This window comes from Hyla sarda, chromosome 8 (assembly GCF_029499605.1).
Source record: "Hyla sarda isolate aHylSar1 chromosome 8, aHylSar1.hap1, whole genome shotgun sequence".
Lineage (NCBI taxonomy): Eukaryota > Metazoa > Chordata > Amphibia > Anura > Hylidae > Hyla > Hyla sarda.
In genome coordinates this window covers 50,277,385-50,404,120 of record NC_079196.1, presented here as the reverse complement: position 1 = coordinate 50,404,120, position 126,736 = coordinate 50,277,385, and the positions used below count along the sequence as shown (strand labels likewise).

At 44.5% G+C, this 126,736-nt stretch overlaps 1 protein-coding gene across 1 annotated transcript; it reads left to right on the top strand.

Moving 5' to 3' along the window:
* Positions 1 to 27,994: 27,994 nt before the first annotated feature.
* On the top strand, positions 27,995 to 123,879 carry ABCB11 (ATP binding cassette subfamily B member 11). The gene is made up of 26 exons (XM_056534394.1): positions 27,995 to 28,013; positions 28,279 to 28,339; positions 33,413 to 33,651; positions 35,086 to 35,170; positions 37,536 to 37,669; positions 38,563 to 38,734; positions 47,004 to 47,128; positions 47,223 to 47,397; positions 47,768 to 47,881; positions 50,893 to 51,003; positions 52,569 to 52,694; positions 55,536 to 55,739; positions 55,988 to 56,158; positions 61,645 to 61,825; positions 62,484 to 62,559; positions 67,864 to 68,005; positions 72,270 to 72,425; positions 72,778 to 72,882; positions 75,409 to 75,570; positions 78,548 to 78,751; positions 83,336 to 83,577; positions 87,912 to 88,068; positions 96,624 to 96,821; positions 100,072 to 100,278; positions 121,454 to 121,600; positions 123,589 to 123,879. The coding sequence occupies exons 3-26, from the start codon at positions 33,437 to 33,439 to the stop codon at positions 123,787 to 123,789; spliced, it is 3,810 nt and encodes a 1,269-aa protein (XP_056390369.1). The 5' UTR covers positions 27,995 to 28,013; positions 28,279 to 28,339; positions 33,413 to 33,436; the 3' UTR covers positions 123,790 to 123,879.
* Positions 123,880 to 126,736: the final 2,857 nt, after the last annotated feature.

Here is a 126,736-nt window from a genome sequence, read left to right as displayed (position 1 = left end):
AAACTTAAAGAAATGGGAGGGGCATTTATTGTTGTCTTTGGAAAGTGAGTTTTGAAGTATTTTTTCTTTTTTTTTGCCTTGGTTTTATTGATGTGCGACATATTTATCATTTGGCGCACATAAGCAAAAAACAATACGGGGGAGATTTATCAAAACCTGCACAGAGGAAAAGTTCCCAGTTGCCCATAGCAACCAATCAGATCGCTTCTTTCGTTTTGCAGAGGCCTCGTTAAAAAGGAAAGAAGCGATCTGACTGGTTGCTATGGGCGACTGCACCACACAGGTATTGATAAATCTCCCCCAACATCTTTTCAGAAGACAATTTTGTATGTTTCCTCCTCTTCTCTGCAATTTTCTGCACAAAAAGGCGTTGTTGTGACTTTTTGTGAGACTTTTAAAAGCCTCTTTTGTAAGCCATACCTGACCAGCCTTTAGTTTGTGACTTTTTGGATGGGTTTGCAGCCTCTTATTATGCCTGTTTGTGACATTCGCACTTCATAAACTCATGACCACTGCAAAGTGAAAACTGATGCTCAGGTAAGGCTGTTTGGTACTTTCTGTGCACCCACAAAAGTCATCAAAAAAGGGTTTAGTTTTGTGCAACATTTTGTGCTCGCAGTGTTAGCAAAAAAATAAAAATAAATAAATAAATATATATATATATACAGTGATCCCTCAACTTACAATGGCCTCAACATACAATAGTTTCAACATACAATGTTTTTTTCTGGACCATTGTAACTTGAAACCAGACTCAACATACAATGTACGGACAGTCCAGATCTGTGATACCTGTCACAACTGGAGGAACTGACCAATCAGAATGGGCATTTTACTGGTAAATCACCTGTATTACTGAAGTGCATGCACTGACTGGCTGTCTGGTAGCGCCTCCTACAGTACAGGGAGGAACTACAAGTTCTGTACTACTCCTTACCTGTGACAAGGTTAGCTGCTCCTTTGGACACCATGTAGGGGTGGCTCCATTTGGGACATTGTGTACTGTATAGGACCCTAAAGAAGCTCCTGTCTGCTACTTAAACCATTGTTTCCCAACCAGGGTGCCTCCAGCTGTTGCAAAACTACAACTCCCAGCATGCCCAGACAGCCAACGGCTGTCTGGGCATGCTGGGAGTTGTAGTTTTGCAACAGCTGGAGGCACCCTGGATGGGAAACACTGACATAGACAGTAATTTACAGTTCCCAGCAGATCTTTCTTACTTTTATCTGTAAGGATTTGCTTTACCTGTATTAGTTATCTACTTCTTTTTGTTTAATCCTCACTTTTTCCTATTTTTTGGATGACATTTTGGTGGCTTCAGAGCCAATTACCAGGTTTCCATAGAGTTATGGTCTCAACATACAATGGTCTCAACATACAATGGTCATCCTGGAACCAATTCATATTGTAACTTGAGGGACCACTGTATATATATATATATATATATATATATATATATATATATACAGTGACCCCCCGACCTACGATGGCCCCGACATATGATGAAATCGACATCGATGCTTTTTTTATGTTGGGGCCATCGCATTAAGTGCTATCCGGCAGCGCCAAATGCTTAAGCTGCTGCCGGATAGCAGATTAATGTTCCCCGTGTGGTACGGTAAGTATTACTTACCCCTACACAATGCTCCGGGGTGCCCTCCGGGTCCAGCGCTGGTCTTCCGGCGTTTTCTCGGCCCTCTCCGATGACGTCAATACGCTGCTGCGCACACTATCCAATAGGAATGGCGTACGCAGCGGCGTAATGACGTCGCTACGCAGGCCCAGTAAGGCCTTGCGGAAGACAGAAGAGGACCGGAGAAGACAGAAGAGGACCGGAGAAGACAGCGGAGGACCGGAGAAGACAGCGGAGGACCGGAGAAGACAGCGGAGGACCGGAGAAGACAGCGGAGAGCCCAGCGGAGGCCCGGGATCACCATCGGGAGCGGCGGGGACACCATCTCGAGCCGCGGGGACAGGTGAGTACAGCTTCCTATACTTTACATTGCACGGATGTCTCAACATACGATGGATTCGACAAACGATGGCTCGTTTGGAACGAATTACCATCGTATGTTGAGGAACCACTGTATATATATATGCAATAATAAATTTTCACCATAGTCTTTTGTGCTAACAAGGACTTTAAGTGAGACTGTAGCCTGGGATTGCAGCTTTGCAGGACGGTGTGTTGAGTGAAGACCCCATTACCTTGTTCCTGCCTGTGGTTGACAAGAAACAAAGTCCTTGATGGTAGTGGTTTAGATGGACACATGGAAATGGGGGGATAAATAGAAACACAGTAGCAGAGAACATTGTGGCATAGGGTGTACTGCAGAGACCATGAAAAGCAGCAGCTGCTACAGGTGCAACATGATTCCAGGAGGAGGACTGCATCCAGATAGCTTTTCGGTGGATTACGTCGATGACCAGCATTAAGAAAATGGTTAACGAGGGCTTGTGGGGGAGTGTTTTTTGGAATAATTTTTTTTTAAATGTGTGGTGTTTTATTTTTTTAATTTTTCTTAACAGGAATAGTAGTGGAAGCTGTCTAAGGCTGCATTCACATCTCGGTTTTACACTATGGGTGCCGTATCCGGCTGGGGGAGGGGCAAATCAGTCTCTCTCGTACCCCAGCCGGACCAGAGCTGAACTCCATTCAATTTAATGAGCCGGCCGGAGTCAAACGGTGACTCCGGTCGGCTCATTTTTGACCCGTATCCAGTTTTGTGACCGGACCTAAAACCATACTATACTGCTGGTCACCGTAGTACCAAGTAGTCCTTTGCATACATGGAACTGAAATGAGAAAAAAAGAACATACAAAAAATGGGTTTGTACATTTAGGAGAAAAAAGTGTTACAAAAAAATGAAATAAATACATATATATATCGCACATTTTTGTCACAAATGCAGCTTTAGTAGAAAAATTAAGGGGAAGTGAACTAAAACTTAACTTTTAATAAATATGCTGTTAAGAAACATATATTTTTAGTGCAGGATATGGTCTATCGAGCGAAGAGACTGATCACGCTCCCCAGTCGATTGTCACGCAGAAATGACTCACAGTTAAAAATGATAAGCCGTCTTAATCACGCCTAAAGATAGGTGGTCCCAACTGACCAGTCACAGTCAACCCAGTGTTACTCTGGCATAGATTACTGTACAATGCCCAACGTATTTCGATCCACCTATAGCGATGACCTCCTCAGGGGCTCAATACATTCATGCACAGAAACCATAAAGCCAGGTACTCATAAGTAGAAGTACTATGGTACAGTATGGGGCTGTAGATACAGTTACCGCCCCAGATATTGACAGTATCAAATGTTTAACGTATTACACAGTCAGGTAAACTTGGTTGTCATCCTGTAAATGTGAAAGAATCATAGGAACATCTGCCGGTCCATGAGAGATGTCCTATTCGCTTCACCATGTGAGTGCCCGCAGTGGCGGGGGGGGAGTGGGGGGGGGCGTGCGATCCTAGCGACGCACTGTATCATTTAACCTGCTGATCAAAATGCTTTGTGTGAACTAAGCATTGGGATTATCGTTTAAAAGGGTATTTTGGGGCTTAGTGGGGTGCATGAAAAAAAAGTGCTTCCTGGTTTCTACCCTGCATATAGAAAATGCTCACTCACTCAGCCAACCACTGACTGATGTGTGTCACCACTATGGCCAGAGACTGCCCTGGTGGGAAATAAGAGTCAAGTGAGTACAGTTTTTTTTCTTGCCCCTGTAAGCACATCTATGTATAATATAAATATCCTGGAATGCCCCTTTAAGCCAAATTTCTGTGCAAAAGTGCTCAGAATTTTATCCATGCTGCCATCTTAGATTGAGAGAAATGGCATGTAGTATTGGTGTCCTGATGCTTTGACTCCTTTTGTTGTGTTTGATAGATCCAGAAGTGATTGGCAGAGTCTTTGCCTAGGAGCACAGGCCTCTTGGGTATGACTGATTTTGGAATACAGACTATGGCCCTTATTTACTATTGTGACCCAACCTGCTTTTTTGTTAGGTTGTGGGCCACATATTGTGTCTGCCCCAGAATTTGTGGTGGGGGAGCTGAAGAGCACCTTTCCCCAGTTAAAAAGACTGCTGATGCGGTGATTCAAGATAGTAGTTTTCTTTTTAATTGTACAACACAAATATAGAAACATAGCCGCACATCCACCATTTGTATTTTGCTCTCCTTGCTTCTCAGCATAATTTAAAAAACTAACAGGTTGTTAGTATACATTTTGATCAAAAAGTACAAGCCCACTCGCCACGTCAAGCCCGCCTAGTCAGAGTGGGTCCCTAACCTAACACTGGCGTAGCGCTGGGTGGCGACCCCCACCTTAGAGACAACAAGCCCACAGGGGGAACGACACGATGGCCAGGCAGCCCTACTGCTGCCCAACCAAGCCCCTGGCTCTGGGCCGCACCACCCCACAGACAAAGCATCACAGCAACCATGGCTGCCACTGAGAACCACACCAGGGAGCTGGGAGAATGTAAGGAGGAAACCCTTATGCAGTCTACTGCTATTTAAAAACGCTGGGCCGAATGGGTGGAGTAGAGTGCTGGCCATGGAAGAAGGGAGTGGGTGGAGTAGAATGCTGGCCATGGAAGAAGGGAATGGGTGGAGTAGAGTGTTGGCCATGGAAGAAGGGAATGGGTGGAGTGGAGTGCTGGCCATGGAAGAAGGGAGAGACTACAATTGTACAACACAAATAGTTTTCTTTTTAATATCAATGAAATCCAATCAAGGCCAAACAATGTATTATAGTGAAATATTTATTTTGTTTGTATAAGTAATAGACAACGCGTTTCACAAGGATAAACCCCGCTTCATCAGGTCTCCCTGTAAAAACGCGTTGTCTGTTACTTATACAAACAAAATAAATATTTCCCTATAATACATAGTTTGGCCTCGATTGGATTTCATTGATATTAAAAAAGAAAACTATTATCCTGAGGCTCCGCATCAGCAGTCTTTTTAACCGGGGTAAGGTGCTCTTCAGCTCCCCCTCCAGATGTTTGCATTGCCGCCACTGCCATCATAGATGACCGGTCCTACAGCTGAGCAGCCTCGGGATTCCTTTGGGACAGTCTGATTGCTCCAGCATGCGCTTAACAGTGTTGTGCCTGCCGCACAACACAAATAGGTGAATGGATACTAATTATCCTCCTCTCTTCTCTTTTACTTTACATGTGACACTGGTAACGGCATTTAGTAGACTTTACGTGTGACACTGGTAATGGCACTTAGAAGATACGTGTGACACTGGTATCGGCACTTAGTAGACTTTACGTGTGGCACTGGTAACGGCACTTAGTAGACTTTACGTGTGACACTGGTATCGGCACTTAGTAGACTTTACGTGTGACACTGGTATCGGCACTTAGTAGACTTTACGTGTGACACTGGCAACGGCACTTAGTAGACTTTACGTGTGACACTGGTATCGGCACTTAGTAGACTTTACGTGTGACACTGGTATCGGCACTTAGTAGACTTTACGTGTGACACTGGTATCGGCACTTAGTAGACTTTACGTGTGACACTGGTATCGGCACTTAGTAGACTTTACGTGTGACACTGGTATCGGCACTTAGTAGACTTTACGTGTGACACTGGCAACGGCACTTAGTAGGCGCCTACATCTGTTTTCCTGTACAACTTTGTTTACAGAATTTGTGGTGCAATGCGTCAAAATACACCTGCAACCCCTAAAAAGGGGCTTGGTTGAAGGGGTACTCCACTGCTCAGCGTTTGGAACAAACTGTTCAGAACGCTGGAGCCGGCGCTCACGCCCCCTCCCATAGACTTGCATTGAGGGGGCGGGGCGTGCCATTGTGAGGGGGCGTGGCTATGATGTCACAAGCTCCTGGCGCAGGCTCCAGCGTTTGAAACAGTTTGTTCCACACGCTAAGCAGTTGAGTACCCCTTGAAGTGGGTGATCGACCTAAAAAGGGGTCTGTTTTCACAACCCGACCTATTTACTATTGAATTCACACAAAATCCTGTAAATATATGGCTGGAAGTTTTCACCAATTGTTGTTCCCATAGTAAATAAAGAGGAATCCTGCAAGTCAGAAACAACATTTCACACTAATAAAAACCCAAAAATGTTAGTAAATTAAGGTCATTGCCAATATTTAATGGAGCAGATTTTCCATTGCAATTCTGGTGCAATTTGCAATAGTTTTTGGAAGAAAATAATTCTGTTTTCTATTGCTGGATAACCATGTTAAAAAGTAAAAAAAAAAAAATATGTAAAAATTTTTTGTGCAAATCACTGTTTTTCCACAAATTGCACAATAATAAATGTCCCCAAATTTTTTGCATTTAGGTCTAGGGGGGATTTATCATTGTATGTACATATTTTTTTGATACATTTGTGTAATTTGCGCGAAAACAACGAACATTGAGCAACTTTTTTATTTTTTAGGAGGGAATTTATCTTTGTATTTACAAAGCTTTTTTGTGCACAACCAGTGTCCCCACCAAAACAAAACACATTTTATTTAGGTTTTCGGGGACACTGGCTGCTTCTTTGCATTCTTAGTTGCTAGATAACTTTATTATACTGGTAGTTTAACTATGGAAGAATCCCGCAGACTGTTATTGTTACAATTAGATAAGGGCCGCTGGGATCTTTGAACTGTGATATGAAGTCTTTACACATTAAGTCAATACGACATCATTGTGTTTGAAGAAGCAGCACTGCTCAGAAATGTGCATTATGTTACAAAAAAAAAAATTATATAAACAATAAAGAAAATGTAAAAGTTAAATTAAACGATTTAGAAATTAAAATATTTCCTATCAAAATGATTACTAGTTATGTAGACTGGGGACCTCCGTCATCTCGCACGCAGCACTCCGCTCTCATCAGGCCCGGAGCGAACATCTGCTCCGGGTCTGATGACGGGGCCGGTGATCGTGACGTCACAGCTCCGCCCCATGTGATGTCACGCTCCGCCCCTAATTGCAAGTCTATGGCAGGGGGCGAGACAGCTGTCCCACCCCCTGCCATAGACTTACATTGAGGGGCAGAGCGTGACGTCACATGGGGGCGGAACCGTGACGTCACGATACTCCAGCCCCGTGATCGGCAGTCATCAGATGAGAGTGGGGTGCTACGTGCGAGATCGCGGGGGTCCCCAGCAGCGGACCCCACGCGATCAGGCAACTTATCCCCTATCCTTTAGATAGGGGATAAGTTGTCGGCACGGTAGTACCCCTTTAACTCCTTATGGTCCTGGCGGCCATCAACGGCCGGGACCCACGACTAATACTGGACATCACCAATTGCGGTGATGTCCGGTATTGACCGCCGCGTCTGAAGTTAAACCGAAAGAATCCCGGCAGCTCAGTCGGGCTGTTCAGGACAGCCGCGGTGACTTTTCACCCCCCTTTTCCCATGAAAAAAAAATGATGTAAATAAAAAAAAATATAAACATATGTGGTATCGCAGCGTGCGTAAATTTCCAAACGATATAAATGTATCGATAATTAAACCACACGGTCAATGATGTACACGTAAAAAAAATTCAAAAGTCCAAAATAGCGTTTTAATGGGCTATTACGCGACATAGAACGAATCCTGCGATCTGCTTCAGAGGGACTGGCTGACAGTCCAGGCAGTCCCCCTCTCAGGCCCACTCCGTAACTTTGTACTGTTGTGCTTGTGAGACATTGCTGAGACATTGTTTTATAGCGAAAGCTATCACTATTATGACTTTCACAGTTAAAATGGAACGCCGAATTAAAAAAAATGAAAACATTTCTTAATTTTGTACATTTTGTTAGATTTTATTCATATTAAATTATGTTTTCTATCTGAATACTTGATGTAAAATGAAAGCCCGATTTCTCCTGAACAAAGTTATATTTAATAGGTGTGTGGGTGCAGGTAATATGAAAGAGGTAAATTATGGTTGAACAAACTTATAGTGCAACTTGCTGGTTTTGTTTGGACTAGAACTTGATGGGACAGGGGCACTGCACCCAGACCACTTCAATGAGATTAAAGGGGTACTCCGGCGCTAAGACATCTTATCCCCTATCCAAAGGATAGGGGATAAGATGCCTGATCACGGGGATCCTGTCACTGGGGACACCCATGATCTTCCACGGCGCACCCCGTTAGAATCAGCACCCGGAGCGTGCTCGCTCCGGGTCTGATTACTGGTGATCACGGGGGCGGAGCATAGTGACGTTACGGCTCCGCCCCGTGTGACGTCATGCTCCGCCCCCTCAATGCATGCCTATGGAGGGGGCGTGACAGCTGTCACGCCCCCTCCTTAGGCATGCATTAAGGGGGCGGAGCATGATGTCACACAGGGTGGAGCCATGACGTCACTATGCTCCGTCCCCGTGATCGCCAGTAATCAGACCCGGAGCAAGCACGCTCCGGGGGCTGATTCTAACGGGGTGCAGCGTGGAAGATCACGGGGGTCCACAGCGGCGCGACCCCCGCGATCAGGCATCTTATCCCCTATCCCTTGGATAGGGGATAAGATGTCTTAGCGCCGGAGTACCCCTTTAAGTGCTCTTGGTGTCTATAGTGTCCCTTTAACTGGACTTTGGCATGGCTGTGGCTGTTAGACTGTGTTTTTTATTAACTGAACTCTGCCTTGCTCGTTGGTTTTAGACTGTGTTTTATTAGCTGGATTTTGACATGCCAGTAGCTGGCAGACTGTTATTAACCTATTAAAGGGAAACTCCAGGCACAAAACAACATTATTTTGGAGCAGGAGGAGGCCCCCAGAGGCACTTTTACCACATGTTAAACTGTTTCAGCACTGTTGGCAACTTAGAGGTAAACCCTCTGAAGGCATCATGATATCCAAACAAGTAAATTTTTATGAAGTTGTGTTGGTGCCGTGCCTGAAGTGTCCATTTGAAAACTTGTGTAAAGTATTCCGTTGTGATTTATGTCTTTGAATTGTTGTATCAGTACTTCTGACAGACAACAGTACCAGTGAAGTGATACAGAAACAACCCGGACTCTGGAATATTGCCGAGGCTGAGATTATATACCTGCACAAGAGGCAGAGCGTAGGGTGAGTCGTCATTCAGAGAAATATAGTGGGGAAAAACTGTTCTATGTATTATTTTCAACATGTAGATCGTGTTTGCATTAGTGAAAAAGGATGTTGAACAATTGGGTGCAAATAACTTATTTGGCCCAATGTGATGCATATCATCTACAACTTACATGAATATTCTACGTTCCAGTCATACTTGCAATGTAGGGTTTGCATGTATTATTCCAGGGCTTGACAAACTTCTGTAGCCTTTAGGAGCCAGACCAATTCCAGAGCAAGCGAAATAGAACTTCCATAAATATTGATGAAATGCAATCAAAAAGCTTAGGAGCCAGCAGTAGCAATTTTAGGAGCCATGGCTCCCGGGATTTGATGAGCCCTATGTTATTTATCTTTACTTGCAGTACAAGTTTCACATGTATTCTCCTGTAGATCTATAGCTGCCATTGCAGGCTTGCTTGTGTTATTCAGTTGATCTATACCTGCCGTTGCAGGCTTGTGTTATTCAGTTGATCTATAGCTGCCGTTGCAGGCTTGCTTGTGTTATTCAGTTGATCTGTACCTGCCGTTGCAGGCTTGCTTGTGTTATTCAGTTGATCTGTACCTGCCGTTGCAGGATTGCACGTGTTATTCAGTTGATCTATACCTGCCGTTGCAGGCTTGTGTTATTCAGTTGATCTGTACCTGCCGTTGCAGGATTGCACGTGTTATTCAGTTGATCTATACCTGCCGTTGCAGGCTTGTGTTATTCAGTTGATCTGTACCTGCCGTTGCAGGCTGGCACGTGGTATTCAGTTGATCTATACCTGCCGTTGCAGGCTTGTGTTATTCAGTTGATCTGTACCTGCCGTTGCAGGCTGGCTTGTGTTATTCAGTTGATCTGTACCTGCCGTTGCAGGATTGCACATGTTATTCAGTTGATCTATACCTGCCGCAGGCTGGCACGTGGTATTCAGTTGATCTATACCTGCCGTTGCAGGCTTGCTTGTGTTATTCAGTTGATCTATACCTGCCGTTGCTGGCTTGTGTTATTCAGTTGATCTATACCTGTCGTTGCAGGCTTGCACATGTTATTCAGTTGATCTATACCTGCCGTTTCAGGCTTGCACATGTTATTCAGTTGATTTGTTATTTTCTATACAATTAATCTATATGCTTCATGCTTTTTACCTTGGATTTCATGCATAGAGCTGTGCAAAGCACGGTCCAGTCGGATATAGATACAGATGCAGGTGAAGATATTCTCCACCGTATTGGAGTCCCTGTTGAGCTAGAAACGGATGAACATGAAGAATCATTAGCAAAAGAAGATATTCCAGAAATAGTTGGCATTAAGGAGGGTATGTCTGACACAGTTGATGATAAAATGTAGTTCATCAGACCAAAATCTGAAAATGTAGATTCCTTCTTATTGTTTCATCCATGCCAACCAGTTGTCCTTTCTTTTAATTCAAAAAAGTTATATCAGAGGCGGGATGGAAAGATGCATCACTGGTTGACATATTCACATGGACATGGTGCTTTTTACTGCATGGTGTGTCTTGCTTTCAGTAAAAAGACAGACGACAGTGCTTTTCTTGATGGTTGCATTGATGAAACGCACATATACCAGAGAATTGAAGAGACAACCTACACAATAATAGCTCTGAATCTTGTTTGATGAGGTCAAAGAATATGGACATATTTAGTTATTTCTTTGAGAAAACTAACAACAGCCAGAAAAGAGGAAGGTAAGAGAAAGCGTGCCATCCTAGAGAGGATGATTGAAACATCAAGTTGATTGGAAAAAGAGGCCTAAGCTATCGGGCAACAGCTGAAGCAGCATATACTTTAGATAATGAAAAGTTGGACCATGGAAATTTCTTTGAGATTTTGCTACTTCTAAGCAAATTTGATCCCTTGCTGAAAAATCACCTCGATACAGTTATTAAAAAAGTTAAAAGCTGCATCAAAGTGCAACAAGTAGCAAAGGGCGTGGGGGCTTTGTTACATTAATTTCAAAACTACAGTAAACAATATCATCTGTGTAATTTCAGCACTTCTGAAAAAAGGTATTGCCCAAGAGATCAGAGATGCTGGCATGTTCTCAATACACAGCTACTGAGGAAGTGGTCTAGAGTACCCCGAAAACGCGTTCTAGCCTATGACCACATAGAACCCACTATAAGCCGACAGTGTGTACTAGCTGCTGTGAGTTCGGAATTTAGACAATTTGCTTTTGTCATCTACCTCCTGCAATCCATCCACTTGGAGATCCGCTTGCTGTGAGATCCTCCGTGCTGTCCTGTCTCTCTGCTGCTCCAAGATCCACTTCTACGATCGCCTCCCTGGCTGACGTCAGACGCCGCCGCCACGGGGAGTGTTACTGTGTGGCAAAACATCGGAACCAGCGCAGTCTGGACCAGCCACATTCAGCACCTGCCAGCGCTTACTCACCAGCGGGAGCATTGCATGGACTTAAACATCACAGCACAATACCATCACCAGGAACAGGTAATATTTACCGTATGTTTCGCCGTATAAGACGCACTTTTTCTTCCCCAAAACTGGGGGGGAAAAGTTGGTGCGTCTTATACGGCGAATACACGCCTATCGCGGTGGTCCCTGCGGCCATCAACGGCCGGGACCCGCGGCTAATACAGGACATCACCGATCGCGGTGATGCCCTGTATTAACCCTTCAAACGCGGCGATCAAAGCTGACTGCCGCGTCTGAAGGGAAAGTGACACTAACCCGGTTGCTCACTCGGGCTGTTCGGGACCGCCGCGATGAAATCGTGGCGGTCCCGAACAGCTTACAGGACCTTACCTGCCTCTTTGGTGTCTGCTCCGTGCCGGGACCCCCTGCTTGGCCGGCGCTCTCCTTCGACGTCATCAAGTCATAGCGCACGCCGTCCCGTCATCCAATAGGAGCGGCATGCGGAGCGACGTGATGATGGCGACGGAGAGCGAGGTTCCCGGGGAAGAAGACGTCCGGAGAGACGGGGACACCACGGGGACAGCGATGGAGCGACATCCAGGGCAGCGGTGATGGGTCCGGAGTGGCGGGGACACGTGAGTATTACCTCCTATCCAGCGGTCTTCAACCTGCGGACCTCCAGATGTTGCAAAACTACAACTCCCAGCATGCCCGAACAGCCAACGTCTTATACGCCGGTGCGTCCTATAAGGCGAAAAATACAGCAATCACTACTGCAATAACTTTTATGGTCATTCAACCAACATTATTTCCCCATACACAGACTGTTTAGTATCTTGACGTCCAGTAGCTGAATTTAGTAATTCACTGTATGTTTTATACGGTAAATTTTTTACATAGAATTTATCATTGCATATTTTACATGTTATATTTGCCATTTATTTTTCCTCCCACAAGGGCCCTGTGTGAGGAATATATGCAATTAAAATCTTATACATAATAATAAAATATCTGTATAATTGAAGCACGGTCTTGAAAAAAACCAAAATATAAAAAAATATATATATAAAAAAAAATATATATATATATATATATATATATATTTTTTATTTATACATTTTTTTTTTTTTTACTACTATCCTTGAGGTCTGGGCTATTTTTGCACAACATATTTAGATTATTTCCTCACTTTGGGTATAAGTGATTGCCCCGATACCTCGGACAGTAGTAAATTGTGAGCTGCACCAACCCCTTTTTCTTTTGTTCTCAATACAGCTGAATACTACACAGGATATAAATGTCTCAGACCAGTGCTCAATAATAATTCGGTATGTCACAAATGTGGTCCATGAACGTCTGGTTGCGGTGGTAAACTGCAGATCCACGACAGGGTAGGCTTTGTGTGAACTGGTTTGCGATGTAGTAGAATCCATGGAAATTGATGTAACAAACTGTGTTGGGAACTCAGCAGATGGTGCTTCTAATATGCAGGGTCAGTCCAATGGATTCAGCACTTGGCTGAGTAATAAGGCACCTGGTCAGATTCATGTCTGATGCTATGCACATGTACTAAATCTGGTAATGATGGATGTCACAAAGATATCTGTTCAGGCAATATTGCTGTTTGGCTTGTTAAACTCCTGTGCTGTATTTATCCGTGAATCCTACCTCCGGATGAATGTATGGCGTGAAAAGTCACAGGAAGAGAGATTTCGATCTCTTTCTGTGATTGGAGAAACAAGATGGTGGTCCAGAGATGTAGCACTTACAAAGGTGTTTGGTTCATTTAATGATCCAAGTCGCGCCTTGTATGTAGATTTGATCCATACCATGGCAGAGATATCACGTTCTGATCATTTTAATGCTGACATCAGATACAAGGCTGGAACTTACCGTATTTTTCGCCCTATAGGACGCTCCGGCATATAAGATGCACCCAATTTTAAATCAGGAAAATCTAGAATACAATGTAAAGTATAGGTCACAGTGATCTTCAACCAGCGGACCTCCAAATGTTGCAAAATTACAACTCCCAGCTTGCCCGGACAGCCGTTGGCTGTCCGGGCATGCCAGGAGTTGTAGTTTTGCAACATCTGGAGGTCTGCAGGTTGAAGACCACTGGTATAGGAGGTAATACTCACGTGTCCCTGCCGCTCCGGACACATCACCACTCGTCACTGCTGCCCTGAATGTCGCCCTCCATCGCTGTCGCCGCGTCCCCGGGGTGTCCCCGTCGCTCCAGAACGTCTCTGCTGTCCGGTATCCTCGCTCTCTGTTGCCGCCATCACGTCGCTACGCACGCCGCTCCTATTGGATGATGGGACGGCGTGCGCGACGACGTGATGACGACGAAGGAGAGCGCCGGCCATGCAGGGGATCCCGGCACGGAGCAGACACCGAGGAGGCAGGTAAGGTCCCTCCCGGTGCAGCCGGGTTAGTGTCACTTTCGCTTCAGACGCGGCGGTCAGCTTTGATCGCCGTGTCTGAAGGGTTAATACAGGGCATCACCACGGTCGGTGATGTCCTGTATTAGCCGCGGGTCCCGGCCGTTGATGGCCGCAGGGACCGCCGTGATAGGTGCGTCTTATACGTCTTATTCTCCGTAAATAAGACGCACCAACTTTTCCCCCCAGTTTTGGGGAAGAAAAAGTGCGTCTTATACGGCGAAAAATACGGTACTTAGAATCCCTCCAAAAATTCCACACAGTTATAACTTCACAGCTGTACTTATTTATTTTCAAGAATACCACTCCACTATCCTTGTACCTACAAACACAAGGTATGGATGTACTGCAAGCATACCAAATGGCGACAGAAACAGTAAACAGCTTGCAAGCACATGATCATGATTCCCAAATGATTATAGATGCTGCAAAGAATTTTTCAGTCTGGGCAAACAGCAAGTTGGATACAACTGACTGCAAAGTTGTGATTGGGGGAAGACTTTCCATCACCTCGAAGAATACAACATAAGAAAGGAATGACTGGCGAGCTTGCAGTAGACAAACCAATTCTGTTAGCGAGTGATCAGTTTCGGGTGGAGGTGTACAATGTCACCTTAGACAAGATCATTAATAGCCTGCAGAGCCGATTTACAACACATGGTCAGTTATTTGCAGATTTGGCATGTTTAGATCCCAAAAATGTTGAAGATATTTTAATAGACCTTCCCAACAGTCCATTAGAAAGACTGAGTAGACTTGAAATAAAATTTGACTCCAATGCAACGAAAGAGAAACTGTAAAGTGAGCTACTTGATTTTGCATCAAAGTGGCAAAGATTGAAAATGTCACTTGATGAAGAATATAGTGTTACTAACAATGAAGGTCATTAAACGAAGACACCATCTATTCTCATCTTATCTCTGAAACTGAGGAACAGCCATACTCCGATGTTGGTGATAAAAGTAGAAAGTACAAGACTTGTAAGAGCTGTATAGCCTGCTGCTACAATGTATTGGTGCGTTACAACTTATACAGTCTGACGTATAGTTCACTTTGGAATGCAAACAAATTGACACTGACACTTTCCTCTTCGCAAGTAGCATGTGAGAGATCATTTTCAAAACTGAAATACATCTTAAGAAGACTAAGACATTCCCTCTCGCAAACACATTTGGAGGCCCTTGTGCTTATGTCCGTGGAGAAAGAGGCCTTGATTGGACTAAGCAATAAAACCATCATTGATGTTTTGGCTTCAAAAAGCAGCTTGTTACAAAGGATGTTGCTTATGTAACATTACAAGCATGTCAGTAAATTACAATGTTGGTTAAAGGGGTATTCCGGGCAAAAACATTTTATTCCTTATCCAAAGGATAGAGGGTAAGATGTCTGATAGTGGGGGGCCCGCTGCTGAGACCCCCCGTGATCTCCCTGCAGCATCCGCATTCTATGTGGGTGCTGAATCTCCAGTTTCAGAAGCCTCCGGGTTTCCGGGACTGGGGATGTGACGTCACGCCACGCCCCCTCCATTCATGTCTATGGGAGGGGGCGTGACATTTACACATCCAACTTTAACGAAAAGTCATCAAACACCTGTGGGGTGTTAAGGCTCACTGTACCTCTTGTTACATTCCTTGAGGGGTGTAGTTTCCCAAATAGTATGCCATGTTTTTTATTTTATTTTATTTTTTTTTTTTGCTGTTCTGGCACCATAGGGGCTTCCTAAATGTGACATGCCCCCCAAAAACCATTTCAGAAAAACTCACTCTCCAAAATCCTATTGTCGCTCCTTTCCTTCTGAGCCCTCTAGTGCACCCACAGAGCACTTGACATCCACATATGAGGTATTTCCTTACTCAAGAGAAATTGGGTTACAAATTTTAGGAAGATTTCTCTCCTTTTACCCCTTGTAAAAATTCAAAAACTTGGTCTACAAGAACATGCGAGTGTAAAAAATGAAGATTTTGAATTTTCTCCTTCACTTTGCTGCTATTCCTGTTAAACACCTAAAGGGTTAATACACTTACTGAATGTCATTTTGAATACTTTGAGGGGTGCAGTTTTTATAATAGGGTCTTTTGTGGGGTATTTCTAATAGAAAGGCCCTTGAAATCCACTTCAAAACTGAACTGGTCCCTGAAAAATTCTGATTTTTAAAATTTTGTGAAATTTTTGAAGCCCTCTGATGTCTTCCAAAAGTAAAAACATGTCAACTTTATTCCAACATAAAGTAGATATATTGTATATGTGAATAAATGTATAATTTATTTGGAATATCTATTTTCATTATAAGCAGAGAGCTTCAAAATTAGAAAAATGTAAAAATTTTAAATTTTTTTCATAAAATTTTGGAATTTTTCACCAAGAAATGATGCAAGTATCGACAAAAATTTACCACTAACATAAAGTAGAATATGTCACAAAAAACTATCTTGGAATCAGAATGAAAAGTTATTAATGCTTAAAGTGACAGTGGTCAGATGGTCCCTTGTCCTTAACGCCTTAAGGACGTAGGGCGTACCTGTGTGCCCTACGCCCGGTCCCGGATCCCGCATCACACCGGGTCGGTCCCGGCTGCTATTCATAGCCGGGACCCTGGGCTAACAGCGCGCGACATCGATCTTTGTGCCGCCAGCTGTTAACCCTTCAGACGTGGCGATCAAAGTTGACCGCCGCGTCTGAAAACTAAAGTAAATGCTTCCCGGCAGCTCAGTTGGGCTGATCGGGACATCGTGATAAAATCGCAATGTTCCGATCAGCTGGGACACAGGCGGGGGTTTCCTTACCTGACTCTGTGGCGTCCGATCGTTGATTGATTGCTCCAAGCCTGAGCTACAGGCTTTAGCAATCGAGCACCTATCTGACTGATCCGTGCAAAGCTATGGGTTTGCATGGATCAGCATAGGAGATCAGTGTGTACAGTGCTATGGGTCCCTATGGGAGCTATAGCACTGCAAAAAAAAAAGTGAAAAAAAAGTTAACCCCATCCCTAATAAAAGTTTGAATCACCCCCCTTTTCCCATAAAAAACTGTGTAAATAAAAATAAACATATGTCTTATCTCCGCGTGCGAAAATGTCCGAACTATAAAAATATATTGTTAATTAAATCGTCAATGGCGTCCGCGCAAAAAAATTCCAAAGTCCAAAATAGTGTACTTTTGGTCACTTTTCATATAATGAAAAAATGAATAAAAAGCGATCAAAAAGTCTGATCAATACAAAAATTGTACAGATGAAAACTTCAGAACACGGCACAAAAAATGAGTCCTCATACCGGCCCGTACGCGGAAAAATAAAAAAGTTATAGGGGTTAGAAGATGAGAATTTTTAACATATAAATTTTCCTGCATGTAGTCATGATTTTTTTCCAAAGTACGACAAATTCCAACCTATATAAGTAGGGTATCATTTTAACCGTATGGACCTACAGAATAAAGATAAGGTGTAATTTTTACCAAAAAATGCACTGCGTAGAAACGGAAGCCCCCAAAACTTACAAAATTAAATTTTTTCTTCAATTTTGTCGCACAATGAATTTTTTTTCTGTTTCGCCGTGGATTTTTGGGTAAACTGACTAATGTCACTGCAAAGTAGAATTGGTGGCGCAAATAATAAGCCATCATATGGAATTTTATGTGCAAAATTGAATGTGTTATGATTTTTAGAAGGGGATGAGGAAATAATGAAAATGCACAAACGGAAAAACCCTGCATTTTTAAGGGGTTAAAGGGGTACTCCAGTGGAAAACAATTTTTTTCTAATCAACTGGTGCCAGAAAGTTAAACAGATTTGTAAATTACTTCTATTTAAAAATCTTAATCCTTCCAGTAGTTATCCGCTACTGTATGCTCCAGAGGAAGAATGATAGTTCTTTTCTGTCTGACCACAATGCTCTCTGTTGACACCTCTGTCCATGTCAGGAACTGTCCAGAGCAGGAGAGGTTTGCTATGGGGATTTTTTCTTGCTCTGGACAGTCCCTGACACGGACACGGAGCACTGTGTTTAAATGGAAGAACTACACAACTTCCTCTGTAGTATACAGCAGCTGATAAGTACTGGAAGGATTAAGATTTTTACATTTACAAATCTCTACATTTAACTTTCTGGCACCAGTTAATTTTACAACATTTTTTTTACCCTCTGTAGTACTTCCGTTAAATATTAAGAAAGATTATATAAGATATTTTTGTGGTTTACCTTGAGTTTTATAAGCACTATAGATAATTTATTCCAATATCACATGAATAATGTCAACTCATAAACACACTGCTATATGTGACAAACTCATCTGTAGTACGTTTATCATGTTGCGTTTATCTCTTAGTTTGATGTATCACTATAATGTTTGGAGTGACAAATACACAGCTTTTTATAGCTCATTGCCATTGGCCCACCTTTGTCATATTGTCCTGAAAATATCAAGTGGCTGTAATGTATACCGTATTTTTCGCCGTATAAGACGCACTTTTTCTTCCCCAAAACTGGGGGGGGGGGAAAGTCGGTGCGTCTTATACGGCGAATACACCCCTATCGCGGCGGTCCCTGCGGCCATCAACGGCAGGGGCCCGCGGCTAATACAGGACATCACCGATCGCGGCGATGCTCTGTATTAAACCTTCAGACGTGGCGATCAAAGCTGACCGCCGCGTCTGGAGGGAAAGTGACACTAACCCGGCTGTTCAGTCGGGCTGTTCGGGACCGCCGCGATTTCACCGGAGCGGTCCCGAACAGCCCGACTGAATAGCCGGGTTAGTGCTTACAGGACACTGGGAGGGACCTTACCTGCCTCCTCGGTGTCTTCTCCGTTCAGGGATCCCCTGTATGGCCGGCGCTCTCCTTCCTCGTCATCACGTCGTCGCGTACGTGCGTCGGCGTGCGTAACGACGTGATGGCGGCGACGGAGAGCGAGGCTACCCGGCCGGCAGCAGAGATGTTCCGGAGCGACGGGGACACGGCGACAGCGATGGAGCGACATCCAGGGCAGCGGTGACGGGTCCGGAGCGGCGGGGACACGTGAGTATTACCTCCGATGCAGTGGTCTTCAATCTGCGGACCTCCAGATGTTGCAAAACTACAACTCCCAGCATGCCCGGACAGCCAACATCTGGAGGTCCGCAGGTTGAAGACCACTATTGGGTTCAAAATCTTTATTTTTTTTAGATTTTGCATCTATAAATTGGGTGCGTCTTATACGCCGGTGCGTCCTATAGGGCGAAAAATACTGTACTTGTTGTTGTCAGTAACTTTGTAAAGTACCAAAGATGGGAAAACTGTAAAAACTATAATCATCAATGTGCATAATGTATCTGAGCAGGAAACAAAAGGAGAAATAGAAAATATTAATGTTGTTGCCAAATGGATATTTCTGTTTTGACAATAAAAACAAGGCCTTTGCTTAGGCTCTGTACAGATAGTTATAAAAATACTATTCTTATTTCCTACAGTGATAACTACATGGAAAATCAAAAGCCTTCTACAAATGGTAAATACAGTTTTACTTTCCATTTATTATAGATCTATAAGGGGTTGTCCAGCGAAAAAAACTGTTTACAGTGTGAAAAAGTATATAAAAGCAACTTACTAATAAAATGTTATAAGCCATACTTTACAGATCTTTCATTATCAGTTGAACTGTCTAACTTTAAGCTTTGACATTCTGTCATACTCTCAGAAAGCACAGCTCCGGTCCCTGATGCCCCCTTACCTCCTGTTTTCTGTGGACCACACTAGTAATGTGAAGAGGGGAGCTCATGTTACTGCTCATTAGATTATAAGGCAGCAGGAAACCTTTCTCTGATGAGACAGCAGTGAGCCTGTGCAGAAGTAAACTACTGTGACTGAAAAAGACTACCTGAGCAGTAACATGAGCTCCCCTATTCGCATAAATGGTATGGTCCTGAGCAGACAGTAGGGGAAAGCAGGGTAGAAGAAGACTGTTTTCAGAGACTGTGATGTGATGTCGCAGTTACAAGGGAGAGAGCGGAGCTGATAATGTAAGATCTATGCACTATGGCTAATAACATTTTATTAGTACGGTAAGTTGCTCTGTAATACTTTTTGACACAATACACAGCTTTTTTTCAACCCTTTTGGCCAACCCTTTTAATGAGACCGAAGATTGCCTTATGTTGTATAAGCAAAGGGACTGCTCCAAAGTGAGGTCCAAACTAGTGGACCTCCTAGTCCCAGTTATGGCTCTGTTAATATTTCTGAACATGGGCACAATGGGGGATCTTCTGATCCAGCTTCTGATCTAGCTATACCAGACTGACATGGCTTTCCCTGTTACGCCGAGCGCTCCGGGTCCCCGCTCCTCCCCGGAGCGCTCGCTATACTCTCGCTCCCGCAGCGCCCCGGTCAGATCCACTGACCGGGTGCGCTGCGATACCGCCTCCAGCCGGGATGCGATTCGCGATGCGGGTGGCGCCCGCTCGCGATGCGCACCCCGGCTCCCGTACTTGACTCGCTCTCCGTCGGTCCTGTCCCGGCGCGCGCGGCCCCGCTCCCTAGGGCGCGCGCGCGCCGGGTCTCTGCGATTTAAAGGGCCACTGCGCCGCTGATTGGCGCAGTGGTTCTAATCAGTGTGTTCACCTGTGCACTCCCTATGTATACCTCACTTCCCCTGCACTCCCTCGCCGGATCTTGTTGCCATTGTGCCAGTGAAAGCGTTCCCTTGTGTGTTCCTAGCCAGTGTTCCAGACCTCCTGCCGTTGCCCCTGACTACGATCCTTGCTGCCTGCCCCGACCTTCTGCTACGTCCGACCTTGCTTCTGTCTACTCCCTTGTACCGCGCCTATCTTCAGCAGTCAGAGAGGTTGAGCCGTTGCTAGTGGATACGACCTGGTCACTACCGCCGCAGCAAGTCCATCCCGCTTTGCGGCGGGCTCTGGTGAACACCAGTAGTGACTTAGAACCGGTCCACTAGCACGGTCCACGCCAATCCCTCTCTGGCACAGAGGATCCACCTCCTGCCAGCCGGCATCGTGACAGTAGATCCGGCCATGGATCCCGCTGAAGTTCCTCTGCCAGTTGTCGCCGACCTCACCACGGTGGTCGCCCAGCAGTCACAACAGATAGCGCAACAAGGCAACCAGCTGTCTCAACTGACCGTGATGCTACAGCAGCTACTACCTCAGCTTCAGCAATCATCTCCTCCGCCAGCTCCTGCACCTCCTCCGCAGCGAGTGGCCGCCTCAGGCCTACGACTATCCTTGCCGGATAAATTTGATGGGGACTTTCTTTCACAATGTTCCCTGCACTTGGAGATGATGTCGGACCAGTTTCCTACTGAAAGGTCTAAGGTGGCTTTCGTAGTCAGCCTTCTGTCTGGAAAAGCTCTGTCATGGGCCACACCGCTCTGGGACCGCAATGACCCCGTCACTGCCTCTGTACACTCCTTCTTCTCGGAAATTCGAAGTGTCTTTGAGGAACCTGCCCGAGCCTCTTCTGCTGAGACTGCCCTGCTGAACCTGGTCCAGGGTAATTCTTCCGTTGGCGAGTACGCCGTGCAATTCCGTACTCTTGCTTCAGAACTTTCCTGGAATAATGAGGCCCTCTGCGCGACCTTTAAAAAAGGCCTATCCAGCAACATTAAAGATGTTCTGGCCGCACGAGAAATTCCTGCTAACCTACATGAACTCATTCATCTAGCCACTCGCATTGACATGCGTTTTTCCGAAAGGCGTCAGGAGCTCCGCCAGGATATGGACTTTGTTCGCACGAGGCGTTTTTTCTCCCCGGCTCCTCTCTCCTCTGGTCCTCTGCAATCCGTTCCTGTGCCTCCCGCCGTGGAGGCTATGCAAGTTGACCGGTCTCGCCTGACACCTCAAGAGAGGACACGACGCCGCATGGAGAATCTCTGCCTGTACTGTGCCGGTACCGAACACTTCCTGAAGGATTGTCCTATCCGTCCTCCCCGCCTGGAAAGACGTACGCTGACTCCGCACAAAGGTGAAACAGTCCTTGATGTCAACTCTGCTTCTCCACGTCTTACTGTGCCTGTGCGGATATCTGCCTCTACCTTCTCCTTCTCCACTAAGGCCTTCTTGGATTCCGGATCTGCAGGAAACTTTATTTTGGCCTCTCTCATCAACAGGTTCAACATCCCAGTGACCAGTCTCGCCAGACCTCTTTACATCAATTGCGTTAACAATGAAAGATTGGACTGTGCCGTGCGTTACCGCACGGAACCCCTCCTAATGTGCATCGGACCTCATCACGAAAGAATTGAGTTTTTGGTCCTCTCCAATTGCACTTCCGAAATTCTCCTTGGACTACCCTGGCTTCAACACCATTCCCCAACCCTGGATTGGTCCACAGGGGAGATCAAGAGTTGGGGTACCTCTTGTTTCAAGGACTGCCTTAAACCGGTAACCAGTACTCCCTGCCGTGATCCTGTGGTTCCCCCTGTAACCGGTCTCCCTAAGGCCTATATGGACTTTGCTGATGTGTTTTGCAAAAAACAAGCTGAGACTCTTCCTCCTCACAGGCCTTATGACTGTCCTATTGACCTCCTCCCGGGCACTACTCCACCCCGGGGCAGAATTTATCCTCTGTCCGCCCCAGAGACTCTTGCTATGTCTGAGTACATCCAGGAAAATTTAAAAAAGGGCTTTATCCGCAAATCCTCCTCTCCTGCCGGAGCCGGATTTTTCTTTGTGTCCAAAAAAGATGGCTCCCTACGCCCTTGCATTGACTACTGCGGTCTTAACAAAATCACGGTAAAGAACCGCTACCCTCTACCTCTTATCTCTGAACTCTTTGATCGCCTCCAAGGTGCCCACATCTTTACCAAACTGGACTTAAGAGGTGCTTATAATCTCATCCGCATCAGAGAGGGGGATGAATGGAAAACGGCATTTAACACTAGAGATGGACACTTTGAGTATCTGGTCATGCCCTTTGGCCTGTGCAACGCCCCTGCCGTCTTCCAAGACTTTGTTAATGAAATTTTTCGTGATCTCTTATATTCCTGTGTTGTTGTGTATCTGGACGATATCCTGATTTTTTCTGCCAACCTAGAAGAACACCGCCAGCATGTCCGCATGGTTCTTCAGAGACTTCGTGACAATCAACTTTATGCCAAGATGGAGAAATGTCTGTTTGAATGTCAATCTCTTCCTTTCCTAGGATACTTGGTCTCTGGCCAGGGACTACAAATGGATCCAGACAAACTCTCTGCCGTCTTAGATTGGCCACGCCCCTCCGGACTCCGTGCTATCCAACGTTTTTTGGGGTTCGCCAATTATTACAGACAATTTATTCCACATTTTTCCACCATTGTGGCTCCTATCGTGGCTTTAACCAAAAAGAATGCCAATCCTAAGTCATGGCCTCCTCAAGCGGAAGACGCCTTTAAACGGCTCAAGTCTGCCTTTTCTTCTGCTCCCGTGCTCTCCAGACCTGACCCATCTAAACCCTTCCTATTGGAGGTAGATGCCTCCTCAGTAGGAGCGGGAGCGGTCCTTCTACAAAAAAATTCTTCCGGGCATGCTGTTACTTGTGGGTTTTTTTTCTAGGACCTTCTCTCCGGCGGAGAGGAACTACTCCATCGGGGATCGAGAGCTACTAGCCATTAAATTAGCACTTGAGGAATGGAGGCATCTGCTGGAGGGATCAAGATTTCCAGTTATTATTTACACCGATCACAAAAATCTCTCCTATCTCCAGTCTGCCCAACGGCTGAATCCTCGCCAGGCCAGGTGGTCTCTGTTCTTTGCCCGATTTAATTTTGAAATTCACTTTCGGCCTGCCGATAAGAACATCAGGGCCGATGCTCTCTCTCGTTCCTCGGATGCCTCGGAAGTAGAGCTCTCTCCGCAACACATCATTCCTCCTGACTGCCTGATCTCCACTTCTCCAGCCTCCATCAGGCAAACTCCTCCAGGGAAGACCTTCGTCACTCCACGCCAACGCCTCGGAATCCTCAAATGGGGTCACTCCTCCCATCTCGCAGGCCATGCGGGCATCAAGAAATCTGTGCAACTCATCTCTCGTTTCTATTGGTGGCCAACTCTGGAGACGGATGTTGTTGATTTTGTGCGGGCCTGCACTGTCTGTGCCCGGGATAAGACTCCTCGCCAGAAGCCCGCTGGTCTTCTTCATCCTCTGCCTGTTCCCGAACAACCTTGGTCTCTGATTGGTATGGACTTTATTACAGACTTACCCTCATCCCGTGGCAACACTGTTGTTTGGGTGGTCGTTGATCGATTCTCCAAGATGGCACATTTCATCCCTCTTCCTGGTCTTCCTTCTGCGCCTCAGTTGGCAAAACAATTTTTTGTACACATTTTTCGTCTTCACAGGTTGCCCACGCAGATCGTCTCGGATAGAGGCGTCCAATTCGTGTCAAAATTCTGGAGGGCTCACTGTAAACAACTCAAGATTAAATTAAACTTTTCTTCTGCTTATCATCCTCAATCCAATGGGCAAGTAGAAAGAATTAACCAGGTCCTGGGTGATTATTTACGGCATTTTGTTTCCTCCCGCCAGGATGACTGGGCAGATCTTCTACCATGGGCCGAATTCTCGTATAACTTCAGAGTTTCTGAATCTTCTTCCAAATCCCCATTTTTCGTGGTGTACGGCCGTCACCCTCTTCCCCCCCTCCCTACTCCCTTGCCCTCTGGTTTGCCCGCTGTGGATGAAATAACTCGTGATCTTTCCACCATATGGAAAGAGACCCAAAATTCTCTCTTACAGGCTTCATCACGCATGAAGAAGTTTGCTGATAAGAAAAGAAGAGCTCCCCCCATTTTTTCTCCCGGAGACAAGGTATGGCTCTCCGCTAAATATGTCCGCTTCCGTGTTCCCAGCTACAAATTGGGACCACGCTATCTTGGTCCTTTCAAAATTTTGTGCCAGATTAATCCTGTCTCTTATAAACTTCTTCTCCCTCCTTCTCTTCGTATTCCTAATGCCTTTCACGTTTCTCTTCTTAAACCACTCATCATCAACCGTTTCTCTCCTAAACTTATCTCTCCCACTCCTGTCTCCGGTTCTTCAGACATCTTTCCTGTAAAGGAGATACTGGCCTCCAAAAAGGTCAGAGGAAAAACCTTCTTTTTGGTTGACTGGGAGGGCTGTGGTCCTGAAGAGAGATCCTGGGAACCTGAGGACAATATCCTAGATAAAAGTCTGGTCCTCAGGTTCTCAGGCTCCAAGAAGAGGGGGAGACCCAAGGGGGGGGGGGGGGGTACTGTTACGCCGAGCGCTCCGGGTCCCCGCTCCTCCCCGGAGCGCTCGCTACACTCTCGCTCCCGCAGCGCCCCGGTCAGATCCACTGACCGGGTGCGCTGCGATACCGCCTCCAGCCGGGATGCGATTCGCGATGCGGGTGGCGCACCCCGGCTCCCGTACCTGACTCGCTCTCCGTCGGTCCTGTCCCGGCGCGCGCGCGCCGGGTCTCTGCGATTTAAAGGGCCACTGCGCCGCTGATTGGCGCAGTGGTTCTAATCAGTGTGTTCACCTGTGCACTCCCTATGTATACCTCACTTCCCCTGCACTCCCTCGCCGGATCTTGTTGCCATTGTGCCAGTGAAAGCATTCCCTTGTGTGTTCCTAGCCAGTGTTCCAGACCTCCTGCCGTTGCCCCTGACTACGATCCTTGCTGCCTGCCCCGACCTTCTGCTACGTCCGACCTTGCTTCTGTCTACTCCCTTGTACCGCGCCTATCTTCAGCAGTCAGAGAGGTTGAGCCGTTGCTAGTGGATACGACCTGGTCACTACCGCCGCAGCAAGTCCATTCCGCTTTGCGGCGGGCTCTGGTGAACACCAGTAGTGACTTAGAACCGGTCCACTAGCACGGTCCACGCCAATCCCTCTCTGGCACAGAGGATCCACCTCCTGCCAGCCGGCATCGTGACATTCCCCTTATTAGCAAAGTCTGGACAATACTTTTGTACAGTCCTGTTAGAGGTTTTGTAACGTATATAAAACATAATGCATGTTCGTGTATTTTTACCCACGTGTGGTTCATTGGAGTTCTCAATTTACATCTACATGGAATGTTTACATGGCAATTTAGATATATTCACCTGGAACACACTATGCACCATCCGTACTGTGACCTATAGTCCTACTTATTGTACTCTTAGATAATAGTGACTCTTGAGCAGCCTTTGGCCCCCGTGATAACTGTGGGTTAGATGTTGTATTGAACAAAGGCAAATTGTAAAAATTACCATTCCCTCAGATTGATAATGTACCAACTCCCAATAGCTCAATGACACAAGTCTATATTCCATTTGCACACAGATATTGTATTGATCATGAGGTAATGTATAGAAAGGCTTCCAGAACCAAGTGGGTGTTTCCTTAAATTAATGGATATTAATGGGGTTCAAGAGCAAGACAGGAATTGCTGAACTTATGACATTACTTTTTTTTATTTCTCAGCCAAGTGTCAAGGAGGTGGAGCCAATCTGCTCAAGTGCCATAGCCTGGCGTCCATTCTCTCCCTTACCTCCCAGCTATTCCTTGTCTAATGTAAAGAGCTCTGTACATTAATCAAGGAGGGGCTGGGAGGTTAAGGTCAGCGAGGAGGCTTGTCAGGCTGTGGCACTTGTGCAGCTCATTCCCGCCTACTTGACACGAGGCTGGGAAAAAAAGATGATTTTATAAGTTTGGTAATCACCACCAGCTCCTGTTTGCTTATAAACCCTAACAGTGATCCAACAAAGCAAACACCAATCGGCCACCGCCCATTTTAAAAAAAATGATTTCTCAGTATAACTAGAGGTACCACCCGAGGTATCTAGTGGCCACTCTCTTTCCCTCTCCTCACAACCTCAGTTTCACATGAACATATATATGGACATTTATCAACGGGTTTAGTCAGGTTTTCTTTACTATAATTGTCGCAAAATTGTCGCAACTGCGACTACACGATTTTTCGTGCGACATTTTGACTGGAAAGCGAGAAAAGCAAGTTTTCCTAAAATTTACTATGTAGTAATCATTTTAAAATGGACTACGGGTAGTCAGGTATTTATTAACTGCGACAGTCGCAACTGCGCAAAAAAAGTCGCAACAGCGTTCAAAATTTACTAAATTTACTCCAGCTCAAACATGGAGCAGAAAAAGCTACTACCAAAGTAAAAAAGGAAAAATTGCTTACGTGAAAGAAAATTATCAACAGGCTGAAACCAGTTGATAAATAAGTCACACATAAGCAAAAAAAAAGTAAGGAAAAAATTACTAAAAAAAAGAATACATAAGCAAACACTGATAAATGTCCCTCATAGTGTCTGTATTATGGCTGCAACACCAGAAGCTTTCGTAAGATCCCAAGAGATCTCAGTCCAGTTCAGTAAAACCATAGGAGGTCTGAGTATGGAGCTTTAAAGGGGTACTCCACTGGCCAGAGTTTGGAACATATTGAGGGACATTTATCAATCTTTGCTTATGTATTCTTTTTTTTAGTAATTTTTTCCTTACTTTTTTTTTGCTTATGTGCGACGTATTTATCAACTGGTTTCAGCCTGTTGATAATTTTCTTTCACGTAAGCAATTTTTCCTTTTTTACTTTGGTAGTAGCTTTTTCTGCTCCATGTTTGAGCTGGAGTAAATTTAGTCAATTTTTAACGCTGCTGCGACTTTTTTTTGCGCAGTTGCGACTGTCGCAGTTAATAAATACCTGACTACCCGTAGTCCATTTTAAAATTATTACTACATAGTTAATTTTTGGAAAACTTGCTTTTCTCGCTTTCCAGTCAAAATGTCGCACGAAAAATCGCATAATCGCAGTTGCGACAATTTTGCGACAATTATAGTAAAGAAAACCTGACTAAACCCGTTGATAAATGTCCATAATGGTGACCACCACGCCCCTCCCAAAGCAAAAGTCACCATGAAAAGTCTCCAAACAGCATCTGAGACAAACTGCAACACATTTACACCACTAAAGCAGGGTAAAAGCCAAGATACCCCCTCCCCCCCCCCCCCGTATCTTTAATGTGCTTTCTTACCATAGTGTTTTAGGACATGTGAACAGGACTTTTTTTTAAAGCTCTTGCTACTTGATTTCTTTGATACATGTTTTATTCATTTTTTGTTTATTGCTGTTCTTTGTTCTTTTTCAGAGAGAGAACTTGAGTTTTTACAAGATGGGTATGTAGTTAGAGGATACCTAAGAACTGTTCTGTACAGTGTAAGCTGTTGGGCATAGGAACACAAATGTATAGTGGAGTGTTTCCCCACCAGTGTGTTTCCAGCTGTTGCAAAAAACTTATTTCCGGCATGACCAAACATGCTGTTAAGAGGAAAAAATATATATATAAATAAATAAATATATATATATATTGGAGTTGTGCTTTAAATCCATGCATTATATATAAAACAGTGAAGTCATTGTTTATTGTATTTTGTTCCCTAGATCAGGGAAGAAAACAAAGAAAAAGAAAGAAAAAGAAATACGTGTTGGATTCTTTCAGCTGGTAAGTTTCAGTGGGTTCGTTCATTTATAAAAAAAAATAAAAAAAAGGTATACATTAGGTACAGTAGGTATATGCAACAGGGATAGCATTAAATAGGGACAGTAATGTATGATGTATCCAATATCCTTACTGCTCCTGGTCCCTTGTGCTGTGAGCTTCTTCCTTCTTTTGATGGTGTGTTGACCTTGTAGGACCTGCCTGCTCAGCCAATCACTGGCGTGGATGGGGCACTGCTGTGGTCAGCACAACAGCAGCAGGAAAGCAAGAGCATCTGGGACCAAAAGCCGTCAAGACATCAGTGATGGGGGATCAGGGCAGGTGAGTATGGGGTATTTTTTTTTATTTTTGCAGCTCACATGGCTCTTTGTAAAAGAACAAAAACAATAAAACAAAACACTGAGAGTTACAGTAGATATATGCAACAGGGGTAGCATAAAATAGAGACAGTAATATTGTGTTATTCATCCGAAAAGCTGTAGTCATAGTAAAGATTTTTATGTATAGGGAGAAATCTATCAATCAAGTTTGAGAAGAAGGTGCCAGGAACCCCCCCCCCCCCTCCCCCATAGTTCGAAGCCTCACTCCCAGCCAGTGTATGATTAGTATTGTGGTGAGGGTGTGATGGAATTACCCTAGGGGCAGATGGCATTAAAGGACATCTGCAGAGTGATTAACACTGATCGAGGGGGGTCCGACCTCCTGTACGGGGCCGCGGCTGTCCCGTGCAGGGGGCGTGCCGGCCGCAGCATGACGTTGAAGCCAGCACGCCTCCTCCATACATCTCTATGGGAGAGGCAGCCTTCGTGCCTCCCCGTCTCCCCCATAGATCTGTATGGGGACGGGGAGGAGATGGGGCGTCACCATCGACCTCTAGGTCGACACTACGCGCCTTTGCGCTCACCATGAGTGCTAATGGCGGCACCCTGTTAGGGAGATCTCGGGGGTGGGGGGGGGTGGGGGGGATCCCTCCGCAATCAAACACTTATTCCCTATCCTGTGGATAGGGGATAAGTGTTATACCGCTGCAGTTGTCCTTTAACCCCTTGTGTTCATGACGCCAGGGTGTGGTTTAACCTCTTCACCATTCGAAGGTATACCGCTGAATCCTGGGCTAGGCACGGGGGCAAATAATGACTCCGACGGCAAGTTAAGGAACAACGGCAGCTTTCCTGAGGTAGACGGGTGTAACAGTCTTAACAGTTTAGCTAGGCCCACAGAGGTGACCCGTGACTTCAGAGTCCTTAGGGCTTGCTGGGACTTGTAGTGGACTTGGATAATTTGATGCAGGACCACGCTGTATTGACACAGATTAATCTTGACTGACTTAACTGAGACTGACAAGACAGACTTCACCCCGTATGTAGCTTGTTACGCCGAGCGCTCCGGGTCCCCGTTCCTCCCCGGAGCGCTCGCCTCATCTTCGTTGTTGCAGCGCCCCGGTCAGATCCACTGACCGGGTGCGCTGCGGTCCCGCCTTCAGCCGGGATGCGATTCGCGATGCGGATAGCGCCCGCTCGCGATGCGCACCCCGGCCCCCGTACCTGACTCGCTCTCCCTCGGTCCTGTCCCGGCGCGCGCGGCCCCGCTCCCTAGGGCGCGCGCGCGCCGGGTCTCTGCGATTTAAAGGGCCAGTGCACCAATGATGGTGCCTGGCCCAATCTTCCCAATTAGCTTAATTGGCTCCCACCTGTGCACTTCCCTATATCTGCTCACTGCCCCTGCACTCCCTTGCCGGATCTTGTTGCACTTGTGCCTAGTGAAAGCGTTCCCTTGTCTGTTCCTAGTCCGTGTTCCTGACCTCCTGCCGTTGCCCCTGACTACGATCCTTGCCGCCTGCCCCCGACCTTCTGCTACGTCCGACCTTGCTTCTGCCTACTTCCTTGTACCGCGCCTATCTTCAGCATCTTCAGCAGCCAGAGAGGTGAGCCGTTGCTAGTGGATACGACCTGGTCACTACCGCCGCAGCAAGACCATCCCGCTTTGCGGCGGGCTCTGGTGAAAACCTGTAGTGGCTTAGAACCGGTCCACTAGCGCGGTCCTCGCCATCCCTCTCTGGCACAGAGGATCCACTACCTGCCAGCCGGCATCGTGTCAGTAGATCCGGCCATGGATCCCGCTGAAGTTCCTCTGCCAGTTGTCGCTGACCTCACCACGGTGGCCGCCCAGCAAGCCCGACAGATCGCCCTTCTAACCCGTCAGCTGTCGGAAATGTCCACCATTTCGCACCAACTTCAGTCGCAACTTCTCCAGCAATCTTCTCCTCCGCCAGCTCCTGCACCTCCTCCGCAGCGAGTGGCCACTCCTAGCCTCCGCCTGTCCTTGCCGGACAAATTTAATGGGGACTCTAAGTATTGCCGTGGCTTTCTTTCGCAATGTTCCCAGCACTTGGAGATGATGTCGGACCAGTTTCCTACTGAAAGGTCTAAGGTGGCTTTCGTGTTCTGCCTTCTGTCTGGAAAAGCCCTGTCATGGGCCGCACCGCTCTGGGACCGCAATGACCCCGTCACTGCCTCTGTACACTCCTTCTTCTCGGAAATTCGAAGTGTCTTTGAGGAACCTGCCCGAGCTTCTTCAGCCGAGATTGCCCTGCTGAACCTGGCCCAGGGTGTTTCTTCCGTTGGCGAGTACGCCATTCAGTTCCGTGCTCTTGCTTACGAGTTGTCCTGGAATAGTGAGATTCTCTGCGCGACCTTTAAAAAAGGCCTATCCAGCAACATTAAAGATGTTCTGGCCGCACGAGAGACTCCTGCTGACCTACATGAACTCATTCATCTAGCCACTCGCATTGACATGCGTTCTTCCGGATGGCGTCTGGAGCTCCGCCTGGATATGGACTTTGTTCGCACGAAGCGTTTTTTCTCTCCGGCTCCTCTCTCCTCTGGTCCTCTGCAATCTGTTCCTGTGCTTCCCGCCGCGGAGGCTATGCAAGTTGACCGGTCTTGCTTGACACCTCAAGAGAGGACACGACGCCGCATGGAGAATCTTTGCCTGTACTATGCCGGTACCGAACACTTCCTGAAGGATTGTCCTATCCGTCCTCCCCGCCTGGAAAGACGTACGCTGACTCCGCACAAAGGTGACACAGTTCTTGATGTCAACTCTGCTTCTCCACGCCTTACTGTGCCTGTGCGGATATCTGCCTCTACCTTCTCCTTCTCTACTATGCTCTTCTTGGATTCCGGATCTGCAGGAAAATTTTTTTTGGCCTCTCTCATCAACAGGTTCTACGTTCCTGTGACCAGTCTCGCCAGACCCCTCTACATCTATTGTTTTTACAATAAAAGATTGGACTGTCTCGTACGTTTCCACACAGAACCCCTCCTAATTTGCATCGGACCTCATCACGGAAAAATTGAGTTTTTTTTCCTCAGGTTCTTTGGCCCCAAGAAGAGGGGGAGACCCAAGGGGGGGGGTACTGTTACGCCGAGCGCTCCGGGTCCCCGTTCCTCCCCGGAGCGCTCGCCTCATCTTCGTTGTTGCAGCGCCCCGGTCAGATCCACTGACCGGGTGCGCTGCGGTCCCGCCTTCAGCCGGGATGCGATTCGCGATGCGGATAGCGCCCGCTCGCGATGCGCACCCCGGCCCCCGTACCTGACTCGCTCTCCCTCGGTCCTGTCCCGGCGCGCGCGGCCCCGCTCCCTAGGGCGCGCGCGCGCCGGGTCTCTGCGATTTAAAGGGCCAGTGCACCAATGATGGTGCCTGGCCCAATCTTCCCAATTAGCTTAATTGGCTCCCACCTGTGCACTTCCCTATATCTGCTCACTGCCCCTGCACTCCCTTGCCGGATCTTGTTGCACTTGTGCCTAGTGAAAGCGTTCCCTTGTCTGTTCCTAGTCCGTGTTCCTGACCTCCTGCCGTTGCCCCTGACTACGATCCTTGCCGCCTGCCCCCGACCTTCTGCTACGTCCGACCTTGCTTCTGCCTACTTCCTTGTACCGCGCCTATCTTCAGCATCTTCAGCAGCCAGAGAGGTGAGCCGTTGCTAGTGGATACGACCTGGTCACTACCGCCGCAGCAAGACCATCCCGCTTTGCGGCGGGCTCTGGTGAAAACCTGTAGTGGCTTAGAACCGGTCCACTAGCGCGGTCCTCGCCATCCCTCTCTGGCACAGAGGATCCACTACCTGCCAGCCGGCATCGTGACATAGCTTATCAGGTTTTGACGTTCACCTGTGGGGTAGTGGACTTGTGGATGCGTGGCTGCGTGGTAGGCTTCGGGCCTCCTCAGGACACCAGACACTCTCTCAGGACTTGACCTCACTGTTCCTCAGCAGAGCAAGAACTAACTAGCTAGCTCCTCCCAGGGTTTATATGGGGGAGACTATGGAGGGGTCCCATAGGCCACCCTGTAGGTCACATGGTCACTGGTACTTTCCTTGGTTACAACACTTAGCAACACTACTTAAAGGTATATGACAAGTTATACATTACAATAGATAATACACGTGGAAGTTAACTACTTAGGGAACACAGACAAAAGGAGGCCCAGGAGTCACTGAATAGAGTCCGTCTGACCGGGCAGCAATGGTACAGGGGTGTAAATCCTGTACTGGGCCACCACAGTATGATTACTCTGAAATACTCCAGTGCATACATCATTGAAATAAAGAAGCCTGTCCATATTTAATGCTGTCTATGGTTCGAGCAGCATGAAACTGTTGACAGGTTCTTTAATCCCCAATATCATGGAGCTCTCCCGCACCTTCCACATACAATTTTTATTACTTGGGTCTTACTTCTAGTTGCTTCCGAGGTTTGGGAGGAAGGAGGGGAAATGCAACCTCTGTCCTTACTATTGCTTTTCTCTGGAGAGTACAACATATTCATGCATGCCCACATCTGTCAAGTGTGCACGATTATGTCAAAGGGGAGGTATGATCTGCCGCTCAATGCTTGATCTCTCCAGTGATAGACAACAATCCAGTTATTACATCAGATTGTTGACAAACGCTTCCAAAATCATCGGTAGAGGCCGATAGTTTTCTAATGTACATGGACAGTACAAGAATGGGATTTGTTATGGTCAGATAGACAATTGTCAATATACTAACCTGGATGTCTGCTCTCTTCCTAGTTCCGCTATGCTTCCACGAAGGACATGGTCATGATGATAGTTGGGGCTGTGTGTGCATTAGTCCATGGGGCCGCCCAACCCATAATGCTTTTTGTCTATGGACTAATGACTGACATATTTATTGCATATGACAAAGAAACCCAAGTGCTTCAGGATGTCAACAAAACTTGTATCAATGACAAAGTCAGCTGGGTCAATGGCACCATCTTCGAAATGGATAACTCTACGGTGTCTTGTGGGTAAGAGGTCACATGTCTACAGTTTTATTATTTATAAGCAATGACTCTACGATACTTTAACCCTTAAAGGGGTACTCCGCCCCTAGACATCTTATCCCCTATCCAAAAAGATCTCGGCTGCAGCACCCCAGACGTCGGGTGCACAGAGCGAACTTAGCTCCGTGACGGATGACTGACGATGCGGGGTGGAGGCTCTTGATGTCAAGGTCATGCCCCATTCGTGACGTCAGGGCCATGCCCCCTCAATGCAAGTCTATGGGAGGGGGCGTCACGCCCCCTCCCATAAACTTGCATTGAGGGGGCATGGCCGTGATGACACGAGCGGAGCGCAGCCGTGATTTCACGAGCCTCTGGCGCTGCACTCGACGCTCTAAACGAATGCTAAGCACAGTAGGGATATTGTGGGGGTAGCCAGCGGTGGGACCTCCGCATTCAGACATCTTATACCCTATCCTTTGGATAGAGGATAAGATGTCTAGGGGCAGAGTACCCCTTTAAGTACACAAGGATTTTTCCTTTTTGAACTTACCTTTTTATTTCTCACTTTCTATTAGCCATAACACTTTCAATATTTCACCTACAGACCCATATGAGGGCTTGTTTTTTTGTGCCCCCCCATTCTACTTTGTAATGACATCACTCATTTTACCACAAAATCTACATTGAAACAAAAAAATATTTGTGGGGCAAAATTGAAAAAAACATAACAGCAGTTTACAACATTTAGGGGGCTTCCATTTTTACGCAGTGCACTTTTTGGTAAAATCTGCACCTTATGTTTATCCTGTAGGTCCATGCGATTCCAATGATACCCAATTCATAAAGATTTTGTTTAATTTTTCTACTTTTAACAAATTATAACCTTTTGTACGAAAATGAGCCTGCTTGTCCTCTTCTGACCCCTATAACTCTTTTATTTTTCTGTATAGGGGGCAGTATGAGGGATCATTTTTTTTGCGACATGATCTGCAATTTTTTTCATCAGTACCATTTTTTGTTTTGATAGTACCAAAAATCTGCCTTTCTGGATTTTGGCATTTTATAAAGTTTACGCCAGTGATGTGCAGTTTCATTAACGCTATATTTTATTAGTTCACATTTACGCTGGCGGCGAACAAAAATCCTTTAAAATGCAGCCTGTTAATACACCAAAACAGTGGTCTTCAAATTGTGGCCCTTAAGATGTTGCAAAACTACAACTCTCAGCGTGATGAGACTTGTAGTTTTGAAACATTTGGAGGGCCACAGTTTGGAGACCACTGTTTTGGTGTATTAACAGGCTGCATTTTAAAGGATTTTGTTGGTTCCTCTTGCAGGTGAAAGGTTCAGTATAATGTACGTTTGAACCGTGTAGATTAGAGCTGCACTTTATATTTATGGCAGTCTGTTACACTCCGCTCACCCTGTACTGTGACCTTTCATCTTATTTTACAGGATAAACATAGAGACTGAGTTGACCCAATTTGCCTACTACTACGTTGCTATTGGAGTGATAGTTCTGGTGATCAGCTACTTTCAGGTACAGGACCATCAAACTATAACATCAACTGAGTGTTCTCTTTACTCACTGTAAAATGTTACATTTAATTTTCTATTACATTATATTTATGCTGCCTGATTTTCCAGGTTATTATTTTTAACAAAAAGAAATGATGAATCGCACTCACCGCTCCGGTATGGATTTAGCCGGTTTATTCACAAATGCAGAGACAAGGTGCAGGGTGCAGACATGGACAAGACGTGGCTACTTCCAATGAATGGGTGACAGCTGTTGCGCGAGTGCACCAGCACGCTTCCTCAAAGAGGGTTTGCGGAAGCGTGCCGGTGCGCACGCGCAAAGGCTGTCACCCATTCATTGGAAGTAGCCACGTCTTGTCCATGTCTGCACCCTGCACCTTGTCTCTGCATTTGTGAATAAACCGGCTTAATCCATAACGGAGCGGTGAGTGCGATTCATCATTTCTTTTTGCGAACATTACTTGAACTGTATTCTACTTACCTGCACCCCGCATGAAGGTTGTATAACTGCCGCTGCTTGTGCTGTGTTCGTGTCTTCATTGTATGCTGGGTTGAAGTGCCGACTTCTACATCTCTGTGCAAGCATTATTATTTTTAACATTTACTGTCTGCGTCGGATTTTGTGCCAGAATTGAAAAAACCCTGACTAACTCTCATTTTGCTAAGAAAACCCGAAAAAGGGGCGTGGCCGCCAGTAAAGGGGGCGTGGTCTCCTAAAAGGGGGCGTGTTCCTGACATTTTCACAAAAACCCAACATATTTACTAAGGTTTCCACATAAAATGTGGTGGATTTGAGCTGAGGAAAACCAGACAGATCAGAGCATGTGTAAAAAAGCTAATGTAGGGAAAGGGGAAAATGTAGGGAAACCTTAGTAAATACCATGGAAAATAAATTGTAGGGAATTAAAACCCACAAAGAAACCTACACAACACTATTAGTAAATGAGGGCCACTGTGCGAAATGATCCCCCACACCCAAAAATCCAGTGCCACCAATGTGATCCCCCTCCAGTCTCTGCTAGGTAGTCATGATAGAAGGGATTATCTGGGTTTCTCAGGAGATTGAAGCAATCAAGGACCCACAGAAGAACAACCAGATAACTATTTGGCCAGCATATGAAGGGGGGGCAATAGTAATTCTGGATACATAGAAGTATGTAAATAAGTATAAGAAGCAAGTAGACAATTTTCACATGACCTGACCCCTATATAAATGAAACAACTGGAGAATATATGTAAAGAACCATTGCAGGAGAACATTCTAGAGAAATCTGAATTCAACTTTATCATGGGTACCCAAAAAAGATAACTAGTATTCTACTGTCTACTCAAGATACATAAGAACCCAGCTGACCCATGAGGACTACCAATAGTTTCTGGAAATGTCTTGTTAAAGCTACAATTACACCGCAATTTTTCGGCAACAGGACCTGGCAGGGGAATTTAAAACCCCACTGTTGCCATATCCCCGCAGGACGTGGTTTTTAATCCAGCAACAAAAACAGATACAGTTTAAAAATGAGCCGACTAGTTATCAGCTACTGTAACTAAGTACAGTGGTCCCTCAAGTTACAATATTAATTGGTTCCAGGACGACCATTGTATGTTGAAACCATTGTATGTTGAGACCATAACTCTATGGAAACCTGGTAATTGGTTCTGAAGCCACCAAAATATCATCCAAAAATTGGAAAAAGTGAGGATTAAAGAAAAATAAGTAGATAACTAATATAGATAAAGCAAATCCTTACACATAAAAGTAAGAAAGATCTGCTGGGAGCTGTAAATCACTGTCTATTTAAGTGTTTACCAACCAGGGTGTCTCCAGCTGTTGCAAAACTACAACTCCCAGTATGCCCGGACAGCCGAAGGCTGTCCGGGCATGCTGGGAGTTGTAGTTTTGCCACAGCTGGAGGCACCCTCTTGGGAAACACTGGTCTGTGTAGAGGACAGGAGCTTCTTCAGGGTCCTGTACAGAACACGCAATGTCATAAAAAAAGGAAAAAGGAGCTGCCCTCACTTGATGTCCAAAGGAGCAGCTAACCCTGGCACAGGTAACGAGTACAGAACATGTAATACCTCCCTGTACTGTAGGGGGCGCTACCAGACACCAGTCAGTGCATGCACTTTAGAAATACACGGGTTTTTACCATCCGATTGGTTGGTTCTTCCAGCCATTGACACGTTTCACAGATTCCATTAGCATTATATGTTAAGTCTGGTTTCAAGTTACAATGTCCCAGAAAAGACCATTGTATGTTGAAACTATTGTATGTTGAGGCCATTGTAAGTTGAGGGATCTCTGTACTGTATCATCGTCACATCGTGCACAGAATTGATCACACTATTTCTATATATTTCTACAGATTTCTCTATGGGTTATTGCTTCTGCACGTCAGATACAGATAATTCGGAAAGAATATTTCAGGAAAATAATGAGGCTTGATATAGGCTGGTTCGACTGCAACTCTGTTGGAGAGCTGAACACAAGGATTTCAGAGTAAGGATGGAAATATAAGGGGAATATAACTAGTGTTGGGCGCGAATATTCACATTTCGAATTTTTATTGCGAATATCACAAATTTGCGAATTCACGAATATTGCAAATAAATTCGCGAATATAGTACAAATATTCGTCTATATAGTCGCAAAATATCGCAAATTCGAATATGGCCAATACTGCTCATCACTAAATATAGCATGTCTTGTGCTGGTTCGCACTATCATACTTCTTCATCCTGGCACTTCCTATTATGAACCTCTTAAAGGGGTACTCCGGGAAAAACCTTTTTTCTTTTAAATCAACTGGTGCCAGAAAGTTAAACATATTTGTCAATTACTTCTATTAAAAAATCTTAATCCTTCCAGTACTTATTAGCTGCTGAATGCTACAGAGGAAATTCCTTTCTTTTTGGAACACTGATGACATCACGAGCACAGTGCTCTCTGCTGACATCTCTGTCCATTTTAGCAACCGTGCATAGCAGATGTATGCTAATGGCAGCATGGTGGCTCAGTGGTTAGCACTGCTGCCTTGCAGCTCTGGCACCTTGGGTTCAAATCCCACTCAGGACAACAATAAATAAAGAGTTATTATTATTATAATGATGTCAGCAAAGAGCACTGTGCTCGTGATGTCATCAGAGAGAATTCCAAAAAGAAAAGGATTTCCTCTGTAGTATTCAGCAGCTAATAAGTACAGGAAGGATTAAGATTTTTTAATAGAAGTGATTTACAAATCTGTTTAACTTTCTGGCTCCAGTTGATTTAAAAGAAAAAAAGGTTTTCACCGGAGTACCCCTTTAACAAACACCTAAACGCTTTCCTTTTTGTATTGGTCATGGATGTATTATCATAGTAACTATTGGTAAAATTGTCTATTTTATTTACAGCGACATTAACAAAATTAACAATGCCATCGCTGATCAGGTCGCAATCTTCATTGAACGCATTTCCACATTCGTATTTGGGTTCCTTATTGGATTTATTGGAAACTGGAAACTAACGCTGGTTATTGTAGCTGTGAGTCCTCTGATTGGTTTAGGGGCAGGTTTAATGGCGCTGGTAAGTCTTTACTGTACAAGTGACTTTACAGAATATAGATGTAGAGTGGTGTCAGACAGCTAATCTCTGCTTCTATGGAAAGGACAGGATCATTATGGCAGTACCTGGTGGAGTTGGAAGGAGATGGCTGAAAGTCGCCTCATGTCTGTTTCTAGCTTATATTGGGGGGTTTCATGAAAAGTGGTTCAGGTGAACTTCTTTTTACTCCATTACTCAATGTGGTGGAAACTGTGGGGGGTATGTATGAAGGATTTTACCCTGTTTTTTTGACTGTGATTTGTCTCAAATTTCCTTTTATGTCACTTTTTGCGACAAACAAATGCGCCAAATGGTTTAGAACAAAATCACTGATTTCACTTTGTTAGTTGTGATTTCAGTTACAATCATTCTTTGGTCTGGAATTCATTAATTGCGACTTTTCGATTTGGCGCAAGTTTAGGCGCAAATACCTTCATTTAGGCGCAAATCTACACCATGAATAAAGTGACAGAGAAAATAGCTACAACAATAGAATGTCCCAAAGTCAGATTGACTGCCTGGAATTCTGGGGTCTGCGCCTTTTGTAGGGCTACATTTGTGCCAAAATTACAAACTTGCGTACGACAATTGATAATTTTGGTGCAAATATGCTCCATTTGACGCAAAAAAACATCCATAAAATCACACATTGCTACACCATTATTGATACATGTCCCCCTGTGTACCTGCACCAAATGTATTACATGGCACAGGGCATCTGATAAATCTAGCGCTGATCACATTTCTTACTTCCGGACTCCACTTTGTACGATGCTTCTTCTGGGACATTGTAACCCGTGCGACAAATGAGCGACTTCTTAATAATGTCCAGTCAGTTAAAGGGGTACTCCGCTGCTCAGCGTTTGGAACAAACTGTTCCAAACACTGGAGTCGGCACCGGGAGCTCGTTACATCATAGCCCCGCCCCCTCATGAAGTCACGCCCCACCCCTTCAATGCAAGTCTATGAGAGGGGGCGGGGCTATGATGTCACAAGATCCTGGCGCCGGCTCCAGAATTCAGAACAGTTTGTTCCAAACGCTGAGCAGCGGAGTACCCCTTTAATGTCCAGTCAGTTTGTGTCCAGTCAGTTTGTAAGCCAAGTCAGGGCTGGTGTGGATTTGCGCCTCAGTTAGCGCAGTTGCGTCAAACGAACTGAAAAGTCGCACATGATAAATTCCTGACCACTGCATAATATCAACTAAAATCACGACTTGGTATGTTCTTTTTTAAAGAAGTCTTCTAAAGCAAAAGTCGCAATGAAAAGAGACAAACTGTGCAACAAATTTACCCCACAAAACCAGGGTAAAACGAATGATAACTTCCCCAATAACGTTTTGCAGAACAACAGATCATAAACTTTCTGTATTGCTGAAGTCAGCCCCGAAGGACCCGTCAGCTCTCCTGACCTGTCTGTTTTACTAAACACTTATATTTTTGGTAAAATAACTTTTCTAGGACCATCTTTTCTTATAGAAAGAAGTTTAAACTCATGTGAAAATTGTCCAAAATGTCTTTATCGCATACAAAGTTTAAAATCTGACTGATGGGTTTCAGACAATGTGTTCTTAGTCATAGTCTGAATACAGTGGTCCCTCAACATACGATGGTAATCCGTTCCAAATGAACCATCGTTTGTTGAAACCATCGTATGTTGAGGGATCCGTGCAATGTAAAGTATAGGAAGCTGTACTCACGTGTCCCCGACGCTCCGGACCCGTCACTGGATGTCGCCCTCCATCGCCGTCGCCGCGTCTCCGTGGTGTCCCCGACGCTCCGGACGTCTCTGCTTCCCCGGGATCCTCGCTCTCCGCTCTCCGTCATCACGTCACTACGCACGCCGCTCCTATTGGATGACGGGACGTCGTGCGCGCGACGTGATGACAACAATGGAGAGCGCCGACGATGGAGGTGATTGTAAAGAGGACACTCTGGAGCCCCGAGGACAGGTAGGAGACCATCACCAGAGCACACGGGGCACCGTAAACGGCTATCCGGCGGCAGCTAAATCAGTTCTGCGCTGCCGTATAGCCGTTTATGCAATGGCCACGACATACAAAAGCATCGTATGTTGATGCTGTCTTTAACATGCGATGGCCTCTGAGAGGCCATCGCATGTTGAAATTATTGTATGTCGGGGCCATCGTAGGTCCAGGGGTCACTGTACATACTGAAAAATACCCCATTATATATCCAATCGCAGAACAAGTTTTTCCTATACACATGTAATCTAATCTATTTTTCTTATAGCTCTGTGTCCTGTTGTTCCTCTGTAATTCTCTTAATAATGTATGAAAATATTAACAAATGGATGCTACTATTGCTGAGTGTCCCTATACAGTCTGACTCCAGCTAAACTTATTTGTGTATGAGCATACCTATTTGAGAACAGTAACACCCACTTGTATATGTTTTAATACATGTGTAGTAGTAAATAAAATTCTAAGGAACTCCAGAATTGTAATATTATGGAGACTGCAATTAACTACTAAGACAGACGAGTTATGAAGGCAGACAGGTCCTTTATAACCAGTTTAGTCATAAGTAACTATTCCTATGTGTCTGTTATGTATTGCGTAAGTTATTTTATGCTTTGTAGTTTATACGTTGCAGAGCATATAACAGGGTTTGAGAATGGTCACTTACAATACATGAAGTATACTTCATACTGTAGGTGAAATGTGTATACATGATGTTAAGAAAAGTGTGGTGCATAGACATCAAAGATACATTACCATATAGAATCAAAAATATAGTAACAAACCAAATGTATAGCATAGATATGGTAAAAGAACCAAGCTCAGGGCACAGATACAGTAAAATAAACTGAGCTAAACTTTTGACATGTCTGCGTGACAACTGTTACAATGTTACAAATGTTACAACAGTAACATTCTATATTTTAAAAAATTACAATAAAAATAGAACTTTAAACAATCTATCTTCTATTGCAGGGTTTTCCAAACAGTGTCTCGCCAGCTATTGCCAAAGGCTGTCCGGGCATGCAGGGAGTTGTAGTTTTGCAACAGCTGGAGACACACTGTTTGAAAACGTAAAAAAAGCAAAAAAAACAAAACAAAACCCTGTTCTATTGACATCACCCCTAGAACCTTCCCACCTTCGTACAATAATTTGATGCCATAATCTATGTGCATGCAGTGTGATAGCACATTGTGCGTGTCTGGAGAGTTACAAAAGTCATCACAAAAACCCTTGTTTTCCCATCCACTAATAATTAGAACAGAACTTTATTTGAAGCCTATTAAGATTAAAAACCTCAACCCACTGGTCTCATCGGTATATAAACAACTGCTGCAATTGTACAAAGTGCCCCTATGTGCCTCAATGTAAACATGCCTACAACAAATTAACCCCGAGGGGTTAAGAAAAAAGACCTTAAACTTAACTTTTATTAAACAAATAATTATTTGGTTAAATAAAAGTTACGTTTTATTATTAGTGTGACACATGCAATATAGAGGTCTTTTTTCTTAACCCCTCGGGGTTAATTTGTTGTAGGCTTGATTATCTCTGCATGTGCCATTTGGGCCCCAATTAAATAGTTGTGGTGAATGTAAACATAAACTGTGTTCGATAGTGTGACTGCAGCATCATAGGACCATGTGGGTGATATCTAAAATCTAATACATTGCCACCAAACGTGTTTGCCACACATCAGTGGCTATTTACCCATTTGCCCTTGATAAAGCTACTGATATGTGGCAAAACGTCCGGGGCTAGGGTTGGCGGATGTTTTGGATAATGTATTAGATTTTAGATATCACCCACATGGTCCTATTGTATGTCCAGTGATAGTTGTGGACTGCAGCCACACTATCTAACACAGTTCTTGTTTACATTGAGGCACATAGTGGCACTTTGTACAATTGCAGCAGTTGTTTATATGCCAATGAGACCAGTGGGTTGAGATTTTTAACCCATTTCTTAATAGGCTTCAAATTAAAGTTATGTTCTAATTATTAGTAGATGGATGGGAAAACAAGGGTTTTTGTGATTACTTTTTTGATCAAATGTGTATATGATTGAGTTAATCTTCCATCCATAGGTCCATTTTGTGTTATATGTCTGGAGAGTTACAGCACATTCTGACTGCATCTGTACATGACCTTTACAAACGGATAGATGAGAGGAAACTGTGTTGCCTCTTTAAATTCAGAAAAATGAAATGTAGTTATATTAAATGGTACGAGAAGGATGGTTTGATTCTTTAAGGGACTATAATGGAACGGTAATGGGAACTAGGAAGTCTCTTCAATCATCCCCACAAATGGCTTAAAACTTCTTCTAAGAAATATAGAGTGTAATTTACCACCTAGTGATGCTATTTTTACCATAAAGTACAGATAGTACCTTGTGTTGTTTGATGTTATACACTAAAGCACTTGATGGGTAGTAAGTGGTATCATCATGGCCTTAAACTATAAGCTGAGCTGCATTCAGAAAATGACATGTATCCAGGTAGCTGTCTGGCCAGTGTCCTGGCATCTGATGTTATAAGGATTATACTTCGTCTTTCATTGAGTGGTCAATGAAGACAATATGACACAATCAAAACTGGCCTTTCTAGAGGCATTGAAGAGATGTGTACCCACTATGTTTAGATACTGTGTAGGGACATCTTTTTACCTGAGCCTTACCAGTCATACCATAGTGATACATAGACCTCACCATCCATTTAAATAGAGAATCCTCTGGAGTACCAACCACAGAGTCTCCATTACTTCTTCCCCACACCCTTACATCTTAAGCTACCACAATTAAAGTGTACCTGTCATTTGAGAAACACTTTTTATATAATGTAGATAATAACATTATATGTAAATTTGTAATATAAATTGTTTAAAAAATGTGCATATTTTTGGGAGAAAAAATCCTGGCTTATCCATATGCAGAGCCCTGAAGACAAGCGGGACTCTGTACACTGAGGACAAACAGGGCTCTGTACACTGAGAACAAGCAGGGCTCTGTACACTGAGGACAAGCAGGGCTCTGTACACTGAGAACAAGCAGGGCTCTGTACACTGAGGACAAGCAGGGCTCTGTACACTGAGGACAAGCAGGGCTCTGTACACTGAGGACAAGTGAGGCTCTGTACAATGAGGACAAGCAGGGGTCTGTACACTGAGGACAAGCAGGGCTCTGTACAATGAGGACAAGCAGGGCTCTGTGCACTGAGGACAAGCAGGGCTATGTACACTGAGAACAAGCAGGGCTCTGTACAATGAGGACAAGCAGGGCTCTGTACACTGAGGACAAGCAGGGCTCTGTACACTGAGGACAAGCAGGGCTCTGTACACCGAGGACAAGCAGGGCTCTGTACACTGAGGACAAGCAGGGCTCTGTACACTGAGGACTAGTGTTGCTCGCGAATATTTGCAATTCGAATATTATTCGCGAATATCGCATATTCGCGAATTTCGCGAATATAGCGCTATATATTCGTAATTACGAATATTCGTTTTTTTGTTTTGTTTTTTTTTCTTCACAGTACACATCACAGTGATCACCCCTCTCTGCTTCCAGCTTGTGTGGTGTAAAGAAGGCTGTAATACTACTGTGTGAGACTGGCGTGCGAACATTCGCATATGCGAAAATTAGCATATGCTAATGTTCGCATATGCAAATTTTCGTGCATGCTAATTTTGTGTATGCTAATTTTCACATGTTAATTTTCGCGCATACTAATTTTCATATATGTTAATTTTCGCATACGCGCATTTTCGCATATGCGAAAATAAAACGAGAATATAACGAATATGCGAATATTCGCGAATATATGACGAATATTCGTCCATATATTCGCGAATATTCGCGAATTCGAATATGGCCTATGCCGCTCAACACTACTGAGGACAAGTGAGGCTCTGTACAATGAGGACAAGCAGGGCTCTGTACAATGAGGACAAGCAGGGCTCTCTACACTGAGGACAAGCAGGGCTCTGTACACTGAGAACAAGCAGGGCTCTGTACACTAAGGACAAGCAGGGCTCTGTACACTGAGGACAAGCAGGGCTCTGTACACCGAGGACAAGCAGGGCTCTGTACACTGAGGACAAGCAGGGCTCTGTACACTGAGGACAAGTGGGGCTCTGTACACTGAGGACAAGCAGGGCTCTGTACACTGAGGACAAGTGGGGCTCTGTACACTGAGGACAAGCGGGGCTCTGTACACTGAGGACAAGCGGGGCTCTGTACACTGAGGACAAGCGAGGCTCTGTACACTGAGGACAAGCGGGGCTCTGTGCACTGAGGACAAGCAGGGCTCTGTACACTGAGGACAAGCAGGGCTCTGTACACTGAGGACAAGCAGGGCTCTGTACACTGAGGACAAGCAGGGCTCTGTACACTGAGGACAAGCAGGGCTCTGTGCACTGAGGACAAGTAGGGCTCTGTGCACTGAGGACAAGCAGGGCTCTGTGCACTGAGGACAAGCAGGGCTCTGTACAGTGAGGACAAGCAGGGCTCTGTGCACTGAGGACAAACAGGGCTCTGTGCACTGAGGACAAGCAGGGCTCTGTGCACTGATGACAAGCAGGGCTCTGTACACTGAGGACAAGCAGGGCTCTGTACACTGAGGACAAGCAGGGCTCTGTACACTGAGGACAAGCAGGGCTCTGTACACTGAGGATAAGCAGGGCTCTGTACACTGAGGGCAGGCAGGGCTCTGTACTCTGAGGACAAGCAGAGTTCTGTACACTGAGGCCCTGTTACACACCCCAGCACACACAGCAGAATGATAGACTAGCCAGGAGCCTACACAGCTCTCCCTGCTTGTCCTCAGTGCTCAATACTGTTTATTTGTCCATATTTCCTGTATTTTGTCTCCGTACAGAGACACACAGGCAATTGCTGCAAAGACTAGACAACTTTTTCACCCATAAAATATAGACATTTTGTAACCAATGTATGTTACAAATATACATATAATGTTATTATCTACATTATATAAAAAAGTTTTTACAAACGACATGTACACTTTAAGTCCTTTTGCATCTCTCTGATCCTGGGACAATTTGCCTTATATGATGATACAGTCTGTGATAGTCCTCTTATTCTAGCACAGAAGCCTTGTGCCCTAGAACAAAAGGACCATCCTTTTGAACCCAAGACACTTAGGAGGCATGTCCTACCTCATCAAGACTTGGGGTGTTTCCCATCTGTAAGACCCATCTTCTAGTTTTACCTGAGCCTTACCAGCCATAGTTCAAAAGTAGAAAGTTTTGACTAGAAGCAAAAAACATTCTAATCTATTAAGTAATCAAATTCTGATATTTATACAATAATGTCACAGCAACCCAGATTGTTTACAATCACTTAAAGAGGTACTCCGCCCCTAGAAATCTTATACCCTATCCAAAGGCTGCAGACCCCTGCGATCTCTCTTGCAGAACCCCTGTTGTTCAGCTGCACAGAGCAAGGATCACTCTGTGGCTGATGACGGGCGATTCAGGGGATGGAGTATTGTGACATCATAGCTCTTCCCCCTCATGACATCACCCCCCACCCCCTCAATGCAAGCCTATGGGAGGGGGCGTAGTTGCTGTTATAGACTTGCATTGAGGGGGCGTGACATCACAATACTCCGTCCCCTGTATGGCCCGTCATGCAGCTGAACAACGGTGGTCCCCAGCGGCGGGACCCCCACGATCAGACATCTTATCCCCAATACTTTGGATAGGGGATAAGTTGTCTATGAGCGGAGTATCCCTTTAACACTTGACAGATGACTTCTATTATTGTCAGCCAAAACCTGATGGGCTAAGGATGGCCCAAAGATCCAGCAAAAGACAACCACCACACTAGACTAGTGTTATGGTATGTTCACATACAGGATAGTGGGTCCACTACTTTAGAAATAAGGAGGGAAAGTCAACATAAAAGGGGTGCAGCCATGGCAGCCAGTCCAAATTACCGGCAAAATTGTAAATATCTACGCCAGCTTGAAGCTGATGTGAATTTCACTATCTGTTGCATGCATAATCTGCTGCAGTAAATCCGTTTTGCTTCCCGACTTTAAATCAGGCAGCAGGGTTTTCACTCATAAGATTGGTGTGTGAGTCATTTTTCCCATGTGTCTTAATACAAACAAGCTAAATTTTAATATTTTAAGTTATAAAGCTTTCTGCCAGAACCAACCAAATGTTAGTCAAGTAGATATCCCAGAATTGGTGTTCTCTTGACATACAAATTGAGTATACGTCTTCATAATCCTATTTACACTTATTTTTTAGGCTGTTGCAAGACTGACTGGCAGAGAGCTGAAAGCATACGCCAAAGCAGGGTCCGTGGCCGATGAAGTGCTCTCGTCCATCAGAACTGTGGCTGCCTTTGGTGGAGAGAAAAAAGAAGCTGACCGGTAGACTGCTACTTTAATCTTCAACATGCACTGATATAAATGAAGTGTCGGCAATGAATTAACCCTTCTATTTACCATCTGTTTATTTTCACAGATATGACAACAATTTAGTGGCTGCCCAGGCCTGGGGTATTAGGAAAGGCATGATCATTGGCTTCTTTCAGGGATACATGTGGTGTATTATATTCCTATGCTACTCTTTGGCATTTTGGTATGGATCCAAGCTGGTAATTGAAACAGAGGAACTCTCACCGGGAAGTCTTCTTCAGGTAACTGCTTTGCCAGATCCAGAATAATGGGCAGGCAGAAATAGAATGGTAAGACCATAGAGGGTAGAATCATGGCAAATGGACAAGAACACCATGACAATTATATATAAGCATCTTTATCATACAAATTTACATTCAACCATTGTTGTCATGATGTAGGCAACTGATATGGTGATAATAAAGGGTTAAGATGGCATAAAAATTATATACCAGGGTTGTGCATAGAAGAGAGGAGACTGGATCAGAATGGACATCTATCATGGTGTCTCTAAGGACAAAGAGCCTAGTCCTTCTTTCCTTTCTCCAGGCCCTTTTTAAAGAACTGTCAGTGTATCTTAAACTAGGTAAATCCGTTCATTTTTTCCTCTAGGTATTCTTTGGTGTTCTGGTTGCTGCCATGAATCTTGGACAGGCCTCTCCATGCTTGGAAGCATTTGCTTCTGGGAGAGCAGCTGCAACGATTATTTATGAGACCATAGAAAAGGTATGTCTAAAAGTAGCAGAGTATTTTATTAATGTACAACATAGATGCTCAGACTTAAAGGGGTACTCAGCATTTGGAAAAAACTTTTCCGAACGCTGTAGCCAGCCCTGGAAGCCCCCCCCCCCATGACACCATGCCCCGCCCCCTCAATGCAAGTCTATGGGAGGGGGCGTGATGCTAAAAAAAATGCAAAATTTTCAAATTTTTCATCAAATTTTGAATGTTTAACCAAGAAATGATGCAAGTATCGACTAAATTTTACCACTAACATAAAGTATGAAAAGTAAAAACATCTAAGAGTTTTTAATGCTTAAAGTGACAGTGGTCAGATGTGCAAAAATTGGCCGGGTCCTTAAGGTGAAAATGGGCTAGGTCCTTAAGGGGTTAAACTGCTCCATGTCTTAGTCTTATGCCCCCAAAAGTAGATTTTGTGTGTTTTGAGACCTGATTTCTGCTTGTGACTTGACTCTGTCTTTGCTTGCTGACCTTGTGCTTCACCACTCACTAGGTTTGACCCTTGCTTGCCCTGACTCTTCCTCTGGATCTGAATTTTGTACTACGCTGCCCTTTTTGTTTCTGACTTTCTGGTTTGTCTCTGGTTAAACCCTTTTTCTAATGATTTTGTACGTTATCTGCCTCTAAGTTGTTGACCTGGCCTGTCTGACTTACCTGAAGCCCTGTGCCCTTTACCAAGTGTAGGGACTGTTGCCCAGCTTGGGGCCGCTGTTTAAGTCAGATAATCCAAGTAGGTGGGGAAAGTTGCTGCGGCAAGTACTAAACTGCATTGATCTATACAAGAGATGAGTGAACTTTTAACTCTTCCGGTGCCCAGGCTGCAAAAACTTTAAAAAAAAAACACACTTTAAATCACCTTCCTACGCTCCCCCGTTGCGCCGATTTTGGCATCCTGTTCCTCCAAAGCTGCTCGTCTCCCTGCTTCTTAGGCTCAGAACATCACACTGCGGGCATAGGAGGGCAACAACCCAGCAGCAGGACTGCTACCTCCACCTTTGCGCAAGGAGGAGCAGGAGGAGCACTTCCAGAGCCCTGCAAAATGACCTCCAGCAGACCACAAATGTGCATGTGTCCACTCAAACGGTCAGAAACAGAAGCCATGAGGGTGGTATGAGGGCCCGACGTCCACAGGTGGGGGTTGTGCGTACAGCTCAACACCGTGCAGGATGATTGGCATTTGCCAGAGAACACCAAGATTGGCAAATTTGCCACTGGCGTCCTGTGCTCTTCACAGATGAAAGCAGGTTCACACTGAGCCCATGTGACAAACAAGAAAGAGTCTGGAGATGCCGTGGATAACGTTCTGCTGCCTGAAACATCCTCCAGCATGACCGGTTTGGCAGTGGGTCAATAATGATGTGGGGTGGCATTTCTTTGGGGGGGCAGCACAGCACAGCCCTCCATGTGCTTGCCAGAGGTAGCCTGACTGCCATTAGGTACCGAGATGAGATCCTCAGACTCCTTGTGAGACCATATGCTGGTGCGGTTGGCCCTGGGTTCCTCCTAATGCAAGACAATACTAGACCTCATGTGGCTGGAGTGTGTCAGCAGTTTCTGCAAGAGGAAGGCATTGATGCTATGGACTGGCCCGCCCATTCCCCAGACCTCAATCCGATTGAGCACATCTGGGACATCATGTCTCTCTCCATCCCCCAACGCCACGTTGCACCATAGACTGTCCAGTAGTTGGTGGATGCTTTAGTCCAGGTCTGGGAGGACATTCCTCAGGAGACCATCCTCCACCTCATCAGGAGCATGCCCAGGTGTTGTAGGGAGGTCATACGGGCACGTGGAGGCCACACACACTACTGAGCCTCATTTTGACTTGTTTTAAGGACATTACATAAAGTTGGATCAGCCTGTTGTGTGGTTTTCCACTATGATTTTGAGTGTGACTCCATATCCAGACCTCCATGGGTTGATAAATTTGATTTCCATTGATAATTGTTGTGTGATTTTGTTGTCAGCATATTCAACTATGTAAAGACGAAAGTATTTCATACGATTAGTTCATTCATTCAGATCTAGGATGTGTTATCTTAGTGTTCCCTTTATTTTTTTGAGCAGTGTAGATGTGTGGTCCTACTCATATCTGTGTTGGTCACTAGTGTTGAGCGGCATAGGCCATATTCGAATTCGCGATATTTTGCGAATATATGGATGAATATTCGTCATATATTCGCTAAATTAGCATATTCGTAATATTCGCCTTTTATTTGCGCATATGCGAAAATTCGCGTATGCGAAAATTAGCATATGCGGAAATTTACATAAACCATAATTAGCATAAGTGAAAATTCGCACATGCGAAAAGTAGCATATGCATATTTTTGCATATGCGAAAATTCGCACGCCAGTCTCGCACAGTAGTATTAGAGCCTTCTTTACACCACACAAGCTGGAACCAGAGAGGGATGATCACTGTGGAAAAAAAAAAATTACAAAAAAAACAAAAACAAACAATATTGGTAATTACGAATATATAGTGCTATATTCGCGAATATTCGCGAATTCGCGAATATGCGATATTCGCGAATAAAATTCGCATTGCGAATATTCGCGAGCAACACTATTGGTCACTGCTGAGTGTCCCTCACAGACATGACATTTGCAAAGTTGCTTAACTTTTTTTTCTTAGAAATATTAGAACAATAACAAATCATTGAGAAAGTGTAAACATCCTTCAGTTCTGCCTTTTAATATTTAAAATGTTTTTAATAAAATAAACAGCAGGCAACTTAATATGTTTTTGTATGAATTTGATATTTCCTATTTCCTCCTGAATTATTAAAATCATTCAGCCTTTTTCTGCATCACGATTAAAACATCAATAATGTATAAATGACTTTATGAATTATACGTCCATCAGAATGTATTCGCAGAACCCTTTATATTTGTGCGTTTGGCATTTTGTGCAATCACGTATTGACAGCAGTAACTGTAAGTGATAACAACAGTGAGTGTTAATAAAAACTGTCAATTTTCTATCCTTAAAGACTCCAGTAATTGACTGTATGTCCAGTGAAGGACACACATTAGATCAAGTGAAGGGCGTTATTGAGTTCCATGATGTGGATTTCAATTATCCGTCGAGGCCAGAAGTGAAGGTATGAATTGTCAGATATTACTATGTTTAGTTTTAACATAACAATATGCAGTTAAATAGTAATAAAATCACCCGTCTGATAAGTTACTGTGCTTAATGTGTGTCAGAGGATGTCAGTTCTGGGTCAGCTGACTTCCTGTGAACTAAAGGATGATATCTAATGTAAGTAAAGATATGGCACTCTCTTTGTAAGTTAGTGGTGCTCGAATAGAGTCCCAATCCTTCATCAAATGTAAATAAATTTGGCACTCTTATTCAGAATTTGTGATTTTATTCCGCAGTATGGCAATCTAACAGAATATATATAGATGTTTCGATCCAAACAATGGATCTTCATCAGATATCTTTAGATTGCTGCGGAGGCAGGTGCAATGTGGCCTATAGCCCGGAGAAATAGGAAGTCAGTGTTGCGATCAGGTGATCACCTGATCGCAACACCGGCTTCCTATTTCTCCTGGCTATAGGCAATATTGCACCTGCCTCCTCAGCAATCTATAGATATCTGATGAAGATCCAGTGTTTGGATGGAAATGTCAATATATATTCTGTTAGATCGCCATATTGCGGAATAAAATCACAAATTCTGAATAATAAGAGTGCCGAATTGATTTCTACACTAAAGGATGATATCATCACCTACCGGATCCCCTCCTAGCAGCTCACAGTCTCCTCCCCACTCAGACCTGTATACTGCTGCTATGTCTATTGGATCAAGATATATTGCTTTTATTCACCTCTCCTGAGGCTAAGGCTGGTTTTCGTTTTTTGCTGTGGGTTGCCCAAAATTGCAACAAAAAAGGTGATATATTGCCATCATTTTGCAAATCACAGTAAATGTGTCATTTAAAAAAATCACAGCAGAAATTAAAAGCTCAAAATTCAAAATGCAGCACAAACATAGAAAATGCAGTGAAAATCATTGTGAAAAAAAAATACATCCTAATGCCTTAAAATTTCATAGAATACTAATATGGGGCATGGAACATCTTAGCTATGAGGAGCGATTAAAGGAGTTACAATTGTTTAGTCTTGAGAAGAGACGTTTAAGGGGGGATATGATAAACGTATATAAGTATATTAATGGCCCATACAAAAAATATGGAGAAAAACTGTTCCAGGTTAAACCCCCCCAAAGGACGAGGGGGCACTCCCTCCGTCTGGAGAAGAAAAGGTTTAGTCTAAAGGGGCGACACAACTTCTTTACCGTGAGGACTGTGAATTTATGGAACGGTCTACCTCAGGAACTGGTCACAGCAGGAACAATTAACAGCTTTAAAACAGGGTTAGATACATTCCTGGAACAAAATAACATTAATGCTTATGCAGAATTATAAAACTACATCCCTTTCCCTTATCCCCTTACACCCTTCACTTCAATTCCCTGGTTGGACTTGATGGACATATGTCTTTTTTCAACCATACTAACTATGTAACTATGTTGTGATTATAGTTTAAATCACTTTCAGGTACACAGATTTTATTAAAAATGCCAATGTTTATTTCTTTTTTGGTTGATTGATATTACAGTGATTGCAGTAACAAGATGATGTCCTTTCATCTTCACAGATCCTTAAAAATCTCAATATCTGTATTAAGCCTGGGGAGACCACAGCTTTTGTTGGGCCTAGTGGCTCTGGAAAAAGTACCGCAGTACAACTCATCCAAAGATTTTATGACCCTTCAGAAGGAAAGGTAAGTGTATACAAAATAATGTTTAATATTCACATAGATCTATCCATTTAGAGTCTGGCCCCAGGCTGGGTCTACCGGAATAATTTACTGTAAGCTACCAAGTAGATCATAATCCATTCCACTGACATCTATTGGCAGCTGTCTTCTGTTCGACTATGTCATCCACATAATAAGTAAAACAAAGAAAAACAGGCGCTCCCTTGTGGAGAATCAACGGGATCACAGGTGTGGGGGAGGGGAGGGCAAAGGTAAAGGCTCACCCTGCCTGGTTGTGTGCACTCCCACACAACCAGGATATGCGTTTGATAAGATGATCCCGGTCTGCAGCCTTCCTAAAAACAGTAAGGAGATGTATGGCAAACTTCGAGAAGGATAGGAATTCCGGCGCTGACCAAGGAGGAGACAATGGAGTCAGGTGTGTAACGAACAAATTTAATCCAATGCGACGCGTTTCACCACGCTTGCGCAGTGAAACGCATCGCATTGGATTAAATCTGTTCGTTACACACCTGGCTCCATTGTCTCCTCCTTGGTCAGCGCCGGAATTCCTATCCTTCTCGAAGTTTGCCATACATCCACATAATAGGAACCACACCTCTGCATTGCTGAATTATATGTTAAAGGGTACCTCTCATCAAATAAACTTTTGATATATTTTAGATTAATGAATGTTGAATAACTTTCCAATAGCATGTTAATGAAAAATATGCTTCTTTCTATTGTATTTTTCCTGATCATTCCTGTCAGCAAGCATTTCTGACTCATGCTGGAGTGCTAAACACTCAGAGCTGCCAGCCTGCTTTGTTCACAGCCAAAAAGGCTGTGAACAAAGCAGGCTGGCAGCTCTGAGTGTTCTCCTTTGTGAACAAAGCAGACTGGCAGCTCGTAGTGTTTAGGACTCCAGCATGAGTCTGAAATGCTTGCTGCCAGGACTGGTAGGGAGACCCCTAGTGGTCATTTCTTCAAAGTGGAAAATTAAATAGAAAGAAGCATATTTTTTAATAACATGCAATTGTCAAGTTATTCTGCATACATTAATCTATAATATATCAAAAGTTTTTTTGATGAGAGGTACCCTTTAAATGTAATAAAAACTGTTAAATAAGCACTCATTTGTTTGGACATATACAGTTGAATTTTTAGCAATACCCCTGCAGAATAATTTGCTTGATCCAAGGTCATCTGTATTCATGCATTTTGAGACATTTACATTTTGCAGCAGAATCATGTCATACCCACTCTTCCCACTGACTTCCTGTGAATTACAAAATAACATCATCACTTATCAAATCACTCCTGGCAGCTGTTAGACCCCTTCTACTAAAGCTTTGACCTTCTTGTTTCATTGTCCCTCCATCTGTAGAGAAAATATAATTTTTGTCTTATCTAAAAGACCAGGCATGCAGTGATGTAGTAGACAGGTCCCTACAATAATTAGATGCAGAGTTATAAAACTTACCTGTCTCATAATACCTTTCTCTGCTGTATGCAGACACTCCAGTATATTCCTATAAGATGCAATTTCCTCCCCCTCTTGCTTAGAAGAGCTGACAGAATGAACCCCTTCACAAGAAGACAGGCTGCAGCTGCATCACATTGGCATGCACTGAGACTCTGCAGGGTGATTTGGGGACAGAAGTTCTATGTCAATGGAGATGAAAAGTAACAAACAGGGCCAACATGCATATTCTGGTAGTATAGTACATGTATCCAAATAGAATGCTGTAATTGGTACTTTTTACCTTCCTATACCACTTGAAGAAGAGAAGGGAAACCTAATTCTCTATTTCTCCTGTTTGTTTGCGGATTGTCCATAGTGCCACTTAATGGGCACCATAGCAGCTATGTGGACCCTATATGCATACCCAAGAAAAACTGAATTCACAAAACTACTTGTGATAAAATTATCAAATATTAATTGGTATTTATAGTTTATATGGTATATACTGCATTAAAGGGGTTATCCAGGAAAAAAAGTTTTTTTTATATATATCAACTGGCTCCAGAAAGTTAAACAGATTTGTAAATTACTTCTATTAAAAAATCTTAATCCTTTCAGTACTTATGAGCTGCTGAAGTTGAGTTGTTCTTTTCTGTCTAAGTGCTCTCTGATGACACGTGTCTTGGGAACCGCCAAAGGAGAGATAAGTAGTAGCCTAAGAGTACTGCAGGAATAAATAGGTTATCTAGTAAATTTTGGCTTATATGCAGGGGTCAAGTCCTGGGGAAAAAAAGTGTGGGAACTCACCCAAGATTTCCACTTAAAGGGGTACTAGACATCTTATACCCTATACAAAGGATAGGAGATAAGATGTCTGATGCCGGGGGGGGGGGGGGGGTTCCCGCTGCCGGGGACCCCCACGTTCTCCCTGCTGCACCCAGCGTTCGTTTAGAGTGTTGGTTCCAGCACCAGAGGCTCGTGACAACCACGACCCCTCAATGCAAGTCTATGGGAGGGGGCGTGATGGCAGTCACCAATAGACTTGCATTGAGGGGGCATTACTGCGACATCACGAGCCTCTGCCCCACATCACCAGTCATCCAGCACGGAGCGAAGCTCACTCCATGCATCGGATGTCTGGGGTGCTGCAGCGGAGATTGCGGGGGTCCCCAGCAGCAGGACCCCCAGGATCAGACATCTTATCCCCTATACTTTGGATAGGGGATAAGATGTCTAGGGGCGGAGTACCCCTTTAAGGGCTGGTCCTGAAGGACTCCTGCTAATGGGAACTGCGTTCCTGCTGTGGAAAAAGTGCAGGAACTCCGTTCCCATGAGTTCCTGCAGGACTTGAGCCCTGCTCATATGGAAATATTCCGAACAATTGTCATCTTTACTTGCAGGTCACCTTAGATGGACATGACATCCGCACACTTAACGTTCCGTGGCTGCGCTCCCTGATTGGAATAGTGGAACAGGAACCAGTGCTATTCGCTACAACCATTGCCGAAAATATTAAGTACGGAAGAGAGGGGGTCACCATGGATGATATTATCCAAGCGGCAAAGGAAGCTAATGCCTACAACTTCATCATGGATTTACCAGAGGTAAAATGAGGCAAAGAGGCTTTTCAGTAAATGCCACAACAATATTACGGGAGAATGTAAATACGTAACCTAATCCAATTGTAAAAGAGGATAAACTCCTTGGTTATTTTAAGGAGCGAATCAATGATCAAACGGCACAGCTGAAAAGAACAAAGGGCTTAAACGTTATGTAAAATGGTTTATGTAAACATTATCATTTATATTCAGTATTTTTTACGGGGTATTTTTTTTTTTTTTTTTATTTCTAGAAATTTGACACGTTGGTTGGAGAAGGTGGAGGACAGATGAGTGGAGGCCAGAAGCAGAGAATTGCCATTGCCCGGGCCCTTGTCAGAAACCCCAGAATCCTCCTCCTTGATATGGCCACATCTGCTCTGGATAATGAGAGTGAAGCGGTGGTACAGCAAGCACTGAATAAGGTTAGAATGTCTAGAGCAGTGGTCTCCAACCTGCGGACCTCCAGATGTTGCAAAACTACAACTCCCAGCATGCCCGGACAGCCAACGGCTGTCCGGGCATGCTGGGAGTTGTAGTTTTGCAACATCTGGAGGTCCGCAGGTTGAAGACCACTGGTTTAGAGCAACACACTTCATGTGATATGGATGTGTCATGAAGAGCTGGGCTTCTGGCTGGACCAGGGCTAATACTAGACTGGTTACAATCTGGGGTTTACATTCCCTATCCTATCGAGCAGTGGTCTCCAACCTGCGGGCCTCCAGATGTTGCAAAACTACAACTCCCAGCATGCCCGGACAGCCATTGGCTGTCCGGGCATGCTGGGAGTTGTAGTTTTGCAACATCTGGAGGTCTGCAGGTTGGAGACCACTGCTATAGAGGAATTGAGGTTTAGTACAACAGTCGTTAGCATTCATTGGCTAAGGGGTTAGACATGTAAAAAAAAGAGTACCACAGCTCTTACATAGTGCAACAGACTTGGTTAAAGGGGTATTCCAGGCCGAAACTTTTTTTTTTTTTTTTTTTTTTTATATATTATATATCAACTGGCTCCGGAAAATTTAACAGATTTGTAAATTACTTCCATTAAAAAAATCTTAATCCTTCCAATAGTTATTAGCTTCTGAAGTTGAGTTGTTGTTTTCTGTCTAACTGCTCTCTGATGACTCCCGTCCCGGGAGCTGTGCAGTTCCTATGGGGATATTCTCCCATCATGCACAGCTCCCGGGACGTGACATCATCATTGAGCAGTTAGACAGAAAACTTCAGAAGCTAATAACTATTGGAAGGATTAAGATTTTTTAATAGAAGTAATTTACAAATCTGTTTAACTTTCCGGACCCAGTTGATATATATATAAAAAAAGGTTTTGCCTGGAATACCCCTTTAAAAGGGGTTATCCAGGAAAAAAACTTTTTTTTTTTTTTTTTTATATACAGTATCAACTGGCTCCAGAAAGTTAAACAGATTTGTAAATTACTTCTATTAAAAAAAAAAATCTTAATCTTTTCAGTACTTATGAGCTGCTGAAGTTGAGTTGGTCTTTTCTGTCTAAATGCTCTCTGATGACACTTGTCTCGGGAACTGTCCAGAGTAGAAGCAAATCCCCACAGCAAACCTATTCTACTCTGTGCAGTTCCCGAGACAAGCAGAGATGTCAGCAGAGAGCACTGTTGCCAGAAAGAAAAAAACAACTCAACTTCAGCAGCTGATAATTATTGGAAGGATTAAGATTTTTTAATAGAAGTAATATACAAATCTGTTTAACTTTCTGGAGCCAGTTGATATAAAAAAATTTTAAAAAAATGTGTTTCTGCAGGACTTGAGCCCATCCAGAAACCATTGGTTCAGTGTAACAGCTGGTACTTCTGCTCTAGGCCACCACATGGAGACATGTTACAAGGCATCATGGGGGTGGTCGTCGAACCCCAAGTGATCACAAGAGATGTGTCTACCCTTACGTTTCTGTGAATTTTGTGAAGGGTTACAATTTCTAACAATACACTATTGTAACATGCCAGGGAATCCCTCAAGAGCCTAAAATACCCATCATGAACACTGGGAGCCAATGCACAGATGCAAAATCATGTTTTTATTTGTTAAAGCTGGTCATTGCACACCATTTACCTCAGGATGTATAGAGCCAATAAGAAAGGAAGTGTGATAGCCTGGGGGAGTAGGGTATGGGGAGTGTAGCTGTGTGGTTATTAAAGGGTGCTTGTTAACCCTTGCTATTCGTGACGCCAGGGTGGGGGCTCCTCAGTAATGCTTGTCCTACCTCCACCCTTCCCAAGAGCGATGGGGAGGTAGATAATAATAGAATGTCCACAACCGGAAGTTTTCTGAAACAGGTATAACTTTTACTGAAGATTTTCTGTAAGCTTCAATAACGGAACAGTCTCTATGCATACAAGTGCTTTCTTTGGAGATTGACAAAGGTTGGGACTTCAGCAATTTAGATTTTTTAAGTATTATGCGCTATTCCACTGGATCTAGGGGATTAGTTGCGGTCCAGCAGTCACGCTAGCTTTAGCGGGGGTAGTTTAGAACTCACGGTTTTAGTTCTGCTGAGGCTGATAGGTTTTTCAGACCTAGCGTGTCTTTGAAAGTTGCGCAGATCCGTCCTGCTAGTCCGGCATTTACGAGAGCAGCAACCCAGGAGAGCGATAATTGGCTACAGCTCCCTAATATGGGCAGGGGCTGGACTAGTGCTAATTGGTCCAATACGGATGTCAATCACCATTACAAAGGATTGTGGGTAACACGTGACCCAAGGACCTCCTAAGGTCCTCCAACATTAACATGGTCACATGAACGAAGGTCCTGTGACGCTAAATAAGGTAAGTACTATACATTATCCTAGATACATACTATTATGAAATATATACACATATTAACATTAGACAATTAGACTGAAGAAGAGGCGACTAGGGGCTGTCCCACCTGAGGGACCCTACCTGAATGTAGTTATTCTGGCTTTGGGGACCTCTACACTAAGAAAACCCATTACTTTGCCCTTTTATTTGCTATATTAGAGACAGGGGTGGATTTTAAAATCATATCAAAATTTAGGATGGACCCTACACCCACCCACAAATGTACTTCTTTGTTTTTTGCTAAGCAGTATTGTTTCAGAGTTATCTTCAGTCACTGTGGATATTATAACATTATGGTAATGGATGCATTGGAAACAATGGCAGTGGCTCTGAAATATGGCTTTTATGATGTTATCTTGTTGATCAGAGATAGAACTGATAGTGCGAATCAATAGAAACTCTTATCTTATCTTTTCTATCCTTTATCTCTGTCACCGCACATAATAACTTGATAGCATTGTAAGAGCACAATATTGCCGAGCCTACAATTGTCAGAAAGATTCATTCAAGATTGTGAACCGAAATCTTGTAAGGCAATACATTTGTACGGTATGGTCTCCTTTTCTGCGTCATCTTTAGGAAACTGGCTATATACTAATCTTTAACTGACCATAAACTTAAAGGGGTACTCCCACCCTAGACATCTTATCCCCTATCCAAAGGATAGGGGATAAGATGTCTGATCTCGGGGGTCCCGCCGCTGGGGACCCCCGCAGTATTGCATGTGGCCCCCGTGTGACGTCACGCCCATCCCATCAATGCAAGTCTATGGGAGGGAGCGTGACGGCCGTCACGCCCCCTCCCATAGACTTGCATTGATGGGACGGGCGTGACTTCTAATGGGGGCGGAGTCCTGACGTCACAGACTTCCGTTTCTGTAGTCGTGACTCTGACCCTTCGTGACGTCATGCCCGTCCCATCAATGCAAGTCTATGGAAGGGGGCGTGACGGCCGTCGCGCCCCCTCCCATAGACTTGCATTGATGGGACGGGCGTGACGTCACACGGGGGCAGAGTCCTGACGTCACAGACTTCCGTTCTTGTAGTCGCGACTCTGACCCTGTGTGACGTCACACCCGTCCCATCAATGCAAGTCTATGGGAGGGGGCGTGACGGCCTAGACTTGCATTGATGGGATGGGCGTGACGTCACACGGGGGCGGAGTCCTGACGTCATGGACTTCCGTTCCCGTAGTTGCGACTCAGACCCTCCAGCGCTTCCGGACAAAAAACAGGTGGGTGCCGCATGCAATACTGCGGGGGTCCCCAGCGGTGGGACCCCCAAGATCAGACATCTTATCCCCTATCCTATGGATAGGGGATAAGATTTCTAGGGTGGGAGTACCCCTTTAAAGGGGTGTCCCACCTAGTGTTTTCGGCTCCCTGGGTTACTCCTTCCCACTCCAATTCCTGGTTACGGGAGACGTACAACAGATTCACCCTTCTATACCATGGGGGCGGTTTGAGAGATGCTGATGTTCTCTACTTCTTGATAACCTATCAGGTAACAGTAAAAGGGACAATAGAGGTAGAGAAGTGGTCTCATACTGTGGCCCTCCATTTGAAGTCCCTGAGCCTAGATGCAAAATCTGTAACCGGGCCTCCACTTACAAAAAGAAAATAAGACAGTGGCCCTGATTTACTAAAGTCCAACCGACTATTTTTCTTGGTTATTGCTCCTAAATTTTAGTTGCAACGTCTGTGCGACTATTCATGCGACCAAATTTTCTGTTGCACAACCGACACTTTAGAAACCACTCGAAGTGGGGGTTTTTCTCTCTGAAATGGGCGTGTTTTATGCAAAAATGGGCGTTTTACCGACAAAAAAAGAGTACTTCCAAAATCACTCGAGAAAAAGTGTGAGTTTGCCTCACACAATAACCGACAGCCAAGAGGCTGAGTGAAATTCCAAAAATGGAGCGATTTCTAACAAGGGACTGTTTGCCATTGTGTTTTTTGTGAAAGTAACTTGTTTTATAACCGGAAAACATTTTGTACAGTTCAACACTTTTATGAATAAAATATTGAATGCTTTTGTGATAGTTAAAGGGGTACACCGGTGAAAACCTTTTTTCTTTTAAATCAACTGGTGGCAGAAAGTTAAACATATTTGTAAATTACTTCTATTAAAAAATCTTAATCCTTCCTGTACTTATTAGCTGCTGAATACTACAGAGGAAATTCTTTTCTTTTTGGAATGCTCTCTGATGACATCACGAGCACAGTTGTCTCTGCTGACATTATTATAATAATGCTTTATTTATTGTTGTCCTTAGTGGGATTTGAACCCAAGTCCCCAGCACTGCAAGGCAGCAGTGCTAACCACTGAGCCACCATGCTGCCCTTAGCATACATTTGCTATGCATGGTTTCTAAAATGGACAGATATGTCAGCAGAGAGCACTGCTCGTTATGTCATCAGTGTTCCAAAAAGAAAGGAATTTCCTCTGTAGCATTCAGCAGCTAATAAGTACTGGAAGGATTAAGATTTTTTAATAGAAGTAATTTACAAATATGTTTAACTTTCTGTCACCAGTTGATTTAAAAGAAAAAAGGTTTTCACCGGAGTACCCCTTTAATGTTTATATTTTATTCTTTTTAATATATTTGCAATATTAGGTTTAAATCAATTTAACACCCAAGCTGATAAACAAGGAGAATTGTTGTAATGTTTGAAGAATTATAAGACATGAATACTTTTGATTCATGGAAACATTTTTAAATGAACAAGTCTAAACCATTTTGACTCACACAACAAATTTCTTTTGCTCGGAGTTTGTGCGACACAATTGACTAGTGCGACACAAAAAAACGTGCGACAAAAAAATAACCGACATGTGCGACAGAATAGTAAATAAGCCTGAAAAAAAAGACGAGTGATATTGAAAACACTCCAGAATAAACACTCCACTCTTAGTAAATCAGGGCCAATACTTTGCTTGAGTTGTCATTCTAGACGTATTGGAGCAAAATTAAGAAAAAAAATGGTTGGAAAAATTGGATTTAGCTCATAAATTGGTGTCATATCCCTCTTGCTGCTGTATGCACATACTTACATATGTCTCTTACTCTTATAGGTACGTAGCGGAAGGACCACCATTTCCATAGCTCACCGTCTCTCCACGGTCCGGAATGCAGATATAATTGTGGGATTTGATGGTGGAAGAGCAGTGGAGATGGGGACTCATGAAGAACTGCTGAAGATTAAAGGAGTTTACTTTACTTTAGTCACTCTGCAGAATCAGAATACCTCAGCAGGTAATGTGATATCTGTAGGGCAGCCATTGTTTCCTATAAGAAGTAAAGTGTGTTGCCAAGAATTACATGGACAGTTCCTTTATTTCAGCCCAAGAATTAGAAACTTAAAGGGGTATTCCAGGCAAAAACTTTTTTTTTTATATATCAACTGGCTCCGGAAAGTTAAACAGATTTGTAAATCACTTCTATTGAAAAAAAATCTTAATCCTTCCAATAGTTATTAGCTTCTGAAGTTTTCTGTCTGACTGCTCAATGATGATGTCACGTCCCGGGAGCTGTGCATAATGGGAGAATATCCCTTTCATGATGGGAGAATATCCCTTTCATGATGGGAGAATATCCCCATAGGAGCTGGACAGCTCCCGGGACGTGAGTCATCAGAAAGCAGTTAGACAGAAAACAGCAACTCAACTTCAGAAGCTAATAACTATTGGAAGGATTAAGATTTTTTTTATAGAAGTAATTTACAAATCTGTTTAACTTTCCCGAGCCAGTTGATATATATATATATATATATATATATATATATATAAAAAAAGTTTTTGCCTGGAATACCCCTTTAATTCTGCTATATACTGATGCTACCTTGATTCTCCATTGTGAATGTTTATTTTGTCTTTTATGCAAATTTTTTATATTTGTTTAAAATTTATCACAGAAAAAGTTGCAGATGAAATCCCTGTAGTGGAGAAGACGAGGACGTTCAGCAGAGGAAGCTACCAGAAAAGTTTCAGGTTTGTTACTTTACTACTTAACCAATTTTCCAGTATCATGTAGATAAACATCTTCCCACTGGACCAAAATCATCATGGCAAAGATTATGGTATGATTGCAGTATACATGCCACCTAGCTTTTCTAGTCTCCTGAACAGTTCCAATATGGATATTATGGGCTGAGAGAATAGTGAGGGGGAGAGAACACAACCCTCCCCCTTATGCGAGGGTTGGGTTTGTTTCTCTAAAGTCTAAGGCTATGGTATTTCTGGTACCCTTCTAGATCAGGATACTCTTGGGCTGCAGGGACTGCCGGGGACCGTCCGGCAAGCAGGTGCAAAGAACAATTAGTGTGGAGGACACGATATGAGGTCTGGATATTAAGGATGGGACATAAGGACTGGATATGAGGTCAGGATATGAGGTCAGATATAAAATTGGGCTATAAGGAATTGATATGAGGACAGAATATAAAGATGGCATAAAAGGGCAGAATATGAGGTCAGGATACGAGGTCGGGATGTGAAGTCACAATGAGGATTGAATAGAAGGACGGGATATGAGATCAGGATATGAGGTCATGATATAAGGTCAGAATATGAATTTGGAATATGAGGATGGGATATGAGGTTTGAATATTGAGGATGGATATGAGAACTGGAGCGGTATTGTTTCTTTTCCTTTTCTACAAGGTTTAGGTAGGAAGACTGGGCAATGCCAGGTACACAAGAAGTATAAAGCGGCGTTCCCCAACCTTAACTCTTCAGCTGGAGCAAAACAAAAAAATCCCATCATTCCCTAATGTGGTGAGCTGGGGTGTTGCTATAGTGTTGCAGGGTCTGGTGGTATGAACCCTGGGGGTAAAGATGTTGTTAACCCCTGATGCCAGGGTGTGGTTATTCCGGTATGGTAACCGCTGTCAACCAACCAAAAACGGTTTTCAATAAAGGAATGTCCACAGCAGGAATTAGAACTGGAACTTTTACTTAAGAAAGGGTCTTTACAGTTATACAGTTCCTCTAGAGGCAATCGGGACACAGAATACCTAGCAGGCTTGCTGGGACTTGTAGTATTGAGAATATCTATGCAGGCCACTGTGCTACTAATATTATTCTTGAGTTGAGTAGTAGTCACTAGAATTGTAGATAGAGCTTGATAAGGGACTGGCGCAAGGCTAAAGGGACTGGCGCAAGGCTAATGTGGTACCAATCTTCAAGAAGGGCTCTAGGTCTTCGCCAGGCAATTATAGACCGGTAAGTCTAACGTGCATTGTGGGTAAATTGTTTGAAGGACTTATAAGGGATTACATACAGGAATACATAGGGGATAATAGTATTATAAGTGATAGCCAGCATGGGTTTACTAAGGATAGAAGTTGTCAAACCAATCTAATTTGCTTTTATGAAGAGGTGAGTAGAAGCCTTGACAGAGGAATGGCTGTGGATATAGTGTTTCTGGATTTTGCCAAAGCATTTGATACTGTCCCTCACAGACATCTGACAGGTAAGTTAAGGTCCTTGGGCTTGGAAACTTTAGTTTGTAACTGGATTGAACACTGGCTCATGGATCGTACCCAGAGAGTGGTGGTCAATGATTCGTACTCTGATTGGTCCCCGGTTATTAGTGGTGTACCCCAAGGTTCAGTACTGGGACCGCTGTTGTTTAATTTATTTATCAATGATATAGAGGATGGTATTAACAGCTCTGTTTCTATCTTTGCAGATGACACCAAGCTTTGTAGCACGGTACAGTCTATAGAGGATGTGCATAAGTTACAAGATGACTTGGATAGACTAAGTGTCTGGGCATCCACTTGGCAAATGAGGTTCAATGTGGATAAATGTAAAGTTATGCATCTGGGTACTAATAACCTGCATGCGTCGTATGTCTTAGGGGGGATTAAACTGGCAGAGTCACTGGTAGAGAAGGATCTGGGTGTACTTGTAGATCACAGACTACAAAATAGCATGCAATGTCAGGCTGCTGCTTCCAAAGCCAGCAGGATATTGTCATGTATCAAAAGAGGCATGGACTCGAGGGGCAGGGACATAATACTCCCCCTTTATAAAGCATTGGTACGGCCTCACCTGGAATATGCTGTTCAGTTTTGGTCGCCTGTTCATAAAAGGGACACTGCGGAGTTGGAAAGGGTGCAGAGACGCGCGACTAAACTAATATTGGGCATGGAACATCTTAGCTATGAGGAGCGATTAAAGGAGTTACAATTGTTTAGTCTTGAGAAGAGACGTTTAAGGGGGGATATGATAAACGTATATAAGTATATAAATGGCCCATACAAAAAATATGGAGAAAAACTGTTCCAGGTTAAACCCCCCCAAAGGACGAGGGGGCACTCCCTCCGTCTGGAGAAGAAAAGGTTTAGTCTAAAGGGGCGGCACGCCTTCTTTACCATGAGGACTGTGAATTTATGGAACGGTCTACCTCAGGAACTGGTCACAGCAGGAACAATTAACAGCTTTAAAGCAGGGTTAGATACATTCCTGGAACAAAATAACATTAATGCTTATGCAGAATTATAAAACTACATCCCTTTCCCTTATCCCCTTACATCCTTCCCTTCAACCCCCTGGTTGGACTTGATGGACGTATGTCTTTTTTCAACCATACTAACTATGTAACTATGTAACTATATAACTCACGTTCTAAGTGGCTGCAGGTTCTTTAGGCTTTGGACTAGCTGAGATGAATTTAGATAGTACAGGTATTGTGCTTGGCTGAAATCTAGGAGATAAGAGAGCGAGTTTAGAGACTACAGCCCCTTATATACCAGGGGGCTAAACTAAAGCCCATTGGTTGCAAATGCCTGGGGTTCCTGTACAAATGGAACTCTGGGTCACATGACAGAGGTTCACATGACTAACACTTTTATACATTTGTACAAACTTTATACATATTGACAATGCATACACAATATATACAATGCATATAAATAGAACAATAAGAAGGTGAGCAAGGGGGGAACCCTGCAGGAGAGCCCTATGGACTCAAGGGACTCTCGCCTAGGGGACTTAAGGATGGTACAGGACTAGTTCCTTTATCGGGAAACCACACTAAGATGTATGCACAGTACTGTCTATCTGTAGGTAGGCATGAGGCTCATATGATGAGAGCCATAAGTACATTGCTAATTGAACACAATGGTTGCTATTGAAAAGCAAAGATCCTTCTTTCTACGTCCTGTATAATAACTGATAGGTCCTATTATTAGAAATCATGGATACAATGTAATAGTTTACAGAACAATTATAATGTGCTTTTCAGCATTTACCTGCCAGTCTAAATTCATTGAGTTCTTAAAAAAGTAAAAAATAAAACCATGCTACCTTAGAAAATTGTATTTGATCTATGGTAGTTTATCACAATGTAAAAAGGTCAAATCAATGTAAAGTGCGTCACACTTGTATCCCAGCTGAATGGGCTGCTCATACTTACATGGCATTATTAAAGGGGTACTCCGCCCCTAGACATCTTATCCCCTATCCAAAGGGGATAAGATGTCAGATCGCTGCAGTCCCGCTGCTGGGGACCCCGGGGATCGCCACTGCGGCACCGCGCTATCATTGCAGCACAGAGAGAGTTCGCTCTGTGCGTAATGACGAGCGATACAGGGGACGGAGCAGCGTGACATCATGGCTCCGCCCCTTGTGACATCACGGCCCATCCCCTTAATGCAAGTCTATGGCAGGGGGCGTGACGACCGCCACTCCCCCCTCCCATAGACTTGTATTGAGGGGGGCGGGCTGTGACATCATGAGGGGCGGAGCCATGACGTCACGCTGCTCCGTCCCCTGTATCGCCCATCATTACGTGTAGAGCGAACTCGCTCTGTGCAGCAATGATAGCGGGGTGCCGCAGCGGCGATCCCCGGGGTCCCCAGCAGCGGGACCGCGGCGATCTGACATCTTATCCCCTATAATATGTATTTGTATACCATCACATTTTACAATGTTTCCTGATTCATCAAGAAATAGATTTTCAGAAATTGAATACTGTTTTTAGGACAAGCCCAGTGTCAGTGCTTTACATTTGTCCTACTGGGTAATATATCTGTGGTAGCCATGGGGTATTAGTAAGAATACCTGATCACTTTGTGATGCCAGGGGGGCTATCTATCTATCTATCTATCTATCTATCTGTTGTATTAATGTATATATGTACATCTGTATGACCCAGCATAGCATCTGAATGGCTGAAAATATTTAAATTTAACTTAGTTCACATCTTTGTTATATGTCAAATAAAATGTATAGTTTTGGGATGTCCCGATACTGACAATCTTTTTTAGCCCAAAAGTAAAACATTGGAACCTGGATAGTTAAATCATACTTTATCACAATGTTGGTCCGGTGGAAGGATGTTTATAACTCCGCAGCAATCTCCGCAGCCCGAGAGTAATGCGATCAGAAGTACTGGGATCTCATGCAAGACTGGGGGACTTCTGGTACGTTTCATGATCGTGTTTTTCTCCAGCTGCAGAGTTTGCCCGGTAGTTTTGAACATCCTACTGCCTAAAGCAAAAAGATCTGGTTCTGGCATAACTAGTTCAGACTCAACCAGTATTTCACTAAAAGCCCAAAAATGTGAGTATCACATTGTTTAAGAGACCTAAAAGCCTTGTATAACACTGTTAGGTCACAAGAATTATCCCTTTTTTTTGGGAGTAGCAACAGGTTTTGTGCGTGGAAAGTGAAGAATCAATGAGTTTTTACATGTTGTGAAAAATGATTCCCATTTTGGGGAGTAGCAGCAGCAGGATTGGCATCCTAGAAAGTGCACAAAAGTGACACAAAGCCCTCTATGCAGCTTTATCACAATTAGTGTAAAACAAAAAAACTGTCACACTTAACTTTCCAATAAAAAAAACCTGATTTTGCACTGACAGAACAGATGCAAAATGCTCTCTGCTGCTTTACAATTATTATATATATGTGGCTCCTACTCCTATCTGTGCTGTTCACTGCTTAATATCCCTCACAGAGATCTTCACCTACCACCTGCTATCTCTAAAATGGCTGCTGACACTATGTGCATAGGCTTTTATAGTGGATCTGACATGACTCCTGTACTCCCTCCTGATTTGCTGGGAGAGTTGTTTGAAATGTATTATGTGATCCCTGGAAGTCAGGTCATCCTGCCTCCTCCTTCTTTCTGCCATGTAGTTGATGCTATTTTAACAAGTTCTTCCAAATCGAAGTGCTCGGAGTTCGAGTTTTAGCCGAACCAAAGTTCCGACCGATATCAGGTTTTATGGGTTTATTTTGCTCATCCGTATTTATAATCACACATTTATTAATGTTTTACAGGGACTCCATTCGGCTTCGTACAAGATCCCAGCTTTCTAATCTCTTTCCTGATGCCTTGTCTGGCACTGTAAATGGGTCACCTGGCCTAACAGAGGATATTGAAGAGACAGAGCAACTTGATAATTTACAGTCCAAAAAGAAGGTAAGATTACCTTGCTGTATGCTTTGCCTTTAGCTTGGCCTGAATATGTAGTGTATCTCCTTTTGGAGAACGCCAGCAAGGGCGCAACTTGGGGGGCTGCAGTAGTAGCAGCTATTCCTGGGCCCTGATGCCTAAGGGGCTCCAAAGACCCCTCTGCCACTTAAAGGGGTACTCCGGCTTTCTGAACATATTGTCACGTCACGCCCCCTCAATTCATGTCTATGGGAGGGGGCGTGTCAGCCGACATGCCCCCTCTCATACATATGAATGGAGGGGGCGTGGTGTGACCCTATGAGGGGCGTGGCCATGACGTCACGACCACTGCCGCAGGAACCCGGCGTTAGTTTAGAATGCCGGGTGCTGAAGGAGACCCCTTTGGATAGGGGATAAGATGTTTAGCAGTGGAGTACCCCTTTAAGAAAACTCTTGTTTTATGAATAGCACATGGCAGGTGGGGGCCCAGGAGCCTCTGAATGACTCTAGGAAAGCCTCTGAATGCCAGTAAATGTAGGGAGTCCTAAAGGCCAGGCAATGCTCCCGGGGCCAAAAAAGGTATGCAAATTAGCTAACCCCAGAAGTAAGAAAGCTGTCTCTGTAGTGACATCTACTGGAAGCTGTTCTCCTGTAAGTCAATTTCCATAAAAGAGCCTTAAAGGGGTATTCCAGAAAAAACTTTTTTTTTTTTAATATATATCAACTGGCTCCAGAAAGTTAAACAGATTTGTAAATTACTTCTATTAAAAAATCTTAATCCTTTCAATAATTATCAGCTGCTGAAGTTGTTGTTTTCTGTCTGGCAACAGTGCTCTCTGCTGACATCTCTGCTTGTCTCGGGAACTGCACAGAGTTGAAGAGGTTTGCTATGGGGATTTGCTTCTACTCCGGACAGTTCCCGAGACAGGTGTCATCAGAGAGCACTTAGACAGAAAAGAACAACTCAACTTCAGCAGCTCATAAGTACTGAGAGGATTAAGATTTTTCAATAGAAGTAATTTACAAATCTGTTTAACTTTCTGGAGCCAGTTGATATATATATATATATATATAAAAAAAAAGTTTTTTCCTGGATAACCCCTTTAAAACGTAGCTAGGACTAGCCGATCTCAAATCTTGCCCAAAAGGAAGAGTACCTTCCGGTGGCTGTTTTGGGTGTCTTGCAGTTTCTCAGGACTATTATTATATTTTCTATATCAGTGTTTCCCAACAAGTGTGCCTCCAGCTGTTGCAAAACTACAACTCCCAGCATGCCCGGACAGCCAAAGGCTGTCCGGGCATGCTGAGAGTTGTAGTTTTGCAACAGCTGAAGGCACCCTGGTTGGGAAACAGTGGTCTATATCCAGTTAAATGTATAATTAAAACTTGGTGTGTATAACATAAAGTAAAGCTATCACTAAAGAGCAACTATGAGATGCTCATGATGTTGTCCTATTCATTTTACAAAAGTACAAACAGTGATAGCGAACGTCCCTTGTAGGGCTATTTTTTATACAATTTGTGGCAGCCATAAATCTGATCTAGTAGTGCTTTAAGCTGCTGTTATGTGCCTCTTTTATAAGTAATGGGCTGAAGTGCCAGGTGTGACCAACAGGTGGCAATGTGGAGCCCTAAGTACAGTATTGAACTATACATTGCTAAGCGCAATATTTTGTTGATATGTAAATACGTTTTAAGAAATAACTATTTAATTTATTTTTACAGATATAATCAAATGAAGTTAATCCATTTTTCTTTGTGGCAGATTCAACGAAAATTTTTTTTATGTTTTCAAATGCCTTTTAATACAGATATATCATATTGCGCATTCAGCAAGTCTTAAGACCCTTTCACATTTTTCGCAATACCCCATAGTGAGAGAGTAAAAAAGGAATTTTTAAAATATTTGCAAAATTATTAAAAAGAAAACAAATAATATTTAGCATGAATATAAATATTCAGCCCCTTTGCTGGTCAGGGTTTAGGGAAAGCTGAATGGAGCAAAGTTCAGACGTTGTTAATGAATACCTGATCTGGAGTGTTCTGGACCTCAGACTGGGCTGAAGGCTGACCTTCCAACAAGACGATGGGGGAGATTTATTAAAACCTTTGCAAAGGAAGAGCAGTGTAGTTGCCCATAGCAACCAATCAGATCTCTTCTTTCATTTTTCAGAAGCCTTTTTAAAGGGGTACTCTGGTGGAAAACTAAACTTTTTTTTTTTTTTTTAAATCAACTGGTGCCAGAAAGTTAAAGAGATTTGTAAATTACTTCTATTAAAAAATCTTAATCCTTCCAGTATTTATTAGCTGCTGAATACTGCAGAGGAAATCCTTTTCTTTTTGGAACGCAGAGCTCTCTGCTGACATCATGAACACAGTGCTCTCTGCTGACATCTCTGTCCGTTTTAGGAACTATCCATATGTTTTCTATGGGACAGTTTTTAAAAATGGACAGAGATGTCAGCAGAGAGCTCTGTGTTCCAAAAAGAAAAGAATTTCGTCTGTAGTATTCAGCAGCTAATAAGTACTGGAAGGATTAAGATCTTTTAATAGAAGTAATTTACAAATCTGTTTAACTTTCTGGCACCTGTTGATTTAAAAAAAAAAAGTTTTCCACCGAAGTACCCCTTTAAACCCCTGAGGACATCGGGGGAGATTTATCAAAACCTGTCCAGAGGAAAAGTTGCTGAGTTGCCCATAGCAACCAATCAGATCGCTTCTTTTTATTTTATTTAATTTATTCTTATTTTTCAGAGGCCTTTGCAAAAAGTGAAAGAAGCAATCTGATTGGTTGCTATGGGCAACTCAGCAACTTTTCCTCTGGACAGGTTTTGATAAATCTCCCCCACTGTTTCTGGCTCCATCTACACACCCTTATAAGGGTTGTTATTTGCAACATCAGTTGTACTTTGCAATGACATGGCCGGGTGGCTCTGGCAGGCGGGTGATGGATAGACAGTGAAGGTGGTTGGTGGATGGTGGAGCGATGAGGGTAAGAGGCAGCCCACTCTCTCCAACTCTGCAGCTGTTCCGTTCCTCTTCAGCGGGCAGCAAAGAAGAACACAGCAGCGCCGAGGTCAGGGACGTGCCGCGTGCAGAAACAGCGTTGCTCTTAGGCTAGGTTCACACTGTGGAATCTCCAGGCAGAAAGTTTCCGCCCGGAGATTCCGAGTGCGGCCAGCGGACACTGCAGTCTCCAATAGACTGTAATCTATTCCGCGAGTATTTCCGCTTGAAGAGTGAGCAACGCCATTCTTCAGGCGGAAATTTCCAAGCGCATTTTCCGTTCACCAATTCCGCTACAAAAATTCTGAAGTGTGAATTTCTGAACCGAAACCCATTCGCTACACTATACATTTTAGCAAGCGGAATTTCTGCCTGCAATTTCAAAGCGGAATTTCAGGTGGAAATTCCGTAGTGTGAACCTAGCCTTAAAGTGGCAGAGCTGTTTAAAAGTGTCTGCTGGTGGCTGCACGGGGCCTGGAGCAGGAGCACCAGGTATGTAAATGTTAACCTGATCCTGGCTAAACCTTTACAGTTAATCTAACGCCGGCTGTCTCTTCCCTTAAAAATTCCGGCAATTGCATTGCTGGTATTTTTTCTACAGAGATACCGATAGGGCATTAAAAATACCGACTGTGTCGGTGAAATTCTAATGGGCCAGGAAGCCTTGTACTGCGGCTCATAGCAAGTCAGTTTAAATTAAGTGAATAGTAGTGAGCTGCAATACCAGGCACAGTCCCTAGCAAAGGTGTTAAAATCTAATGGCCCATCCTTCTCTCCTGTTACATTGGCTGCATTAGGAGAGCCATGAGGCCCCTATACACATTTAATGGTTGGCTCAGCCAATATTCAAGAGGTTGTATATAACCAATTTAAATGGGTATTCTAGCTCCTAAAACCGCAGGACAGAGAATAAGGGTCTGAATCCCCCCCCCCCCCCCTCCCCCAGTGGGTCAGCATGCACTCCATGTATAGTCTATGGGAGCACCGGCAATACCCAAGTGCTGCACTCAGGTGGGAAGAGTCATTACTTTCTAAAGGGGTTGTCTTGGATTTTTAAAAACCAGAACATAACATTTAAGACTAATGATTGGCTGCAGCATCACATAAACAATGTCATAGCTTCAGGCCTGGAGGAGAACACCAGAGCGGCAACATTGCTGGAACTATGAAGGATTTATTGGAAGAGAACGCTTTTTCTTCTATATTCTGAAAGGTTCCATAAAATATCAAAAAGCCCCTTTAAAGTTACAAGGCCTGACTGCTAATCTTATCTTATAATTATCAGAACAAGAAGAAAAAGAAAAACGAGAAGAATGTTGTCATGAGGATACTGAAGTACAATGCTCCGGAATGGCCCTACCTTGTTTTCGGATCTATAGGAGCAGCTATTAATGGAACTATGACACCGCTTTATGCTCTTCTGTTCAGTCAGATACTAGGGGTATGTAATGACCCAAATCATCTCACCTCATATTATATCCTATATCTACTCTTCTCCCTCACAACGATTAATATAAATCAAGTATAACTCTTTCTTCTACATTGGCCTGGATGTATCAATCTGCCTGAAACCCAAAGGTTTTTTTTTCCCAGAGCAACCAATCACAGCTCAGCTTTCATTTACCAGAGCCTGTTAAATTATATAACATGGACTGTGATTGGTTGTTCTGGGAAAACAAGGCAGATTGATAAACCAGGGTCATTGTGTTCACTCAACTTCCAAACATCTAGTGAACACCGAGAATCACACAAATGGCGCCATATGTCAGACTGTTTGCTTTGTTGTGTTTCAGACTTTTTCGCTGCCAGATAAAGCTCAGCAAACTAAAGAGATTAATGGGATCTGCGTTCTGTTTGTCATCATTGCTTGCGTTTCATTCATCACCCAGTTTTTACAGGTGAGTCTTCTGGCATTTGCAGCATTCCGGTTCAATAAATTGTGCTGACATTTTGTTACAGAGGTTTATTCGTTCATATCAGTCGATGTCCCTTAGCAGAGATCACATTCTAGGTCACCTTTTTTAGGTCACTATTACATGGGGGTGGTTATCGGCCAGCCAGGCCCACATTGCCCTATGAAGGAGGGTCAAAGATCAGCTGAGGTTCAGCTCATTTGTTGGCTGATGAGGTTCTTTTGACCCACTGGAAAGTCATCGTCTGATGGCCACACATCTCTCTGTGTGATAGAGGATGTGAGGCTGATGGTTTATTGCAGCAAAGGCCACATGAATGATCCAGCAATTGTTAGTGCGACCCTCCCCGCCTTGTGATAGGCTCTGTAAACGAACACCGATCATGTAGTTTACAGAGCAGCTCAACATTACCATTTTAACCTGTCAGTATGTATTGAGTATGGGAGGAAACCCAACCAAACCCAGAAAAGCCATAATGTTAAAACCACTGCTTAATATATAAACTGTTTAATATTGTGTAGGTCCTCCTCATGCCTACGACACAGCCATGACCCGTAAAGACATTGGGGGAGATTTATCAAAGCCTGTGTAGAGGAAGAGTGGTGCAGTTGTCCAGAGCAACCAATCAGCTTGCTTCTGTCATTTTTAAAGAGGCCTGCGAAAAATGAAAGATCTGATTGGTTGCTATGGGCAACTGCACCGCTCTTCCTCTACACAGGTTTTGATAAATCTCCCTCATTGACAGCTGAAGATCTCTGAAGGTGCCTTGTGATATCTGGCACCTATACATTAGCAGCAGATCCTTTTAAAGGAAAGCTGTCAGAATGGTCACCCGAACAAACCAGGCAGTGGTACTACCTGGTAGTGCGGGTGACGCTGAGAAAAACGATGCTTACAATGCCTGGATCCGTTGCTCCCTTCCTCTGATATCTCTTTCTTTCTGAATATGCAAATTAGCAGTAAGTGGCACGGGCAGGGTTACGATCCAGCCTTCCGGCACTGTGACGTTAACGTTGTTTCTTCGGCACTCGGCCCGGCTAATCCTTATTCACTGCCTCCTTCCGCCTCTCCCCCTCCTCTCCGCTCTGTAATCACGTTTACTGCGCATGTGCAGCTTCCTGGCCACACCCGGAAGTGGCCTCAGTGCGGTTATGAAGCCTGTTATGAAGCCGCTCTGAGGCTGCTTCCGGGTGTAGCCAAGAGGCTGCACATGCGCAGTAAACGCAAATACAGGGTGGGGAGGAAGGGAGAGGCGGAGGGAGGCAATGAATAATAATTAGCCGGGCCGAGTGACGAAGAAACAGCGCTGACGTGACAGTGCCCGAAGGCTGGATCGTAACCCCGCCCGTGCCACTAACTGCTAATTTGCATATTCAGAAAGAAAGAGATATTAGCCGAATGGAGCAATGGATCCAGGCATTGTAAGAATCGTTTTTCTCAGCGTCACCCGCACTACCAGGCAGTACCACTGGTTTGTGCAGGTGACTATTCTGCCAGTTTTCCTTTAAGGGTACGTTTGCACATACAGGATCCTTCTGCAGCTGAAAATCCTGTGCATCAAATCCTGCGCATCAAATCTGCGTATGTGTGAACGTACCCAAAGGGATTGTCCTGTGAGAGAAACAACCTGTGTGTGGTGTAAAAAAGTATAATGAAGCAACTTACTGATATAACGTTATTAGTCATACTGCACAGATCTTCCAAATCAGCTGTGCTCTCTCTCACTTGTAGCTGTGACATTGCATTACATTCAGAGCTTCCGCTCCTGCTCCACCCTCCCCTCCTGTCTGCTCATTGTAAGACCATTGATGTAAAGAGGAGAAGCTCATATTACTGATCATTAGATTTTAAGTTGGCAGGAAGCCTTTCTCAGATAAAACAGCATCTGAATGAGACTACTGTGACTACTGTGAATCCTGTTGCTTTAAAATGAACAGTAATATGGGCTCCCCCTCTTTGCCCAAATGGCCTGGTCCTCAGATGACAAATGGAGCAAGGATGGGTGCGGAGCTTTCAAAGAGTGGGCTGGGATGTCACAGCTTCAAGCCAAACAGCTCAGCTGGTATGGATATTTGCGCACTATGGGTAATAACATTTTATTAGTAAGTTGCTTTGATGTATTGTTGAAGACCACACACAGGTAGTTTCTCTTGCTGTACAACACCTTCAAGTCTATGTGCGGCTTCATGGATCAGACATCTTTTTCTACTACATTCGATAGATGCTCAATTGGAATGAGATCTGGGGAATTTGGAGGCAGAGTCAACACCATGAACTCAGGCACATTATTTGTTTTTAGACCACTGCCATCAGGGGTTGACTTTGTCCCATCTCTTGGACACTAACATACCTAAATAACAAGATATGCCCTACTTTGCTTATGGTGCTGGCCAGGCTCTCAATTTGGTTTTCTTGCCTCCCAAGGAAGATAATGGAAACTGACACTGTTGACTTTCGTATAATAAGTTCATTATATGATATGTAGCCTCACATAATTATTATTGCTTCCAGGGCTTTGTTTTTGCCAAATCTGGAGAGCTTCTCACCCGGAGATTGAGGAGAGTAGGTTTTCAGGCTATGCTTGGTCAGGAAATAGGATGGTTTGATGATGTGAAAAACAGTCCTGGAGCTCTGACCACCAGACTTGCCACTGATGCATCCCAAGTTCAAGGGGTAAGGTTAAACTGCATATATATATATTACTGCATTCATTATGATGTTGGCGCCCTGTAAATCTATGTAGATTTCTGTTTCTTACATTAATCAGGCCTGACAAATACAAGGTGCAATGCCTAAAGCAGGACCTTCAGAAGTGGTGCATGACCCAAGGGTTCAAAGGAGTTTAAAATAGTTCAAAATACTTTAAAGCATACCTATATTATGCTTATATATGTATCTCTTTACATGTCTTTTTTGTATGTGTCTAGCTTCTACATTTAACTCAAAAATCCCTCCATTCTGCTGCTCAATCATTCTGACATCCACTGCTCAGGAAGGGGCATGTCTGAGGCAAGCACTGTGCCTGCATTCACGTCCTTCCTGAGTCTGCTGTGCTGGGTCTCTTCATCCAATCACTGCAGGCTACTCTGTAACCCTCTCCTCTCTGTTCAGACAGGAGTCTGGCAGACAGGACAGGAGTGAGCACAGAAGAGTTCTAGTCCCGCCATCACTTCCTGGACTTTGTTTCAGCCTGTGTTGGGACAAAGATGATGCTGCAGCCAGACAGGAATATGTTCTGGATAGTATGGGGATCCCTAATGGTCTTTTTTTATGAGCCATCATTTCTACAAAAAAGGAACCAACATTTATTTATGACACATATTAGAAAGGTAATTTTTTTGCCATATAAGTTTTATTTTTATTCTGACAGTGTCCTTTCAAAGAGAAAATCCTTTTAACATGCATTGCACCCTTAAAGGGGTACTCCGGTGGAAAACTTTTTTTTTTTTTTTTTTTTAAATCAACTGATGCCAGAAAGTTAAACAGATTTGTAAATTACTTCTATTAGTAAATCTTAATCCTTCCAGTACTTATTAGCTGCTGAAAACTACAGAGGAAATTATTTTCTTTTTGGAACACGGTGCTCTCTGCTGACATCACGAACACAGTACTCTCTACTGACATCTCTGTCCATTTTAGGAACTGTCCAGAGCAGCATATGTTTGCTATGGGGATTTTCTCCTACTCTGGACAGTTCTTAAAATGGACAGAGATGTCAGCAGAGAGCACTGTGCTTGTGATGTCAACAGAGAGCTCTGTGTTCCAAAAAGAAAAGAATTTCCTCTGTAGTATACAGCAGCTAATAAGTACTGGAAGAATTAAGATTTTTTAATAGAAGTAATTTACAAATCTGTTTAACTTTCTGGCACCAGTTGATTTAAAAAAAAGAAAGTTTTCCACCGGAGTACCCCTAAAGGAGTATTCCAGGCAAAAACTTTTTTTATATATATCAACTGGCTCCGGAAAGTTAAACAGATTTGTAAATTACTTCTATTAAAAAATCTTAATCCTTACAATAGTTATTAGCTTCTGAAGTTGAGTTGTTATTTTCTGTCTAACTGCTCTCTGATGACTCACGTCCCGGGAGCTGTGCAGTTCCTATGGGGATATTCTCCCATCATGCACAGCTCCCGGGACGTGAGTCATCAGAGAGCAGTTAGACAGAAAATAACAACTCAACTTCAGAAGCTAATAACTATTGGAAGGATTAAGATTTTTTAATAGAAATAATTTACAAATCTGTTAAACTTTCCGGAGCCAGTTGATATATAAAAAAAGTTTTGGCCTGGAATACCCCTTTAAGCCCTCAACTAGCCATAATGAATATCAGTTTTTTCTAGAGAGTTCACTTAAATGGGCACTGTCCATAGACATATATCAAAAGTTTTGATCGGTCAGGAAGTATTTAGTATTTAGATCCTGACCAATCACGAGAATGAGCCTGGACAAGTGCGCACTGAGCTCATTCTCTCCCAATTCCGCTTCACATGATCTAAACGGACTTCCAATATAAGTCTATGGGGCCGTCCAGGTCTCATAGACACCGAGGTGGGATAGGAGCACGCAGCTACCCGTTTCTCTCCTGGCTCGTTTTCGTCATTGATCGGCATCTGGACACTCAGACCCTGACTGATAAAACCTTTTGGCTTGTCCCTAGGATATGTCAAAATGTTTATTTTTGAAAAATTATTTTTACAGGTACATTTTAAAGGGGTACTCCGGTGAAAACCTTTTATCTTTTAAATCAACTGGTGGCAGAAAGTTAAACATATTTGTAAATTACTTCTATTAAAAAATGTTAATCCTTCCTGTACTTATTAGCTGCTGAATACTACAGAGGAAATTCTTTTCTTTTTGGAATGCTCTCTGATGACATCACGAGCACAGTCCTCTCTGCTGACGTTATTATAATAGTAATTATAACGCTTTATTTATTGTTGTCCTTAGTGGGATTTGAACCCAAGTCCCCAGCACTGAAAGGCAGGAGTGCTAACCACTGAGGCACAATGCTGCCCTTAGCATATAACTGCCATGCATGGTTGCTAAAATGGACAGAGATGTCAGCAGAGAGCACTGTGCTCGTGATGTCATCAGTGTTCCAAAAAGAAAGGAATTTCCTCTGTAGCATTCAGAAGCTAATACGTACTGGAAGGATTAAGATTTTTTAATAGAAGTAATTTACAAATATGTTTAACTTTCTGCCACCAGTTGATTTAAAAGAAAAAAGGTTTTCACCGGAGTACCCCTTTAAGTTAAAAAAAACTTTTATCTGTTGTCAACAAGTGGGGCAGATGCATTACATATCTGCATATGTTGCTGCTAATATAGACCACTGTTTCCCAACCAATGTTCCTCCAGCTGTTGCAAAACTCCAACTCCCAGAATGCCCGGACAGCCTTCGGCTGTCCGGGCATTCTGGGAGTTGTAGTTTTGCAACAGCTGGAGGCACACTGGTTGGAAAACATTGCCATTGACTATAAAGACGTCTTAACCTTATCTATATGATATCAGCCCATAGGATGACATCATAGAGCCACATTGTATGGTGCCGATATTCACATGCAATAAGAAAAGCTTATTACCAATTGTATCACCAAAATACTGTTTTCCTATTAACTTCCCATATTTTTTTATTTTTTTATTTATTTAGGCCACTGGTTCCCAGATAGGAATGATTGTGAATTCCATAACAAATATCGGGGCTTCGCTGATCATCGCGTTCTACTTTAGCTGGAAGCTGACTTTAGTTGTTTTGTGTTTCCTTCCTTTAATCGGACTGTCCGGGGTTTTTCAAGCTAAAATGCTGACGGGGTTTGCAAATCAAGACAAAAAAGCTTTGGAAGAAGCTGGAAAGGTATTTCATTCAGAATACATGTAGGATTAAGATATATAGATGTCAAAAATATGGAGATTATTAAAGGGGTACTCCGGTGGAAACCTTTTTTTTTTTTTTTTTTTTTATCGACTGGTGCAAGAAAGTTAAACAGATTTGTAAATGACTTCTATTAAAAAATCTTAATCCTTCCAGTACTTATTAGCTGTATACTGAATACTACAGTGGAAATTATTTTCTTTTTGAAACACAGAGCTCTCTGTTGACATCATGACCACAGTGCTCTCTGCTGACATCTCTGTCCATTTTAGGAACTGACCAGAGCAGCATATGTTTTCTATGGGGATTTTCTCCTACTCTGGAGAGTTCTTAAAATGGACAGAGATGTCAGCAGAGAGCACTGTGGTCATGATGTCAGCAGAGAGCTCTGTGTTTGAAAATGAAAATAATTTCCTCTGTAGTATTCAGCAGCTAATAAGTACTGGAAGGATTAAGATTTTTTTTAATAGAAGTAATATACAAATCTGTTTAACTTTCTGGCACCAGTTGATTTAAAAAAAAAAAAAAAAAAAAAAAAAAGTTTTCCACCGGAGTACCCCTTTAAATGGGTTGTATAGGATTAGACAAACATGGCTTCTTTTTTTTCCAGAACCTAACCATTCATAGGGTCTGGTATTGCAGCTCAGCTCCACATGGACCTGTGACAAAATTTATAAGAAACACGCAAATCTGTATATTTCTTCTAGCAACTAGAGGGTAACTCTATTTAAGAAGGTGGTTTAAATCTTAAAGGGGTACTTCGGTGGAAAACAATTTTTTTTTAAATCAACTCGTGCCAGAATGTTAAACACATTTGTAAATTGCTTCTATTTAAAAATCTTAATCCTTCCTGTACTTATCAGCTGCTGTATGCTGTTTTCTTTCTGACCACAGTGCTCTCTGCTGACACTTCTGTCTGTGTCAGGAACTGTCCAGAGCAGGATTGGGATTTGCTCCTACTCTGGACAGTTCCTGACATGGACAGAGGTGTCAGCAGAGAACACTGTGGTCAGACAGAAAAGAACTCCAGAAAGAAAAGAACTTCCTGTGGAGCATACAGCAGCTAATAAGTACCGGAAGGATTAAGATTTTTAAATAGAAGTAATTTACAAATCTGTTTAACTTTCTGGCACCAGTTCATTTAAAAAAATTGTTTTCCACTGGAGTACCCCTTAAAAAGTTATCGTAGCCCCTTGTGTCTGATGGCAGGGACCTGGCACAATTTCCTGTATGGGACCATAGCTACTTACACATCCTTGGCTCGCTGCAACACCCCAGCCAATTACCGGCTCAGGCAAGACGTCAATACGGCCGGGGATTGGCTGAGTGGACTGTTATTTGGTCTCGTTAAGGAAGGTGGGGGCCAGGACGAGTAAGTACCCAAGGCCCAGTACAGGAGATTGCAGGGGTCCCATTGGTAAGACCCCCCATGATCAGACACTTCTGTGAATGGGTAATAAGAGTCTGATAAGTTCAGTTTTCCAGGGTATTATCATTTGTTTGAGTGGTTTACCTCCCCTCTCCCCAAGCCAAGCATGTATGTGAAGAGAGATAGCTATATAAGGTGTATGGCAACTTTAGAGATGTATTCAGCATTCGGGTCAAGGTAAGTACTCAAACTTCTGAACTTACTTGTAGTTGTCGTTCTGCGCAGATTCTGAAATTGAGTCTGAGCGATTAATACCCAAGAAAGCGTAATATTATTCATTATGTACCGAAGCAACTATATTCGATTAAATTCTACCTTAGGTATCTCCTTACTTTATACTCCAGTATTATAGTATTTATAATCCAGTAGTGAAGCCTGCTGCATTAAAAATACATATTTCAATCAGTACCATGTGAAGAACATGTATCCCATTTAGAGAGCCTCAGGTCTAAAAGGGAACGAAGAAAAAAGAAAGATAAATTAAATTCTACTTAAATATCAGTCACATATCTCAGATTCCCAGGAATTCAGTAGAAAATATAACTAAAGTATCATTTACTTACATTTACTTATTTGGAAAAACAAAATGTTCATTACAATAAATTAGTTTTTGTGTTTTTTTTTAATTTTTTTTATGTAATTATAAGTTTTAACGTAAGTTTTAATTATAGTGAGATAAGAAAAAAGGAAAACCGGCGACTCACCATTCTAACGTCTTCAGACTTCTCTATTGAAATACTCACATTAGTGGCTCGGGAGGAGACATACACGGGTGGGGGGAGGGGGGGTGGGTACAGAAAGGCCACAAGCTCTGTTTGAAGCACTAGACTTGTTGCCTTTCTGTCATGTGAGTATTTCAATAAAGTCGCCGGTTTTCCTTTTTTCTTATCTCACTGTGATTGAAGCTTTGTTGTAGCAACTATAGAGCACCGCCATACGTCTATTCATAGCAGTATAGATATCCACGTCCATATCCATTTCCTATGGCCTCTGTAGTGCCTTGCTCTCTTGCTTAAACTATTTTAATTATCTTGATGTCGACTGGGAGACATCAAGTCAATTAATAATAATAATAATAATAATAATAATAATAATATATATATATACAGTGGGGATCAAAAGTTTGGGCACCCCAGGTAAAAATTTGTATTAATGTGCATAAAGAAGCCAAGGAAAGATGAAAAAATCTCCAAAATGCATCAAATTACAGATTAGACATTCTTATAATATGTCAACAAAAGTTAGATTTTATTTCCATCATTTACACTTTCAAAATAACAGAAAACAAAAAAATGTTGTCTGCAAAAGTTTGAGCACCCTGCAGAATTTATAGCATGCACTGCCCCCTTTGCAAACCTGAGACCTGCCAGTGTCATGGATTGTTCTCAATCATCATGTGGGAAGACCAGGTGATGTCAATCTCAAAGGTTTTAAATGCCCAGACTCATCTGACCTTGCCCCAACAATCAGCACCATGGGTTCTTCTAAGCAGTTGTCTAGAAATCTGAAACTGAAAATAGTTGACGCTCACAAAGCCGGAGAAGGCTATGAGAAGATAGCAAAATGTTTTCAGATGTCAATATCCTCTGTTTGGAATGTAATTAAGAAATGGGATCAGGTAACAGGATCAGTCATCAGGAACAGTGGAATGTAAAGCAAGATCTGGAAAACCAAGAAAAATATCAGACAGAACAGCTCGCAGGATTGTGAGAAAACCTCACGTTTGACTGCACAATCCCTCCAGACACTGGAGTTGTGGTACACTATTCCACTATAAAGAGATACTTGTACAAATATGGTCTTCATGGAAGAGTCATCAGAAGAAAACCTCTTCTACGTCCTCACCACAAAAATCAGTGTTTGAACTTTGCAACTGAACATATAGACAAGGCTAAAGCATTTTGGAAACAAGTTCTGTGGACCGATGAGGTTAAAATTTATCTTTTTGGCCGGAATGAGCAAAGGTACGTTTGGAGAAGAAGGGGAACAGAATTTAATGAGAAGAACCTCTGTCCATCTGTTAAGCATGGGGGTGGATCAATCATGCTTTAGGGTTGTATTGCAGCCAGTGGCACAGGGAACATCTCTCGAGTAGAAGGAAAAATGGATTCAATAAAATTTCAGCAAATTTTGGATGCCATTGTTGAATGCCATCTGTGAAAAAGCTGAAGCTAAAGAGAGGATGGCTTCTACAAATGGATAATGATCCTAAACACACCTCGAAATCCACAGGGGATTACATCAAGAGGCATAAACTGAAGGTTTTGCCATGGTCTTCACAATCTTCTGACCTCAACATAAATGAAAATCTATGGATAGACCTTAAAAGAGCAGTGCATGACAGACAGCCCAGAAATCTCAAAGAACTGGAAGACTTTTGTAAGGAAGAATGGGCAAAGATACCTCAAACAAGAATTGAAAGACTCTTGGCTGGCTACAAAAAGCGTTTACAAGCTGTGATACTTGCCAAAAGGGGGCAGTACAAGATATTAACTCTGCAGGGTGCCCAAACTTTAGCAGATGCCATTTTTTTGTTTTCTGTTATTTTGAATGTGTAAATGATGGAAATAAAATCTAACTTTTGTTGACATATTATAAGAATGTCTAATCTGTAATTTTTCCATCCCCACTGTATGTATATATATATATATATATATATATATATATATACTTATTATAATTTTTTTCTTTTCTTTACATGACAAGGTTGTCCAGGATTACAAAATTCTGCTTCCTCTTTTTGCAAAAAACAGCACCCCTTCTGTCTACAGGTTGTGTGTAGTACTGTCGCTCAGTCCCATTTAATTAAATGGAAATGAGCTGTAATACCAGAAACAGCCTGTGAATGGTGCTGTTTATGATTTTAAATTATTATTTTTTTAATCCTGGACAACCCTTTTAAATCAATCGTCTTCAAACTGTGGACTTTGGGATGTTGCAAAACTACAACTCCCAGCATGTCTGGACAGCCAATGCTGGGAGTTATAGTTTTGCAATAACCTGAGGTCCACAGTTTGGAAACCACTGTCCTAAAGCATCAAATAAATACAAAAATGATGCAAAGTTCATTAAAAAAGATTGTTTGTTTATTCATGTATTTATTTATTTTTACTTATTTATTATTTTACTTTCCTCAGGTCTCCAGTGAAGCTATCGGTAATATTCGCACGGTTTCAGGACTGGGAAAGGAAACTATGTTTGTACAAATCTATGAGAAGGAGCTGGAGATGCCGTACAAGGCGGCAGTCAAAAAGGCTCACGTTTATGGCGCCTGTTTTGGCTTTGCCCAGTGCGTCATTTTTATGGCCTATGCAGCCTCGTTCAGATTTGGAGGATTTTTAATTAATACGGACGGGATAAACTATACTGTGGTTTTCAGGTATTGTACATTTTTCTATTATTATCAGCTAAAATGGATTGTCTGCTTTAGAGATTTTATTTTTAGATATCCTTTGAGGGAATTCTGAGTTAATAAAGGGGCTGGTTTGGCTTTCAGGACCCCAAATACTAGTGGAAATGGAGATAAACTGTATTTTACTCTGGAGCACCATGCATGGGAAATTCTTGATTCCACCTGTGGTGGCGCTGTAGGGAAATTCGACACTTGCTATATTTCTTGACAGTTTACAAATGATTGCTGGGGGTCCCAGCTGTGTTAAAGGGGTTCTCCCGTGGAAACCTTTTTTTTTCCAACTGGTGACAAAAAGTTAAACAGATTTGTAAATTACATCTATTAAAAAATCTTAATCTTTACAGTACTTATTAGCTGCTGAATACTACAGAGGAAATGGTTTTCTTTTTGGGACACAGAGCTCTCTGCTGGCATCATGACCACAGTGCTCTCTGCTGACATCTCTATCCATTTTAGGAACTGTCCAGAGCAGCATATGTTTGCTATGGGGATATAATCCTACTCTAGACAGTTCTTAAAATGGACAGAGATGTCAGGAGAGAGCACTGTGCTCGTGATGTCAGCAGAGAGCTCTGTGTTCCAAAAAGAAGACCATTTCCTCTATAGTATTCAGCAGCTAATAAGTACTGGGAGGATTAAGATTTTTTAATAGAAGTCATTTACAAATCTGTTCAACTTTCTGGCACCAGTTGATTTAAAAAAAAAAAAAGTTTTCCACGGGAGTACCCCTTTAAACCATGTGATCAGTGGACAACCTTTTACCTCATAATTATAGATTGATATTTGTTTGCTCTAATATATCTAAAATGAAATATGAAGAAACTTTGCAATAAAAATTGTCCTACTGTTTTGTGTATAAAGCTCCTAATCCTTTATACAGTGGTCCCTCAACATATGATGGTAATCCGTTCCAAATGGACCATCGTTTGTTGAAACCATCGTATGTTGAGGGATCCATGCAATGTAAAATATAGGACAGTGGTCTACAACCTGCGGACCTCCAGATGTTGTAAAACTACAACACCCAGCATGCCCGGACAGCCAACGGCTGTCCGGGCATGCTGGGAGTTGTAGTTTTGCAACATCTGGAGGTCCGCAGGTTGAAGACCACTGGTATTGGAGGCTATACTCTCGTGTCCCCGCCGCTCCGGACCGTCACAGCTGCCCTGGATGTCGCCTTCCATCGCTGTCGTCGCGTCCCCAGGCTGTCCCCGCTGCGACAGGCCTCTTCTTCCCCGGCATCCTCGCTCTCCGTCGCCGCCATCACGTCGCTACAGACGTCGCTCCTATTGGATGACGGGACGGCGTGCGCAGCGACGTGATGACGACGATGGAGAGCGCCGATGATGCAGGGGATCCCTAGGAGGACGCGCCGGAGCCCCAAGGACAGGTAAGTGATCTTCAGAGGACCACACAGGGCATCGTAAACAGCTATCCGGTGGCAGCTGAAGCAGTCTGCGCTGCCGGATAGCCGTTTATGCGATGGCCCCGACATACAAAAGCATCGTATGTTGATGCTGCCTTCAACATGCGATGGCCTCTGAGAGGCCATCGTATGTGGAAATGATCGTATGTCGGGGCCATCGTAGGTCGGGGGGGGGGGGGGGGGGGGGTCACTGTAGTCTTTTGTGCTTCTATGGTTACTAACTACAAACAAACTGTTTAGTCTGATCCTGCAGTCATACTCCCCTCCATCTGTTAGGTCCCTTTCACACTACCGTTGAGTAGTCTTTTTCTCCCACTACTCCCTCTGAAAACAACGGCACCCGATGGACCCCATTGATTATAATGGGGTCAATCGGGACCCGCTGTTACCCATTGCGCCCCGTCAATATGACGACCGTCAAACTTAAAAAAAAAAGAGTTTGACGGCCGTTCTCGACGGGGCGCAACGGCAGTGTGAAAGAAGCCTTACCTACTTTTTAACAGCACATATAGTACAAGAAGTAGGGGACAGGTAGAAGGGTGTGTGATCCCAAGTTCAGAATACACAGGGTTTATTTTTAGTCTGCAGCAGTGAAGACATATTAACCTGCATAGGAACTGTAGACACAGAACGGTAGGAAATGTTCAATTGCCAGAAGGAGTTGCAACAGGAGCTACAGCAGTTGTTGCCTGGGACAGGGGATGGGTATAATTTCTTTTTTAAAACAACAACCTAGAAAATAATAGATAAATCAGGTATCTAATCACCTTTCACATGCAGTGCTCCCAATCTCAATAAATGCAATAGAATATGGGGGAGTGAATTAAAACGTAGCTTTTACTCATTATGCACTAAAATACACAAAATAACGTGAGTATAAGTGTAGAAACAATAATGTCGGTAATGAAATTACCTCTTATTCGACGCAATAAAGACAACTGTTAAAGTGATAGATTTCTCATTGCTCATAATCATATAGAAAGAGTCACTATCTGAAACAATGTGTCTCCATATATATCGATATATATGGAGACACATTGTTTCAGATAGTGACTCTTTCTATATGATTATGAGCAATGAGAAATCTATCACTTTAACAGTTGTCTTTATTGCGTCGAATGGAAGGTAATTTCCTTACCTACATTGTTTTTACACTTTTAATTCACTCCCCCATATTCTATTGCATTTAAAACAACAACCCCAGCAATATATGAACATCCCTTTAGGGCTTAATTCACATGGTAGATTTTTTTGCTAAATCCCGCAGACAAAGGCCGCATTCGGAGTTTTACCATCTCCATAGACATTAAAGGGGTATTCCAGGGAAAAACTTTTTTTTTTTATGTATCAACTGGCTCCAGAAAGTTAAACAAATTTGTAAATTACTTCTATTAAAAAATCTTAATCCTTTCAGTACTTATGAGCTTCTGGAGTTAAGGTTGTTCTTTTCTGTCTAAGTGCTCTCTGATGACACTTGTCTTGGGAACCACCCAGTTTAGAAGCAAATCCCCATAGCAAACTTCTTCTAAACTGGGCGGTTCCCGAGACACGTGTCATCAGAGAGCACTTAGACAGAAAAGAACAACCTTAACTTCAGAAGCTCATAAATACTGAAAGGATTAAGATTTTTTAATAGAAGTAATTTACAAATCTGTTTAACTTTCTGGACCCAGTTGATATATAAAAAAAAGTTTTTTCCTGGATAACCCCTTTAATGCATTTCTGAGCATATTCTGCAGAAAGAATTCTTTCTGTGGATGCCGGATTCTGATTTTCTGTGGCAGATGTTTCCACCACGGAAAATCTGCCGTGTGCACGGTGGAGCAGAATTCCATTGAAAATATTGGGACTCTGCTGCAACAGACTTTACAAGCAGAATTTTTCAACCAGATTTCACTTGGAAATTCCGCCATGTGAATGAGGCCTTAGGTGTTGGTCTTGGATCTTTTGTTCATAATGGCCTTTACTGTAAATGCAATTTTTTCGTTTTTATTATTATTAACATATCAGGCTATGCTTAAAAAATATCAGGGTATGCTTAAAAAATATCAGGGTATGCTTAGCCAAATAGGGGGCAACTGTTCTTAACAAATTAAAAGACTATTATGAACAGCAGATCCAAAGTCAACCAATAAGGCAACCCCTAATGTTTACACATGGTATTTTGTCATTTCGGTTGCTATTTTTTTTTTTAACCAAAACTGGCAGTGGAACCAACAAATAGAAAAAATATAATTGACAGATTTGCATCTCTTTTCTTTGTTCCAAGTTTTTGTAAAAAACTGTGATCAAAATGAGGATGAATGTCCTGTGTGTGAACATAGCCTTAAAGGGGTACTTCGGTGCTTAGACATCTTATCCCCTATCCAAAGGATAGGGGATAAGATGCCTGATCGCGGGGTCCTGCCGCTGGGGACCCCCGTTATCTTGCACGCAGCACCCCAGTTTAAATCAGTCCCCGGAGCATGTTCGCACCGGGTCTGATTACCAGCGACCACGGGGCCGTCGGCGTGTGACGTCACGCCTCCGACCCCGTGTGATGTCACGCTCCGCCTCTCAATGCAAGCCTATGGGAGGGGGCGTGACAGCTGTCACGCCCCCTCCCATAGGTTTGCATTGAGGGGTGGAGTATGACATCACACGCCGACGGCCCCATGGTCGCTGGTAATCAGACCCGGAGCGAACGTGCTCCGGGGACTGATTTAAACTAGGGTGCTGCGTGCAAGATAACGAATGTCCCCAGTGGCAGGACCCCCGCGATCAGGCATCTTATCCCCTATCCTTTGGAGAACCCCTTTAAAGGACTATTCTGGTGTTATAAAATGTTCTTAAACACATTCAATAGAAACTAGCTCAGCTCTATCTCCATTTTCAGAGTCGTATCCGCCATAGTCACAAGCGGCACTGCCCTGGGAAGGGCGTCATCCTTCACTCCGGATTACGCCAAAGCAAAAATTGCAGCTGGACAATTCTTTAAATTATTGGACCGAATCCCTAAGACCAGCATCTACAGCACAGATGGTGATAAATGGGTAAGGCTCCCATCATACCTCTCTTCATTCCTTTTCGTAAATGGAACCACTGCTCAATAAAATATTGGCGGCCGTACAAGAAACATAACTGAACAACAATTCTGATGAAAATGTATGTGCCTCTAAGCCCTTTCAATTTTACTCACAGATGTCACTAAACAGCTTTTCCATTCTAATGTCTCCACAAAGCACCGGAGTAGGAATTGTCCCGTCCATAAATGTGCACATTAGGGTTCCATATTCTCCAGTGAGAAAAAGCTGTGCAATTCAATTAGTCACAAAGGTATAAAAATGACTTGAAATGTTCAATGTCAATTAGCAAACCCATTCCACCCGGAGCCCTCAAGGGGCCTATCTACAGATGAAAACATTTTGTGAGGAGGTCACAATTGTTCCATAACTCCAATAATGCTGACATGTTTTCAGAGATTCTGTCTCCTGACATATTGTAATATACATGGTGTAACCCATTCTATTTAGACACAAGATTTTCTTTTAGCACAATGTTATTTCCTTTATTTATTTAAGGGAAGGAGGGACATGGCTACACCTTGTCAAGAGAAGGTGGCAGACAGATTCCTACAATAAGGGATGAGGTAGGCCTGGCCTGAGGCCCAGTGGTACTAAGTGTAGCCATGTAATGTAGTGTTTTTGACCCGTATGCGGTTCCTTGACCAGACCTAAAACCGGATACGGGTCAAAAATGTGCCGACTGGAGTCACCATTTGACTCTAGTCGGCTCATTAAAGTAAATGGATTTAAGCGCCGGTCTAGCTGGGGCACGGTAGCGCCCGGCTTTGCCCTCCCCCAGCTGGATCAGGACACCGTAGGCTGAAAACGAGGTGTTAATGCAGCCTTACACAGTCAGTTACAGGAACTCAAGTTTTTCACTTATGAACCTGGGAAACAAATCAAGACGAGAACTATCAGTAGCAGTTCTTCCCAGCAGGGAGGCACAAGGCTTAAAGGAGTATTCCAGGATTTTATTTTTTTATTTTTATTTGACTATGCTACAGGGGCTGTAAAGTTAGTGTAGTTCATAATATAGTGTTTGTACCTGTGTGTGACGGTTTTCTCACAATTCTTCTGTGATTTTCACCCCAATATTTATTTTTATCAGCATACAAAATGACAGTTGTCTCAGATTTTCCCCAGATTGTAATGTGGCCGAGACCTGACATCACTAGTCAGCTGATGACAGGTAGCCTGTCTGCTTCAATGGGTGGAGGGATCGCTTGGTGGGAGAGACATCAATCTGCAACTAATGCAACAGCTGTAGGCACCCTGTTTGAAAACCACAGGTCTTTTGAATGGATGCAGCTCATTTATGCTTCAATGGGTGGGGTGGCTGATGTGTGGGAGAGAGGAAAATGGAATTGTGGGATTGTGGGAAAAGTCAAACATCAAATACCAGTTCACAAAAAGCTAGCCACAGTGTTATGGTAATCTCACAACATAGCCATTTAGCCCCAAGATAAGCGCAGATCCTTCCTAATCATGTCCATTACTGCCTGCCAGGTACATACTAAAATCACCTTATGGTGGAAAACCCCTTTAAGCAGTTTCATACATGCCTAGTTTCAAACCCAACTTTTCATTTAACTTGGGCCACTCCGCTTCAGGCACACTCCTCTTGTCCACTCTCACTTATCCACTCTTATCCAACTCACTTAAAGGGGTACTCCCCCCCCCCTAGACATCTTATTCCCTATCCAAAGGATAGGGGATAAGATGTCTGATGGCAGGGGTCCCGCAGCTGGGACCCCTGTTATCTCTGTGCAGCACCTGGCGTTCATTTAGAACGCTGGGTGCTAGCAGTGAGACTCGTGAAGTCATGGACACGCTCCCTTGTGACATCACGCCACGCCCCCTCAACGCAAGTCTATGCACAGACTTGCATTGAGGGGGCGTGGCGCGACATCACAAGGGAGCATTCACATGACGCCACGAACCTCGCCGCCCGTTCCTTGTGTTCGGAACAAAATGTTCCAAACTTTGGGGCATCGGAGTACCCCTTTATGTCAAGTCATGGCAGCTCAGTCTCTTATACAAGGCTGTTGTCGCTGAGCAGGATGGTCCTTTCTAAGTTTACAAATATAAGCAAGAACAAGAGGTGCTACCACATCAATGCACCATCCTTGACCAAAAAACACTCTGGGCTCATCCTTTCCTAGATCCCTCACATGGCGGATGAATAATCAGCATAGGTGTGCCTGCTTGACAGGTACAGATTATGTACCCTATACCAGTGTTTCCCAACCAGTGTGCCTCCAGCTGTTGCAAAACTACAACTCCCAGCATGCCCAGACAGCCAACGGCTGTCCAGGCATGCTAGGAGTTGTAGTTTTGCAACAGCTGGGGCCACCCTGCTTGGGAAAAATTGGTCTATGTAGAGGACAGGAGCTTCTTCAGGGTCCTATACAGTACACAGTGTCCTAAAAAGTAATGGAGTCACCCTCACCTGGTGTCCAAAGGAGCAGCTAACCCTGGTACAGATAAAGTGTACAGAACATGTAATACCTCCCTGTACTGTAGGGGGCCCTACCAGACACCAGTCAGTGCATGCACTTCAGTAATACAGGGGTTTTACCAGTGAATGCCCATTCTGATTGTTCAGTTCTTCCAGCCATTGACAGGTATCACAGATCTGGACTGTCTGTACATTGTATGTTGAGTCTGGTTTCAACTTACAATGGTCCAGAAAAGACCATTGTATGTTGAAACTATTGTATGTTGAGACCATTGTAAGTTGAGGGATCACTGTATAAGGATATTTTTTTATATTCAAATAATGAGACACTGGATGACTGGTGGGTTGCAGGGCCCTTGCTCGCTGCTTAAGTCTAACCAATAAACAGTTACAATATACGGAAAAATGGAAATTGATACATGATTAGAAAAACAAAAAATGTAAAAACCTAATAAAACAATGATATTAAAAATAAGATGCTTAGACTGTGTTCAGATTAAATGCAGTACTTCCATAGACAACACGAGGGTGGAATTGGGAGAGATGTAGTTATAATACACTCCTGTATCACCCAAGTAGAGTCAATAATGTTAAAATGCACTAACAAGTAGTGTAATGGTCTGTTGCTATGGGCAACTACCTGTAAATAAAATACAGTCTTAGCAGATGATCCTGTAAGTCTCTAAGCGGAAGTATAATGGCACAATCCACTTATGGGTTATAGGTAGAGTGCCCCGGAATGTAATTATATCCTGCACTTAAGTGCAACAGGGTGCGGGGGTCCGAATCTTGTCCTGGCGGTGAAGCATGCAAGTAGTAGCCAGATTAGATCGTGCGCTGACAAATGGAATGTGTACACCATGTAGATGCCACAGCCTTGTAGATTTATGGTGGGGTTTTCAAGTTGGAAGGATCTGCAATGATGAGTCCGCAATGGAAAAGCATGTGAGTAGGTCTGAACACAGGGTTAATAGAAAGGGCTGGACGCATTTCAAGACCACTAGTCTCTTCTTCAGCAGCAATTACAATGTGTGGTGGTGGACTCCATGTCTGGTCCTCTATATACTTGTAACTCCGCCTACTATTGCATAATATGAAGCTACATTGAAATTTTAGTTGAAGTCTGAACAGGGATTAAGGAAGACCTGGTTCGGATCTATGTAAAAAATGTCATTGACACAAATGGTTGTGGGAAAATAATTTTGATTATTGGGTAATAGACAATGTATCAATACACCAAAAAAAAAAAGAGAGATTACAAAATGTGAAGGAGCTGACACTGTAATGAAATGAGATGACACTATAATAGAATAGGAATAAAATTACAATATGCATAAAAATGAACAACTGTAGATAAAATGGGTGCATGTGTGTGGGGGTAGATATATATATATATATATATATATATATATATATATTCGGCATATATGAAAAATAAAATCTAGATATGGGGATAAGTGTGGGAAAAAATATATGAATGAAGATTCAAATGAAAATAAAAACAAATACAGACAGACCTGTCTATAATGATTAGGCCAGCTGACAAGGGAGGAGGCATAGTTATCATGGACACCCTAAAATATAACAATGAATGAGAAAAACAACTAAGTGACCACAAAACTTACATAAAACTTTAAGCGACCCTATTAAAGAGTACAACACGGAACTAACTACATTATGTAACAAGGCATTGGGTCAAGGCATTTTATCAAAACAAGAGTACGAACTCATGACAGGCACACACAAAAGGACCACAATTTTTTTACACAATACCCAAGATTCACAAAGACCCCATCAATCCACCCGATAGACCAATAGTTTCAGGTATTTCACTGACTGCTAACCTCTCACAGTACATTGATCACTTTTTACAGCCATATGTCAAAATCCCACCATCATATTTGCAGGACACTACTTAAACTATTCAAATTATAGAATCTACTTATTGGGACCCCACCTGGCACTTAGGCGAATTAGACATGAGCTCTTTATACACTATCATTGATCACAAACAGGGTTTGCAGGCCATCTACAACACACTCATCAACCACGCTGATAATCATCCAGACCAGATAAAGTTCATTCTAGATAGTATCGAATTCATATTAGCCCACAACTACTTCCTGTTAGGCTCTGACTTTTTCCTCCAGACAAACGGTACAGCCTAGGGCACCAGGTTTGTACCCAGCTATGCTAATTTATTTATGGCAAACTGGGAGGACATTTTTATCCGTCCCAGGCGGGGTGGAAGCCTGTGTCCTGGCGCTGTTACATAGATGACATCTTTTTTGTATGTAGAGGAGCAAAACAGGAACTGGACTAATTCATCGCTATACTCAACACCAATGACTTCAATCTCAAATTCATCCCCCACACTAGCACCACATCACCCCATCTGTTAAATTCTTAGACCTACTCATCACCTCCACTGACACCAAATTGATTTGCAGCACTTATAACAAACCCGTGTCCAAAAACAGCTTCATATTACACACAAGTTGTCATTTGCCCTTATGGCTAACCAATGTACCCACAAGCCAGTTTCGACATCTAAAGAGAAATTACACTAAACCAAAACAATTTGAATTAGAAGCTATGTCCCTCATCAACCAATTTTTAGAAAAAAGGTACCCCATTAAAAATCTCCCAGCGTCCTTGGACAAGGTCTGCAAACTTGACAGAGCATCCTTTTTTAAACCCAAATTACCAAGTCTCAGTCCAGCGTCTAGCGAAATCATTTCCCAAACTCATCATTGCATTTAATGCACATTTCCGCAAAGCATAACCTATAATTAAGAAGAATTGGGCACTCTTATGTCAGGATAAAATCCTAGGAAGCCATTTACCACCTAAACCCCCATAGTCTAGGGGCCCCGAATCTGAGCCTCAAAGTATCCCCCACGGTCCGCCAAACTAACACCATTTCAACCACCAAGTCAACCATAATAGATCTTAAGGGTTTTTTCCGCTGCGGCCAATGCCCAAATTGTAAATTTATCCAGTTTCCCAAAAAAACATCTATTGTTAACTCCACAACCAACAGTTTCTCTCATACCATCATCAAATTTCTGACCTGCACCAGTAAGGGTGTCATTTACCTAATTGAATGCCCATGCAAAAAGCAGTATATAGGTAGGACAACAGGGGCCCTCAAGAGGAGAATACTGAAACACAGATACAACATTAAAAAACAAATAAACACATAATAAACAATATCACCAAGGAAACCCCAATGCATTGCAGTTCACAGCCCTCCTCTCAGTAAAACAAGACTGGTGAAGAGGAAATGATATCAGTAGGATGTCTTGATCAGAGTCTAGGAAGATCTTTGAATTTGAAATGCTGATGCCCAGGGGACCGAACAATTAAATGGAACTGTTCGACTTCTTGGACCCCACAACCTAATCATGGGGTGGTGGGTCGGGCTCGATGGCCCCTCGGAGTCTGGCTGCATATAAGAACTCAGACGGACCCTTGGGCCAGACCCCCTCTCCATCTACCTTCGAATCCAAACATAGTTCATCAGTCCGCAGGCCCTAAATTCTGCTTGGGTTTTGTATTTTATTGTATCTAAATTGTATATTATTGCACATGTGTATATCTTTGTTTTTATTCTATTTTTATTTTCATTTTTCATTGTTTATTTTTTATTTCATTTTTATTTCTATTTTATTTAACTTTTTTTATTGTAGTAAATTTTTTTTATTTTTATCTCTATTTCTATTTTTATTTTCATTCATACATTTTTTCCCATACCCCCCCCAAATCTAGACTTAATTTTCCACATATATATATATAAATATATATATATATATATATATATATATATATATAAATCCCCACACAAACATGCACCCATTTTATCTACATTTGTTCATTTTTATGCATATTGTAGTTTTATTCCTATTCTATTATAGTGTCATCCCATTTCATTAAAGTGTCAGCTCCTTCAAATTTTGTTCTCTTTTTTTTTTGTGTATTGATACAGTGTCTATTACCCAATAATCAAAATGTAGCGATTTTCCCACAACCATTTGTGTCAGTTACATTTTTTTTGCATAGATCCGAATCAGGTCTTCCTTAATCCCAGTTCAGACTTCAACCACAATTTCAATGTAGCTTTATATTGTGCAATAGTATGTGGAGTTACAAGTATATAGAGGACCAGACTTGGAGTTCACCACCACACATTTTATTTGCTGCTGAAGAAGAGACTAGTGGTCTTGAAATGTGTCCAGCCCTTTCTATTAACCCTGTATTCAGACCTACTCCCTCAGATCTGCATCACATGCTTTTCCATTGCGGACTCATCATTGCAGATCCTTCCGACTTGAAAACCGTGTCTTAAATCTACAAGGCTGTGGCATCCACATGGTCGAATGATTCCATTTACCAGCGCCCAATCTAATCTGGCTACTCCCAACACCAGCACACCATGACCCAGTACTCACCCCACACCCAGCCAAACCAGAGCCAGGTGAGCAGTGTATAACACTGTACCCAGCCTTATAAAAGACACCAGGACAGAGGACCCCACATCTCCGGGTGAGTGGTGCGGTGCACCAAACCTTTAATATAAGGATTGCATTTAAAATTTAAACAAGATCCGGACCCAATTATAAGCTGTATTTTCTCTGTACACTAGTGCGCAGCCTATAGGATTCTCCCCAGCAAACTACCTTGTATCTGCTTTCCTCTCTAGTGTGTGTGAACTTTCTCTGATGAGGGAACAGAACCTGTAGAACCTGAATTCAGTCAGAACTTTGCTAAAAGTTTAGTTCCGATCGAACTTGAACTCTGGGCTGTTTGTGGTTTCAACCACACACTAACTATGTTCCTTTTAATAATCTCCTGATTTTTGTTGCAATGGGTCATCTAATAAAAACACTAAAAAAACATTCCATATTTTTTGTTTTGTTTATGTAGTGCAGCATAGGCTATTATTTTAGAATAATGTAGAGGTTTTTTGTGTATGCCTTGTGCTTACCTCTTTTAGCTGATGTGGCAGGCATGGGGTAGGCTCCATGTTGGATGCACACAGAATCTCTTAAATGACTTAAAAATGCTGCCTACATTTTCCATGAATCCTTGGCTTTTGTTGGGGCGTTTGATCACTGCACCTGGTCATCTCATCAGGCTGCTAGTGCTGAAGATCACCCAGATGAACTCATTAGACTCATAAGGGGGTTGGTGTCAGTGCACACTGTGCACTTTTCATGCGTTTTTACTCAAAGTGCATATTTTGGGAAATATAGCCGAGAGGAGATAGTGAATTTACAAATAATCACAGTTAAGGTGTTTTATGAAGATTTGATGTCTTTAGGCTTTGTTGCATTTTAACACATTTTTACTGCATGTAGCATTGATTTTCCACAATCAAGGTAAAAATTATCATATTTTTTCCATATTTTGCACAATTTTGCAATATTTCTCCATTCTTGCCATGATTTGGGGAAAATCACAGCAAAAACTGAAAAAAAAGGCAGCAAGAAACACAATGTTTGAACACAGCCTCAGGGGAGGTGTATAACTACTATATATCCTGATCTGATAGAGATAGCAGCAATACACAGATCTGGGTGGGGAGGAGTCTGGAAGCTAGTAGGTGGGGATCTGGTAGGTCATGATGTCATGCTGTAGTCCACAGGAAGTCAGAATCTGACATGTTGTAACCATTAGGCACTGGAGGATTTGGAGAGTCAGAATTGTGATCACATGACCCAATTAGACACATAGATGCAGCTGTGCTAGAATAAGACAAATGGCGCTGTAGGACTATTGATGGTGAATGTGCATGATATAGGCAAAAAAGTGCCTGGAGTGCTTCTTTAACATTACAGTATTGACAAATGAAACTACATATAGTAAATACTAAAACTTCATGCAATGGATGAGGCTGTCACATTATGGAGGAAGCAGTCCTTTATTTGGGATTCCCAAATCATAAAAATCCGGAAATGAAGATTTTGGTGGCTGAAGATAACATCTACATGTACAGAACAGGATAAAGTACATGTGTATTTGAATATAGTAGATTATACATGACTTGGTTTATTTACATACTGTGTACATTTCTTTAAAACAGAACAATTTCAAGGGAGACGTTGAATTCGTAAGTTGCAAATTTACCTACCCCAGCCGTCCGGTGACAATGGTGTTACAAGGTCTTTCGGTTAAAGTCAAATCTGGCCAGACGCTTGCATTTGTGGGCAGCAGTGGTTGTGGAAAAAGTACAAGTGTCCAGTTACTGGAGAGATTCTATGATCCAGATGAAGGAAAAGTGGTAAGTACATTGTCTTGTATATTACAGCTTTACAGAGGATGTTTTACTTTAGCGGTCTCCACATCGCCACTGGCTGTCATGCTGAAAGTTGTAGTTTGGAGACGACTGTAATATTTGGATATGAGAATGAGATCAGTGGTCAAAATAGTGTCGCAAAAGGAATACGGACGTTCTCATGTCCAAAGCATCGGGGATAAGATGTCTGATTGTGGGGGCTTTGGCCGCTGGGACCCTCCATGATCCCGGCCTGGCATGGCACGTACTGAACACAGAAGCTTGCGGTTTCCGCGTTCGTGACGTCACGCCACACTCCCTCCATTCATGTCTATAGGAGGGGGTGTGACAGCTAGTACACAGCCTCCAAAAGACATGAATGGAGGTGGGTTGCCAGTCATGTGGCACGGATCGGAGTTGGCTCTGTGCACCGGGTGACTGGGGTGCTGCAGCAGAGATTACAGCAGGACCCACACGATTAGACATCTTATTCTCTATCCAAAGGCTAGGGGATAGCATGCTTAGGGGCGGAATACCCCTTTAAGAACACAGCCCATTTTTATTTTTACATTTTCATTTACACTGTTTTTATATTTTTGTTGAAAAAATGCTGTCCCTGCAGCTATTCCATGTGTGTCTGTGAGGAGACCAAAAACAGGAAGTGAGGGCAGAGCAAGCAGGGCCCTGTGCGGAATCCTGGCTTGTCAGTCATCCTGAGGTGTGAGCCTGAATAGTGTGACAGAGCCTCATTGTACAGAGGCCAGCTTGTCCTCAGTGTACAGAGCCCTGCTTGTGCTCAATACACAGAGAGATGCTTGTCCTCAGTGTACAGAGCCCTGCTTGTCCTCATTGTAAAGAGCCCTGCTTGTCCTAAGAGCACAGAGCCCTGCTTTTCCTCAGTGCGCAGAGCCCTGCTTGTCCTCAGGGCACAGAGCCCTGCGTGTCCTCAGTGTACAGAGCCCTGCTTGTCCTCAGTGCACAGAGCCCTGCTTGTCCTCAGTGCACAGAGCCCTACTTGTCCCCAGTGCACAGAGCCCTACTTGTCCCAAGTGCACAGAGCCCTGCTTCTCCCCAGTGCGCAGAGCCCTGCTTGTCCTCAGTGCACAGAGCCCTGCTTGTCCCCAGTGAACAGAGCCCTGCTTGTCCCCAGTGCACAGAGCCCTGCTCGTCCCCAGTGTACAGAGCCCTGCTTGTCCTCAATATACAGAGCCCTGCTTGTCCTCAGTATACAGAGCCCCTCTTGTCCTCAGTGTACAGAGCCCCTCTTGTCCTCAGTGTACAGAGCCCTGCTTGTCCTCAGTGTACAGAGCCGCGCTTGTCCTCAGTGTACAGGGCCCCGCTTGTCCTCAGTGTACGGGGCCCCGCTTGTCTTCAGTGTACAGAGCCCCGCTTGTCCTTAGTGTACAGAGCCCCGCTTGTCCTCAGTGTACAGAGCCCCGCTTGTCCTCAGTGTACAGAGCCCCGCCTGTCCTCAGTGTACAGAGCCCCGCTTGTCCTCAGTTTACAGAGCCCCGCTTGTCCTCAGTGTACAGAGCCCCGCTTGTCCTCAGTGTACAGAGCGCCGCTTGTCCTCAGTGTACAGAGCCCCTCTTGTCCTCAGTGTACAGAGCCCCTCTTGTCCTCAGTGTACAGAGCCCCGCTTGTCCTTAATGTACAGAGCCCCGCTTGTCCTCAATGTACAGAGCCCTGCTTGTCCTCAATGTACAGAGCCCTGCTTGTCCTCAGTGTACAGAGCCCTGCTTGTCCTCAGTGTACAGAGCCCTGCTTGTCCTCAGTGTGCAGAGCCCTGCTGATCCTCAGTGTACATAACCCTGCTTGCCCTCAGTGTACAGAGCCCTGCTGATCCTCAGTGTACATAGCCCTGCTTGTCCTCAGTGTACATAGCCCTGCTGATCCTCAGTGTACAGAGCCCTGCTGATCCTCAGTGTACAGAGCCCTGCTTGTCCTCAGTGTACATATCCCTGCTGATCCTCAGTGTACATAGCCCTGCTTGTCCTCAGTGTACAGAGCCCTGCTGATCCTCAGTGTACATAGCCCTGCTTGTCCTCAGTGTACATAGCCCTGCTGATCCTCAGTGTACAGAGCCCTGCTTGTCCTCAGTGTCGAGAGCCCTGCTTGTCCTAAGTGTACAGAAATCTGCTTGTCCTCAGTGTACAGAACCCTGCTGGTCTTCAGTGTACAGAGCCCTGCTTGTCCTCAGTGTACAGAGCCCTGCTTGTCCTCAGTGTACAGAGCCCTGCTTGTCCTCAGTGTACAGAGCCCTGCTTGTCCTCAGTGTACAGAGCCCTGCTTGTCCACCCACATTTCCTGTATTTGGTCTCTTCGCAGAGACACTCAGATAATAGCTGTGGGGACAAAAAAAAGACACATTTTTTAACCAATCAATCAACATATCTGGATGGGGGCATGGCTGTGCTGCAGTGGGTGAGTGGTAGCAGGATTGAATGTATTTACTGAAGTATTACTATTCACTTACCCACTGCAGCATAGCCACACCCCCTGGAGGGCATGTGACTTATGACATATTTGGGGAGATTTATCAAAACCTGTCCAGAGGAAAAGTTGCTGAGTTGCCCATATCAACCAATCAGATTGCTTCTTTCATTTTTAAAGAGGCCTATGAAAAATGAAAGAAGCGATCTGCCACATGGAATGCTGGAAAAGGTCAGAGACAACAGTAAAATAAATAGACTTGCACTACAGCACTTCCAGGTGTAGGTCCTGTGCATGAAAACAGGACAAAGCGGTGCACGGAGGTGATAGAATTGTATTACATAGAATTACATAGGCTCATAGGCTAAAGAAAAAAATGTCCTGGAATATGCCTTTAATTATTCTTCAGTAGAATTAGGTAGATTGGTACATTTACTAGGAAGGGAATATGGATAATCTTCCTAACCATCAAGGGTGTATGTGCCATTCCGCTGCTATGGGGACCTTTAGAAAGAAAGAAACCATTCCCGTATAGTTCTATTCCTATTTTAGGGTAAAATGAGAATTAATGGAAAAGGGAAAAATATGCTTGAAACATAAAAACATTAAATAAGTCTTATTTATATCCTTGATGTACATGTCCCAGTGTTTCCCAACCATGGTGCCTCCAGCTGTGGCAAAACAACAACTCCCAGCATGCCCCGATAGCCAAAGGCTGTCCGGGCATGCTAAGAGTTGTAGTTTTGCAACAGCTGGAGGCACGCAGGTTGAGAAATGCTGTTCTATGGCACTGCTAACCACTTATGCGTTACTCTTCATACAGCTTGTGGATGGACGTGCATCTACCAACATAAACATATCATTTTTGAGAAGCAAGATTGGCATAGTGTCCCAGGAGCCTGTGCTATTTGAAGGAAGCATTGCAGACAATATCAAGTATGGCGATAATGCTCGAGACGTCTCCTCGGAGGAAGTGATTGAGGCTGCAAAGAAGGCGCAGTTGCATGAGTTTGTCATGTCTCTGCCAGATGTAAGTTAGTGCAATTCTCTTTTCATACTTCTTTCATGTATTCTACTCTATATGTCAAGAAGGAGGAGGACAAGGCTGACTACCGTAACACTGGAAACCAGGGGCGTTGCTAGGCCTTCAAAAGATCCGGGGCACGGGCCATGGGCATGGCAGAGGGCGGAGCCAAAAAAGGAGGATCAATGGAACGGGGCCGCTCAGTGGGTGGGGCCACTCTGGAGTATAATACAGGATATAACTCAGGATCAGTACAGGATAAGTAATGTAATGTATGTACACAGTGACCCCACCAGCAGAATAGTGAGTACAACTCTGGAGTATAATACAGGATATAACTCAGGATCAGTACAGGATAAGTAATGTAATGTATGTGCACAGTGACCTCACCAGCAGAATAGTGAGTACAACTCTGGAGTATAATACAGGATATAACTCAGGATCAGTACAGGATAAGTAATGTAATGTATGTACACAGTGACCTCACCAGCAGAATACTGAGTACAGCTCTGGAGTGGGAGCCAATCAGTTGTGGGTGTGGTTCTGCTTCAGTTCAGCTGTGTGGTGGTGTCTGCTGTGCCTCCTGAGCTCCAGGGAATTACCACCTGTTCCACCTGGGACCTGCTTTCTCCTCCCCAGGGAGGGAGTGGGTTTCCAGGGATGAGTGAGGGAGGCGAGGCCCAGGCTTCTGCCTCCCGGAGTAGGCCACAGGGAAGCAGGAGAGGCCAGCAAGCGGCCTGTACATCAGAAGATCTGGGGGTTAGGCGATCCACCCGGAGTCGCAGCAATGTCACTCCAACACCCCCCACAGAGGCAAGAGGCCGAAAGGTTTCTGGAAACGAGGATCCCAATTTGGGAAAGCTGGGTGCTGACAGCAGAAAGCCAAGGTCATCTGGAGGAAGGCAGAGTACTCACGGAGGTGAAGCCGACCTCAGTGAGGAAGGCTGGGGAATGCTGAGGACCCGGGAGTCTATTTCCACCTATACTACCCGGGTCGTAAGTCACCTCCGTGAGTATGAAGACGCCAGCAAAGCTGTGAGGAGGCTTCAGGAGGAACTTCGCCATGTCCGTTCTAGGCTGGAGGTTACCCCAAAGAAGAAGAAGCCTGAAGTCCAGGCACAGATAAAAGGTCTGATGGCTGAAATAAATGCTTTGGAGGAAAGAAAGGAGGAATTGCTGGAGATGAGTGGACCATTTAAAGAAAAGCTGAAAAATCAAGAGCGTTTCAGAGAAATGGATGAAAAGAAACAGAGAAGGTTGATGGGGCTGCAACCTGAGAGCCAGGTGGATGATGAGGAGGAGATAGAGGGAGAACAGCCGCCAGATCCACCTGGTGGCCTGTCGCAACAGCAGCAGGCCCCGTACAGTGGGCCCCCTGCACAGCAGCCAGCAGTATCACCTGCCGACTCAGGGGAGGACAGTGACAACAGCTACCAGGGAGGGGCGCTAATGGCCCAGATACGTATGCTGGAATCCCCAGTGTGTTCTCAGAATCTGGTGTTCGGAGATGAGCTGCCAGATGAGGCACCTGGGGGTAAGAAAAAGAAGACCAAGCCAAAGCAGCAAGAAGTGGTGAGTTACATCTACACCCCCCTCCCTGTAAACCCTGAGTCGGCCGCTGGGTCAGCTCATTGTGCAAGCCCCGTTACCCAGCCCAGCCCGTGTTCTGTGGTGGACTCGGTGCAAAGGAGCGGGGAGAGTACAGGTACTAAAAGGGCGCAAAACTCCATGCCTGTTTGCAGTAGCAGGGATGGAGTAGAGAAGGCACTGGCCGCAAGGCCGGACAGTGAGGGCAGCCCAGCAGTGGGCATAGAGGCAGACTCCGGGGCTGTAGTTTGCTCCCCTGTGGGAGGGGGGGGTGACTCAGTGCCTGAGGTAGTCGCGGTGACTACAGATGTAGCAGACGCTCCCAAAAGAAAAGAACAAATCTTATTTTGTATTGGCGCCGCTGATCCCATTGATCAGCGGCACCATGATAAGACTGGAGAAATTGCTGATGAGGCGGAGGGCACTAACAAGAACAGGACTGGGGCCTCCTCTAGACTGGGTAAGCATGCTGCCAGCGGAGATTGTCCCAGCTCTAGTGCCCCGTGATGCCGAGGCAAAACGGACTGAAAATGTATCAACATCACCATCATCATTTGCCGCTTTACCTGTTGCTGGTCCAGCCAGTGTGAGTGATGGGGTAAATGGGGTTGGGGGATGTATGACTGGGGAGAGGATGGAGATTGATGTTACTGGGGAAAGTGTTTTTGGGGGAGGTGGTGACCATGTTATTGGAGTTGGTGCTAATGTTGTCATTGGGGGTGGTGGGGATGTTGTCATCGGCAGTGGTGTAGGTGCAGGGTCTGGTCCGGTTGCCCCCCCAGTGGTGACAGACCATAGGAGTTATGCCAATGTCACTGCTGGGGGAAGTAGAATACTTTCCTCGTCTCCTGACTCTAGGGACGGTTTATTGCAGCGACGTCTCCTGGAAGCTCTGAAAAAGGGGGAAAGGTCGATTAATGTAGAGGGTAGAGCAGTTGATCTGTCCTTCTGGATAGAGAGACACGGTCTCTCTGCCTTCCGAGAGGAAAGAGGGGGCGATACTGTGTGGTCCCTCCCAACAGCCGGGGCAGGTAGTAACCGTAGGAATGTAGTCCGTCTTCGGTGGCAGGGCGAAGATATGTGTCCTTCAAGGACGAAAGTGGTTGAACTCTTGCTAAAGATGGGCTTCAAGGCAGTTGATATCTTAGCCTTGATACATCCCTACGGTACTCCTGAATTCGATATCAGTTTTGTTCGGCCAGAGGGGCTTGATGTTTTCTGGTCGAATTATGAATTGGTAAAGAATGAGACCGGCTGGCGAGACTTTGCCATACAGGCATTGTCTCGCCAAAACGAAATCAAGAGAGTGACCGTTTTGACCCGTAACGAATCACTCTCTTGTTTTGACATCATCACCTGATTAGGACGGTATGGCGAGGTAATGGGGGTCCCGCAGAAGAACAGGGACGAGTTTGGCATCTGGTCAGGAGCCTGGACGTTTTTGGTAAAACTTAAACGTTCAGGAAATACAGTTACCCATATTCCATCCTCTGCCTTTCTCGGTAGGGATCGTATCCAGATTTTCTACCGGGGTCAGCCGAAGCTCTGTCACAGATGTGGTGACCCCACACACTTCAGTGCAAACTGTACGGTGCAGAAATGTGCCTTGTGTGGGGGTGTAGGCCATCTTGCCGCATCTTGTGCAGAGATTAGGTGTCACCTGTGTGGCGACTTAGGTCACCCATTCAGTCGCTGTCCTCGTTCTTTCGCTAATGCAGTCTTGTCCCCAGCGGGTGAAGATCACGAGCCGGAATCTGCTGGGGAGGGGACTAGCAGGGGTGGAGGAACTGAGGGGTCAGTGAGGAACAGCAAGAAAAAGACACCAGCCCAACTAAGACGTCTTGATAAACGCCAAAGGGATAGGGTGATGGGGAAAGCCCGGGTTACCGGAACAACCTCTCATTCTGTCCCAGAGGCCAACCTTGCTGCTGAGACCCTGAGGGATGGCGAGCTGAATGAGGAGGTCAGGAGGATCCAGAATGAGGAAGGTGCCATCTCCTCAGATAGCGTGGAGGAGGATGATGGGGGATGGCAGAAGGAGACACGAAAGCGGGGTACAAGTAGAAAAAAAAAGGGAGATTTAAGATCTTCTCCCACCCTGGTCCAGGTGCCACAGGAAGGCAAAACTGACTCCCCTCTGGTTGGCCTTTCCAATCGTTTCCGACCCCTCAGGGACGTCTCCTCCTCTTCTTCGGAGGGGGAGGATGAGGGGGAGGTGGCAGAGGGGCTTCCAGGGGGCGCCGAGTCCTCTTCCTCTGGGGAGGTTATGTCCTCAGGGGAAGGGACTGGCCTGGAATCCGGAGACGAGGAAAGTAAAACGACATCTGGTGAGATGGACACTTCTATTTCTCTAAAGAGGGTGAAGAGTTCTTCTGATGTGGAGGGTGAGAAGGGGAGTGGGAAAAAGAAAGCTGTTTAACTCAATCACCCTTGATGGCGGCACCCTCTCCGTTGACGCTGGCGTCCATTAATGTCGCCAGCATTAAGTCAGATACGGCTCGATTTGCTGCCTATGATTTTTTTACCCATATTAATGCTGATATTTTATTTTTGCAGGAGACCAGGCTAACAGATATGTCATCTATCTACAAGGCTAAAAGAGAGTGGAGGAATGGGCCCTCCTACTGGTCTCTTGGGGCCGAGCCGTATAGCGGAGTGGCGGTCCTTTTTACCGCAGCGGTAGAATGCCGACGGGTTATCGAGTTAGAAATGGGGAGGTGCCTGATCTTAGATGTCCTCATGAGGGGACAAGAACTTCGCCTTATTAACATCTATGGCCCACAGTCTAAGTGGGACCGGAAGTGCCTCTTTATGAGGATCAAGCCCTATCTTTTTACAAGTCGGCAGGTGGTCTTTGGAGGGGACTTTAATGCTGTCACGAGGCACCAAGACAGGGGAGGTGCCAGAGACAAGCTGACTTATGATAGCGTCGCCCTTAATAGCATAGCGAGTGAGGCTCGCCTGGTGGATGTCCACATCCGGCACACCCCAGGCCACGCGGGATTCACCTATCATAGGGGTAGTTGTAGGTCTAGGATAGACAGGTTTTATTTAAAGGAGGAAGCCGTCTCTTCAGCAGTGTCTGTTGTTGAGGTGGAGTTCTCCGATCACTGTTTAATTTTGTTTTCTCTGAATGTCACAGAGACCCCCCGGATGGGCAGAGGCTATTGGAAGCTGAATTCGTCTCTCTTGGAAGAAGCGGAGATAAGACAGTCCTTTGAGGATTTTCTTCAGAGCCAGGTACCATTGCTGGGCCTTTGTAGCAGTAAGTCAGAGTGGTGGGAGATCTTCAAGGAAAGGGTTGCGAGATTCTTCCGCCAGCTCTCGGGCCTCAGAAGCCTAAACAGGTACCGCTTGTACCAGGGCCTGAGGAAGAAACTTGAGAACCTTGTCTCGACTGGAGGTAGTCGTGATGATATCTCCAGAGTGAAGTCCTTGCTGATGAAGTGCCAGTACGATAGGCACGCATCTTTGGTTTTTGAGAGGGATTACGGGAAGTACCGCTCGCCCGACCCTTACAGAAACTGCAAGATGTCAGTGAATAGTAAAGTAGTCTCAGGACTGATTGATAGTACGGGATCCTTGAAAAGGTCCAGATCAGGGATCCTGGAGGTCGTCAGATCCTTCTACTCGCACCTCTTGGGAAGGAAGGATCTAGATCAAGATAAGGTATCAGCTTTCTTGGCTGAAACCGTCCCTGAACCAGGAGTAGACCCCTCTCTTGATGTTTGACAGAGATGATCCGGGAAGAGGAAGTCAGGATGGCTATTGATGGGCTTGCCCTCAAGAAGTCACCCGGTCCGGATGGCTTAACATCTCAGTTCTATAAGACCTTTAAGGGCACTTTGGTTCCCCTCTTGACCGTGGTTTTTAATGAGTATCTATCCTCGGGCACTCTGCCAAAGTCAATGAGGAGGTTAGCGCTAATCATCCTGTCAAAGGGTAAAGACCCGTCCCACATTGAGAATTGGCGTCCCATAGCACTTCTCAATGTGGACAGAAAGATTCTGGCAAAAGTGCTGTTTAACCGGCTGGTGGAGTTTGCACCCCGGCTCCTTTCGGGGGCTCAGCATTGCTCTGTTCCGGGCCGCAGTACATTCAGTGCTGTGCTCAGTGGCCGAGAGGCTGTGGAGCAGGGTAGGGCTGGCCACTGGAAGGGGTACTTGCTTTCCTTGGATCAGGCAAAAGCATTTGACCGGGTTAACCATGAGTACCTCTGGTCTGTCCTTCTGAGATGTGGCCTGCCAGGGGGGTTTGTTGATTGGCTTAAGACCTTGTATGTAGGGGTAGAGAGTTTCCCGCTTGTGAATGGTTGGATTGGCCGCTCTTTTGAGGTTGGGTCTGGTGTCCGTCAGGGTTGTCCTTTGAGCCCTTTGCTGTACGTGTTTGCAATCGATCCTTTCCTTAGAGGGATTGATTGTGGACCGTTGGCGGGGGTGAGAATGGACCTGGCGGTGCCGGATTCGGCTCTGAGGGCGGTAGCGTACGCTGATGATGTCACCGTGTTTGTCTCCTCACAAGAGGAGGGCAGATGGGTGATGTCAGAGGTGGACCGCTACTCGGAGGCATCCGGGTCCAAGATCAATCAGGATAAGTGTGAGAGTCTCTGGCTGGGAGGGGGAGATCCTGATTTTGATCTCCCGGACGCCCTTCCAGAGCCCCAGGAATCGGAAAAAGTCCTCGGCATCGAATTTGGTCAAGGGGATTACCCCAAACAAAACTGGGACAGCAGGCTTAAGATCGCCGCTCAGAAGGTAGATCAGTGGAAGGGTTGGTCTTTGACCCTCCGGGAAAGGGTTAACCTGATGAAAACTTTCCTGCTCCCTTTGCTGATATATCTGGGCAGTGTATGCATGTTGCCAGAACCTCTTTGGACCCGGGTCTACAGTGTGTTCTTCCAAATGTTATGGGGGAATAGACTGAACCTAGTGAAGAGGGAGGTTACTTACCGTACGAGGAGACTAGGGGGGTTGTGTATGGTCAACCCTGTGGTGTTCCTAGTGAATACCTTTCTTAAGACCAATATAGCAAACCTCTGGTCAGAGAGGGCTCCTCCGTGGGTATCCTCCTGTAGGGGATGATTTCTGCCTTTCTTCCAGGAATGGGAGACAGGAGGGCAAGTGAAGGATCTTCGCACACCACACGGGCATCTCCCGGCTTATGCTGCCCCGGTTCTGAAGGTTATTCGTCGGTGGGGTCTGGGGATGTGGGAGATTAGGACTCTGTCGAGGAAATTCCTTGACAAGAGGGTCCTGTCTTCTCATTTCCAGAGGCCATTGGCACTCAAGGACTGCCCAAGTCGGGATCTGGAGGTGGGTTTAGAGCTTTTGAATTCTATCAGGATCCCCTTGAAGTTTTGGGACTTGACTTGGCGCTGCTTCCATGGGAAACTGTGTCTCTGATGACCGGGGATGTCCCCGCGAAGAGTGTGGAGGCATGCTGGAAAGCATGGAGCATTTTCTGCTTCATTGTCCCTTTAACACAGAGGTTTACACCAGGGTGGGCGCTTCCATTGGTTGGCCTCGGCTGGCCAGTCTCTCCTATGCGGAATGGGCCTATGGGGCATTCAGAAACCTTGGAGGCTGGGACCAGTGCACTTTATTCCTAGTCAGCTCAGTGGTCAGGTACTACACGTGGAACGCACGGTGTTTAGTGTCGACGCAGCGTAAAATCCTCCCTGTGGATGTGGTGGTTAGGAACATTCTCAGTGACCTGGTGAAGGTGCGTTCTCTGGAGTACGAGAGGCTGGGTGCTGGCAGGGCCTCTCGTCTATGGAGGGGCTCTGCCTTTAAAGTGCCTTAGCCTGTTGTCTCCCCCTGGTGGTGGGCTGATGCTGGCACATTAGTCTTTTTGTTTTGAGCAGTTGGTTTATGGTAATATAGGGCTTGCAGGCGCTGAACTTGAGCTTTAGGGGTTTGTTGTTTGGCTTATATTGTTATATGTATTTGTTATTGTATTTATTGTTGTAGTCTATTTGTATACTTATGTATTGTATATATTGTTAGTCTGTGTATATTTTATGTAATGTATATATTGTATATATTGTGTGATGCCACCTGGGGTTTGGGTTTAGTTTAGGTTGGGTGGTGGGTTAAAAAGGGGGGAGGGGATTTGTATGGGACTTTTATATATACAGAAAATCCTGGACTGGTTCATGGACGTCTGGTAACATGTACTGGGGGCATGGGATGCGGGACCAGCTCAGGGCCCAAAAAAAAAAAAAAAATGTGGTGTTATTTTGTTTGTGTTGGTTTTTATTATTTTGTATATATTATTATTGTTGTTGTTGTTATTCTTTTTGGTATATTACTGGTATTGGGTTTTTGGTATTGCAACTGGGCCAGGAAATTCACATTTAGTATTAGTGTATATAGTTTATTAGTATGGTATGGGTATAATAGGTATTATAGGAATCTGTCTTTTGTAAATAATGTATATATTTGTTTGTGTGCAGGAATGAGTGTGGGGTGGACCGGTGTTGTATTTTATGCTATGGTGATGGTTTTATGATCGTTATATTGATTATGTTCTGTCGGATATGATATGTTTATGTTTTGTAATTTTTTTATTGTTATGTTTGAAATTTTAATAAAAGATCTACAGGATATAACTTAGGATCAGTACAGGATAAGTAATATAATGTATGTACTCAGTGACCTCACTAGCAGAATAGTGAGTATAGTGAGTGGGGTCACTGTATGAAATTACATTACTTACCCTGTACATGGGTTTACATTATTAGTGTCTATACTGTATACCAGTATTTCCTAACTAAAGTGCTTCCAGCTGTTGAAAAACTACTACTTTTGCAATAGCTGGAGGCTTTGTAGATCTTTCCCCTGTGCACAGTCACGGGCAGCCAGGGCTGGACTGGGACCAAAAATAGGCCCGGGCATACTAGAATATGCAGCCCAATTATTTTTTGGTGGGGGTCCCAACAGTCAGACCCCTACCAAAATAAAATGGGCTGCATAGTCTAAAACCCCCAGGTTGATCTCCAGCTGTTGTAAAGCTACAACTCCCATCATGTCTGGAGCCTCAGGCATTATGGGAGTTGTAGTTTTGTATCAGCTGGAGACCACAGATTGGAGTACAGTGTCACCCATCACGACTGCAGGACTTAAAAGTGACTACAGCAGTGATGGGACAGTTAGGAGAATACACAAGGATATCACTGACCTGAGTGACGTCTTCTCTGTTGGTCCAGATATCAGGTCTTCTTCCAGCTCCATCTTCTCTGTAGAGTCTGATGCCCAGACATCATTGGTCCTCACTATTAGTGTTGCTCACGAATATTCGCAATTCGAATTTTATTCGCGAATATCGCATATTCGCGAATTTGCGAATATTCGCGAATATAGCGCTATATATTCGTAATTACGAATATTCATTTTTTTTTTCACAGTACACATCACAGTGATCATCCCTCTCTGCTTCCAGCTTATGTGGTGTAAGAAGGCTCTAATACTACTGTGTGAGACTGGTGTGCGAATTTTCGCATATGCGAAAATTTGCATATGCGAAAATTTGCATATGCTAATTTTCGTTTATGCACATTTATGTATATGTAAATTTTCGCATATGTTAATTTTCGCACACGCGAATATTCGCATATGCGAAAATAAAACGAGAATATTACGAATATGCGAATATTCGCGAATATGACGAATATTCGTCCATATATTCGCGAATATTCGCGAATTCGAATATGGCCTATGCCGCTCAACACTACTCACTATGTCAGCAGATCTACATCCTCTGTATGAAGACAATGATTTTTATAACTCTACCAAATACCATGACATCTGAAAATTATTCTGCCATACACTGTACCCCTATTGTACACAACAGGTATGGTCCTGTACACGACCGAAATATTCATAAATCCTCTTTGCAACAAAACATTATAATCACCAGCTGACCATTACCAGTGAAAGAGGTGCCTAAAAAAGGCACCTTTTTAGGCACCTCTTTCACTGGTAATGGTCAGCTGGTGATTATAATACACTGTACCCCCGAATATAAAACAACCTTCCACTGTACCCCTGAATATAATACGGCCACACACTTTACCCTCTGAATATAATACAGCCAACCACTGTACCCCTGAATAATATACAGCCAACCACTGTACCCCTGAATATAATACTGCCAACCACTGTACCCCTGAATAATATACAACCAACCACTGTACCCCTGAATATAATACTGCCAACCACTGTACCCCTGAATATAATACTGCCAACCACTGTACCCCTGAATAAAATACAGCCAACTACTGTACCCCAGAATATAATACAGCCCACCACCGTACCCCTGAATAATATACAGCCAACCACTGTACCCCTGAATAGTATACAGCCAACCACTGTACCCTGGAATATACTGCCAACCACTGTACCCCTGAATAATATACAGCCAACCACTGTACCCCTGAATATAATACAGCCAACCACTGTACCCCTGAATATAATAGTGCCAACCACTGTACCCCTGAATAATATACAGCCAACCACTGTACCATTGAGTAATATACAGCCAAGCACTGTACCCCTGAATATAATACTGCCAACCACTGTACCCCTGAATATAATACTGCCAACCACTGTACCCCTGAATAATATACAGCCAACCACTGTACCCCTGAATATAATACTGCCAACCACTGTACCCCTGAATATAATACTGCCAACCACTGTACCCCTGAATAATTTACAGCCCACCACTGTACCCCTGAATAATATACAGCCAACCACTGTACCCCTGAATATAATACTGCCAACCACTGTACCCCTGAATATAATACTGCCAACCACTGTACCCCTGAATATAATACTGCCAACCACTGTACCCCTGAATGTAATACGACCAACCACTATACCTCTGAATATAATACTGCCAACCACTGTACCCCTGAATATAATACAGCCAACCACTGTACCCCTTAAAATAATACAGCCCACCACTGTACCCCTGAATAATATACAGCCAACCTCTGTACCCCTGAATATAATACTGCCAACCACTGTACCCATGAATGTAATACAACCAACCACTATACCTCTGAATATAATACTGCCAACCACTTTACCCCTGAAAATAATACGGCCACACACTCTACCCCTGAACATAATATGGCCACACACTGTACCCCTGAACATAATATGGCCACACACTGTACCCCTGAACATAAAATGGCCACACACTGTACCCCTGAACATAATATGGCCACACACTGTTTCTTCTGTATGGCAGAATCCCCCCCCCTGTACTTTCCTCACCCAGACTCCAAAGTCCCCCAAGACCCATCTTTCCCCTCCTCCTTCAGACCCCTAAGGGCTCGTCCACACTGGGGACATTCAACCGGTGGAATGTCCACCTTCTGCAGGCGCTGCTGGCAATGCATTCTGGGTGAATTCTGCCCACAGAATGAACATTCTAACGGTTGGACGTCCATTCCAATGGCAGAATTGCCCTGTAGTAATTCCGCAATGTGCACAATGCATTAATATCCCGGAATTTCGCTGGCAGAATGTCCACAGTGTGGATGAGCCCTAAGTCCCCCCCAGACCCATATCTACCCTCTTCTTTCAGACACTTAAATCCCCCCAGACACATCTGCCTCCTCCAGACCCCTAAGTCCTCATTTAGATCCCTCTGCTCTCCAGACCCCCAAGTCCCCCTTTAGAAAAGGGTCGCCACCTTTCTTGACAAAAAAATACCAGCCATACTGATTAGCATAATTAATTTTATATGCGTGACATCACAGGATACACATATGCAGGGAAATTTCGTCCTTTTCTGACCCCTATAACTTTTTTATTTCTCCTTATACGTCCTGTATAAGGTAATTTTTTTGCACCCCGATCTGAATTTTTTAACAGTTCCATTTTTGTTTTGATGTGGCCTTTTGATCGCCTTCTTTTGTCTTTTTGATTCAATTCTGGAGTTGCAGTTTGGAGGGGCAAGCTGTGCATAACTAGCTTGCCCCCTGACTGGTGAGCAGTTAAGGGGATAAGAAATATACAGGCAAGGTTTTTAGCCCCCTCCCCCGCCTGTAAGACTTGTCGTAACTATAGGGGTATATCCCATGGGTGGGGGGGAAGGAGTGCACCAATCAGGGGTGTAATAGTTTCCCGGGCTTTCAGGGGCCTTCCCCTGGGTATTTATAGCTGTGGTGCCTCCCTTCCCCCTCCTCAATCTGCCCAGGATCCGAAGTTTTGCCCTCCCTCCCTTTTTTGTATCTCTGTTTATTGTAAGTCACAGCTTGGCGGTAAGAAGACGGTGAAAGCGGGGTCAACCCGGGGTAGACCTCCACACAGGACGGTGTGGCAGCAGGGGCGTACCTAGAGCATTTGGCACCCCGGGCAGACCCTTTGTTTGCCCCCCACACACACACACCCCCTCCCTCCCCTCCCCCCCAGGAGCGGACTGACAACACTCGGGGCCCCCGGACCAAAAAAAAAGCCAGGGCCCCTGCTTGGCTCTGCAGCTCGTCAATCTTCTGCCATGCTCCTATTCCACCCAAATCCCACACACAAACTAAAATTTATATATGTAAGAAACACTTTAATGTAGGTAAATTTCTATGACCAATAATACTGGTATACAAGGAGTAAATATATACCACCACACAATAACTGGATAATACCGCCATATTGTATAAAACCATGATACACAGACCAGTATACTATAAAGGATCTGTACACAATATAAGTGATTATATACAGGACCATATGGCGGTAGATATCAGCTGTACACAGGATGTATATACCATATAAGTGATTACAGTTACATTTTGGGACTCACAATCACGTCTTTTCTGATCAGCGGCGTCTTCTTTCCTTTTCTTCTCCGTCCGGATAAGACCGCCATGTGGATCTCTTAACATCTGCAGGAAAAACATGTCAGACTCTGCATATTTTCAGTGCCCTCCTCTACACAATCTTCCCATCTATAGACACACAAACTGTAATAATGCCCTCCTTGGTGTCCTGCACAGTAAAAGGGCAGATAGGTAGGTAGCCAGGTAACCCCCTCTTTCCCATAGGTATATGCAGAGTTACACCCCCCTCTTTCCCATAGGTATATGCAGAGTTACACCCCCCCTCTCTTTCCCATAGCTATATGCAGAGCTACGCTACACCCCCCTCTTTCCCATTGGTATATGCAGAGTTACACCCCCCCCCCCTCTTTCCCATAGGTATATGCAGAGCTAAACCCCCCCACCCCCTCTTCCCCATAGGTATATGCAGAGCTACACCCCCCCTCTTTCCCATAGGTATATGCAGAGCTACACCCCACCTCTTTCCCATAGGTATATGCAGAGCTACACCCCCCCTCTTTCCCATAGGTATATCTAGGGCTGGACGGTATACCAGTTCATACCGAATACCAAATTTTTTGGGCTGCACAATATGGATTTTCTCCCATACCGCAATACCGGTTGGGCCCCTCCCCCTCGGGAATGTATTATCAGCCTAGCACAGCGCTGTCCCCACATCGGGGAACTAATCCTATGTTACCCGCCAGCACTGTTCTGCTCCCCCCAATTAATGATCAGCCCAGCTGGGTACTACTCACATATGTCAAGCACTGCCCTCCTCCTCTTTGTTGGGGGCCGCCGGGCGCTGGAACTCTATACTGTACGCCAGTGGTCTCCAACCTGCAGACCTCCAGATGTTGCAAAACTACAACTTCCAGCATGCCCAGACAGCCGGCGATGGAACTCTCTGTACGCCAGTGGTCTCCACCCTGCGGACCTCCAGTTGTTGCAAAACTACAACTCCCAGCATGCCCGGACAGTCAACAGCTGTCCGGGCATACTGGGAGTTGTAGTTTTGCAACAGCTGGAGGTCCGCAGGTTTGAGACCACTGCTGTACGCTGTATACCTATGCCCGGGCTGCAAAATATACAGAAAATAAACTTTTAACTCACCCACGTCGGCCGCACACTGGGGACGGGAACGCCATCTTTTGCAGCCTGGGCATAGGTATACAGCGTACAGCAGTGGTCTCAAACCTATGGACCTCCAGATGTTGCAAAACTACAACTCCCTGCATGCCCAGAAAGCCGTTGGCTGTCCGGGCATGCTGGGAGTTGTCGTTTTGCAACAACTGGAGGTCCGCAGGTTGGAGACCACTGGCGTACCGTGAGTTCCATCGCCGGCGGCCCCCAACAAAGAGGAGGAGGGCAGTGCAGACATATGTGAGTAGTACCCAGCTGGGCTGATCATTAATTGTGGGGAGCAGAACAGTGCTGGCGGGTCACATGATTTTTTGCGGGGGGAATACCGTTATATATTGTGAAACGGCCACGGTAAGTTAAAAAAATACCGTGATACACCTATATGGTCATACCGCCCAGCCCTAGGTATATGCAGAGCACCCCCCCTCTCCCCCCCTTTCCTAGAGGTATATGCAGAGCACCCCCCTCCCCTATAGGTAAATGCAGAGCACCCCCCTCTCCCCTATAGGTAAATGCAGAGCACCCCCCCTCTCCCCCTTCCCTATAGGTAAATGCAGAGCACCCCCCCTCTCCCCTATAGGTATATGCAGAGCACCCCCCCTCCCCCCTTCCCTATAGGTATATGCAAAGCATCTCCCCTCTCCCCCTCTCCCCTATAGGTAAATGCAGAGCACCCCCCCCTTCCCTATAGGTAAATGCAGAGCACCCCCTCCCTCTCCCCCCCTTCCCTATAGGTAAATGCAGAGCACCCCCTCCCTCTCCCCCCTTCCCTATAGGTAAATGCATAGCACCCCCTCCCCCCCTTCCCTATAGGTAAATGCAGAGCATCCCCCCTCTCCCCCCCTTCCCTATAGGTAAATGCAGAGCACCCCCCCTCTCCTATAGGTAAATGCAGAGCACCCCCCTCTCCCCCCTTCCCTATAGGTAAATGCAGAGCACCCCCCTTCCCTATAGGTAAATGCAGAGCACCCCCCCTCCCTCTCCCCCCTTCCCAATAGGTAAATGCAGAGCACCCCTCCCTCTCCCCCCTTCCCTATAGGTAAATACAGAGCACCCCTCCCTCTCCCCCCTTCCCTATAGGTAAATGCAGAGCACCCCCCCTCCCTCTCCCCCCTTCCCTATAGGTAAATGCAGAGCACCCCCCCTCCCTCTCCCCCCTTCCCTATAGGTAAATGCAGAGCACTCCCCCCCTCCCTCTCCCCCCTTCCCTATAGGTAAATGCAGAGCACTCCCCCCTCCCTCTCCCCCTTCCCTATAGGTAAATGCAGAGCACTCCCCCCCTCCCTCTCCCCCCTTCCCTATAGGTAAATGCAGAGCACCCCCCTCCCTCTCCCCCCTTCCCTATAGGTAAATGCAGAGCACCCCCCCTCTCCCCCCCTTCCCTATAGGTAAATGCAGAGCACCCCCTCCCCCTCCCTCCCCCCCCCCTTCCCTATAGGTAAATGCATAGCACCCCCTCCCCCTCCCCCCCTTCCCTATAGGTAAATGCAGAGCATCCCCCCCTCTCCCCCCCTTCCCTATAGGTATATGCAAAGCATCCCCCCTCTCCCCCTCTCCCCTATAGGTAAATGCAGAGCACCCCCCCTTCCCTATAGGTAAATGCAGAGCACCCCCTCCCTCTCCCCCCCTTCCCTATAGGTAAATGCAGAGCACCCCCTCCCCCTCCCTCTCCCCCCTTCCCTATAGGTAAATGCATAGCACCCCCTCCCCCCCTTCCCTATAGGTAAATGCAGAGCACCCCCCCCTTCCCTATAGGTAAATGCAGAGCACCCCCTCCCTCTCCCCCCTTCCCTATAGGTAAATGCAGAGCACCCCCTCCCCCTCCCTCTCCCCCCTTCCCTATAGGTAAATGCAGAGCACCCCCCCTCTCCTATAGGTAAATGCAGAGCACCCCCACTCCCCCCTTCCCTATAGGTAAATTCAGAGCACCCCCCTTCCCTATAGGTAAATGCAGAGCACCCCCCCTCCCTCTCCCCCCTTCCCAATAGGTAAATGCAGAGCACCCCTCCCTCTCCCCCCTTCCCTATAGGTAAATACAGAGCACCCCTCCCTCTCCCCCCTTCCCTATAGGTAAATGCAGAGCACCCCCCCTCCCTCTCCCCCCTTCCCTATAGGTAAATGCAGAGCACCCCCCCCTCCCTCTCCCCCCTTCCCTATAGGTAAATGCAGAGCACTCCCCCCCCTCCCTCTCCCCCCTTCCCTATAGGTAAATGCAGAGCACTCCCCCCTCCCTCTCCCCCTTCCCTATAGGTAAATGCAGAGCACTCCCCCCCTCCCTCTCCCCCCTTCCCTATAGGTAAATGCAGAGCACCCCCCCTCCCTCTCCCCCCTTCCCTATAGGTAAATGCAGAGCACCCCCCCCCTCTCCCCCCCTTCCCTATAGGTAAATGCAGAGCACCCCCTCCCCCTCCCTCTCCCCCCCTTCCCTATAGGTAAATGCATAGCACCCCCTCCCCCTCCCCCCTTCCCTATAGGTAAATGCAGAGCATCCCCCCTCTCCCCCCCTTCCCTATAGGTAAATGCAGAGCACCCCCCCTCTCCTATAGGTAAATGCAGATCACCCCCCCTCTCGCCCCTTCCCTATAGGTAAATGCAGAGCACCCCCCCCTTCCCTATAGGTAAATGCAGAGCACCCCCCCTCCCTCTCCCCCTTCCCAATAGGTAAATGCAGAGCACCCCTCCCTCTCCCCCCTTCCCTATAGGTAAATGCAGAGCACCCCCCTCCCTCTCCCCCCTTCCCTATAGGTAAATGCAGAGCACCCCTCCCTCCCCCCCCTTCCCTATAGGTAAATGCAGAGCACCCCCCCTCCCTCTCCCCCCGTCCCTATAGGTAAATGCAGAGCACTCCCCCCCCTCCCTCTCCCCCCTTCCCTATAGGTAAATGCAGAGCACCCCCCTCCCTCTCCCCCCTTCCCTATAGGTAAATGCAGAGCACCCCCCCCCCTCTTCCTCTTCCCCCCTTCCCCATAGGTAAATGCAGAGCAAAAAATAAATAAAAAAGGATGCTCACCTGATATCCCACGCAGCGATCTCCTCAGCAGCAGGGCCTGCGTCTTCTCCCCTCCACAGTACAGGCGCCGATGAGTGACGTCACCGGCGCCTGTACTGCGTGCTGCGTGGGGGCGGAGGTCACGTCTCCTCTGTGTAGCTGCAGATGCGGCTCACACAGAGGGGACGCCTTCTCCTGTATGTGCGTGTATCGCGCATACAGGAGAATGTAGCGCTGTCTGCTGGGGATCTGGGACGAGTGTCCCGGACCTCAGCAGCGGCGGGTCAGTACGCCCCTGGCACCCCCTTGAGAGTGGCACCCGGGGCGGGCCGCGCCCCCCCCCCCCTTGGTACGCCACTGTGTAGCAGCACGTCTCGGGTTGGTAAGAAGCCAATCGGTGTCTTTGTTACAGTTAAATTGTTATTTATGTACGTAATTTTATAAATAAAGCTGTGGCCGATCTCCACCCACGGAAAAGTTAAATTGTTGTTGTGTCAGTTATTATTTAATTAATTATTGTAATAAGGGGGAGGGGTAGTTATAGCCTGCTAGGAGCTAATTGGGTCTCAACAGTCAGTTACTAACTACAATCCCCAGCATGCCCTGATACAGCCTGTGGCTCAGCAGCTGCCCCAAACAAAAACTACAACTCCCAGCATGTTGGACTATAAAGTAGAATACAGTATGGGTCAGTGTTTCCCAACCAAGCGTGCCTCCAGCTGCTGCAAAACTACAACTCCCAGCATGTTGGACTATAAAGTAGTATATAGTATGGGTCAGTGTTTCCCAACCAGGGGTGCCTCCAGCTGTTGCAAAACTGCAACTCCCAGCATGCCCAGACAGCCAACAGCTGTCTGGGCATGCTGGGAATTGTAGTTTTGCAACAGCTGGAGGTACTCTGGTTGGGAAACAATGGTATAGTATATGGTGCAACATGCAGGAAGTTATAGGATTGGTTGGATAAATACCGGCCAGGTGGCAACCCTACTTTAGACCCCTAAGTTCCCCCCAGACCACTCTGCTCCCTGCCCCCTCCTCCTGTATATTCCTTTGCCCCTTCCTAGACCCCTTTGCTACCACTCCTTTGCACTGTTCTGTCCCTCCACAGACCCCCTCCTTCACAATCTTTTGACCCCTGACCCCTCTGTTAACCCCCTCTTGTTTACCTTTCCGGGCTGCAGGTGACACAAGGCAGGCTGTATATCATGTCGGGGCGGCTGCTGGTCACGCCTGGCTGCTCCTGTAGTGATTACAGCTCCGAGCTTCCGTCCTGCTCGGAGCGAAGTGTTGATCGCGAATATTCGCAATGCAAATTTTATTTGCGAATATCGCATATTCGCAAATTCACGAATATTCGTGAATATAGCACTATATATTCCTAATTATGATTTTTTTTTCATTTTTTTTTCACATTACACATCACAGTGATCATCCCTCTCTGCTTCCAGCTTGTGTGGTGTAAAGAAGGCTGTAATACTACTGTGTGAGACTGGTGTGCGAATTTTCGCTTATGCAAATTTTTGAATATGCAAATTTTCGCATATGCAAATTTTCGCATATGCGAAAATAAAACGTGAATATTACGAAAATGCGAATTTAGCGAATATATGACGAATATTCTTCCATATATTCGCGAAATATCGCAAATTCGAATATGGCTTATGCCGCACAACACTAGAGCGAACAGCTGGGGCAGGGAGCACGCCTGCGCACAGACTTCTGCTACTCTTAAAGTAGCAGTGTCACGACTCCCTGCCCCGGCCTAATAAACTTGGGACCGGAGGACCGGCCCTGAGCGAGGTCCCCTTCTACGCGCCTGCGAAGGGGACCTTGCAGAGGATAGATCGGCCCCACTGTTTAATAAATATATATATATATATAAAAAAAATGTAAAGATTAAAAAAATAAAAAATAAAAAGTCCAGGGCAGCTGACATTCGGGGCCTGTGTGCTAACAAGCTTGAAGTTTATTAAGCAAAAGATGTAATGGGCAGGTGGTGTGGACCTACTATACGACTTGACTGGTTTGACTTGGAGCCATTCTAAAGGAGTTTGTCTAATTATACCGTAGGTTTTCACCCCTTAAAGGGGTACTCCAGTGGAAAACATTTTTTTTACAATCAACTGGTGCCAGAAAGTTAAACAGATTTGTAAATTACTTCTATTTAAAAATCTTAATCCTTTCAGTACTTATAAGCTGCTCTATACTCCAGAGAAAGTTGTGTAGTTCTTTTTTGTTTGACCACAGTGCTCTCTGCTGACACCTCTGTCCATGTCAGAACTGTCCAGAGCAGGAGAGGTTCGCTATGGGGATTTGTTCCTACTCTTGACAGTTTCTGACATGGACAGAGGTGTCAGCAGAGAGCACTGTGGTCTGACAGAAAAAAAATTCAAAAATAAAATAACTTCCTGTGGAGCATACAGCAGCTGAAACTTAGTACTGGAAGGATTAAGATTTATAAACAGAAGTAAATTACAAATCTGTGTAACTTTCTGGCACCAGTTGATTGTAAAACATTTTTTTTTCGGAATACCCCTTTAACCCGAACTTCACTGCTAGGGACTACCAAATCACTACCACTGAAAGTGTTCCTGGTGTGGATGGCACATGGCCCACTAGAAAAAAATGGCGCCAGTGAGGGTCAGGCAGAGGCATGTCTGGGTTGAGGTTGAGCTTGTGGGCAGGCAAAATGGCTATGGCATGCGGCTCTGGTTTATTGGTAGCAATCTGGGAGATATACAGGTGAGGCAATACATTAAAGGGGTACTCCGCTGCTCAGCGTTGGGAACAAACTGTTCCGAACGCTGGAGACGATGCCGGGAGCTCATGACGTAATAGCCCCTCATGACGTCACGCCCCACCCCTTCAATGCAAGTCTATGAGAGGGGGCGTGACATCTGTCAGGCCCCCTCTCATAGACTTGCGATCAGGGGGCGGGGCTATGACATCACAAGCTCCCGGCACCGACTCCAGCATTCGGAACAGTTTGTTCCAAACGCTGAGCAGTGGAGTAGCCCTTTAAAGAAGATCAAGGAATGGTGAAGTCCGGAGGGCAGGCAGGGTTCAAACACGGAACATCACAAACAGATAGGAACACCTTCATAAGGACACTATGGAACCTAGGTAATGCCGGTGAGGTGCCTTCAATTGGGAATGACCTGCAATATTTGGCTGAGGAACAGTTCTGGCTGCAGACACTGACCCTATAGGTGTCAGAGAGAAACACGGAATGTTCTAGGGAACCACAGAGGTAGCAGCAGGAGGGAGGAGGAGGTTCGAGCCGGATTACAGCATTGAAAGGTCAACCGGCGGCTGTGTCTTCCAGGAGATGCTGATGGGGGACAAGTCGCTGTTGTGATAAAAGAACAAGTTTATTTCAAGACCCCTTCGGGCTTCAGTTTAAAATAAATGTGCCAAAAACTGCAGGTGTGCTTTCAACCTAATACGTATTTAAGGGGCTAAGATACACAAATGAAGTTCAGGATGATCACAGCGCAAGTTGTATAAATGGTCATACCATTCTGAAATGATTGGAAAACATATTAAAACATTCTCCCACAAGGTGTGTTCCACCTCTAACCGCTCCTGAAACGTGTATCCAACCCCACCTGATCCTGCAAACATGTCACAGCTTTTAGAAGTAGCCTCCCGTGCCATTTCATCACTTCCTTGTGCCATTTCATCACTTCCTTGTGCCATTTCATTACCCCGTTGTGCCATTTCATCACTTCCTTGTGCCATTTCATCACTTCCTTGTGCCATTTCATCACTTCCTTGTGCCATTTCATTACCCCGTTGTGCCATTTCATCACTTCCTTGTGCCATTTCATCACTTCCTTGTGCCATTTCATCACTTCCTTGTGCCATTTCATTACCCCGTTGTGCCATTTCATCACTTCCTTGTGCCATTTCATCACTTCCTTGTGCCATTTCATCACTTCCTTGTGCCATTTCATTACCCCGTTGTGCCATTTCATTACCCCGTTGTGCCATTTCATCACTTCCTTGTGCCATTTCATCACTCCCTTGTGCCATTTCATCACTCCCTTGTGCCATTTCATCACTCCCTTGTGCCATTTCATCACTCCCTTGTGCCATTTCATCACTTCCTTGTGCCATTTCATTACCCCGTTGTGCCATTTTATCAGTCCTCTGGGGCATTTCAGAGGTTTGCCAGACTGTGCAGATTTTGCTGGACCCACTGTATTTTCTGTGACTGCATATGGGGTTTTGTATGGGGTCCTGTGAGACCTGCAGGATCCCAATTCCATCGCAGTCCTCTACACCATGCCTGACCTAGAAGGAGGAGATGGGGAGTCTAGGAGGGCATAGCGGTGCTCCCAAAGATACACTCAATTTCCCCAAAGCACTAAAGAACACATTTACATATTGAATAAAAAAAAAAAAAAACATTTTTGTGGACAGCACATCAGCATATTAAAGGTATAGTTCATTACACAATAATGTCTTCTATTTAGCAATACCAGCGATTTCATTTAGCCAACACTAGTGCAAAACTCTCTGTAAGATCGGTAACTAAACTTTACTCGTTGAAAGCCCAACAGGGTGAGACTGTAGAATCCTGGATGTGTTACTTAAATTTTAAACTAAAAATCATATTTGTCTATTTTCTTCAGAAATATGAAACAAATGTTGGGATACAAGGATCGCAGCTGTCCCGGGGACAGAAACAGCGTATTGCCATAGCCAGAGCAATAGTCAGAGATCCTAAAATTCTGCTTTTGGATGAAGCTACCTCCGCCTTAGACACTGAAAGTGAAAAGGTTTGTGAGCCCTAATTTACCCTTTATAGAAAACAATGATAGCAGCAGCAGGCTCCTAGGCCCCTTTAGGTTGAAGTAGTAATAGTAGAGGCAGCCCCCTAGCCCACTTAAGTGGTAGTAGTAGCAGCAGCCCCCTTTAGGTGGTAGTAGTAGTAGCAGCAGCAGCCCCCTAGGCCCCTTTAGGTGATAGTAGTAGTAGAGGCAGCCACTAGCCCACTTAAGTGGTAGTAGTAGTAGCAGCAGCCCCCTAGACCACTTTAGGTGATAGTAGAAGTAGTAGCAGCCCCTAGCCCACTTAAGTGGTAGTAGTAGCAGCAGCCCCCTAGACCACTTTAGGTGATAGTAGAAGTAGTAGCAGCAGCAGCCCCCTAGCCCACTTTAGGTGATAGTAGAAGTAGTAGCAGCAGCCCCCTAGCCCACTTTAGGTGATAGTAGAAGTAGTAGCAGCAGCCCCCTAGCCCACTTTAGGTGATAGTAGAAGTAGTAGCAGCAGCCCCCTAGCCCACTTTAGGTGATAGTAGAAGTAGTAGTAGCAGCAGCCCCCTAGCCCACTTTAGCTGATAGTTGTAGTAGTAGTAACAGCCCCCTATGCCCCTTAAAGTAATATGAGTAGTAGCTGCAGCCCCTCTTGTTTCTCCTCTCCTTTTTTCCTCCGGTCTGTGCTCCGGCACATAATGATGATGTCACTCATGCACCAGAACGAAGAGGAAGAGACACTCTGATTCTTATGGCTGCCTACCTAATGTGGACAGCCACAAGAGGGATTGACAGGATGAGAAGGCAATGGCTCTTCACTTTGTCAAACACTTGAGTGCTGGATTTAACAATAGAAAAGATAAAGAAAAAACAGGGATATGCGCCCCTAGTGAAGGATGTTTAAGGTGAGATGGAGACAGGTTAAATTGTTGCACTCACCGATTTGTGTTGTGCTGAGAGCACAACACCTTTGATAGCCTTAGATAAGATCTCAGGTCGGCAGCCACGGTCCTCTGGAGCAACAGCGATGTCCCAGCAGTTTTAAGCAACATGAAAAGACAAAAAATGGGCCGTTGATGGCGCTGGTCCTGATGGAAAGAAAGTTCTATAGACCCTTCTAAGTGTCTAAAACGTGGTTTATTAGCACAGAAAGCTATCTGTGCTAATAAACCACGTTTTAGACACTGAGAAGGGTCTATAGAACTTTCTTTCCATCAGGACCAGCGCCATCAACGGCCCATTTTTTGTCTTTTCATGGGATTTAACAATAGGTCCACTAGTAAGACGCACTTATAGTTTAATACATCCCGGACTACCGACCAGCCTACGGATGACCTAGCCTGTCTGGTGTAGTGAAGAATTGTGTGTCTTGAAGCATTCTGTGTCCCGAACAACTGATGGAAGTGCTGAATCACTGTGTTGAGTGCTGAGACCCTGTTATTGGTTTATGGGGGGGGGGGGGGGGGTGCAGTCTCGCACTGCTCACTGCCCTGCTTACTGTTTTGCAGCCTTACTGCCTGGACACACTTCTCTGCAATCTCTACACTCTTATGTATTCAGCCTGGACAAGCCTGAAGAAATATGTGCCCAGGCTGAATACATAAGAGTGTAGGGTTTGAAGAAATCTGTGTCCAGGCAGTAAGGCTGCGAAACAGTGAGCAGTGGAGTGAGCAGAGCGAGACTTCACCCCCCCCCCCCCATCAACCAATCACAGTGTCCCAGCACTCAGCACAGTGACTCATGAGCTGTTCGGGACACAGAACTCTTCAAGACATACAATTCTTCAGGACACCGGCCCTGGCCGAGACAACACCTCATTTTAAATAAAAGGAGTACACAACTTCCTGTAAGGGTTCAATCACACAAAAACATGCTAAAGCCAGGACTCAGATGACTTAGTTGACATCTCTGCACATGAAATAGCCGTGTTCATGTTCCTGAGCATATCATCCCATTATAATGCAGAGCACTTGGCTATTTATTTCTCATTCGTTTCCTGTTTTACTTTCTAGACTGTACAGGAAGCACTGGATAAAGCAAGAGAGGGCCGTACCTGCATTGCCATTGCTCATCGATTATCTACCATTCAGAATTGTGACATCATCGCCGTCATGGCACAAGGCGCTATCATTGAACAGGGAAATCATGAAGAACTTATGGCTCGCAAAGGAGCCTATTACAAACTGGTCACTACAGGAGCACCCATAAGTTAGATACACTGTACCACCAGATTCATATTCCAATTCAGTACCTCAACAATATATATATTTATAAATACATAAATATATATATATATATATTTTTTTTTTTGCATACATTTTCTTGCTGCAATCAATAGGAATATTGCTTTTATGTTGCAAACACATATAGCTGTGCACATTGTGTTTCCTGATACCAAAAGGATGTTGCTTCATTTCAACCATATCCTTTTGGTGCATTGCATTGTGTTCATGATGACATTTGCTGCATATTATTTCCAGATTATTTTTGGAGATAATCTGCAGACTGTGGCTTTTAGGGGGGTGTATGTTAAGGGTTATAGCCACAAGTTTCCGGACCATTATTGTTTAATCTCCCAGTACAGCACTTTACAGTGGAATTATTTATTCTCTCTCCTTTTATATTAAAGCTGATGTCTGACGGATAATCTTACCTGCTCATTGTTTACTCCTTGGCTTCTTAGTTTAGCTCCATTAGGACAGAACTGTAAACTGTGATTAATAGTTTTACTGCATTATCTTTTGAGTCCATGTAATTGTTTCATCAAATACTCCTGATAGACACCCCACATCTTGCTTTACACTGCAGCTCTGTATTTTTCAGATTTGATGCGGCATAGAAGTACAGACTCACAAGTAAGGCGATGTATATATTACTATACAGTGTGACCCCAACTGGTGCAAAACTACAACTCCCAACATGCCCGGACAGCCTTTAGCAGTTTTGGAGGTCCACAGTTTGGAGACCACTGTTCTAGTGAGAGAAAGAAGGTTGTTTGGATGTACAGTGGTCCCTCAACATACGATGGTAATCCGTTCCAAATGGACCATCGTTTGTTGAAACCATCATATGTTGAGGGATCCATTCAATGTAAAGTATAGGACAGTGGTCTACAACCTGCAGACCTCCAGATGTTCCAAAACTACAACACCCAGCATGCCCGGACAGCCGTTGGCTGTCCGGGCATGCTGGGAGTTGTAGTTTTGCAACATCTGGAGGTCGGCAGGTTGAAGACCACTGGTACTGGAGGTTATACTCACGTGTCCCCGCCGCTCCGGACCGTCACCGCTGCCCTGGATGTCGCCTTCCATCGCTGTTGCCACATCCCCGTGGTGTCCCCGACGCTCCGGCAAGGCCTCTGCTTCCCCGGCATCCTCTCTCTCCGTCGCCGCCATCATATCGCTACACCCCCTGCTCCTATTGGATGACGGGATGGCGTGCGCAGCGACGTGATGACGACGATGGAGAGGGCCGACGATGCAGGGGATCCCGAAGAGGACACGCTGGAGCCCCGAGGACAGGTAAGTGATCGTCAGCGGACCACACGGGGCACCGTAAACGGCTATCCGGCGGCAGCTGAAGCAGTCTGCGCTGCTAGATAGCCGTTTATGCAATGGCCCCGACATACAAAAGCATCGTATGTTGATGCTATGTCCAATAGCACACACTTGCGTGTGAACAGCTTTATTCCACGAGATAAGGTGCATGCAGGTGCGTACAAACAGAGCAACGTTTCGCCAAGTGCTTTTTCCGGCTCTTGTGGCAGCATTTAATTTTGGAGGCTTGTCTGTATAGGAGTAGTGCCAGCAATTCTCACTGTTTGGTCGTATGTTGATGCTGCCTTCAACATGCGATGGCCTCTGAGAGGCCATCGTATGTTGAAATGATCGTATGTCGGGGCCATCATAGGTCGGGGGGGTCCCTGTATAGTATGTAGAACTAATGTACGTGTATCTGTGTGAGTGAGCATCCAAAATTAAACCGAAATATCTGTTAATATGACTTAAAAAGAGGTTCTGAACCCCCACTACGTGCCAGAACAGAGAGTTCCTCTTCAATTTGGATGACTGTCAAGAAATGCTACATCTCCCCTCTTGCACGTAGTGGTGGAATGTGTAAAAAGGAATGTTATATAGAAGGGCCTTGTAACACTTAGTCCACTGTAGATGCACTAAAGTGATCAGGCAGCCTAAATCCTGCGCAGGTGGGGCGAACCTGTATGCCAAATGTATATAGCTAGATTTGCTGGCAAAAAGTCTATTTTGGCCAGTGAATCAGACGGTGAGTGAAGCTTTCATACTGGCATATTATTATTTTTGCCGGGATGAATTATGTGCAATTTTTGAAAAATGCTTTAAAAGTCACTCAGCCTGGTCTACAAGCCTGCGTCCACTTATCATTCTGTGCATGGGGCACACGGAATGAGAAACATAGCCCTATGTGTTGTATACTGCTGTGCATAGCACATGTCTGTATACTGTACAGGAGTGAGACTCTCATCACTATAATGACAGGAGTCCCCGCTCTGTACTAGCTGTGCCCATGTCTATACAGCCACGCAGGAGGTATACATTGTATCCTGCTCAGCCAGGATATATGTTGCTGGATATTGTCCTCCACTGCTAAAAAGTATTAGTCATTTATCACCATTATCCCCTAAACTGATGAAAAAACATTAAGGGGAACCCAACTGGCCCATAGGCTCATAGATTGAAGCTGCTTTACAGAGCCTATTCCAAGGCTTGGCAATCCTCTCTCCTGATCCCTGTATAACTGTGTATCGTTTATAACGTATAGATTGTATCTTTTCTTTCCATACATACAGTGTTACATTCTGCTTTCATTGTTAATCCCCTGTTGTAGATTTAAAAGGCCAAACTCTAATCCTTAATCCCCAACAAACCTTTCTGATCTGATCACCTGCACAGCAGCACTCCTTCATGTGTCGGATACATTGCTCAGACAGTATACAGACACTTCATAGATGACTGACAGATAGGCCTTAAAGGGGAACTCCAGTGGAAAAAAAATGTTTGAACAGATTGAACAGATTTGTAAATTGCTTCTATTAAAAAATCTTAATCCTTCTAGTACTTATCAGCTGCTGTATACTACAGATATACTTCAGAGAAACTTGTGAAGTTCTTTCCAGTCTGACCA

Bases quoted from the DNA above. Each gene is read 5' to 3' on its own strand.
- ABCB11 (XM_056534394.1), top strand. From the start codon at position 33,437: ATGGTCATGATGATAGTTGGGGCTGTGTGTGCATTAGTCCATGGGGCC. The intron at 33,652-35,085 runs GTAAGAGGTCAC...CTTATTTTACAG, and splicing joins AACTCTACGGTGTCTTGTGG to GATAAACATAGAGACTGAGT. The intron at 61,826-62,483 runs GTAATGTGATAT...AATTTATCACAG, and splicing joins GAATCAGAATACCTCAGCAG to AAAAAGTTGCAGATGAAATC.